This window comes from Leuresthes tenuis, unplaced genomic scaffold (assembly GCF_036924035.1).
Source record: "Leuresthes tenuis unplaced genomic scaffold, fLeuTen1.0.hap1 SCAF_18, whole genome shotgun sequence".
NCBI classification, from domain to species: Eukaryota; Metazoa; Chordata; class Actinopteri; order Atheriniformes; family Atherinopsidae; genus Leuresthes; species Leuresthes tenuis.
The window spans coordinates 16,473,056-16,609,979 of record NW_027325372.1 but is presented as its reverse complement, the minus strand read 5'-3'; the positions used below and the strand labels follow the sequence as shown (position 1 = coordinate 16,609,979).

Sequence of the window (136,924 nt, the reverse complement as noted above, 5' to 3'; positions counted from 1 at the left end):
ATGAGTAACTCTGTATGAGTTCATATTTTATCATGAGTTTAGGACACTGAAAATGACTCATCATTTTGTGTCACCGATCCAGAAACATGTTGCTTGTCTCACAGAGCCACATTTCAGTTGGCTTTACTTCCTTTGGGAAATAACCTTGAGACTGATCCTTCTGCTGTGGGTCATGGTGACTCACCCAAATTGTGGAGCAAAATCCACGACTATGGTTTCGACTGAATTTACACACCTAAACGCACCAATCGATGTTTTTAGATGAGTAAATGTCATAAATCAGTAGCTTGGTTTAATGTGGCTTGCAGCAGAATTGCACTGGCATGATCTATGCTCCGCTTTCACTATTAGTCAATAACCAGTTCTCAGCTTGCATGTCCCATGGTGATGTGAAGGAAAACAAAGTGCGTAATTAAAAAGCCTTCCAAACAAGAGTATCTTTGTGAGTAATGGTATTGTAAATGGTTAATTTATCTTTTACTGAAGCTCAGTCGGCACTAACATCAGCAATCATCATCAAGACGCAGCTATAAATGTTGGTGGTACTCAGGTCTGAATGTCGAACCTAACATGTTGGTCTAACAAGCTAAGAACTTCCTAACAAGGCAGTTCTCACAACCAGGAAACACTAACTTATATTAAGTCATTGGTAATATAAGATTAATAACCACCTATAAAGCGATCAGAGACGCTTTCCTTTGCGGGGACGGAAACGCACAACCTCTTCCCTCAAACATACCCAGATTATTATGTGACAGATTATGACTGAGGCACCCAGTGTATCCGGATGAAGTCTAGAAATTAAACAAGAGAGGTTCATGCTTCACACCACTAACACTGTGGTGAGGGTTGAGTCCGCCACTCTCTGTGGAGGAGGAGCAGACCAGCTCTGTGGCGTTTAAATTTCCTGAATGCAAGAGCACAGCAAGCTGCGGCGGAGCTGGTGAACACCTAGAAAGTGTGTCGGTCCTTGCTGTCGCCTCCCTCTTTAGTGGGTCTGTGTGTGTGCGTGCGTGCGTGCGTGTAGAGAGAGAAAAAGAGAGAGAGAGAGAGAGAAGTTTCCTCTGCTGTTGACGCGCGGTCTCAGATCGCTCACTTCACACGATGGCACGTCCGCGTCCGTGTGCGACGCCGCTGCTTTGGGAGCTCCGCTGATTTTCATGAAAACAGAGCCCCCACCTCCACCTCCCCAAAAAGTACCTCTATGGCTGAATTTAAAGCTAAGAAGAACGACGTCGGCCCACCGGTTGCTGGCTGGAAAGCTGCGTCGGGGGAAGCCGGAATGAGCGCGGAGACGCACCGAGGAGAGCCCGTGTCCAACGGAAACTGCAGCGTGTCAAACACCGACAAAAGGGTCCAAAACGAATCCAGCTGCGAATCCCCGACGTGGGATGACAGGGGGTCAGATTCAGCTCCGAGACCAATCCCTCGACGCAGCAGTCTGATCAAGGTAGGCCGTTATTTCCATCAACAGAAAGCGGCGCGTCTCGCATAGATATCTTCTGAGGAAACGTGCAGAATAGTTGCATTACACCCCCTTTGCAGTTAGTTAAATCCTATAGATTATTCAATCACAATACGAACTCAGGAGAAGGTCGTTCTGGTTTCAAGGGAGGGACAAACGAATCAAAATAAAGTCAGTCTAGCAGTGCTGGCGAGTTGAATCAACCTGCTCCCTGACAATAAAATGTCTCTGTCTCTATCTGTGTCAAATAGAACAGTCAGTCACCTCATCTCGACTCGGAGCTCTTGAGGAAATTTTGAGTAGAGGCATTATGTACCTTAAAGGTGGGTTTTGTGACTTTGGGCTTCGAAAAGTATCACCACAAGGGGACAGAGTTCTTCCGTTTGTTAATTGCTTATGTTGATCTTACTGCTGGTAATTTAACACAGCTACCTTTAGAGATGCAACCCGCTGCTCTTCCTCTTTGTCTATGTTTATGCATTTGGCAGACTTAACACTGCATTAATACACACAGTAGACTGATATTGTGGAATCAGCTTAGAAAAGTTAGAGCTAACACAAACTACATTCACAGCATTAACACTTCCAGCTTTTTACTTACCAGTCCGGGAGAACAGTTGAAAGTTCTGAAAGATTTCAGTCCTCCACTTGGGTAAAGCAACTCAAATATTTACTTTGCTTTTGGTTAATTTTTTACGTCATTTTGTGTGTTTGCAGCTGAATTCAGATTATTTTAGGAAGGGTGTGGTAGCAAAGGCAAGAAGTTTCCTGGAGTTTCAACTTTTTGTTATAATCACTGAGATTTTCACTATGACTCATCTCTATGCCCTGTTGGCTGGCAGCCTGTGTCTTTGCAACTGCCAGTGCTGACTACAGCTTCTTCTTCTTCTTCTTCTTCTGTTGCCTCCAGGGCATACTACACTCTGTGGTGACTTAAAGCCCATTTTAGTGGCACACAACGGAAAGTCTGATCCACCTGTGAAGTTTCCCAGTTGTTTATCTCAGCTGCGTAATACATAGGGGTTTTTGTATAATTTAAAGGTGGTACTTTTTCTAATTTTGTTGATAGCTGTCATCTAATTTTTGAAGGTTTAAACATTTTTTTAAAATGTGCAATAGCGAGCTTCTCAAACATTTTGAAGCCCTGTGTCTCATTTTCCATCGACTTCAAATACAGAATATCAAAACCAAAACTTGATCAAGATTTCCAAAGCTTTTTACTTGTGTGTCATACAGTAAGGTTGTTATGTGCTGGTCAGATTGTATTCGGTGAGACTTCAGCCAATGCCACTTACAAGCGCTCCTGCTGCTCTGGAGAGGAGGAGGAGGAGGAGGAGGAGGAGGAGGAGGAACTAGCAAGCAAAACCACCCCCCTTTTTGATTAGAATGAGAAATTACATCTTTCTGCCCGCTGCAGCTCACTGTTGAATGCCCCTTTGCTACTATCTCACTGCCTGGATTCGAGTGCGAGCAGATGTCAAGCTTATTTGACCAAAGCTCACAACACAGATTTCCTTGAGGTAAAAGCATTTAAAGCAACATTCATACCAACAGCATCTAATCAATAAATCATGCCCTGACTTTGTCCTTTTATGGCTTTGGCCTCTGGGCATGTGGGAGGTCTTATATTGATTCCTAGCTGCTGCGTGTCTCCAGAGCCTCTGCCGGCAAAAACATGATTATTTGAACATGTCATCAGCTATGTGTGATTAGCAACGACTCAGCAAGACAGGAAGCTGGCCCGTTGACCAATTTCCTCACTCAGTTCATGTGGCAATGTTGCTAGTAAGTCATGAGCAATTGGCGGTGACAAATCACTTTCACTGGAACACACACACACACACACAGAAAAACAGACAAATGATTCTCACCTCTTTGCCTACACACAGGCCTGCTCTCCTCCGCTCCTCTGTTGCAGCCAGCTTAACAAGGACAATTTGAAGGAGCTCTGTGTGCTTGAAGCTGTGGTGTCTTATTGGGAGTCAGAAATAGTGAAAATCACTCCTGCTGAGGACGGTGCTTGAAATGCAGTGCCATGTTTGATGTGAGGTGTTTAATGGCTCTAGAACATCACTGTCTTGCTTGGTAGCAGCTTTCACTTTAAAGAGCAGAGGGGGGGGCCTGGGAAAACATGCTATATGCTTCGCACGCTTCCTTTGTATTGAGGTAGAAATGAGAGGTGAGGAAGACATTTATGAACCATGTTAAGAGTTATGATTCCATCTGTAAATACCACAGCGTGTTTTTCTGTTTGCTAGATTACCCCTATGGCTAACCTCAGGATTCCACACAATAGTCCGGGTGGTATGTTGGTGGACAAACAGGAAACATGACATTCCAGACTGGTTTTAGCATGAGTAGGGGGCTCACGTTCAGTGTACGTGTGTTTGTTCCTGTTCCCTTCGGCTGAGTTATGCATGGTTGTCATTAGTATGTATGTTGTGCTGTCTGCTGTCCTCTCATTTGTTCTGTTTCCCTCATGTGCATGGAGGAGATACAGCTGTAGGTGACCACCAATCTATGCCTGTTTCAACTTTATCTAAGAGATAGATAATCATAAGGCGTTCGCTTTCACGTTCTCTTAGTTTCAAATGTACAAATCTAGCCACACTAAGAACAACACACACACACCTGCACAGACTTGCCTTGTTTTAAAATACAGCTTGGCAAAACTAACATCTATTTCCACATCTCTCGTTAGTCATGCCAACACACACCACAGGGTTCTCTGTTGCATGTTTATGTGACTGTTTTCAATAGTCTTCTAAGTCTACACAAGTTAGTGAGGCAGCAATCCTGAAATTTCAAACCATTCCTCCGGCAGTCCTCAGTTTGGAGGTTTGTTTTTACTGGGGATTAGACTGTATATACAGTGGACATATATGACAGAAATATGTCAATGCTTGTTCCTTCATCAAAACACATATTTTATTGGTATATATTTGCATTTTGGACGTCTTTATGTGGGATTTTCAGACTGTGTGGGAAGTATTAGTGCACAGCTTGGGATGATAGTTCTTTGAGTCACAGCAGCTTTGAGCACCTCCAGCAGTTCAAATAAGTATCTTTAGTCCGCCTTAAACCGATTTAAACTGCTTGAGCGCAGCACTGCACAGCCCAGGGAGAGAATGCACCTCCTCACTGATGTGACAGAGCAACTGAAAACACTGCCGCTCGCACCTCCGAGCTGAGCCGGTGATTGATCGCGCCGTTTTTCATGGTTCCTTTTAAATATTTTACACAAAGTAGACAAATAAAACAGAACAATCAACCATATTAGCCACAGAGGCAATCATTTGCCGTAAGCCCCAACAGATATCCCTGAACAAAACAAAAAGGGAAAACAAAATAAGGGTTGCAGCAATAGTGCAGTTGTTAACAGGATGATATTTGTGGTTTGAATGCATATTTTGGCCTTTTCTGTGTGGAGTGTGCAGTCTGGTGCTTCGCTTCAGTTTCTTCCAACAGTCCAAAGACATGGGTTTGAGGACAGCCGGTGATTCTGTGGAGTTGCCGTCCCGACCTCTCGCTCAGTGATTGGATAGGCTTCCACAAACCTGAACAAGATAGTAACTATCAGACTAACAGAACCACAACAGCAAGTCACAACTTGGTTGCCAGCAAATTTTAGAATTAATTTTAGACATGGTCAAGCTCCCCAGTATATCTTTGACCTGTTGAAACCTCCTTCTTCTTTCCGAGCTCTTGGGTCATCATGTCAGAGGTTGCTGCTGGCCCCACGCACTCAGTTCAAAACTTGTGGGGATCAGCCTTTTCAGGCAGTGGCACCAAGGTTGTGGAATTCTCTTCCATTGTCTTTATGCTGTAGACTCTGTTAACTCTTAAAAAGCAGCTGAAGACATGTTTGTACCAACATGCTTTTGATTAACTTGGTGTTTATGTTGGATTCTGTTATGTTTTAACCGGTTACGATATGTTATACTTTTATTTTTTGTTCTTTGTTGTGAAGCACTTTGTTTTTATCTGTGAAAAGTGCTATAAAAATACATTTTTCGTAGTTACTATGGTTTCATTAACATAGATTCTTACATACAATGCAGTTCCTCTGTTTGATTCTTCTAGCATAAATGATTGTGCATGGGTGTCATTCCATGTAGCAATGTTGGATTGTGGAAATATCTGTATATGGTGTCATATTGTGTGATCTTTCTTCTTACATATTGTATTTCTCTCCAAAATATTCAGCCATTTTTTCTGCTGAAGGTCTGTTTTCAAGAATGTTTGATATAACAATTTCATACTGGAAGATTTACCAGATGAACATTTTTTCAGTCTCTGTGGCATTATTAGTATGTGTCACCTGTTGACAACAATCAGCCAAGCTTCTTTTAGGAAAAAAATACTCTCTTACTTTTATCTTTCTTTTTTTCTTTACCCTGGCTGTGAAATTTAGTCAGATTTTCTGACTTCAGAGCTGTTCTACAGGATACGAATCATCACAGCCACTTGTCCAAAGCCATGGCAGCATCAAAGACTTGAGCTTCGTTCTTAAACCTGGAGGAAACGTCATATGGGCTCTGTGGAAGATTTGTAACGGTATAATTAAACATCTCAGAGAATTAGAGGTTACTGAAAATCCTCCAGGATTTTTTACAACTCTGCAGAGGTAAATGAAACCCATAAATCTAGCTTGCTGTTGCAAATGAAGACAGAGTGACTTATTGTTTAATGTAGATATGAGACGGTATGTCTGTTTAATGCCATCTGTCTGATAAATTTACCCTGGTTGTTTTTTTTAAAAGACTGTTAAATTGCATACAAATCACATTTCTTGGTAATCTCTTCAAAAGATATAATCTCCCCACTTTTACATTCATTACACGGCTCTGCCCACGTACATGCAGTGATTCTGTTTGTGTAAGTATGTGGATGGATGTCTGAGTTTGTGAATAGCGACTGCGCTGCTGAACAGAGTCACATTGATGCAAATAAAAACCAAAATTGGAACTTTGAACTATACATTAACTCCTGTCATCACCTATTTTTTTTTCGGTGTATCCGTCTGTGACGTTAGTCAACTAGAATTGTGGTCAGCTCTCTGACAAATTGACCTTTTCAAATAAACCTTTTGCTTGTTTCGTTTTGTGTAGCGTGTGAGTTTGATAGTGTGCATGTTCGCGTGTATTCCTGCATATGAAACTCGAAAGGTTTGAAGCGTTAAAAAGAGCATCTGCTGCTCCACTCCCCACAGAGCAAGCAGTTGAGACACTGTGAACGCTAACCACATTTTCTGCTGAACATAATTCCTGTACGCAGACTGACTTGACCACATAGCGCATCATCTGCTTTCTTTGTCTATAATGTACTGGCATCTGTAGCACACACATGCAAACATCACCTAGATGCGATGTGACCATCACAGTTTTTGAACAGCTTGCAGCAAAGCTTAAAGATTTGTCTTCATAAGTGTGACAACAAACAACTGTTGGTATAATCAGGTCATATAAAAAATATTTACTACATAAGATTCGTGGAAAGATTCACCTGCTGAAGAATTCTTGGAAAATTAGAGCCACAGCTCTGGGATTTCACCCGAACCTCTTTGACATCATATGATAGTTGCAAGAGCTGTTGACGATAGTTTTTAAGAAGTATTTCTTGGTCTCATCTCACAGAATCTAAGGTTATGAACACTCAATCAAGAAAAGAATACAGTCATTTATTGTTGATCATTTTTGTTTATAGCCTTTGAATCAGTTACACAATTGACTTTAACCCCAGTTTAACCCCAGTTTAACCTAAAATGCATGTTTTTGGGTGGTTGGAGAAAGCTGGGGTACTAGGAGAAAACCCACGTGTTCACGGGGAGAACATGCAAACCACACACAGAAAGGACCCAGCTGGGATTCAAACCAGGAACCCTCTTGCTGCAAGACAACAGTGCTAACCAGCAGTTTATGTTAAAATGTACTGGCATTAAGCTCAAATTACCACTCCACAGATTCATATAAATGCAAATATGGCTGTAGATTCAGCCTAAAGATCCCACATTTTGTCAATTTACAGGTTTATATTTTGAATTTGTATATCTACTATAAGATATGTTTTAATGGAATGTATTTGAATTAAAGCGATACTGACAAAAATATGTTATAGGCATCTCTGGATGACTCTGCTTGTTGTGAACTTGCACTTTGTAACTTTGCAGACCTTTTATACACATTAAAGCTATAAAATGCAAAAACACAGCAGAAAAGACAAGAAGCAAAGTACATCTCCCTTTCATATAATGCTGATTTTGAGAAATCGTTTGCAATCAGTCTTGCTTTATTGTCTAAGAGGTTGCTTGACTTATCATCTCAGTGCTAGCCCAGATAAAACTCTAAAGCACAATGGATGATGTGAAGGTGGAGAACATCATTAGGAGATACTGAACACTGTTTTCTCTTGATTACTTTCCATATGAAAAGGAATGATCTTATTTGTAACCTGAGTAACCCTTATCAAGGGTAGAATTAATTGGCTATGCTATGCTATGTCGCCAGTTAATTCTACCCTTGGTGAGGGTTATTCAGCACCTGTACTGTTGCTATAGTTACCTATAGTGTGGAAGCCAATACCTTGTGCATTGATTAAGAGCAGCAGTTCAGTGGTGTCTGGTAAGAAGCATGCTGATGTGCATATTTGCATATGCATATTAAGTGTCTGATGTGGTTGCCCAGCTTCTTATTTTTTTCAATCTTTGTTTTTTATATATATATATATTACTCTAATGTCACTTGATGTAGATGTTAAAGTTCCTTAACCTTCTGTCTTTTTTTTTGTCACATACATTCACTGTCATCTCACAATAAATATCCCCCTTCCCAGAGGTGGAGTTGTGCTCCAGGGTGAGTGGCTGGAGGAATAACCTATTCCATTCAACATCAATCATCTGCTGTCACACATGCACACAAGGCCACAGGCAAGGCTGTGTGCTGTTCAACACTTCCTATCCATTTTCACCCTTCTATTCTTTGTTTTCCCTCACCCAGCAAGCGCCTTTCATTTTCTTTTCGTCTTGATTAACAGATCAAAGACACTGCCCTCTAATGACCTACATCTTCACTCTGCTGACTCTGGGAAGCTGTAATTAGTAATACAAGCTTGTTGCATACAAATGTTCTCATGAATTATACCAGAGATGCATGTAAGTTGCCTAATAAATGTGTCAGGCCATGATGAATTCACCCAGAAGCTCAGTGAATGACTACACTAAAACCGCACAGCAGCCTCCTTAACTGCAGCTCATCTATATTGTTTATCTCTTTCCTCTTCCGAGCTTAAACTTTGTGTTTAGTCTCTCTGTAATTCTGTGCATCCCTCTGTAATAACGGCATCTAATAGGCTGTGCTACTCAGTCTGTCCCATTTCTCTCTGAACTTCCATCCATCCCCACATTGGTCCATCTGTTCAATTAGTGTGTCAACTTCCTGCTGTAACAGGAACAAAAGTAATCTCATAGTGACACAATCATCCAGATCTTTCTGCAATAATCTTTTCAAGGCATTCTTCTTACAACTGAAATTTTGTTTTGCTATTTTGGTTTTATGATTTTACAACTCTCATCTGAGCCATTTTTTTTTTGCTCTGCTAAAAAAAAAGAACAACACAAAACATTTTTGGTATCATTTCCTTTTGTGCACTATATAGTATTGTTGTGGATTTAATAGGTCTATAAGAAGCATAAAGTCCAGGCAAGTACCACAGGGAGTTATTCCCACCAACATGAAAACACTGTGCCCGCCGCACTGCTCGAAAATGCCTTGCTGCTTGCTGCTTGCTGTCTTTATTTTTCACTTTACATGTAGAATAGAATAGAATAGACTAGAAAAATACTTTATTCATTCCCCATGGGGGAAAATTCAAAATGTAGCACATCATACTGTCTGTCTTGCGACTTTGGCACAATTTTCAACAAGTTTGCTAAGAATATCAATTTCATTTTCATTATTTTCATGCATTCCTAAAGTCTGAGGAAGTGTGAACACTCAGTTACCTTTATTGGTAACGCCCACAAAGCAGTATCAATATTTTCACTGATCGCATGTTACAGGGCTAACGTGGCTACCTTTTCCAGTATAGCTTTGACCCTACAGCCATTAACCAGAGAGGTCACATCTGAAGCACAACTAGAAAGAGTGGAAACTAAAAGACTGATTTGAAACAAGACTAATTGAGGCAAAGGAGTGAAAAGGAAGCTGTACTATATAAGGACGTGAGAAAACAAACAAGGTGATTGTAAAGTTTTCATCTGCTGCATGTTTAACACGTGCTGTACAATGACAAGCCTAAAAATAACCGACACCATATCAAGAATTAGTAGTGATGTGGGTTTCACACGACTTTTCTCTTTTTTTTTAACTTCTTTCTCTTTCCTCTGTTGTCACTTGTCTCAACTCTCAGCTGAGTTACAGGAAACTTGCTGTGACACGCTGATGGGCTGCTTCCTGTTTTGAAGCACAGTAGAGGTTTTGGAGACTCATCTTGCTCTGTGTGAGAAAACAAAATAGGGTCTCTGCAATGGAGATATTCAGCACAGAGATTAAGAAAGAATGGAATCGAAATCTTATCGGAGGATGCAGGCTGAGCCTCTTTTCTCAGCGTGAATAGCCTCTACAATCTATTTCAGCATTGTGTGTCTTGGTTATGATCAACATGTTTGCATGATACTCGGGTGTTTAGGTCAACGTGGGCTCTGCAGTTTTGTCTTGTCAGGAATGAATCATTTATTCAAAGTCCACACTGACGTAAGTGTTGGGAGCTCATGCGTTTGAACTCTGTCTCCTTCTTAGTTTGTAATTAAAGCCATGGGCCAACAGAAGTGACCACGCAAGACAGACCCCACATTTGATGATATTTGAAAGCCGACCGCTGAGCCACCCTCAGGAAAAATCATGATGTTTGTCTCCTTCAGAAACAGCCTGTGAGAGTTGCACCCCATATGAGCCATAACTTACTGACAGGAAAGTATCCCATTGTTTCGGCAGGATTTCATCCCATATAGTACATGAGTTTCACTGCAGATTGTCTGTATGGTTTTTCTAGTGGGTGATACAACCACAGAGGAGCCATCCCAGTAATATCTCATACACACAGGTGAGGGGTATAGATTAAGGCTGACATTAATAATCATAATATTAAATCTGAGGTGTTGCTTAGGCATTCCACCATGGGATCATGGTGAGCACACAATCAAATAGCTTATTCTCAAGTCAGTGTTTTAGCATTTCTTGCATGCTTTGTTTTTATGGGATTAAACTGAAAAGATTCTTCTATGTCTTCCTCTCCCTGCAGTTAAATTGGAAATTGGGCTTGTCCACACCCTCAATCTGTCTCCATCGCTTTATCACAGCCTCAGGCACCAGGGATATTTTTATAGCGCTCCCCTCACACCGTCTCAAAAACTGTCCTAATGAGGCGATTGATTCTGTGAGGATTTGTGATGATGAGGTGTCCCCCCCCTTCCATCTCTGGGATGATATCCTCATGTCTGAATAATGCTTCCCCTCCTCCACATGTTCATTCAGATTCTTTAGATGAAACACAGCTGTGCTCTCTTTTCCCCATTCTTTCTCTCTATTATTTCTTGAAGCCTTTCATATATTTCTTGATTATATCATATGAAGGGTTCCCTCCTCCTCTTCCGCATCAACCACACAAGTGCTCTTGAGGTTCATGTAATGTCCTTTTTTTTAATGATATCAGAGTTTTGTGATGAATGCAGACGAATTGTTTACTGATCAGTGCCCACAGGTGTTCAATATGAATATGAAAATGTTAATCTGCTCCCGGGTAATTAACTGGATCTCATAGATACTTTTAAATACATCTCAACTTAGTGTTTCTTAAGCACAAAGCAACAGGCTGTTGGTTTTAATTTTTAATTTTTTAAAAATGTTTATGTTTTGTGTAGATTTATTTACGGACATCTGAATCTTTACAAAAGAAGTTGGTTGTTTTACCTGTTTTTTTTAAAAATATATGTATTTCTAAAAGAGTTTTGGTCTGTTGGTTGCACAAAATAAACAGAGGTAAAAAAGGTATTACATTTGTTAGCTTTTGTATCCTTCTTGCGATATGCATTATTAAGTATGTGGGTGCCTTGTCAATGACTCCTCTTTGGATTGAATCAACTGTAATGAGGTTATCCTGCATATCCTATCTTAAACTACCTTAATTTAGCTCTCTGATTTGATTTTATCAGGACTAATATATCTGTAATTGAATAACTTTGCCCACATACTATATGCTCTTTTCTGTTAGCATAATGCTCTTTGTGGGGGTGACATCTAATTGGTCAATGAATCAGATGGATGAGCTGTGATGGTGAGCTCAGATAAACTGATTGAGTGTGCCAGGGTCGTCGTGGAGGGGCAGAATTAGAATGCTGCAGTCTGCTGTCTCTGTCTACTCAGGTATGATTAATGGTGTAGCGGCGAGGGGCAAGGGCAAGCAAAGGCTTTTAGCCTGGTATCAGGAAAAACAATAACAGATTAGGAAGAGGAGGCCGTACACGGTAGACAAAATAATCTTTATGGTTATATAAGCTCATGGTTTATAATCCTTTGAGTTCAGTCGTGGGCCGGAAACATATTTGTCATGCTAAAAAAAAAAATTTTTCTGAGTGATGTCTGTCTGTATGTCCATTGACTAATTTTTTGCTTTCATCTTACACTCCCCTCGCCCTGCCCTTCCTCTCTTTATTTGTCCTACCCTGTCATCCCTGCATCCATCCTGTTCAGGACGGTTCACGTGCTGGTCGGGAGAGAAAGAAGACGGTGTCCTTTAGCTGCAGTCTGTCAGAGAGGAAGATTAGTAGTGCTGCTGATTGTATCCACTCCATGGTGAGCTGCCTTGTGAGCCTTTATGTACCTGTACATAAAATGTTTAAGGCACCAAACACACAAGGGTTTCTTGTAGATCAAAACGTCTGGGCCTGTTAAGATCCACATGGATGATAACTCATTCCATGCTTTTTTTCCAGGTGGAGGGACGTGAGCTGAAAAAAATCCGACCCAACTCACGTGTTTACCAGCGATATTACCTTCTGGATGCAGGCCTCCAGGCTCTATGCTGGGAACCATCTAAGAAAGAGTCAGACAAAGCTCGGATCTCTCTCTCCTCTATACGTGAGGTCAGTGTGTGTGTGTGTGTGTGTGTGTGTGTGTGTGGAGGTTGCTGCATAAATGAGTCTTTTAGACTAAAGCAATAAAAACATCTCCAGCCCTCATCCATATGAAGGACAACAGTTGATTTGGTTTTATTGTACCTAATGTGGATTTTATTGCATCTCTTGTGGACACAAATTCTAGGTACGGACAGGTCGCAACACTGAAACCTTCCGCACCAGCGGGGTTTATGAGCAGATTTCAGAGGACTGTGCCTTCTCCATCATCTATGGTGAGATTTATGAAAGCTTGGACCTGGTGGCCAACTCTGCTGAAGTAGCTAACATCTGGGTTACTGGCCTGAGGTATGACAAAAAAAAATAACTGAGAGCAGTTTTACACTGTACACTTGCAAAACACAATGTTTCAAAAGCCTGTTGCAAATCTTTTTGGGGAAATAATCTGCTCCTGTAGCACACAACAGCAGCAATGTATTAAAACAGCATGGCAAAATAAGATGATCAAAATCACTATTATTCAGACATTATCCTCTCTGTTATGTGAGTAGTAGAGGTATGAAGGGTGAGTTCAAACATAAAGTGAAATATGATTATTTTTAAATCACCCCCATGGTAAGTACGGAGTTGGTACAATAAATTAAAAGTAAAACACCCTGTTAAGGTTAGCTTAATGTCTGTCCTCTGCAGGACAAGACACTGTAGAAATGGTTCCCAAATGTAACACCAGGTTTAAAAAGGAATTACACTGTACTGCTTCGATGATTTACTCAGGTTATTCTGACGAGGTCAAGGTGAATAAGTAATGACAGAGTTTTCATTTGAAAACTAAAGCTTGGTCATGTAGGGCTAATCTTTGCAGGTGTTTTGTGTCATTCCAACAATACAACTTGTGTCTTTCATCTTGCGTTTTACTCCAGTATTGATTGTGCTGAGAAAAGAGGGAGAATTTGATGGGTAGAGTTTTATCTGTTATGAATGGCTGGCTGTGCCTGTAAACATGACTGGACTTTAAACTTATTGTTCTGCTACACTTGCTGGGCTCTATATATTAGGCACGGTTAAAAAGGAATGAGTGAAAGTGGAAATGTTTATTATGCTGTATTATAACACAACATTGTATCTAACTACACCATTCTTGTCCATATTTCTCTTATCTGCCTCCAGGTATCTCATGCAGTATGGAAAACATGCCCTAGACATGCTTGCCAGCAGTCAGGACAGTCTTCGTCTGCGCTGGCTGGAGCAGCTGTTCTCCTCTGTTGCTGATTTGGACAGACAGGATCACATAGAGGAAGGGATTGCCTTGCAGTCAGCTGTTAAACTGATACAAGGAGTAAATTCTGGGGTGAACGGAGGAAAAGTGGAGCACAGGTTTAAAGAGCTTCAAAGAGTCCGAGAGAAGACATGCAGGCTTACAATAGATAATGAATCTGGATTTAAAGACCATAGCGAAAAATTAACTGAAAGAAATGAAAAAGTCACCAAGCAGGAGTTCATTGAGGTCTTCCATGACTTTTGCACACGCCCAGAGATCTACTTTCTGTTGGTGCAGTTCTCAAGCAATAAGGAGTTCCTGGACACCAAAGACCTTATGAAGTTCATCGAGGCTGAGCAAGGAATGGCTCAGGTGGGTAACATTGGTAAATAGCACACATTCAGGAAACAAGTCAAGGATGCATTATTATCTGTGATTAGACATCTATATTTGAATATTTAGAGATAAAATTAGCTTGCATTTAAACTATAATAGGTGCATGAAACAGGAAGGCTTAGCCCTGATGTCTGTGTTTAAAGTAACTGCTGGATACACTAGAGACCTGGGATTATGGTTGTTTTTTTCTCAGACACAGTCATTCTTACAACTTTTTATTAGACTATAACCCAAACACTGTAATTCTAGTAATTTCTCTGTCATCTCAGTCTTTTCTTGCTTTGTCCTCTAGGTGAGTGAGGAAACCAGCCTGAAACTCATTCAGTCCCACGAGCCATCGGAGGAGGGACGACAGCAGGGATACTTATCACTGGATGGCTTCACCAGCTACCTCACATCAGCAGAGTGCCACCTCTTTGATCGGGAGCATGACATTATTTGCCAGGACATGTCCCAGCCTTTGTCTCACTACTACATCAACTCCTCGCATAACACCTACCTCATTGAGGACCAGTTTAGGGGCCCCTCTGATATCTCCGGCTACATTCGTGCCCTTAAGATGGGTTGCCGATGTGTGGAGCTGGACATCTGGGATGGCCCTGATGAGGAACCGGTGGTGTGTACCGGTCACACCCTCTCCCCGCCACTGGCCCTGCGTTGTGTTCTAGAAGCAATTGGAAGGTTTGCATTCGTGGCATCAGAGTATCCATTAATTCTGTGTATTGAAAACCACTGTTCGCTGCAACAGCAGAAAGTGGTGTTGCAACATCTCACGAGGATTTTAGGGGAGAGGCTGTACACAGATCTCCCAGAAGAAGGAGCCTCTTATCTACCATCGCCGCATGCTCTAAGTCATCGGATCCTGCTCAAAGGTAAAAAGTTGGGGCCAGGTTCTGATGGAGAAGATGGAGAGGTAAGTGAAGAAGACGAAGGAGCAGAATTGTGCCAGAGGATAAAACCAATTAATAGTAGTATGGCAGCATTTGGAGCAACTGAAAAGGATGTGGTGCTGAAGAGTGTTCCCATCCAAGCTATTACTCAATCTAATCCACCTCATCTGCCTCCCAAACGTTTCCAGCTGTTAAGGGAACTCTCTGACATGGTAATTCTATGCCATTCTGTCCGCTTCATAGACTTTGCAACATCATCCAAAAGCCAAAAACCTTGGGAACTGTGTTCGTTCAATGAGACTTTGGCTGTGCATCTCGCTAGTGACAGCCCTGGTGACTTTGTCAACCACAACAAGCATTTCCTGTCACGGGTATACCCCAGTCCTATGCGTATCGACTCAAGCAACATGAACCCACAGGACCTATGGAAGTGCGGTTGCCAAATTGTGTCCATGAATTTTCAGACAGCAGGTCTGATGATGGACCTGAACACAGCCTGGTTCCGACAGAACGGGAACTGTGGTTACGTTTTGCGCCCAGCCATCATGCGGCAGGAAGTGTCTTATTTCAGTGCTGACACCAAAGACACGGTGCCTGGTGTGTCTCCACAGCTGCTGCATGTGAAGGTAGGTCCCTGTAGGTGTGTCCCCTGTAGATAACACAAACTTGAAGTTCTTCCAGAACTTCAGTTCATAATTCATTGTACTGGAACTTTTCATTTTTAAGTTTTGGGCATAATTCTCTCAGGTAATATTTGCATCTCGGATCTTAGATCTATTAAGAATAGCATACTAAAGCGCAAATATGTTTAAATCATATTTGGTTTTAAATGATACTCGATGACTTGTCTTGAACCACTTTGAATGCTCCATTCATACCCTGCTAAAATGAACCATTGTGATGTCATGCAGTTCTTTGTTATAAGCTTTTGATTTGGTGAGAGCAATTTATGACAGATCACTGCGACTGCACAAATGAGTCCAAACTCATATTGAAATGGTATATTCTGCTTTAATTATTATTGTGTTACAAATAACAACAATACATCCTTCCCCCAGGTGATCAGCGGTCAGAATCTGCCCAAGCCAAGAGGCTCCGGGGCCAAAGGGGATGTAGTGGACCCCTATGTGTATGTGGAGATTCATGGCATCCCAGCTGACTGCACAGAGCGCCGCACCAGGACTGTGACCCAGAATGGGGACAACCCCATCTTTGATGAGAGCTTTGAGTTCCAGATCAACTTACCTGAGCTTGCCATGGTTCGTTTTGTGGTGTTGGATGACGACTTCATAGGGGATGAATTCATAGGTCAGTGAGTATAAAGGTGTTTCTGTAAGTTGAATCACACTCGACTCATAGTTACTATTGTGAACCTACATGATCCTTGGCTGTTGAAATGTTTCAAACAGAAAAATCCCTTCTTTAACACTAAAATTAATTTTGATTTCTCTACTACTGCAGGTCAGTATACCATACCACTGGAGTGCCTCCAGCCAGGATATCGACATGTACCCCTTCAGTCCCTCACAGGGGAGGACCTCCCACATGCCAGGCTATTTGTCCATGTGGCCCTCACCAATCGGAGAGGTGGAGGAAAACCTCACAAAAGAGGTCTCTCAGTGCGAAAGGCGCGAAAAGGGAGGGACTACACAGCTCTGAGGGACTTAGGAGTTCGAGCAGTGGACGAGGCTTTCAAGATGGCTGCTCCTTTGTTGAGAGAAGCCACCGACTTGAGGGAAAACATGCAGGTGAGGAAGAGTCAAACTGAAAATTTTGCTTTTTACAAGCTATGACGGCTTGAGGGTCTCAAAATAGTGCCCTGGTGGCACTTTTGCAGGAACTACCATAAAACTTAAGGAGCGTTTTCTGGGGTGAAATGATCTCACCCTTAACTCTGTTATTCCCTTGTTACTGCAGTGGAAATGACAGAGGACAAAGAAAAGGGCCCCCTAAAGCCTTGTTCCTGGAAAAGATTTCTGTGGCTGAAATGCAACTATGATCAACTTTGTGGTAGATCTGGCTGCGGGAGATGACTCCAGGTCACCATTTTGCGACACAAAGTCACAAGAGGAAAAAATAATACCAGCTGCGCCAATGTGGCTGATAAAGATGGTTTCTTTTGAGCTTTCGATATCTTTAATGATTCTTTTTTAACTCAAATTTTATTGTATGTTTATGATACACACATTATTGTTTTCATCACTATTCAGCTCAATTGATATTAATTCCAATGAGACCTATGCATAATCATTATTATTCTGCAATAAGGATGATAATATTCTAATACGTATTAATATTAGTAGTAATATTTATGAGAAAATCAGTGTTTTGGTCTGCGGCTGTGTGTGTCACTTTCTATTTATATGTTCTTTCAATATATTAAGATAATCAACATCTCTCAGTTTCATTTGAACTGCTACAACAATACAATAGCCGGAGAGCAATCAATATCAGCAAGAAAAAACTAATCACTCTAGTGCAGTACTTAGTATTGATTAGCTGTTTGTTTTTGTGTAACTCTTTTCACTGATTAGCACCTGAGATGTTCAGGAGAGTGCTTGGACACTGTGGTCCGGACTCTTTTACGCTGTTTTGATGCTAGAATTATCTGTGGAAATCATTCTGATTCATTTTGATGTCACCAGAAAGGACAAACATACACATGCTCACTCGCACAGCGGCAGCAAATGCTTCGAAATGTTTGCTGATATGTTCATAGATTATCTCACCCTCTGAAGTCCGGAGTCAAAGTTGGGAACATCACATGCCACCACCCTGGAAACATCTTGAAAACATTTCAGGACTCCAGTGCATGTGTGAAATACTTGTGTGTGACAGATAACAAAAAAGGACAGAAGGAAGATTTCACAATGTTTATGGAGTTCTTTAGAAACATTTTATTGTCTCAGAGTTCTCTGTTCATACCAGGAGTAAAGGTGTATTAATATTTAAATCTGTGGATTTAATTAGTTTGTTCTTCTTTTTAACAGAACTCAGTAGCCATGTTCAGGGAGCTGTGTGGGGTGTCGGCTGTGGCTAACCTCATGCAGTGTGTGTTGGCTCTGAGCTCCAGAGTTACAGGACCAGAGGGGACACCTTTGCTGCTGTTTGACCTGCGAGACCATTACCCGACCCTGGAGCCCCAGGGGCCTTTGCCAGATGTCCTTCGTCGAGTCGTCTCTACGTATGAAATGGTAAGTAGCGAATAGATGTGAAAGTTCATGATCATAATATTTGAATTGGATAAATCTATGTGCAAAGCTCATCAATTAATCAAAAGTAAGAAAAGATCAAACGCAAAACAGTCACCTCCCATTTCCTGGCTGCTTGAGTTAACACTGCAAGCCCCTCTCCTCAACAACAACTTCCTTCTTTCCCAAAGATGAACTGAAGCACAAAGTCAGCTCTCATTGTTATGCAGCAGACAACACCCCCATTTGTTCTAGCCCAAGTAAACACGTCAGCAACATCCTCGTAATAGCCTAAAGCCACTGTGTTTCTCCAACCAAATAAACCACAGACTTTCATTGACCATAGAGAAGGTTATTTACCAGATTTAATTTATGTAATGGTGTCTAAGAATAAATCCAGACACCAAGAAAAAAACCTTTTGTGGAAGTAAACACAAAGACAGGAAGAACATCAAAGAATACAAGCAGCCAACTGATCTGTTGGTTGCAGTGGCTCCACAGTCAGACAATGAATCAACTGAGTGGGTGCAAAATTGTACCCTTGCTTCAAGTTTCTCTTATCTGACTTTTGATATAATTCCCTTTGGTGTCTTTGGAGTCTCTGTCTTTCAATGTCCATCCTGTTCCCTCTTTCACTCAATATTCTCTTTCAGTTCCTGTCACTGCTCCCTCCCTCTGGGTCAAGTTGGATTGGGCTGTCTGAAAATAAGTGGGTTTTGTGCAGATCTGGAGAATCACTTAGAAGAATGGTAGCTTGTTGCAGTGGTGAAGAACATTATGGCATTTTCTCTCTTACTGATGTAATATTTTTTTAAATGACATCTGCAAGTCAGCTTGCTTCTGTTTCATAATAGATATTTCCAAGAAATGTCTTGGTCAGGATTATGGACAGTCAGTATTGGCAATTTAGTGACTCTATATAAAGAGCATACAATTTGTGTGCAAGTGCATTGTGAGTGAGGGGGGAGCGTGTTCAGGTTTTCAGATGGAAACAAGCTGTAGCAGAGATGAATGGATTTATTTCCTGTTGCCTTCATTTTTGATTAAGGTTTTGGGGCATAATCTGTGACACTTTAATTTAACCACAGTTGTTTGTCACTGCTATGCATCTAGAATGTGTGGCTGGATTATTTGTGCACTGTAGGTCAAAGTAAGAATGTGCATGTGTGTTTGTTTGGGCCTCTAGCCACTTCCGTTCCAGCCAAGCGGATCAGGGTTGAAAAAGCTCAGCCCAGTGCTGAATACCATTTGCATAGATTTGAATGCAGTTTGACTAAATGGATTCCAAACCTCACCCCTGATATGTGAAAGAGGAGAGAGGACATGGGAATGTGTGTGCGCATGTGTGTGTGTGCCCTTTTGAAGTGGATCATGTTGTACCGGTGTACTGTAGTTAATCCCCTATTTGTTGAACAGCATTTTTCTCACATAGGGGTCAAGTACCAGCAGGGTTTATGAGGGGAAGTGCAGAATTAATCAGGCAGTTGCTGTTTATATTCCAGTGTGTGTGTGTCTTATGCATTCATTACTCAGAAAGAGTTGTCTCATAAGTTTCTGTGGGTGCCATCATGTGCATGCATCACATGTATTTGTTTAAAATGTGAGCTCCAGTTGGCATTTTCCATATTCATAAAATCAAGATATTCAAAATATGATAACTGTGTTTTTATTTGCTTTATTTGCTTAATATACATGTCATTTATGTATATTGATCTTTTTATCACTTTTTGCACTGTATTACTGGGTGTGCAGTTTGTACTTTTACTGCACACAATAAAACATTTGCATAAGTGCTTAACAGTGTTATTCATGCACCACAAACAGAATGCCAAGGTAAGTCATCATTCTAAGAGAGTCCCTGTTTCCCTGTTTGCAGATGGTCAACGCGAGCAGAGCTGTGATTGAGCTCTCTGATGGGATCTACGAAAGGATCCTGCATATACAGACAACAGGTGTGTAGCTGTGCGTGTGGTTGTGTGGTAGTGAAGACTTCCATGCAGCCTTTGCAGCACAACTTTATTCCATTCCATTCTATTCCTTTCCTTTTCGTCCTTTCTGTGTTCTTGTTTTTCCCTTCCTTCCTTTTGTTGCCCATCATATTTTTTCCTGTTCCATCCTCTGAAGACATCAGTCTAATCAGCTCCGTTAAAACGGCCCGATTCGTCTGTATATTTTGGATGGACGAGGTTTAAACTGGCACAGCTCCCACTTTCAATCACCCCTCTGCCTCTCAAGTGAGGACACAGTATTTGACCTGCTGATGTAATTCTGTGTTTTTTGGCAGAGCTTTGTTTACTTCGGCAGGGACACTTTGGGTCATCTGATGTTAGTGAGCCAGACTGATGTCCCAGTAGCAATAAACAACCCCTCAAACTCACCAAGAGGCTACACACATTACCCACATCACAATTATCAACTCGATTCTATCTCTGGCTGTCTCCCAGGAGACGGCATGTTTGGCGGCATTTAAAATAGTTTACCACTGCCTTGGTACAAATAATTGAAAAAATTTAGTGCGCATGTAAGTCTCTAGGTGCTGCATTTTACAAATAGAATCTCCAGATGTTATATTTTTACTTTTCAAAAAGAACACTTGGGACTTACATTTAGGCTTATCAGTTTTTCTTTGTATCATAAGAGTTGAAAAGCTGTGGGTTGAAACAAATGCAACATTGCCAGTTTTGTCCAAAGCCACCTGTGAAAATGTGTGAGTGGAAAGGTTAAACCAAACCAAACGATTTTTCAAGAGGTTCACCTGGGGCCGCTTGAAAGAGCATCATTCGGTGTTCAGACATTTTCATATGTTTTGCTGTTATTACTGCAGCAGAGGTCATGTTACCACCTTGTACTCCATTGTGGATCTTTCATTTCACATCTTGTCACATGTAAATAGAGTTAGATTCTAAATTGTGATAGCTTAGCCCTGGGCAGTCGGCCCTGTGCTTGTATGTTCATCTGATAAAAGAGCCTGATCTTAGGAACAAAGCTCTTCCTGTGTGCACACTGTAAAGATGGTGATCAGGTGATCACTTGGCAGAGATCCCCCCTTCATTCTGGGAAGAGGAGGTAGGTAACAAGAAGGCATTGATGGGTCACTTTGAGGTAAGCATGGGATGATTGGTGGCAGAGATGCATGTTTGGAAGTCACATCAGGGCAAAAAGAGGAAAGGGAGGGGCAGAAAAGAGACGTGGGAAGATAAAGAACAGAGATGGGTGGCTGGAGGCCAACACTGAAAGGAAAGCAGCAACACCAGTGGAGGCAGGAGAATATCAGAATGTGTTGGTGTGTTTTAGAGTTAAACCACTTACTTCCGCACTTATTATTAGTGTTTCTTGAGCAAGAATCCCAAATTCAACAAGATGCACAACATTGTTTATTGAGTGTTATATGTATGATGCTGATGAGAAGTAATGCGAATAGTCGTAGTGTGGGGAAGGTTTGTTGAGGAACAGGATGCAGTTCACAGGCTTGTAGACCTTCAGCGATAAGAAAGAAGAGAGAAGCAGAGGAAGTGGAGGTTTGGGGTATGAAAACTAGGTCAACAAGTGTGCAGGGCAGGTGGTCATGAATAAACGTATGAGAAGAAGACGTTTGATGGACGTTTGTCCTGCTCCTGAATTTTAACTGAAAGTATTGTCACCACCTACCACGCACATATTTTCAGTCATATAAGGTCAGGCTTTTAGCCCTATGTCTTTATTTCCTTTTTTTTATAAAGAGGAATAGCAATAACAGCAACCTCAAAAAATTAGTACTGAGAATCTCCAGAGAGTAAAGAATTGCTCTTTCAATTCTAATTTCTGAGAAACAATCCCCTCTACACTCCCAGAAAAAAATGTCAGCAAGTAACAATACAATAACAGTATAACCAGCACAAGCTAGGAATAAAATGAAGATATATTTTTAGTAAGTCTTCTTCTTTCTATGTAAACATTCAGGGAGTATCAATGCAGATGCTTCCACATGTACAGAGTCAGCCTATAGAGTACGAGAGAATTTTTTTGTTTAGTGAGAGAATTTTGTGAATAAAGTGGGAATATTCTCAAGCATGCGGAGGTTCACACACTTGAACAATCCTTTATAACTAGGGTTATTGTGCTACACCTTCGGAAATTTTGTTTGTGAATGAACTTACCCTTTAATCAACCTCAGACGATCAGCTGCTTTCCCCACAGGGCCTTGAGTTATGAAGTGCTGAGATTCTCATCAGGAAGTGTACAGTAGATTATACAGTTGTGATTGTCCGGGTCATTTCTTGATGGCATCAGATTACAAGTCAAACCCTTCCCATCTCAGCTGGTCACAGTACAAAAGGACGGCAGGAATGGAAGGTGATTTAAATGCACACTATATCCTGAAGATTATTTTGGCCTCTGGGTCAGGACACCGTTTGTGTGTGTATGTTTCTCTGTGTCCCAGTATTGGCTTGGAGATAGCGTTCCCTCCTCTGGCTTTGCTTCACAAGAAAATAGACACTTGCACAAACACTACAGTGGCACGTAGGCTTTGAGTTGCCTAGCAACCGTGCATTAAAGGTTATTATTCAGGCAACTTATGTAGGTGTGAGTGACTGTGGAGAAGGAATGTGTGTGCAGGTGTGCGTCCATATTTGCAGACATTTTCTCACAGAGAGGAATCATGTGTGAGGAATTATACTAGCATCCAATCTGTTTACCCCTTTGTGTATGTGAGTGGTCCACAACTTGGTGTGTAAGGTTTTCATTGATAGCTCACAGGGATGTTTGCCCCGTGTTAACCCACTTCCTTGGTTTCCATGGTAACAGTGGGACAGTGACCTGGGGCAGTCAGAGGAAGCCACACAATCAACTCACTGCACACACTCAAACTAGCCGCTGGCTTGATTTATATGACGCTGACTAGCTTTCCTTATAAAGATTTCCTCATTAGTCTCTCAGATTTTCGGTGCACTCCTTATTGAACTCATTTGCATTTTTGCTACCCTTTTATCTCCTTGTGAAATCTGCCATATGTCTTTTGGCTAAAATTGAAGTTTAAATATTATATTGCTTTTAACTCCATCCACATTTACCTTAAAGTGTGAAGTTTGAAAAGACTTGTTCTTGACTCCAGTCTCAGTCTCTTCAGTAGAAATGCACTCGGACGGCCCATCTTCAGCCAAAGCCAATGTCCCATCCATCCATCCATTTTCTATACCCACTTAATCCATTTTAGGGTTGCGAGGGGACTGGATCCAATCCAAGCTGTCTCGGGTGAGAGGCAGGGTACAGCCAATATCCCATTTATATTTTTAGATATAGGTCTTTCCTTGCCCATGCTTTACCTCTTCTTTTTAGCAAACGCACTGACAAACCAGTCGACCACTGTCCAAGGCACAGCTCCATGCTAAATGCTAATGTCACTTTGCTAAGATGTTGACCATGAATTAATGCATGGAGATGTTTAGCAGATCCTTATCATTGTCCCTCTTCTGTCTTTGCCTAGCAGCTATGGTACTGGGCAGCAGATTTCACTTGACATTAGAGAAGTCGATCAGCTGGCCAGTTTTGCTCCTCTAAATTATGCTCTTTCAATTATAAATGGCAACTTTTCAAGTATCTGTCTGTTGTGGTTTTGTGTTTCTGCTCAAGCCATGGAGTTTCATGAAAAGCTGCAAAGCCTTGCGACAAAGGAGGGGCTGAAAGGTTCCAAGGTTAGACGAGCACTGGAGAGTTTCAGCTGGAACATCACCATCCTCAAGGTCAGCGACACACTCATGCGCTTTCAAAGAAGCCAAACAGCCTTGTCGTAGATCATTACATGTTATGGCCTCTTTCAATCTCCCTTATGCAACTCTCTCCTTATTTCTCCTCATTCCTGCCACCGCAGGGCCAGGCTGACCTGCTGAAGCACGCCAAGGCTGACGTCCAGGAGAACATGAAGCAGGTGCACGATGCTGCTCTGACTGGAAACCTCACCAAAGAGAGGGTAGGATTAACTAGAGTCCGCTCGCAAACACGCCGAGGTCAGGATGACAACACGAGTGGTAAAGGTACCTCGGCGTAGCTCGCAGATGACTATGGCTGCTGTCATAACTGCTTTGATAAGCTCTTCTTATATCATAATGTTGTTCTCAGAGAGGTGGAAGGGATGATGAATGTGAAAGTCTTGAAAAAGCAGCCACTGAACGAGCTGTGATGCACTGTTGATAAGAGATGCAAGAAATAATACGCTGGAGAGATGAATGTAGTTAGATGGGAAGCCAAGGTTCAGTGGTTTGTACTGTTTTAAACTGTAAATACACCAAATTTACTTTCTACGTGCAATTTTTAAGGTTTGAAGTGTCATGACCAGGGAGAAGAAATTGCATTTTTACAAGCTATTTGCTTGTAAAAATTGCTTGAGTCGTCCCAGCTCTGGTTTGCTGAAAACTCTGTTAAAATCCTTCGGAAAACTTATCACCTCCACACATTGCTAAATAGTTTGCAATATCAAGTCAAGGATCAGATGGACTGGCGACCTGTCCAGGGTGTACCCTGCCTCTCACCCAATGACATCTGGGATAGGCTCCATCCCTAAATTGCATTAAGCGAATATAGATAATAGATGGATGGAAATCAAGGATTAGAATCAGATCAAGTTGCAGGACATTTTACCTGTAAGTTAGAAGACACCCTCTCAATGTCAATGAGTCTGTGAATGTTTGAAGTCTTACCGTTATTTTGTGGACCAGTGAGGCCTCTATATGTCTCTCCAGCTTATCATTTTGTATTAAAGAATATGTTGGTCCCAGATTGCTGCTCTTCATCCAGTTGCCATGAGATTGTCATCTTTGCCCTCTTAATATTGTCTCACAAACAGTGTTCTATATTTTTTATTTTCCTGAAACTCATGTGATAATTAAACCGCTGTCACCCGCCATACTGATCAACTCCTGAGGTGTTGTTGTCTGCCTCTTCAGAACTAATACTGTTACTGCTGAAAGTGCTTACTTTGTGTGCAAAACTCTGTACAGTATTTTAATATGTAATTCTATCCTTTTGCTGTAAAGAATATTTTGCATAAGTTATTGTAATAATGAAAACATTCCAGATACATATTGTTGCAGTAGATGAGGCTCAGCCAGCAACAGTCAGGATAGAAATAAAGACATTTTTAAACGACTGATGCTCTTGTGTTTTTCTGTAGGGCCTTTTTTTTTATTGTGCATTCATTCATAGAGACACATGACACAAGTTCTATGTAGGGCTGAGATGACAGATGGGGACGCTCATCTGCTGCATAAGGGAAGCAGACATATGGCTCTGTGCATATGTGCAGTGGATAAAAGACTAACAGCTTCCATTTGTAGCTTCATCAGGAATGAGTCTCAATTTCAAAGAGCTGAAATTTTCATTTTGTGTGTTTTACTGCAAATCTCATCCAAGATAAAGTCAATTTTGTGACTGATGATTCAGTTTAAATATTCTAAATCACACAACAGAATAACTGAGTAACAGAGGATTGTCATAGTGAGTCCATTAGATGGTCAAGTTTAAATTTTTAGCCATTCAGGTAGCAGAATGTACAGACATTTTTTTAATGTTTTGTGAAATAAGGAGGGAATGCAATTATCTGCATTGCACAAACTGATTACACTTAACTGGCTTTCAGTGCTTTTTCAAATAATTGACAGACAAGCGTAAAAGTTAAGAATTAACTTTTCATCAAAAGAAATAATTGTGAATAAACGTGGAATGTAAAATGCTGTCAGATGTTCTGATGTAGACCAAATACATGCAAATCTAATCAGCAAATCTTCTATGGCCAACATCATGGGGAATTTCTACAAGTCTTAATCAAAGATTCAGAGGAATCTCTGTAGGCAGGGGGTGGGAGCGGAAATCAGTAATGGCTGTTTGTGATTTCAGAAGCGTGGTTAGAAATACATACATACAAGGTTCTATTGTGGAAATGACTACATTTCGTCATTGCATCATCAAATCAAAGTATAACTATATCGTGAAAATAACAAAAGATAGGAAACAGTAGCTCAAATAAAATGGTGAGAGGGAAGAATTAAACTTTCCATTCACCAGGTTAAAGACATGGAAGACCATCCATGACATGGGTAGGCTGCATATTTGTGAAGCCAGCATTAACTAAAGATTCAGAGCAATAGATGCTGCCATTAGGAAAGCGTATCTTACAGGGAAGACCTGGCATTTCCTATCAAGACAATGCAAAACCACATACTGCATGTATTACAACGACATGTCCGGGTGCTGAAGTGCCAGAGTGTCGAACAGGAAACGCTACAATTTCATCTTCAGAATGATGCCAGAGAAAGAAAAGCCGATTCAACACAGTGATAAACTTTGCATTGTGTAAAGAAGGCTGCTGATTTAAAATGAAAGAGGAGTATATTTCGTTAAGAAAAAAAACAAAACCTCAACACTTGTAATGAGTCTCTGTACTATTTTAATTAAATGCAAGGTGATGGTTGTTTGCAAATCATTGCATTGCATCGTTATTCACATTTTACACAGCATTCCAGCTTGTTTCGAAACAGGGATATACTAAATGGACCTTGAAGACTGATGTTTCAAATGCAGCTCACAAGGACAAGAGAAACATCTAATCGCTTGAGCGGCGTCTCTACAAATAAATTATTTTTATGTACAGCAGTGTTGTGTGCAGGCCGTGCAAAACAGATACAAAAACAAACTAGAAATTTAGACGCTCTTAAAAGCAAGGAAAGCACTCCCAAAGCAGACACTAACATCGGTGTATAGCAAGAGCAATGTAGTTTTATTGATCTAGGGTTAATTATGCTGAATGGGCAGCTAGAGAGACATTCTTTGCATGACACCTCACATAATTTCCACAGAACATGAGAACAGCTCACTCCTAATGTGAGAACTTATCACATTAAAAATGTCCACACTGGAATACATTCTAAAAAGAAAGGAGAAAAAAAAACAAAACAGACTTGTTTCTTAATTTTAATGATTTTTATCTGGGGAATTAAGAATCTAGACGGTTAAAATATTTTCTTTAAAATAAAAAAAGCTCACAAAAACAAAAAAAAAAGACAGAATAAGATCACAGAGTTAGGTTTCGTTTGGCTGAGAGAAGAGTAACGGTCAGAGGCACTGGTTTTCAGGGAGGTGAAAGCTGCCCTCGACGAGTGACAGGCGGACATCATCCTCCTCTCCTTTCAGCTTCAGAGAAGGACGATTCCTTTTCAAAGACAGACAGACAGACTCGCAGACATAACGCAGGTAGGGGTATGGCAAGATCTCCACATTCAGAAGAGACAGACTATCACACTCCCAGTCAGTACAGTAAAAGAAGAGTCTTCCCCTGAAGGGACACTGCAGTTTGAGGTCTAACAGAGTGACCATGTTGTGACAGCATAAGCAGTTCAATGGCACCCTCTCTCTGCAGAGAAGGGAACTACAATAAACAGTATGAGTTAAGGGTGAGGTTAGATGCTACCCATAACAGGCCCAGCATAATAAAGAGACAGGCATTAGGTAGATGAGACAGCATTCAGCATCAGCTCAGACACGACCGAAGTGGCACAGATGACAGTTAAAGAGACACAGTCACAGTCCACGTGTGCAATTTTTAAGTTGACAGCACTTCCAGTGGTGCTCTACTGAAAGCTGCTGGTTCCCCTCTCTGATCCCAAGTCAGTTTTCTTCCAACAGACCCCCCCCCCCAAACGGGAGATGAAACGGAGCAGGTGTAAGAGACGGAGAACGGGGGCAGTTCACACATTCACAGGTCATTTGGGTTAACAATGGTGAAGTCGGAGTCCTTGCTGTGGGTGGAGCCCTCGTCTGGGCTGGAGGAGCCCGAGGTGGTGCCAGCCATCAGGGGGTCATGCAAAGTCTCAGATGCGCCCTCAGGTTCCAGTCGCACCGTGCCACGCCCTCGCCTAACTGGAGGAGTGTGCGCTGATGCAGCCCGTCCTCCACCCTCGGCGTGCAGGTCTCCGTCCTGACAGACAAGGATGTAGTCGTCCCAGTTCTTACCCTCTGAGCCGACAGACGACACCGCCTGCACACGGGAGATTTAGATACGGTAAAGTTGAGATACACACCAAGTACTTCTGTGAATGAATTCCCAAAATGATTCTGGCCCCGTCAACAATCGAGCTAAAACTTTGGCCCGGCAAATTCAAAAGCAAATTTTGCAATTATGCAGCATCATTCTGGTTTTCATTACTTAGTTTTTTCTTCAAAATTAGAATCAAAGTTCATGTACAAGCACTGGATCATTTTAAACGCACAGTGCGGCCGACATGAAAAAAAACAAAAACATATCTTGGATCAAAAGATCAAAACAATTACATGATACAACCTAAAAACCGCCTGAAATTAATATCAATTTGTAGTTAATACCTGCACAGCAGCTTGCTCAAAACAATAATTCCAGCAGCAAAAAGAGGAATAATAGAATACTCACTTGTTGCTCAGCTGGGGTCACCGCCGACTCCTCTTCGTCTTTCCCGACCGTGCTCACGTTCCCTTCCAGATCAGAGTCTCGGCTCCTCTTATCGTCTCCCCCTTGTTGCTGTTCGCTGTGATGACTGATGGTGTTCAAAGCAGTTTCAGCTGCTGCTGTGGAGGTGTAGTGATCATCAGCGATGGTGATCTCTTCATTCTCCTCAGCCTCCAGCTGGCTCTGGTTGAAGCGCAGCGCCCCCTTTAGGATGTCTTTGACCTGAAGTTATCGAAACAGACGGCCAGTAAAGTGACTACAATGTAAGAGTTTTCACACACGAACATGACAAAAAAAGGACTGCACAGTGAGAGATTTTCTATTAAGGATGTGCTCTCACAGCCAGAAATATCAAGGGAGGGGTGCAGGGGAGTGTCCGTTTAAAGGGCCCAGCAGGCAGCATGTGATTCAACATGGAAGCGTCCCATGCAGGTCAGCATTTAAGGATGCTAACATGCACACCTGCTCATCAGCAGAAACCACTTGGCAACATCTCTAGAACATTTCAGAAGTGCAGCGCTTGAGTGAAAACAGTTTAAACCAGCCACATCACAAACATCAATCCACACTCGCCTGTTTGAGTCCAGCCAGCGACACAAGGACTTCATCCTCTTTCTCTAGGTGTTCTTGGAGAATCACTTCCTGGATTTTACCTACAGAGAGAGTTTTAAACTCAGTCACTTTGCTTTCAACTCAGCCACAAAATAACCCCATTCAAACTTCCTAAGTGTTAGAGCATCGTACATTTAGATCGTACATTGACGTTTGGCCAAATCTCCAGTAAAGATGTTGACTTGAATGGTGATTTTTGTCAAATCAAGTCCAAATGGATTGTGTGTGAAAAGGGTTTAAGGGTAAAACTAAATCTAAAGCTAACAAAAATAGATCTATGATAAGGTGTGGAACTACTCAACCAAACTCTTTTAGATCATAAATGAAGGACAAATGAAGATAATATATATATCTAAAACTGACTAATAAACTCCATCCAACAGCTGTTAGGTTAAGGTGCTGGATTAAAATGACACAACTGGAATTATACAGCGTTTCTTGAAAGAAAGAAGCTTTTTTTTTTTTTAAACTCATCTTTTGCCAGTCAGCCTTGTGTTTCTGGATTCACAAACTGAACATGGTATTTTTGACCATCAGAAGCAGGACTCACAGATGTGTGCATTCATCATCTTGGCACAGTACTTGCTCATGGCCTCCAGGTCGTTAATCTGGCCTTGAAGAAAAGATACCTGGGCTTCCAGGTCCTCCTCCTGTTGACATCACATACAAGACAAAAAGGAGAAGGGATTAAGGCATAGACAGAAAGACATAAAGACTGACAACATTTTTAAAAAACAAGCATATTGGAAAACACAACAGGTCAAACGGCTCACCATCTCTTTCTTGCCCATGGTTTTGCTGTGGGAGCGAGAGCGAGTGATGTTGAAGAAAGACTCTTTTTTAGTGGCAGAGAGGGGTGGAGATGAGGTGCTGACATCACTCCCTCTGGAGAGGGGCAGAGGTGGGGAGGAGGTGGACTGCCCCCGCCCACCAGAGAGGCTCTCTATGCTGGCGGAGGAGCTGACTGTCCAGGAGCTTTGGCCTAAAAAAAAAAAAAGGTTCAAGAGAAAGGGAAAAGAATGGACCAAAGGTTAATGATAGCATTACGAATTGTGAACCACATTGGAGTGACCGTACTTAATTTGCATTTACACAACTGAAATCAAAGTTAGTGTAATTTTAGTTAGTGTCAACCTAAAAGCTTAAGAGTAAACAAGTAGTCATTGGAAACCAGTCAATTGAATAATTATAGACTTTTTCAGAATTTGAATATAGCAGAGTACATATTAAATACATTTGCATTTAAATGATGCATTAATCTACCCCCGACAAAGAAACAGGGATAAACTTGCCAATTAATAATTGTACTTCTCTTTTTCTCAACACTAATAAGTCTGCTTTTCACGCTCCCTTTCCCTCTCTCCCTTTCCCCTGCTGACATGTGATCTGGTTAAACGAATGCAAAGATGAGCAGCAGCAGGATCTCCGACTGGACATATGCAGAGTCAGAGATCCTACTTCTACTCAAAGAATTAGGTTGATTATTGTTAATATGCATCATTTAAATGCAAACTTGAGTGGAAAATATATGGCCAAACCATTGTCTTTGCAGTTTTTTTTATGTCAGAGCAAAGGAAACAAGCAGATGCTCAAAACTCCCATATTATCAGCGACTTAAATGCACAAACACATGGCAACTTCTGGACAGCAAAACACTGACAGCTCAGGCATCAATGCACTCATAATTTATCTCCATCTGCTGGTCACAGATCAGTATCACATGCAGTACATGCGATTCCTCTAATGTGTACCTGTCTGGTAGCAGATGAGCATTCAAGCAAAGGGTGAATTAAACACTTTGTGCTTAAACATGCATTAGAAGTGACAAAAGCATGGGGGAGCGCATCACACAAGCGGTTGCCATGGCAGCTGTTACCTTGTGTGTCAGTGTGAGTCTGTGCTGGGAGAGAGCTCTGAGACACTCCACCTGAAATTCCATCTAACAGACAAGAGAGTCAAAGCCGATGTTGCCACAACCAAGCAAACCAACGGCTGAGCACACTCAGATAATCAGTGTTAAACACGACATGCAGCTAATTGATAACCAGCAATACAAACAAACAGTGATGGGTGGCAGATTATCAGGATTATCAGTCTGTCCTGACACAGATCTGGAGCAGCTCTGCTCCGCGTCATGCTGCTCACCTTTGCTGAGGTGGACCGGCATGCTTTCAGACTTGAGCAGACGGTAGTTCTGAGTGTGGGCCTGGCCCTGTGTCTGCACTGGGGCTGGGGGCTCAGCCAGCGGGTGCGGCAGGATGGGTGCTTGTGCAGAGGTAGGCGACGTGGACAAGGAGGAAGTTGGGGAGGAGTGTACCTCGCTGTTGATGGGGGAAATGCCACTGGAGGCTCCGGACATGGCCGGAGCAATGAGCTTCCTGCCGAAGTTCAGCAGGCTGCTGGAGACCTTGTTGATGTTGAGGGGAGCAGCTTTCACACTGGAACTAGACCTAGAACGGCAGGTAAGAAAGACAAACTTAGGGAAGTTGTGGAGAAGAAGAAAAGATAAGAATTATTAGCAGGATCATACTTTTGATTTTGGTCTCATGCGCACAAATCCTGACACACACACACTGAACTAATAACTCAGATATTCAAGAACATTTCGTCCATCCACAAGTTTTGGTATTGTGCCAAGATACAAGATAACATGACTCAGGGAGGAAAGAAAAGGAGCTACTAAACATGAATTCAAAATGAAGCCAGAGGAGGCAAAGATCTGAGTCCTGACAGATTGTGAGCACTTGTCCTCAGAGCAAATGCTGACCTCAGTGAGCTCCTGAAAACAAACCACATGCTTGAATTGCTACAGCTTGCAAACACGACTTCAATGCGTCACTGTTGAACTGAAACCCAGCTGCAATGCATTCAGACTTAGTGGCTGTGCCACTGAGGAAACATGGTGTTCTACATGGCGTCCCACATATTGAGATGATGACGTTACATGTGCAAAATTTGGTATTTTTTTGTCAACTGGTATAGGTTCAGAGGTTGATGTCCGCGTGAACTCATTGTTTCGCATATCCGGACACCTTTCGGGTGTAATTTTCCCTTAACTATCTGCAGAAATGCTCACTTAGAATCAGTCACTGAGAAATTTCACGGATCGATTGAGTCAGGACAGCTAACAAACATTTATTCAAATCCATGCTGCTTAAATACATATCTATACATATATAAATACTTTTATTAAACAATCCCAAACATGTGGCTTGAATTTCAGGACAACAATCAATGTGATTGTTGAAAATGGCCTAAATGTATTGACCAAAACCAAATAAAGTGACATTCAAATTCAACAACTTAAAGTCAACTAACTCTGTAGATGTTCAGTCATTTTTACAACCAGCAGCCCTGTAGTTCCTGACATTTCAAAAGCATAAAAATCTACGGCGATGAAAAGATCCAAGATAAATTGAGAATGTCATGCAATGCAAAAAAACCCAAGTGCACTCTGAGAAGTGGGGGCACCACCTCTGTGTCTTCTGATTTAACGAAGAAAAAGATGGGAAAAATAAAGGAGGAATGCAGGAGAAAAGGAACATTTGTTTCACATGGTCCCGAGTGCAGTAGCTGCCTCACCGAGTCTTGTTCATCAGGTCAGCTCCCCTTGTTTTGTAGTAATCAAGGTTCTGCTGGAACTGGTAGTTGACAGGGCGTGGGTTGTTCTGAAAAACGTGGGACAACATGAGCAACTTACTGTGCGTCGCTGCTCTGCTGTGGTAAACAAAATCATGCCAAGACTCAGCTAACATGTCAGGGTAAAAAGGAACTGCGAGAGCCTTCTGCATGTGAGGAAAAGCAGCAAAATGAGTGCGACTGAGGCGTCAAACACCAAGTTCTGTTTCCACTTTCCCCGTCTTAGCAGTAAAATAGTCAAACATTATACGAGACCGTTGCAAGAGGAAGCAGCACCAACAATAAGGCAGCGTTATGGTGAGAACTACAACTCATGCTCAGGGCAGGGACTTTCCTCTTTTAACTCTGGCCAATTTCAAAGTAGTCCACTGCATTTATGATATTAAACATGGTATGCTTACGAAACTTATGAAAAGAATTATGGCCAAAAAAAAACAAACAAAAAAAACAGACACATAGCAGAACCTAAAAACAGTTTGGGCTCAATGTGAAAACTGAAAAGGAATACACACAACTGCACGAGCACTTTTGTAGCAAGTGATGATGCTCCTAGCTGGTGTAAATGGCTTCACTTCCTAACTGCCTTTGCAGATATCTATCGACAGAATTCCATTTCAACATCAGAGCGAATACATTTTACGACCAACTGAACAACCATTTCTAGTTTTAATGAGGAAAATAGCCAAAGTGTATTCATATTTATGTCAGTCGGTGTTTTTCTGATATTACGATGCAGGTTTAAGATTAAAATACACGTGTACATATACTATATCTAAGGAACTTGCTCTAATTAGCTGCAATGCCCGCTTCACTGATTGCACCTGGTTTCATATATTTAACGTCAGTACCTTGAAGACACTATTATGCACCCACTCAAGTGTGAGGATCTGAAACCGTCGCTGCCAATTTTGACTTTACCCCCACCCCCCCTACTTTATCACCATTTCAAGGTGTCATACTACTAGATGGCTTTTCTCTTTTTGGGTCTACGATATGTGACTGTTGCTCAAGGATTTCAACCCACTGCTTTGCATGTGGGAGTTACGCTTCAGCAAATCTACTTCCTCTGTGAGCACAATCAAGCAAAATGATTCCGTTAGCTTACTTTGGGATCTCGGAGGAACAAGGCCTTTTGCAGCAAAGCGTTGATGTCTCCTATTGGAGGATAGTGCATTAGTAGGCCCAGGCAGGTCTGGAAGTTACTAGCGATTACTGAAAAAGACAGAGATAATGATCATCTGTAAAGTTTGCAGTTGTTACAAGTCTTTGAGCTGTTTTAAGAGGACAAAATGTGCTGTCTGGATCTAACTGAGGTCTTTCTACAAGAGAGCAGTCCAGCTGCGCAACAGATATCAATATTGTCTCATGTTCAGGGTTACTTGAAACTTGAAAAACTGCCCTAAAAAATTCAGACTGATGGCTTCCAGAGAATGTTACATTATCTAGAGAAGAGGGGGAGATGGACTTGGTGCCATTCAAGTCTGAACCACAACCCTGCTTGTACAAAAGGCAGAGAGGATCTACTGTATTCTACTTAAAGCCTCACTGGATTAAATGAGGCAGAGCAATTTACATTCTTCCAGTGACGTGTGACCTACGCTTGGAATTATTTGATTATTCATTAAACAGAGCGTACAAGCATCTCGGATGTAGAGCAGCATAGCCACAAAGATGTAGTCCACCAGGTCGAGAGTGATGCTGTCTGCAAACAGAGCATCCCACACCACGAGGAGGTCCTGAAGAGGAAACTCACGGCCAAACAGCAGACGAACCCAACGGCTAAAGAAACAGACACACAGGGTAACTGCATCCGAGCACAGCTGAGGGTTGAGAAAAGAATCAGACGGGCTGAAGGAGTAAATACTGACATGCCGTAGATTTGAGGGGCAATCTCCAGCCTATTGAGGTGCATGTGCAGTTCAATGTCGTGTTTCTTCACCAGCTGGTCCTGGATACGGTTGACTTTGGTCACTATGGCAACAGACGGCCCAGCGTCCTGGGGCCGAGCGAACGGGATGCTGGTCAGCATTTCTTCCTTACCCTGAGGGAGCAGATTATTATATAACTGGCACATCATTACGTAAACATCATTTAGCAGCATCTGTGTCCATCTGACTGATGAACATTCACCATGTGTTGAAAAGAGCTATTGTTACTTTCTGGAGGAATCTATAATATTCTCAGTTTGAGAAAAAGGTTGCAGATGTCTGCTGTTTGGATATTGAGTTTTAAGATACCACGTTCCGAGCTTGGTATTATTAATGGTCAAAGTCCTTCTGCAATATGTTGTCAATGTATTCACACTATTACTTTTCTATGAAGTGATTTTCATTATTAGTGGCAGAGTTTTTTGTTCTCAAAGTCATACCAAAGCATTAGGGATTCAGAGGAAACTGCAGCAAGTAACTGCATTTTATTTCAATGACTCAGTGCTTACTGTCCCATTCCAGCTGCCATAGCACAACTGAATTAAGTTAGTTCATGAAACTCCATCCTTTCCAACATCTGCAAGCTCAGAGTGCACGGGTCTATCAATCCATGTCCATAAATGATCAACTACTGCAGGGAGCTGACAGCTGAGGAGTTTAAAGTGTCAACCAGCACACCTCCAAAATGTATGCAATGGGAAACAAGGTGCAGCAAAATGAAAAAGCAAATGAATCCGTGTGAGAGCATGAAAAAATGTAAATAAATTAAAATGTAAAAGAAAAACAACCAAAAAAACAACAGATACATATTTCGCTTGTCCCCTGAAGCATCGGTTGCATATACCCCCGCAAACACAAGTTCAGCAGATGCTTCGTGTTTGCGAGGGTATTAAACGGCAATAGCTGATACCATGGCAACCAGCCGTATGTCTCATCAAATCAAGCAGGACTGAAACTCCCAGTGAAATTACTTTATGTCGCCATAGAGTCATGCTTCCCAATCAGCCGATATTGTGGTACAATGCTTAATGAACTCCAGTGTCAAAAGATTTTCTTCACTTTACGAAAAAAAACCCCATCAAACTGACCTTCCTCACTTCCCGCTCAAAGCTGGAGAACCATGGCTCTGCTGTCTCCATCAGCTGCGAGAACATGGCACTGAATAGTGAGGTAAAGGAGAGAATGTGTGGGTTCGCAGAGAGGAGACATGAATGAAAATGCATCGAATTCAGCACCGTGAGATAAACACAGTCCTCCACAATTCCAGTTATGGTGACTAAAATATGAAAACTGTCACAAGAAAACAGGGGTGGGCGATATGGCAAAAATATCGTATCACGATTCTTAAAAAATAAAATCACGACTTCGATTTTATCACAATCTTAAATTGAAAAGTGAAAAACAGACAGACAGTGTTGCAGAAGTATTTTCGGCTGGGCAGCTTGTACCGCGGCTCAGCTACTTGAAGCAGACGTTCGAACTCTTCCTTTTCTACCGTCTGGAACGGTACCTTATCTATTGCAAGATAAAAGGCAACTGCTTCTGTTACCTCTTTATAACGCTTGCTTGACTTTTCATACGGAGTGCCTTTGTCAAATGGTTAATGTTGTCTGTTTTGGTCTTAGCTAGCTGCTGCCTCCGCCTGCGGTGCCCGGTGCCGCCGGGCCCCTCGCTGTTTGGCTCTCAGCATACTGTTTGGAATGCTTCCTCTTCAAGTGATTGAACAGTTTCGTCGTGTTGACACCCGACGTGCGAACCGTTTCTGTGCAAACTTTGCAAATTACATTTGCTTGCACTTGATCAGTTGCGGAAAATCCAAACCTATTCCATATAAGGGAGGTGGAATTTTTTTTAGCGACAAACTTCTCCATGCGGCTACTGCTACACACAAACAAGGAGGTGGGTAAGAAAGTGCGTCACTGGCCGTAATTCGCTGTGATTGGTCGGTCAGGTTGATGTAATACGTCTGGTGCATCATCATAGAACTGCGATTTATAGAATGTGCCCTAGATGATCCCACGATCAGTTTGACAGATCGTTACAGATTCTTGCAATCCTTCACGATTTAATATCGTCATATCGCCCACCCATAATTGCAAACTTCCATCATTCGTCTGATACGGATATACTCACTAGGCATCATGCTCAAGGTACACCGGGTTCAATAGACATTTCATCTCCTCACTGTGGAAGAGCGGAGACACCATCAATTACTGACAATATGTTGGCTGCAGAGCAGCAGGTCTAAAGGTGTTAGGACAACTAAAGGGCAACAGACTCAGTTTCACAGCGAGTACAAACTGACCTGGGGCTGGCTGTCTCACTGGCATGCTGGAAGGCCTGGTGGTCACAGTGCAGCACAAACACTATGGGAGCCAGCAGCTCATGCATTCCCTGCAGAGACAGGGAAAAAGAGGGGGTGTAAGACCTATAAAGGTAGATAGAAAATACAGTTCATTTGTGGTCAGTCTGCCTTTAATAATAATGTACGAGGTTACTAATGCCTAATGACGGCTTTAATTTAGATACTGTTAGGTCCAGCAGACGGTGTGTCACTTCCAGTTTGCAAATGAGATGCTGCACCGGCCATCCATTCCTTCACTGGCATCTGTTACAAATACTGATAACGACCAGGTTATCTAACCCTCCCCTCCTAGACTATCAAGACCACGGCTTCTTAAAAATGCCAAAAAGTCCAAGAAAGACCTGTAAAATGAGAAAAAGGCAAAAAAATAATCATTTAAACTTACCTGTTTATACAGTAACTGTTCGTTTTCTCTGGCATAGCAGAAGAGAATGTCCGTCAGCTTGGTCCTCACGTCGTCATCCTGGAAGTAACGGATCTCAGGGAATCTTGAGGGGGGGGGGGAAGAGAACATGGGCTTACTTTGCGTTGATCGCATAGAAACAAACATGCGAAACGGAGTGAAAGAGATCCTCGTACGTTCTAAACACGTCCTGCTTTATCATCCCCTTCAGCTCTTTATCCTGGAAAAACTTGTTCCACAGGCTCTGGACGAGATGGGAAAAAAAAAACAGGACAGGGTCAGAAACCTGAGGGATTTGGGGATCACACAATGAACCTGCTACCACATGGATGAGGAACAATGATAATTTGACAAGTAAATGAATGGATTTCTTTTTTTCTTTAAAAAAAAAAAAAAAGGGCCAGAATCAACAGTCTCTTCAATAACACGAACAAAAAGATATTTCCAAAACAGACAGTTGAGAAGGAATTATGGAGAATTCAGCTCCTTCCTGGGCAGCGATTCATCTCACAGATGATTTGGTTCTGATAAATGGAACGTTGTGGGGCAGTGGTTGGGACACGTGAGCTGAATCTTTAAACAGCAGCTGAATACCAGTTCCAGTTGTCTTGAATAGAATTGCTCCTTATACACCACGATTTAGAGATTCTGTGAACCAGCTGTGCACCGAGTAAAGAGACTAAGAAGCGGCACCATCAATTAATGCAAACTGATTAACTGGGAGTGTACCAGGTCTTAACGGATTTCCATGCTCGCCAGAAAGGGCTCTGGTTGCCTCTCTATGATTATTAGAGGGGCTTTCTAATAGCCATCACTCAGTAAGAGACCAAGTGTTCGGCCAATAACTGTGAGGGAATAAAATGACTAGAAAAAAAAAAAAGAAACAACAACTGAGCAGCGAGTCGATCATTACCTAAATAAATGACTTTATAATTACTGTATGAAGACTGATGAGACACAGTCTTATAATTCTAATGACACAATCTGAAGGGAACGTATCGGGGTCACCAATCATAAGCAAACACGAAAGAAAAAGAAAAGACAGAGATGGAGAAAACACTGCACACAGTCTCACCCCCTCATCCTGGGACAGCGGGTTGTTGACCACCAGGTCCTGCTGGCCGGCAGCCTTGCGGGGGTTCGTGATGTGCTGCGACGGAAAACAACGCACACAGGTAAGCAGGCAACACTCACCGTTGCATCGTTACCCTACTCTCTGTAAGCATGACAGCAGATAAGCAGCTATGCGTTAAAATTGTGGCGGCTGCTGACAGTTTTGCAGGGATGTAAGGACATGTATTTGTTTCCATTCTTAGTTATCCGGCCTGACCACTATATCTGGAAAAGATAAGTTATATGCAGTCCTGTGCAAAAGTCTTGAGACGCCCCGCTTTTCTTGATGTGAGGCCAAGAAATAGGTGCAGCGATTTCTTCAAACATGGGTAAACAGAAGTATAAATGTAGTATATAAAGCTCTGTTCTCTGTCAAGATGATCCCACACTGCTTCAATGACATGGGGAGGATTCATCCCTCCAGGATCCGATTCTCAGTCCAGTTCTAGTGTTATTTGCATCCCGCAGTCTTTTTTTCCCCTATTTGCCTTTTTAAAGAATGGCTTTTTGACAGCCACCCTTCCCGGAAGACCATTTCTGATGAGGTTTCAGTGAACAGTAGACAGATGGACTGAAGGATCAGATACACCTCTCAGGTTCTGTGTCGGGTCTTTTTGCACGTCTTCCTCTGTCCTCCACAGTTTCTGAGATATGCCATGCTTTTTTTGGGCTAAAAGCTCTTTGAGAATCTGGTGCAAAAGTGCTATTTTATGCTGTCATACTTCTCAGATTAAAAAAACCTAAATAGGAGCACAGTATGTCTTTGTGACAGTGCCTTAAGATCAAATCTAAAATGAGTTCTTTGCTAAGTTGTTTGCTATATGTAGATAATGCTGGTTTATCTCCATAGTTTGGTGCTTTTTTTTATGCTCGAATGAGTCATAGGTCAGTGTTAAAATAAAGAGGAAATTTTAAAACGCCTACAAGGACGGAACTGAAAATGAGAAATAGATCAAAGGGTCAAGGTCACTTAAGAGATAATAATAAACTCTGGGCTCAAGATTTTTTCTCACTACTGTAGCTCTATGAGCTCATTTCCTCATGAAACAAAACGAAATGGCCACAGAGGGGCGCTCTCACCATCTCTTTGATTTTCTCATACTGGCCCCGGAGCTCCTTGGTCTTGTTGATCCACTGCCCTTTATCTTCTGGAAGAGCCTCCAGGTACAACTGCAGACACACAGTGTATGGATCAGTCTTTGCTACACTCAATAAAAATAAAAAAACCCTCACAAATATGTCACAGGCATGCAGAACACTGGGCCCCTCACAAATAAACTCTGGGCTTTGTTTCCACTGAGTTGAACATCTGCACTCTTCTGTGGCAGGGAATTTACCAAAAGCCCAGTAATCTAACTCGATAGGACAGCTTGATCCACTTGGCGGTTACCTTCCAGCATACGCTCCGAAAGCGGCTGCTCCTCAGCCGACCATTGATGCCTTGCTGTCGGATCCTGGCCAGGTAATTACTGTTGAGGAACAACTCGTCCCATTCTTTCCTGCACAGGGGAGGGGAGGCGGAGAATTACCAGATTTATGAGCTTCTCAATCCAAATTGGGCACAGTCTTCCATCTAATGTGTCATCCAGCAGTAAACTGAGAGGTTGGAATAGTGCGATGAGCCAAGAGTTCGTGGCACAACCACAGAAGAAAACACTGGAAGCCCTTACCTGTATGAGAGGAAGGTTGACTGAGACTGTGAGTAAGTGTTGCTGTCAATAGATCCTCCTGTAAATAAAAGGGACACAGAGGAGATGTAAGTGCTTATGGGCATTAACCTTTGATAAAAAAGGAACTGGCCTCCTCACTGCTTCTAAAGGACCAATCACTTATTTTTGAGCCTTCTTTTACAGGCAACACAGTGGAGCAGAAAGGGCCAGAAGCGGAGAAAGTGATGACAGAAAGGAAAGCGCGATACTGCTCATCCTCTTTATTAGCAGTATTAAATCTAGCTGCAGGTGAACATGCATTCAAGTCAGAGACCTGTCTGTCAACATTAGCTACAAGAGGAGATCATTCCACAGGGACGCTCAGTATGAATATTCATCAGTTCCACAACATGCCAGCGCACAACATTTGCTTTCTCTCACACCGAAACATAAAAACACCCTTAGCCTGGAGGCTTTGCTTACCATGACTCTGACTCACAATTCAGTCAGCTCCAAATCTGACTTTTATCATCTCCATCATAAACCTCCATTTATAAAGACTCTGCTCCTCTATACCTTGTCCATCTGTCTCAGACTCTGTTAAAAGACCAGTCATGAAGAAGAAGCCCGAGATGTCTAGTTTTAATCTTAAAAAGGTGGCTACTGATGGGGTACAAAATCGAAAAAAGAACCAAGGAGCCAACAGTCGCAGAGACAGAGAGCGTATTGGGATATAAATACATTTCCCCGGACTAATGCGCTGTTTATAATACAGGTTTGAGAGTTTGCCACGGAGAGTTGACATACTGCTGCGATTCTTGTTGAAATTGTGGAGCGGATCGAAGCCCGTCTCCTGCTGCTCGTCAGTCTGGAGAGGGTGACGGGTCTCGAAATTGGGGTGCTGCATGACCGCAACCCGCCTGGACCTGGAGAATGAGGTCATAGAGAAGACAGAGCAAGCACATCAGGCGCAACAAGTACATTTAAAAAAAAAAAAAAAAAAAGAGTAATAAAACATGACAGACTGTAAATTTAAAAAAAAAGATTAGTCAAGCGACTACCAGAACCTTAAGCTACTCTTTGGTTATTTCATGCAATGGTACACGTGCCTTTGGGCCCAGGTGATAAAACACAAAGGACTCCCTCTGCAGTGACTAACATCTATTGATAAGGACACAAATCATCGATCAGAGCCTGTGCTAACTGGCTTTGCTTACTTTACTTCATACTTCTGACCTCATCACATAAGTCAGAAAAGCTTCTCTGATACTAACACGCAAAAAACAAGCACCCTCGAGGCCTTTGATCTCAGTACTTACTGTCACAGCCTTGTGATTCTCCTCAGTCAAGACTCAGAAGAAAAAGATGTTTCTGCAAGAAGAAGAGGTCGGAAACAAAGACACCAATCACCTTTTAGCACACGGAGGTTGTTAAAGGGACTAATTTGATTTGGCGCAATAACAGTCAGCAAAGCAGCAGCAGACGGCATCGAAAAAAGGAAACCTGGAGTAGCTGATCAAAGAAATGCTGCCTCTAATATCCAGCGGACAAAAGCGACTTCACACGCCGCAGCAGTGGAAGCAGGCGGGCAGTAGCAACGTTGCTAAATATTTATGACACCAAAGACACTTTGATTAGCACTTCAGGAAGCAAGCTGGGTTATGTTTCTGTGCAACAAAATGATCAAACCGTGCATTTCGGTTGTGCGTTGCTCACAACTCTGTAACATAAAACACAGACAGACAGCGATTACAGTATGTGAGGAATGGCTGAGATTAACAAGAAGCTCTTGAGCTGCCTGATGCTCAGCCGTGCTCAATGTGATATATCGAACATAACCAGCAAAGCTAATGAAGTCATTAGGGAGGCAAATTAATGCATCAATTAAACATTCTGAAGCCAACAGACTTTTCTTCGCACGGCACATAAACTGTGGCGTTTCTGACGTGATTAAGACAAAGTCTAATTCTTCACGACTGCATTTCTTTTTCACAATGTAGTCGTATCTTCTGGCTACGATGCGAACTACACTGGCATTGAGTGATAAGTAGCAGCAGTGCACTGGATGGTGGGGACAGGCGGAACATAAATGCACAATACTCCATCAGACAGAATGAGTAAGCAATGATTAACATGAGGGTAAAGATCCTTACAAAGCTGGTTAATGGCAGCGTTTAGAATCCAACCAGATGTCCAACCCTCTAATGAGGCTACAGTCTTGTTTCATCCTAAATAATCCAGGAAAATGTTTCGCGACTTGATCAGCTGATCAGTAACTAACTAACGATTTAAGTAATTAACTATTTATGATGATCAGGTTTTTTTTTTTATTCCCCTCCCACGTTGAATTCATTTAAACTGCTATTTTTGCTCCAATGTCTCTAGTAACTTGGTGCACTTTTATTTAATGGAGTTTTTCTCAAGATCAACCTGCTATATTTCTCTCTTTTAAAAAAAAAAAAAAGACAAAAATACCACAGATACGCAAAAAGAGAGATGACAAATTAGTCAGTCTTTATTCTCAGATGTACATCCGACTCTTTTCTGTGATACATGATGCATCTACACATCTTAAAGTGTGTCTGCAGAACCGAATGGGACAAACTAAAGCCTGAAACTCCTTCTTCACCTTTTACCCTCAAGCCCAGAAAGTCTTTCAGGTGCTGTGAGAAGGAATGGCAACATCACAAAACGGTGAAAGCTTTACTGTCCCAACTTTAGATGGAATGTGCTGTCGTCCCGAAATGCACAGACGGATGTTAACTGAGAAAATGAAAATTAACTGACGACATTTAAAATATCTTGGGTAACACTGACGGCTACAGCCATCTTGGGAAAGTGCGTGAATCACTTCTTTCCAACTCTGCAGAGCATCTCAACACTTTCTGATCTGGGGTTGCGAGCAGTGAGTTAATGGAAGGAGTCACCCAGTCAAAACTAATTGGCTTTAGAAAAATCCCTGCTGTAGCCTCGAGTAATAGTAACATATGTTATACACACTGTGCTGTGAGTGCGAGAGATACTGTGACCATCTTTAATGATTTCGGGTCACACTGTTTGACTTTAGCAGTACACAGAGGGATTCAGCAGCAAAGACAAAAACACTCTCAGAGGCGTCCGTTTAAGACGCCGACTGGGCAAACCAACTATTCTCTCCCAAGTTCTAAGAGCTCCACTTTCTCTGTAAGCCATCACGCTCTAGGTTAACCAGCTCTACCGCCACCATTTATCCAACTCGGAATTATTCCACGTTTATGAACATAGTTAGCCCGAAAAGGCCAACGGAATAGTAAGCACCCACAGAGCATTATGGGCTCCTTCATTTTATTAAATGTGGAAATAACACAACAAAGGCATGTCTTAAACCCATTAACCATGTGAATGAAACACTGCTTGATGAATTAGCTACACGCGCCGCGAAAATAGAAATGATTTTACATGAATAATGCATGTGGCTGTTTTCTTAGGAAACATCTGCTCTCCTCAAAGACTAATACTCCCCTTAAGTCAGTGGGGTTTCTCTCATGAAAACGGCATTATCCCAGCAAACAATCAGAACTAATCCATAAGTACAGGCAAATAGAGGAGTGTTGTGAATAGGTGTCTCCATTAATAGGCCGTCTTCCCACTTTAATGGAAGAGTCAAAGTCTCCGGAGCATCTACAAATATAAACACCAGTCTTCTGGCGCAGAATACTAATTCACATTAGAACTATCTGAAAAAGATATTTTGATATTTTGTCTCTTCTTTCCAAAAATAAAGTCACTCTAAGCTTTGTAAAGAGGGCCTTTGCTGATCACTCGCCGCTGCTTGTACCTCAAGGAGATGTCTTTTGTGTGACTCTGTGGAAGCCTTTGTGGGTGACTGAGAGTGTTTGAAAGACTTAAGGGCCTTGCCGTGTTCGCACAATGCCGCCAGAGGCGAGTCTTCTCTTAGTCACTTCTTCCCGGAGTCGAAGGTAAAAATCACTTCCTGACTCTACTACATTAAAATCAAGGCAAATTAGTTTCTGCATTATTTAACCCACAGCACCTGGAGACAACTCAATAATTCAAAACGCGAATCGTTCATGAAATAATTAAATCAATACATAATGAAATGCATAAATAAATCAGCAGACAAATAACAGCAAGTCCATCTGTGCCGAGGTGGATCTGTTCCTGGGGTTGATTAACAAAAGCCTGAGATGCCAAAGCCAAACCGGATTCATGAGGACATTTTATTTCAATTTAAAGACCACTTGACTTCCTTCAGCGTTATCTCACCAAGCATGATCTGACAAGGAAATAATAACGCTTGCGATCATGTGCGAATAACAGAAGTCACCCAGTTTCACTCCAAGATGCTTCCCCTAATAAACGGCAGTAATTTTCCTGAAAGTGACCTTAAATATCACAGCTTATAAAGTCCCGCCACTTTACAACATGAGAGTATATTCCATGAAAAAAAAAAAAACTCTTTAAAGGTTGAATATTTAAAGAGGATTCTGTGAACAGCACTGAGAGGCTCTGTCACTGGAAACCAAAGCAGAAGCGGGAGACTGTAGTTTAGTCAAAGTGGAACACCCTCAGCTAAATAAACTCACATGCCTTTACTTCAGCACACAGCTAGAGCTCAAGAGCCTTTACGGTCACATGCTCTGCGAGAAGCTGAGAACATGCTTGAAACCACAACCTTTGCAAAATATCGTGAACCTTCTGGGTCCTGCCTGATTCGATTACCATGCATCCATCTGTACTGTAAAGAATAACTGGAGCAGTTGTTGGCAAGCTGGGGATTTGGACACCCTCAAGGAGTCATATGAGAAATCTAAAAGGGATATTTTCCCCCTGCTAATCTGAGCTTCTTTGCTGCAATTCATTGGACAATGTTACATCAAAATGTAGGGGGGGGGGGGGGTAATAATCATTCTTTTGTTGAACTGCTCACAATGCACTGAAATGCAGCCGTAGCTGAGGGGGCGGAAAGCAGCTTTTCTAATAAAACACACAAGCAAAAACCAGGAAAACTATCGTGCAGGTAGAGTTGTCACAATCATGACATCATATCAAAGTATAGAGATATGTATACATGTTTGTGTGTGTGTGATACTATCAACACCATTAGTGCCATTACTAGTTTTAGACTTGCGGTATTAATGCTTTTGATCGCTAGTCCTTTTCTTCAAAAATGACAAATCCCCTCCTTACAGTTAAAGGCTTTCCTTTTTTTATTAGAATTAACAACATATCATCTGAATGATGTGGTGGTGTTAAGCTCTGCAAGAAAAATCTAACGACAATACCGTCACCCGATGCTGATCCAATGGAGCCGTTAAACCTTAACAAAAAAGGGGACACAGAGTGACCTTTGCAAAATGAAATGGGCATCTCTGTGGAGTCCATCCACCTGTTTTATACCAGTGAATGCAAAGAAACGCAAAAAAACCCCTCTTTGTTAGTTCAGATGATTACTGTCAGGCAATTGTGTACAACTTGTGAGAGGCCAGATATAAAAAAAAAAAAAAAAAAGTCCACATGCACAAAAGGCCTGGAAACCACTGCACTATAAGCAAAGCTATTGTGCAAGAAGGAGAAACCTTTTAACATCCAGGAACAGTCAGACACAGACCGTGCAGACGATGCCCACTTATTTCCTCTTACTGTACACTTTGCCATTTTTTTATATACACGAAAGGATGGGAAAAAAACCGTCCCTGGAGTCCTCGGGATTGTGAAACCGATCTGCCAGCCTATTATTCAACCTCTGCATTTCCCTGAGCACCTCAGTGAAAATGACTTGCAGGGTGGCCCAGTCCAGCGAAGCAGGTTAAGCCACGCAACGCTCACTCATTGGTGTCATGAGGACAGAACGTCTTTCTGCGATATTAATTTAACTTTCTGCAGGAACTGGCAATGCGTGTGTATTTTAATTCAAAGACTTGAAAAAAAAAAAAGTCCGTCTTTGCTGTATGACGGATGGGTGGCTGCTGCCAGCGGGATTGTGGCCCAGACAAAAGACAAACACCAAGCAACTCCTTCGCTAGTCTGAATGCTGTGTCGGCTAACGATTCTGAACGAGGGCTATGCTAGTTAAACAGACTTATGGTGGATGGCTGTAGCCGTCAGGGTTAACAGAACATGACTGGAGATGATAGGAAGCTAATGTGAAGCTAGCCTGACTGTTAGCATGCAACCGAGCCGAGGAACGGGCCTGTCGTTACTTCCTGCACCACTGCCGCTGCAAGGCACGAGACAAAGCTGTGACGCCCCCTCACACTTACACGGTTTGGCACGAGCGCAAGCATCTATCAGTAGCTACTGGCTTTCAGTGTTGTTTGAATACCTGTCCAGATCATGTAGGAGTCCTCATTCTGCTGTGTCGGACAGTCCGCTGATTTGTAAACAGTAGCAGATCAGGCGGATGTGCTGAAGATCAGCTGACTGGTCATGTGATCAGGGAACGCGACACGGCGCATGATACGGCCGTTTGAAGGTAGCTACCACTTCTTTTTGCATTTTTTGTGCATTATTGTTGCATTTAGATTCCTGTTTAATAAGTTGCATTTATTGAATGCATTTACTGATTTTTTTTTTTTTTATTGAAATCGAAGGCCAATGCTTAATGGAATAGTTGTTAATAAGAAGGTTGCCAGGTCACAAAGTCTTAGTACCTGGCATAGATCCATTTAGAGAACATGAAGACAGTGTCTATATTGAAGCAATCGAAATGCAGATATTAATGCATATGTATAAGATATGTTGATTAATTGTTCAATTAAATGTATTAAGGAGGTCAGAGGTCCGACATGCCACTGTAGAGATGAGATGGGACTAAGGACATTGGCGTTTTGGAGATGACAGGGACCACCCTGTTTTGTTTTATTAAATAAATTAAAGATAAAGTTGTGCTATACTATTATACACTTTTGATAAAGCCTTTTTAATAAATGCTTAGGTTAATATAATTTCAGGGAAAGGTCTGTTCATTTATCAGGTTTTACATTTTTAATCTTTTCCTATTTATTCATAGGTATTCCTCTTTAAACTGTTGAGGACACATGTCCCCTTTCAGACTATTAGTAGCCTATAGAGTTTCATGGCAAGCAGTCTACACTGAAAGTAAGTCTTGTCCACCGTCTTTTTTTTCATCAAATCACAACACTATTGTACTCTCATAAATTATGAGATCAGGGCTCTCAAGTCTCAGACAGTCATGCTTTTCAGTCTTTTGTCACGCACTCCCGCCACACATTGTATTTCTCAAGCTCAAAAAAAATTAGAATATAAATATTCTCTGGCGCTATGGAAACGGCAGGAAACAAGCACGTCTTGCACGAGTCTGAGCAGAGCAGTTATTAATAACAACAACAATTATGATAAAATTATTCATGAAAGACCCCCATTCCTGCGACCCGTCCAACCGGCTTGCCCAACGGGGGGAGAGGGAGGTGTCACTCTTGCCTGCATTCAAAACTTGAGAACCCTGGATGAGATGAAAAAAAAATCAGTTGACAAACATTTAGAAAGTTCAAGTGTAGCAGAGAAGGGTGTGATAGAAATGTTCAAAGGTCACCAGGACTGAGTGTACACACAGAGGGAATACACACTCGCCTGACAACATGAAGAGAAATCCACAGCCAGCAGTTCAACATCTGGGGTGAAGAGATGCTCCTTCTCAGTGATCTTTCCAGGTTCGCCCCATCTGTTGTACATAAGCACTGTAATCCCTCCTTCTTTAGTGTTACCGCCCTGGCTGCGATCTCTGTCTGCCCGTAAAGCGATCTCTGTCTGGCAGCCATGCCATGAAACAAAGTCTATTGCCTTCTTGACTTTTTTCTTGTATCCTTGTCAAGGGCTCAGGTTCGTCCATTTTATCTGCTGATCTCACACTTCACTCGATGATCAAGGGAAGAAGTGGTTTAATTTTCTTCCTCCTTTTCCTCTATTTTGTTCCTGCTCTGTATCTTTGACATCTCCTCATCAACTCATCTGTATTTGGGGTATTATTCCAGGCCTTACTTGGGCTTTGGAAAGCTCAGTTTGCAAAGATGCAAAAAAACGTTCCCACTGCCATGATTTTGCATTATAACAGATGGAAAAGAATTACCGGAATTAGCAACAGAAGTTATTCCAGCAGCACAGCATCCAAACTAGCATAGACAATGTGTTAAAAAACAACAACAGTGTTTTCACCGAAAAATGTTAATTAGAAAATCTCTAGAGAATGCAAAGAAATACACAATATGTCCAGAGCTTCTTCAACAGCAACTACACTAGCTACATCCACACAAACAATTATTTATGATTTTTTTCATCAGAAAAGAAAGAAGAAAGATGGGAATGACAGTGCACAGCCATTTTATCTACAGAGATGCTTCACTGGGTTCAGGTCCAGGCTCGTTTTCACAAAGTTTTCCATTACCCTTTTCAGGTCATTGTACCCTAAGATCCTCAGCTCGTAGATAAGGTTTTCATATTGGATTGCAATATATTTGTAAAGCATTCATGGCTCCCTCTATCCTGTCTAGTCTCTCAGCCCCTTCCACAAAAAAAAAATAGCACCACGCCATCATCAAATAATTATTATATTTATTTTAGTGTTATTATTTTTTGGACATTTTTACCTTTAATGGACAGGACAATAGATATAGACAGGAAAGAGGGGAGAATTACATGCAGGAAAGATCGACATGGTCAAGCAGCGACCACTGCAATTGGCATTGCCAGCGTGGTATGTACCCTAACCACTGGACCACCGTGCACCCACCGTCACCATGTTTGACAGTGGCCTTTGTCTCTCCACCATTCCTAAATTTTGCTTGATTGGCGGAGAGCTACACTGATGGTTCTATAAGATTGTCTCATCTCCACAAAAAAAACTTTGGACTTCATTTATAGTGGCGATTGGCTTATTGATTATCTGTCTGACTGAGACCCATCATCCCGATTTTATCAGGTTGGCTGCGATGCAAGATTTAGAAAGTCATTATTATTTTAATTTTTTATATATTATTTTGAACTTATTCCATTTTAGACTGATGACGATTATTGTGCTGTTGCGTATTTCAAATGCTTTACTGTATCCTCCCCCAGAGATACGTTTGAGAACTGGAAAGGTCTGAAATCTTCTGAGTTTTGGGTTGGGTGTATGCCAGCCCAAAAATATCATTGACATTACTATGTCCATCTACTTTAAAGAGCTATGATTAAACTGCATACGAAACAGCTAATTAAATTATACATTTATCAGTACACAGATTGTTGTATGTGAGTGGAAAGAGCAGATTTTTGCATGGGATTAAATAAATGGGTGGTCCAATCACCAATAAAGTAGTTGAGAAGATCCTGAAGATAGCAAAACGGAGAGAACTGATGATGATGATAATTTGCTTTGGTAAAGGCGAAGGTCATGGTGTCGCAATACCGGGGAGAAAAAGTAAGAAATAAAAAATCTTAATGAATAACTAAGAACACTAAAGGGACTCTGCACCATCAAAAGTGATTCAAACAGTTTTATGTCAATTTAATTACAGCAATTTCTAAGGTCATACAAGTCAAGTTGGTGTGTGCATGTCTTCTAACAAACAGTTCTGTCACAAAACTTCACCAGCAGACAAACACACAGACACAAAAACACCGGAGATAAGGGGAAAAAGCAGAAGCGCTTCTGATAATATGTTTAGATAGAGACATTAGATAACATTAATGACTTAAATGTTTGCATTGGTAGTCGTGTGCGGGTGTTTGTCTGGTGGTTGGGGGTTAGCATAAGGCATGAATAATGACCATCATTGCTGTTACCATCATTATCACAAGCATGGCATTTCAAGAGTGCCATTATCATCATTATTATAGCTAATATTACTGATGATGAGGCTTTCATGGCCTCGCGTTGGCCCTGACTAAAGTATTGTCATGGAAACAGATGGTAGAAAAGAGCATAGCTTTATTGAACTACTCTGTGAAGCTATTCTGGTCAAATGGGGCTTGAATGTCGCACTATCTCTGTCTGTACAGGAGCTGTAATGTTAGAAGTCTTGAGCAGAAACATATGAGAGTCAGGGGCAGAAATAGAAAGACAGAGGGAGAGATGAAAATAGCAGTTTAAACAAAGAAATTAAAGAATTAAGAGATAGAAGATAGGAAACAGTGGTGGCACGGATTTGCATGTGACTGGTGAAGCAGAGATGCTCAACACAAAGAAGTATTGTTTGATAGCTGAAAACAATGACCACGATTCACCCAGTCACAGCCACGCTAGGAAAATGTGCTGGTATTAAGACACAGACAGAGGGCCTTTGACACATTGATTAAACCTTTTTAGATATTTCTTAGCACGGGTAAAATAGTACTCTAATGAATGAGCTCTATCTCGTTTATTTTTACTTTCTGCTGCGCTTCCTTGTGCAATAAATTGCAGAGACTGTCCTAAAATCCAGTTCTACGTCATTTACACATCCAAATTAAATCTATTCAAAAGTGCAACCATCTTTTTGTCTGTTCGAAAGCAGAAACAGCTTGGTGGCCTCCAAGCTATGTTAGCCTCACCCAGACTTTATCACATTCCTTGAACACCTAAATTTATAGAGGGAAATATCAATTTCTATCTCTGAAAGGGTATGGAAAGTTTCCACTTTATATTATATTGCTAATGTATCAAATGAAAGGGATCTCCCAAATAAAATATTCAAAATGAGGTTACCTTAAGTAAAAGATAATGGTCCAGATTTACACAAATCTTTATTATTCTTACTTCGATTGTTTGGGGAATAATGATTTCTACTGGAATATCAGATATCCTTAGAAAGATTAATGCAACAACCTATCTTTCATAAAGAAACATTTTAACATTGTGCATTCAACACTGAGAAGGCTCTTTGTCAACCATAAAACTAGAACAACTGAAAGCAAACTTTAAAAGGAGAATTTACGACACCAACAGTATACCTTGAGAGTTTTACAAATTCATGCGCAGATATAAATACGGTATGTAAACAGAAGACGACATTGTATTCAACCATCAGTGTTTCATGAGGATTACACATTACCAGCTTATCAGAGGTAACATTTACGAGACAGAAAAACATAAATCGTAATGTTTATGAGGAAATCAGCTTCAAATGAGCTTCAAATGAGACAAAATCTGAATCAAACCACTGATAAACATAGTAGGAATAAAAATTAGGGCGATAGTAATCATAAAAAAAGACTGGCAGTTCCACTTTCTACAAGGCATTTCTGGTATGAACATTTCTGAAAAACCAACTACAATTAATCTTTTTAAACAAAGATATGTAATCTGAGTCTTATTGTATTGTTTCCAATTGGTCAAGACATGTATCTACACATATGTGATGAACCATTCATCAGTATTATCTCTACTCCTAATCACAGTTAATTCTGTGTCAAGTGCATTGAGGATCCTCAAATCCCAGAACAGCCTTCTTAAATAAATCCATAATGTTAAAGCTATTGTCAGACATGGACTGCAGCTCTAAAATTGATCTGGAGGGGCTGCATATGAGAATGCACAAATTTCACCGTTCACTCAGGACTTACTATTGAGATTACTCAGCCTTCTATCTGAAACAACAGAAAATGTTAAAGATTGTGAGTGAATACAGCAGATGATCCTCGAGAGCATTCTCGTGCCGTAAATTATACTGATTTGCAGTGAATTTTGCACTGATTTTGCTTCAGGTCTTCTCTAATGTGCACTCTACCCTGGCGCCACATTGGAGTATTTAATGTTGTGAGAATGTATTTCACTTTGAGAATCTCCCGCCGTGTGTGTGAAAGGGCAACTGCAGAAAATCTCAGGACCTAATTATCTGCACATTATCAAGACATTCTCAGGCGCTCATACATGAAAATGGCATATGTTTCTGGTTTTAAAAGTCATGGATAGTAATAGTCTTTCCATAATCTGCACGGAAACATGATTTTCACCAGATCAATGCCAAAACAGTGTGAATCTTTATTGGAAGGATATATAGGGGGGTGGGGTTGCATTTAGAACCAAGGTTGAAGCATATCAGAGAAGAGGATCGGGGGGAACATGTAACTTGTCCAAGCTAAACCCTGGATGTATGAGGGTTAGATGTAAATCTCCTGCTCCTCCTTCATAGGGGGAATAGTTTGCGTGCTGACATGTGATTCTTTCAAAACAGTGATCTCACTTGTTTTGTCTCTACCAATTTGCATCTCCATCAGCTTTTGTTCTTTTTCTGTTTTATCGTCGAATTCCTCCTCCAGTTCTTGTGTAGCTAAGTCTGCCTCTGAGAGGTTTAAGTCTGTACAACCTTGCTGGTTGTTGTGACCGTGTACAGGGCTCTGGTTGTAGTCTTGGCTTCGCCCTTGGTCCTGGCTATTGAAGAAGCTGCGGATGGTGTGTTTGGGCAAGCCTAGCTGAGCAGAGAGGGTGTGGACTGCCTCTTCATCTGGGTTGAGGCCAACGTCCTGGATGAAGCTCTGCAGAATTCCCAGGGCATCACTGGACACGTTTAACCCGTCACCTGGGACCTCATCTCCACCTCCAGCCTTATTATCTGCCTTAGAACAAATCCTGATACTACTATTGTCCTCATTCTTTACATTAGACCACTTAAGATACAATTTCTCCCCAGCATCACAATTTTTGCTGCCTCCAGTGGTCTCATCTGTACCTTCCTTGTTAGTGTTTCCATCCCTCTCCTGCTCATTGTTTTCTCTATTATTATCCCTCTCTCTTTCAATTCCACCCCAGACCCCACCCAGACAATCCCTGTCTCCTCTTCCCCCCTCAACCCAGTCGTTACTCTCCTTTTTTTCACCATTGCAACTGCCTCTACCATGCAAACGTAATCTCAAGTGCCCCCAGGTGGCCCCAGCTTCAGATTCGGCTGGTGATGCAGCACATGGTTGCCGTGGAGACAAGTGAGGTCCTGCCTCTGGCTGCAGGGGTTGATGGGGTTGGAGATGGTGTTGCTGTGGCATCGGGGAGTTGCGCTGGTACTGTTGAGAGTAAAAGGAAGTAATCTGAGTTAAAAGTGTTTCTTGGTCTTTTGAATTTTCTTATTTTTAGTGCCATGAATGATCAAGTGTATTTTATTTGTGATAATTGGAATTACATAAATGTAAAGTGATTTTGGATTTTTTTTTTTTATGATTTAAAGCCTCAAAAATAAGGAACTATTCTGTCTTATTTATTTATTTATTTATATAGTATCATCATTAATCATTTCCTGGCTCTGAATGTATTGGTTGGACTTGAGTTAAACTTAATTTACAGAGTATACACAGAGTGTCTCCTAGTAGCGTCACACTTTTTTTAGTAGGTTAACCTGTTGACTGGTTTGTAAAATCTGTGTCTTGATACGGTCTTGTTCCCTCGATAAGTAAAGGAAGTATACTTTCTAATTTGGTCTAGTAAGAAAAGAAAATTAATTTTTAAATCTATTGAGTTCCTCTGGTAGTTATAAAGAGGTATGCTCTGCAACAAAATATACTCACAGAAACACAACATTTCTATTACATTTTAACTGTGAGTCTATGCTATAACCAAGCCCTAAGTCAACCCAGAGGCATTTAAAGTGAGAAATAGCTGATCGGATTTATGGATCATTGTTTAAGATGGTTATTGTCTTTTTTTCTGACATCTTTGGTATCGAGCTGTTGCTTTTCCATTACATAACATTTTTGGGATGTATTTTCTTTTAAATTTCCACTAAAAACATTTTCATTTTCTTTACAACACTTTTCTGAAATTTATGTTTTTAATCTCAGCAAACATATACACCTTCTCAAGCCTTATCTATCACAGTATATAAATGATCTTCTAATTGTAGCCTTACTAGTGTGTTGTCATTGCTGAGCAGTGTGATCCTCTCAGTGCAGTGCTGTGCAGTCATGTTGCTGCTTTCCTGTTCGTAGATGGCATCTCGTTCAGTCTGGGACAGACTGAGGAATCGGCGGATCATACTCAGGTTCTCCCACAAGGTGCGGTTCTCTGGGCAAGGATCCTCCTTCCAGCGCAGAAGCTCACACAGCCAGCCCTACAGCAGGAACAGTACTTACATACATTGCAAAGTATCGACAAGCTACCCCATTGTCTATGTAAGACCAAGCAAACAAAGGTTCTGGCTGAACTCTTTTATTTGTCCCAAGGTTAAACCACTGTGTAAGAGCACATTTGTACACTTGCTGTGTTTTAACAGGACCAAGAGACCCAGGGAGCTCCAGGAGGGACACTTGAATACTTTGGAAGACATTTATAGCCTATCTGTCTGTCTGCTGCCGGTACAATGGTGGCGCAGCCATGTAAATTACAGTTATAAAACTTCACAAATGCCTAGATAAAATCAAAATGAAAGTCAACTTTAAATGCAATCCATGTTTACTAAGTCAGGATTAAAATTTTTAACTGGGGCCAAGAGATGCTTTTTTACGACCTTTTTAAACTTTTTTGCTCCTTGGACATGTACTTTTTAAATGATCGGTTTGAAATTCCCAGTGTGTAGGTATATGTGGTGGATAAACACTTTCCAAAGTGCTTTTGGGCAAAGTATGGTGTGATTGAAAACACGCTACCATATAGGAGATTATCATTTCTGTTGTTCTCAGTCAAATCCAGTAGAATTTCTGGTTTCGAAAGACCAAGATTGCAACAGCCATGCTTCTGCACATGAGGCTTCAAAACTTTAGTACAGAAATCAGTGCAATCAGTTTAGAATCATTTGATTTGAGACATCTGCTAAATAAGCTAAGCTAAACAAACAATGCAACATACCATACCTTTAAACTGCAGAGTTTCAAGTAAATATTAGTGAATCTATGAAGAGTTCAATTTACATTTTCTTCACAAATTTGCTCAAAACTGGTTCCTGTTTACCCTATAAACGTGCAAAAATAAGGTCAATTTGAAAATACCATACCGACTAATCTCATTAGATTTTCTTATCATCTTAAACTGTTTCGGCATCACTGAAGAAGAAACTTGTGAGTGGCAGATTGAGGAACTTAAAGCCAAGCTATATTCATAAACCGCAACATGATTGCAAGCAGGCTGATACACACACACATACACCTGGCTGAAGCCCAAGTTTAGCACACAATGCCATCCAGATGCACAGTGCAGATAGAACAGAGAGATCCAGCGTGGTTCTGCCTGCCAAATAACTGGGTAATAGAGCAAGGGAGAAATAGAGAGAGGGATGTAGAAAGAGAAGGGTAAAGAGAATATAGAGGAAGTGAGGGAAAATCGAGGCCAGTGAAGAGACAGAAAGAGAACCTCAGGGGTTTTGGACCACCTGTTTTTACTGGCGTGACCACTGAATGACCTCTGAATGTCTAAATGATGGGTTGAGAAAGAAAGGAAGAAAAAAGAAAGAAAGGAAGAAAGACAGAAAGATGGTAAAATTTGAAGATATGCGGGAAATGCAGAGAAAATGAGACAGCTAAAATCTCCCCATTCCATGAAGGGAAATTATCCTCAAAACAAAAGGCAATAACAAGCTTATGGGGACGCTATAAAAATGAGAACAATAAACACTCAAATCATGCCCGTGTGTGTGAGTTTGTGTGTCTGGATTTGTGCATCTCTGTGTGTGTAATTCTGTGTACTTGCACTCATACAGTAAGTCTGTTTGCATAAGTAAGCAGTGTGCATGTGTGCATGGTGACTATTAAAGCAATAATTTAGCACACAATAGCAGTCTGATGCACTGATGATAGTCTTCTGCAGTGTGCAGCTGCTGGTTGATTATCTGGGTTTTTCTCCTCACACAGCTATCTCTGTCATCAAAATTGATAAATTTAAACATTTAGACAAGCAAAAGAAGCGACTGGGTGCAATATGTTCAAATTAGGGATTGGACGTCTTCATTTGATTCACTGTAGAAAGCCAGTACCTGACTCTTGGAGGCAGCAACCTTTGCAAACAGAGCCTGAGACACCTTGGCTCTCTTCATCTCATGCTGAATCTCCTCATAGATAGAGGCACTGACATTGAGAACACAACTGTCTGTCCTCAAACCTCTGTCAGTCGCAACTGGGGACAGTCTTGCCTTAAAAGAGACAGACAAGAAAAATGAGAAAAGATTGTGTTTAGATGCAAGCTACACTAAGTAAAGGGCACTGGAATGAATCCAAAACAGAGCACAAACTACATTTTTAGAAATGTGGAGCCATTGAGGAGTCATATCTTTTATGCAACCCTTGGGGAGGGGGGTCCGCCTGCTTTGAAATCAGCAAAGGCATAGAAAATACATTACAAAGGAGGCAACACTAGTAACAGAGCTATATGAAGATAATAAGACATCTGCTTGAAAGAAAATTCATATGATCTTTTCTACAGTTTTGGACAATTCAATAATGCAGATGAAAACATTATTTCATACTTCCATGTAGGATTCAGAACACTTCTGTTTGAGGGAATATAATATTTCAGATGTTTTTTCACTCGTTCCAAACCATTACATTTGACATCAGTAAGTGTGAATTTTTATTTTTTTGTCTCATTCAGTGTTTTGAAAATGGCTTTTATACGTCAAACTGAGGTGAAAAACTGGTGTCGACAAGAGGTCCCCTCCTGAGTCTCCTCATGTTGCTAGTGTCTAGGCAAACAAAATAGCACCTGAACACATCACAAAGAATACACTGCTTGTCAGTGCAGAAGGAGGTGGTAGTATGTATGTTATACAATAAGGGCAAGTGGAAGATCATGTAGATTAAAAATAAAGGAAATGTAAACGTAGCATGTGCTTTGTGTTTTTTTTGATTATGTTATACAGAGCAGGACTCTCTCTCGTCATGATTATTATTGTTTTAGAAAAATGAAGACGGCAAATGAGTAGAAACTGTTTTACATGTTAAGTTAGCTTCAGGCAGCTTAAGTCGGCTGTCTTACTGTCATCACTGCCGCCTACTGTCTCGTACCTCGTTGCTATGATTAAAAGCATATCAGAGTTAGCTCTCTTAGACAGATATGATGCCAATTCTACAAGGTTGAAAATGACGTGAAAGTCTTTTTTATGCTGAAAGAACTTGCTGATGCAGCTCAACAAAGTTGATGGGGTGCACACACCAAAGATGCTCCAGATAAATTCAATTCAAATCAAATGAAAAGAAATGTTTTTCTTTCTTTTTTCTTCCTTTTTTTTTGACATTGGAGCATACAAACCTGTTCTATAAGACGGCTAAAATGAAGCCATGAACCTGTAAATCAACATAGTAGGGGACCATGAATATATTTTAGTGCTCTTTAATGAGGAGGAACACATAGGTTAAAAAATCTTACAGCAGGCTTGTGAGTCCTGACTTTTGATTTCATGTCTTGCTGTCTCTCTGCTGGCTGACCTGTGTTGATCTTGGTGGTGTGTTGTTGCAGCTGGGTACGAATCCAGTCAGACTCCTCTCCTTCTCCTCCTGGTAGATGCGCTCCCTCTCAGCCTCGGGGAGCTGCAGGAAGCTGTGCATGGCCCGCAGATTGACCAGCAGAGACTGGGAGGCATGTTTCAGATCCTCTTCCTTTCGCAAGATCTCAGAGAGCAGACCCTGGTAAAAGCACTAAAGTTAAAACTCTTCGGTTAGTGCAACACACAACGACACACGCAGACCCATTCAGACACACTGGTTGTTTTCAGAGGATCATTCCGAGAAAATCATTGCGCATGTAACAGACTGTTATTCAAATAAATATGTGCGTCTTATGTAAAAACATCCCTTGCTGCTTTTCGTTTGTGTGTTTTGGAGGTAATACTGGCCGGATTTTCCTTTGACAAAGCTTTACTAGTTGTTAAAGCTTTGTTTCCAGTTGTAGTGCTAAATGAAGCACTCAGCTTCATATTTAGTTTGGTGATATGAGAGGGCTGTTTATCCTATCATGTATCTCCATAATGCAACATTCCCTCAAAGCAGAGAAAAACATCCAGTTCAGTCAAGTTTCAAGTCACGTTTTCATTTCTTTGGTTTGTTAGATTTTACATTTAGAATGATTAGGGCTGTTTATTTTAGACATTCTCATTTAAGACATTCTCTCAGGCATCACACAGGGGATACATCTTGTACTAAACATCACGACTTTTTCATTATGTTCAAGATGTCAACTTCTTAAGGGCTTGAAAGAATTTCATAAGCGTTCTGCATATCCAACTCTGGATCACAGTCAAAGAGGCATCTTTACAAAATCTTGCATGTTTAGGGTTTCACAGCCAGTTCAAAGTCAGTGCTAAGCGTGCTGCTTGTCTGTGCAGCTGGCATTATGCTGGGTGTATCTATCTGTTCAGTTAAGCCTTCAAACCCCATATGCAAAATGCACGGCTTCCTTCCTAACAAGAAATCAGATTTCATGCTAGTAGAGAAATAGCATGAGAGGAATCAGCCTTCTTATTCAAATCATGGATCCCCACTGGATCTCTTCAGCAACCCAGCTTGTATGGCTGGCACCAGAGCACCTTGGACTTGACAACAGGGATAGATGGGGGTGGATAATAACCAACTCTGCTTATTGTGATGAAAATGATAATGATACTAATAATAATATAATTATAACAAAGAGCTTAGCCTGTCCTTTGAGCCCCATTTCTGTCAGTGCAGTGCTGAAAACAAGATGACGGAGACAGAGATAATGTAGCACTTTAGTGTTAGACACAATAGCTGGGGGAGATATGGATACAAAAGGAGGAAGACTAATGGACAAAGAAAAGGAAAGATGAAAAAAGATGGATTGACCATGTGAGTTAGAGATTAAATGAATAGAGAGGTTGCCAGAGGTGGCAAGAAGGAAGGACAGTCAGGTAGAGCAAGAGGTAGAGCGAGACAGCATTTCTCCAAGGGGTTGTGATTAGTTGGCCGAGCAGCTGCTTCAGTGCTGGCACCAGCTTTGTGCTGCAGAGAGCTGGCACAAACACACACACACACTCAAACACACTAACAAACATGCACAAGGGGAGGGGGCACTGCGGAACAGGCCATGCCAGCGTGCCAACCAAGGGACGTACCTACAACCAGAAAACACAAATGCAAATAGCCATCAAACTGTTCTGAATTTTAACAGGCCCTTTATTTTGTGCTCTGCTCCCACCATACCTGGGTCCTGTTAAAGGCCACACGGGCAAAGATGGCTTGGGAGATGCCTGCTCGCTTCAGCTCCTCTCTGACACACTGGTAAATGTCACTTGGCACGTCTGTGGGTCCCACAGAAGACCCAGCCGCTGTCTGATTCTGCAGCCCGGTTGCAGGACCTACCCCAGGGCCACACTGTGCCTGCTGTAAGGGCTGGGAATCAGGGGGTTTAGAGAAGACCTTGGCAGGAGCTCTTCCTACTGCGGGTGGGTTGAGATACTGCTGTGGTGATGAGGAGAGACCCTGGCCAGCTAGCATGCGGCTAACAGCGTACTGCTGGTTGAGAAACTGGGCCATCACCAGTTGCTGGTTAACTATTTGGGGGCCGAGAGGCTGAGTTACCAGCCCAGGAGGGTGCAGACCAAGGGCTGAGTGACCACAAATGTTGGATACAGCAGGATGAGGGAAAAGAAGAGTTGTGGTCTGATCAGGTGGGCTACTTGTAACTGGCTGTTGATTGAGGGTAATGTGAGTGGACTGCTCAAAAAAGCGGTCAGTATCTGGTGAGAGAGAAGGAAAGAAAAGACATGTAGACACTTTTCTCCAACAGCACAATAACAAAGAAAAGACAGTAGCTGTACACACCTGGAGAAATTGAAATAAATTATATGTGGTGGGTAAACATCAGAAACACCTTTGAAAAATGTATAAATTAAAAAAACAAAAACATTTCTCTTTCTCTTGATGTACTGCAAAAGTAGCAGATGCTCTTCAAAATCACAACGTGAGTAACATTAACTGTGCAGTGGGGAAAAAAAGCATGAAAACCCTTTAGAATTACCAGATTTTCTGTTGCAATTGCTCATGAAATCTTGTTAATTCTTCATCTAAGTCACAAGTACAGACAAACACAAAGTTCTCGCTGTGCTAGTGTCTAGTTAAGGTCTGCACTCAGTTTGAAGCTATTCTGAAATAGAATGAGACACCTTGACATTATCCTGTATAATATACCCATAAGCTTGAGAAATTATTGTCATCTTGATGGTCTCCAGGCCCAAAGGGAGCTCTCAAAATCATGATGCTTAAATATTAGTATACAGTGCCATTTTAATGCTATAGACAGTGCTATATCGTTTACAAAAAAAGAAGGGAAAAGGGTCTGAAGCAAAAAGTGTATGCTGAGTATTATCTCTTTTGGGCAGTATCACAGTTTGTAAATAATTTTTGTTGCAGCTCTGACTTTTTTTTTACTTCGTTTTTTTAAATTTTTTTTTACCATTTTTCACACCACAGGCTTTGATCATCTTGCATGTACGACTCTTTGTGGTCTAACGCAAGATCTTCAGTTATGTTTACACCGGGGGCTTTTCGAGGACCATGTGAAGCTTCTTTGGATAACCAGTTGTGTATGTTTAGATCATTATTTAGGAGGGTTAAGGTCATTATTCAGAATGTGCTGACATACAATGGAATCCATTCTACCAGTGAAATGTTCATTGTGCCAGTAGTTGCAACTCAAGCCCACAGCATAATTAGACCACCACCATGCTGAACACAGAGAGAGATGTTCTTGTCCTAAAGTTCAACACTGTTCATTTGGGGTGAAGCTACTATTTTAGTGCCATGATACAACAGGACTTGTTTAAAAACTCCATAAGGCCTGTTTCTTGCAAACTTCTCATCCTGAACTTTGTGATGAGGCACCAGGAAAGGTTTTCCTGTGACTATTCCATGAAGGTTTTGTCTGTGTTGGTGTCACTGTATCTGTCCCCCTGAGTCCCCTCAATCTTCTTGCAGTCTTGTGAGGGGAAATCCTAAAGTACAAGAAGTTCCCTTGTTAAGTTTTCTTGGTCTTCCAGTCCATAGTCTGACCCCAGCTGTTGCTGTTAACTATCATCTCTTTATTACAGTCTGAACAAAGGTAAATGCTACCTAAAAATGCTTGTCTATCCTGCCATAGCCCTCTTCTGCTTCGTAAGCATCAGTTATTTTCATTTTGAGAATGCTAAGCAACTGCATAGAGGAGCCCATTACTGCTGACGAGGAACAAGGAAGGATTGAAATAGAAGTACTGGGAGGTTTGGGGAGTCAGTCAAATATTTAGCTTTGCTATTTATCTTTGAAATTTGTTTAATGATAATGTTGAGCAAATCTAAATCCCTTTTTTTATGATTTGAGACCTTGTTTAAAGTTATCTTTCTTTTTTTGCTTTAAAAATGTAGAAAACAAATATTTGTTTGTTTACTCCATCCAGTTGATGTGTTTTATTTGTAAGGTATGGTTCACATTAGCAAACACTTGTTGTGAGTACCAAACTCAAAATGTGTGACTGTTCTTTACTTGTTGAAGTAGTTTTAACACACGCCTCCAATCTCGTTTTACTGACTGAACTGCAGGGTTGCTGCCTCCTTAGTTTTATTATGTCACTAACATGGAATTTTACAAAGTTTTTCTAACCTGTGGGTGCTTGAATTGTATATTTGATGGACAAGGTCAGTAAAGTGATCTTCGTAATTAATTAGAATAGATTACATTTGTTCATAATTCTATCTTGAATCAGGATTTGACCAAATTCATACAAAAATACAGATATATTCAGAGGGTTAACTTACTTTCTCTTACCACTGTATTATGCCATGTTCTGATCTATGAAATGGCAAGCGTTTATCTTCTTTTCAAATTTCAAGTATGATACATAAGCTTAAACTGAATTAATACCAAGAATGGATTTGGGATGCACATTACATAATGATATAAGCGAATTAAATCCCTCACCCTTGAAGCACTTGGACCTCTTGAAGTGCTTGTACCATCGACCAAACTCATGACACTTGGCGGCTGAGACATTTGCATAGTAAGTGCTATTTACAATAGATGATATCATGCTCTGAAACAGAGGGGGAAAGACAATAGAAATTCATTACATTTTCTGTGTGCCTGCTATGGGCGGCCTGGGTGTCTCAGCTGTTCACACATCTGATATTAATGAACTCAGATCTGTGTTATTAAAAAGACCCCCAGGTAAATAGGATAATAAAGACAGATGGGTGTGTCAGTGTGTGAGTGCATGCATGCATGTGTGTGTGCAAGTGTGTGTGTGTGTAATCAAACACCAGAGGTCATCAGAGACTATGCCTGTCTCTCACTCACTGACACACACACACACACTCAGACAATATTTTTTCCCTGAAGACCATCCTGTGCAATCTTTACATCTGATTACACCTTTCATCTTCTCATATTTATTTTAATCTGCTTCCCACAAACAAGAGGGGGGGGGGGGGGGGGGGGGGTTTAAGGGACTGATAGGAGAAATGAGGGAGGAGGGACTGGCTTGTGTCAGATATTAACACTACAGAGAATGGAAGAATTTGAAACAGCGAGATGTCATGAGCAGTTTCTGTTTTTCAAGCTGTAGATGTCCTCAGTTCCTTCAGACAAAACAGCATATGGACTAAGTTGATCATTCTGAATATTCATGTTGATGCTTTTCCCAATCCCTGCATGATGCATTGAATTATTTCTGCCTTTGTGTCTGTGTTTGATTGATTAAATGCATGCAATGCTAAAACCAGCAGAAAAAGCTAAATAGCAAAAATGAAAATGAGGTAGTCTGAACAAGAGAGAAATGGATGGTAAAGCTAAAAGACAGACAGACAGGCTTTCTGTCGACAGGCTCAGTAAGCAGCAGGCATGGCAGTGGGGCTTTTTAAGAGATAACAATCTCTTTTTATCTTTTTCTCCTCCCAGCATTCTGCCCTCGTAGCATATCTACCTCACCATCAAGACTTCCTGTATTACTACTGGGCCACATACATGCTCACAAACACTCCCACACACGCACACACACACCGGACATGAAAGAGCAAAGGCAATACATAAACATAAATTCCCTCCACTTTATGGTCTTTTCTCTTTTTTTATGCCTGTTTTGTGTGCGTACGTGTGTGTGTGTTTTACCTGGGATAGTGGGCATTCCTTGGCCAGAGAGCTCTGATTCATCTCCTTGAGGAGCTCCTTTAGAGCGTTTCTCACTGTGGAGTGACTCCACTGCTCTGCTGGCAAGTCTTCCAATTTGGGACTGCTGGGTAAATTGAAAAGCAAAAAGCCCTGAACTGTAGTATTTTTACAGTTTAAAGACATTCAAGTAAATTAGTGTTTCATCTTCATATGGTTTTAGGACTTCCACTACTGTTACTCTATGGAATTTTTTTATAAGACCCTGATAAAATCATGAAGGTAGACTTTAGAAAACGCCTATCAGAGCTATTTAAAAGACAAGCAATTGTTTTTACTTGATCAATAGTCTCAATATAATGTGGTAAATTGGCAGGAAACCCATATTCATGATATCCTTAAAACTTTTCCCCACTGTATTGACTTGTGGATTGCATTTGTAAGATTCTCAGTAAATATCCAGGCTAACAAAAAGCTTAGCATGGCTTTGCTGGCTGAAACTAGACCTCATGCAAACATTGTCTCACCCAAAAATGAAAGCACACACACAGTTTGACCGAAGGTCTCGGTTGTGACTTTGGGTAAACTCGTGAAACTTGAGAAAACAATTGCTATCCCATTTCGACCTTTTTTTTAAAAAAAACAATAGGTAGTTCTTAAAGAAAAAAAAATGCAAAGTAATCATATTATTCCCAGGTGTGATTCACATTTTCAAAATTAAATTATTTATCTAAACTCTGTGTTCAGTCTCCTTTTTATGTTGTTGCCCACGTGACAGGTTTGAAAATAAATGGAGACTTGTCCGGGATTAGCAAATAAATCTAGTGGCTGGTATGCAAACATGAGCTGCTGCAGCAGCAAAGATTGCTGATCTCCCCCCCTGCAAGCCTCACCAGCAGCCACACCTTCACGGGTGCAAGCAATGGAGACAATTAAGACAACGAAGCCCATGCATCACTCAGTGACTCTAGCTCAGCCACTGCAAGGCAAGTGGGGATGTGGGATGGTGTAACAAATGGCTTTGGTTTTGTGCACACTGGCTCACTGTCACTACATAGCCATTGTTATTATAATTATTGTTATTATCATTAGCAACACCTTTTTCTACTGTAAGTCTAAATGTTTTCTGAGGAAAACAGGTAAGCTAACTGCACTTTTCTGCTGTAAAGAAGTAAACAAATCTTAAGGTCAAGAGAGTGCACATCTACAATTCTAGGTTCTTGGAACAGAATCTGAATATAACTGTAGACTATAGTACGTAATATCTGCTCTATACCTGTGCAGCTGTATTTTAAGGGTGATAACATGGTGAACATCCTGCAGCATGTCAGCAACTGTTGCATCTGGAGCGTCTGTTACACAGGACAGAGGCACTGGATTCCACCTGCCTACCTGGATCAGACCTGAACACACACAACCAAAACTGAAAACTGAGAGAGCCTAAAGATGTACAGATGCACCTGTAGCTTCAATGCATTGTGCGTGTTGTGTACCTTTAGCCTGTGCTGCAGAGCTGTGTGAATATCCCAGTGTCAGCAGGGCCATTTCTATCAGCTGATTAAATAGCAGATCCCTCTTGACCAACACAAACTCAGAATGCTCTTCTCTTCTTTCCAGCTCCAAAGGACTTTCCCTGTGCTCTACCACACAGAACACCGGTAGCAGGCTTCCTGGAGTGACAGACAAACATAAAATCAATTAATGCTATGATAGGTACTTCATCAACCTCCAGACTAATTACATATTTCATTATCATGTCAGATGTTATTTTAGGCAAAATAACTTAATGCAGGTGATTTTTGAATTTTCAAACTTGCCTAATCAGACTAGAATTTACTGTACAGTTGTGTACATCTGTTAGTTAATTAGACAGCAGATGAAGGAGCTCTAATCACAGTACAACTGATCAAGTCTGTAATGTTTGAAAAATTAGCAACAAACTAAAATATTTTTAGCAAATAGTAAGATCCTTCGTGCATGTTCTGCAAACATTTCCACACATAAGCCCATGTACCTTTGGTGTGCCAGCTATTGCCTTGTAGCCTCGTTGTGGTGGATTTCTGGGTCAAGCAGGGATTTTTGGCTACAGGACTCCCCTGTCTGCTCCTCTCTGGGCTCAAGGGTCCCATCTCGTGTTGTTCCAGTCGAGCCAACTTAGTAGGAGGGGGTCGAGGGTCTGTAGCTAGATCACTGCCCTCAGCTTTCTTGATTCCATTACACTGGGGATCCATCTGTGGTCTCACACTAATATAGATTCAGAGATATTTAATAATCAAAGTCAGTGTAGTTACCAAATATAAATGACTTATCTTATATTTTAAAGTAACTTTTGGAATGACAAACATAGTGCCCTTACTATTATACTGCAAATTATTATTGCATACCACATACACACTACAGTATACCCTGTAGCCTACCAGGTGTCAAGAATACATAAAAGAAAGTCCTTCCAGTTGAACAAAAAGTCTGAATTAGAAAGTGCAAATTTAACGCAAAAACACTTAGATCTGAAGGATGTCCGCAAGGTCTGACCTTCATCCAGATGCCACGATTAGGATAACCCTAAATCCAGATAACGTCCAGTGAAAGCTACAGTCAGTTTTCCTTAACAAATCAGCTGTCATCAGCAAGCGGCAGTTCGGTTCATTTTTACACCTTGACGAACACTAATAGTCCCACGTTTGGTTATGGTTAAGTTTTATCGAGGTGAAATCAACCTGTTTGTGCACGCCCCGACGTGCTATCACACATCAACAAGCCCATTCCTACACACAGCGGACGTATCCATGTGTTTTGCTTGCTTCCATTGATCTCCAGCTAAGGAACAGATACGCCTCTCCCGGTTGTGTACGTGTCCGGCGGTACACTCCTGTGCGTCCGTCTCCTTTACTGTAATCGGTGGCTTAACATCAAAACAATCCCGTGCTTACTGAGAGAGTACTTCTATTTAAATCCTTCCTTGGTCCTTGATAGCGCTTCGCTTTCCGCTGGAAAGATTAACTGACCTCAGCACAAGTTCACAGCAATCTCCCACCATCTATCCAGAGCACCGGGACATGCTGCATCTATGGATCAAGCTGCAGAGAGAACAATGCGCGGAGTGGATCTCCTGCCAAAAGGCTACACCGTTGACTCCGGGACAGCAGTTGTTGGTTACACTTCAAAGCGCTGTGCGCACGCGGAGAAAGAAAGAGAGGGAGAGAGACCCCCACCCCTTCTTCTCAGTCCATCACACACACGCGCACACTCAGTCTCAGATATACACAGACCCAGATGCATTACCATATGGCGTAATAATGAATTCACCAGCGCGCTCAGTAAATGTATTAAATGTGACAATTGCGCATAAATCTATTTATTATGTTCTGCCGCATGCTGTGCACGCACTTATTACTGTCTTTAGGGTATTAGAGTTCTCCATGGTAACAAAGTAGAGCAGGACAAGGTGGTTCTGGTTGAGTCATATTAACTTTTGAACGCTTTTATGATGTCTGTGGCTCTTCTTTATAACGTGGAAAATAATCATTTTCACTCCAAGCAGCCAGGTCTGTCTAACTATAAACAAAATTGTGTTGTACACAACTAATGGTACAGTGCATTATAGTAGTCTATAGCACAGCAATTACTCCTTTAACGTGGTATTGTAATGTTATGTACGTATTTTTTTAATATAATGCATATTATACAATGTGATTACACTAAAATGAGTTTTGAATTGCATAGCACAACATAACTCAACATATATGTTGATTGCAACAAGATAAATAAATGTATCACTCACTTATAGAAAAATTATTAGATTAAATAATAATTTGATAACTTATTGAACTCTGACCTTCTCAGTCACACTTAAGTCACACAAAATATAAGTCGGCATCTAAAAAAAGACGGAGGGATAACATTCCTTTACTGTACCTGATGGTGATGAATATTGTAGTGCAGGAATCAGTTTGTCCTCTTTCCTGTTTGCAGAAACCCTTCAGTTGCAGCCAAGTATCAGTAAGCCTTCCCCACTCTGCGGCCCATGGCAGACGAGATCCACTTCACCTCTGAAGCCGTGGTCCTTAAATGGTGCCGGAGATATCTGTGAAAGTGTCAAAGCCAAGTATAGTTTGTGTGTGTGTATGAGAGAGAGAGAGAGAAGAAAGTGGAAGAGTCCGATCCTTCCTTCTGGCAGATAAGATTCAAAGACTTGCCCTCTTGAAATGCTACACCGGTGTGATTACAGGTCTGTCTTTGCTACTTGCATGTATATGGGAGGATGCAAAGCAACGAGAGTGTATGATTGAGGAGAGGGAACAGCCTATGCTCTAATACTTTTGACTAATTAAACAAAGTGAATTAGCCATCTCCCCAGCCAGTACGAGTCACGGCTGGTTACACATCACTCATCGTGACTAATTCAGAGAGAGAGATGTCACTCATCTCGCTGATATTTGTGTGTGCGTTTGCATCATCTCACTTGCACCTCTAGGTTTGTTTCTGTGTAACTTCAGCGTGTGTTTTCAAGTCATCTGCAACTGTTCTGCCTGTGCTTGTGTCTTTCAGCTCTTATACGATCACACTGCTATCCCCCTGTCACCTTCTGCTCTACTATTTTATCATTGGCTCAATACGTCGTCAATGAGGCTGGCATGCTAAATGATAATTAAGACCATTACACGCTCACAGAGCATGCTACCAGCGCTGCATGCAGCTCCCTAAGTCGGAGCCCATCTCAGGGGACACCTTACTACTTACACAGTCGTGTATCTCTCCAAATTAGGTTAGATTTTCATTCCACCTCATTCGCCATGGATGTGATGTGGTTATTATAAACTCATGATATGGTTAGTGAGCCTGCAGCCGTTAGATGGGTGGAGGCATCACGCTGGCGCGTTTGAGGGGAGAAGGATTGACAAAACACAGAGTTGCACATTTTTGTTTCTCTTGTTCTCATGCAGTCTCTGCAAATCTGTCAAAGAAATATGATCAGCTAAAACTGTTAAAACTAAATACATCTTTACCTGGTACTTGTCCACTGATTAATCCACCTGATGATATAGTTTATAATTACAAAAACAGGTCACATGGCCATGATTTAAAGCTAGGTTAAGTTAACTTGATACTTCTACCATCATAGACCTACAAAGTATTTAATCTGAAACATCTTAACCTAGAAAAGTCTCTCTGCAAACATATTAGATATCAATACAAGGTTACTTATCGCTGACATTGTGCCAGAACTCGGCTTGAAGAAGAAGTTGTCTCTCCTCAGGTTTCTCCTAATCTTGGGTGTGTGCAAGTCCCTCGGTCTGTTAATGGATCAGCAAGTGTATTCAATACTGTCTGAAAAAAACATAGCCTCAGGTAAAGGAGGGTTTGATGTATGTATACATATCAGAAAGTCTTTAACAAAAGAGGTTTGAATTTGGAGACCTTCAGGTTTCAGCTGAGATGGTAAGCTCAGGATCAGATGCATCACGGTGCCCTCCTTACCTACTTGATTGAAAAATTGATGGGTTGTATTTTGTACGAAGAATGAAAAGAATATTTTGAGCCTTTGTTTGAGGCTAGGACAACAAGACCAAATAAAATACAATAGACAGAAGTGATTAGAACAAGTGATTAGAAGGGATCACTCTGCTCTGATGTCAGATGATATTTTCATAATTGCTTGGGTTTTTGTTGAGTTTATGGTAAGTGGTGATACAGTATGACTGTGTGTGAATGTAGAGTTTGGGTTATTGGAAAAATACAGTTTCCCAAAATACCCAGCCCAGCCTAATTGAAAAGTCATGTTTAAGAAAACTAGTTTTTGTGCTGAGAAAGACTAAATCTGTATTCCAAAGTAATTAAATAGATTAAATTGATGCGACTGCGTCATTTCTTTTCTGCTTAGACTGCACTGAAATATTGAGCTGTTGTGTAAACATAATTGACATGATTCTGTTGGGAAAATTGTCACGTTTAGAAACCTCTCTGGAAGCCATTGTCAGCTAACACAGTTCATAGTTTTATCCACAACTGTTAAAGAAACAAACAAACAAAAGAAAGAAAGAAGAGCCATATCAAGATCCAGACAAATCCCTTTTTCTGGGCCTGAGCTCATTTCCAGTGGATAGAGGCACTGTGGAGTACTATCCTGCGGAATGATGAGTCAAACTTTCCCGCTGCATTTGAAGGTTTTGAAAACAGCATTGTACAAAAAAGTTGAAAAGCTGGCAAATGTTGCCTTGAAACCCAACAAGAGAGTCTTAAAAAATGAGATTACAATTTTTAAAATGAAACTAGAAAAACAAAGAAAGAAAGAAGAATGCCATCTACTCATCAAAAACTCATTAAAACCCAAATGAATTCAGGGAGAAACTGTCATGGTTATTCATATGGCAAAGTCCTTTGATGGAACTGGTGCTCATGCATTTATAGAGCACGTCTTGTACATGCAGCTTTCATATTTCAGCACATACATGCACAGAAAAAGGGGGTTTCATTGCATTGTTGCAAAGCTCAGAAATGTGCTTCCTTTTGGGGCCATTTTCATCTCAACATGTCAGTGTGCATATTTGTTATGTTAAAACCTCCATTCGCAAGATTTAAAAGAAATTTAAATCTGGTGACCTCTAGTGGCGTTATCAAAAGCAACACAACGCACCAGGGAGCCCGAGATGAACAGAAGTAAAACACATTGCATAATAATGGGGCCACGACCACAATCAATTGTTTGATTGTTTGATAACTGTAAGACACTGAAACCTTGACTGCAGTAGCCAGACTCTGAGTTGTGGAGCTTTAATAAAGTTTCTGGTAAACCGATGCTGTGATCAACAGTAACTGACTTGCACACATACACATGTTTGAAGCAGTGATTTGGATTAAATGAAGCGTTAAGTATTTAATCACTCAGGTGAAGCATCCCTGTGTGTTGGCTGTCTGTTTTAATTTTATTAGCTGACACGTCTATGGAAGTGTTTCTGTGTGCCTAACCGCCTCACACTGCCTCACCTCAGGGACATGAGTCACATTTTTCTTACTGTGTATCCTGCGTGCGTTTGTTTGAGTGCTTGTACAGTTTGTGAGCTTATTTGAAGTTACTAAGGTGATCTATGATTCACAGCAGTGAGCCTCGGAGCACTTGATGACTACACTTTATCTACAACACCGTAAGAGTAGCTTTGCTTGTGTGGGGGATCTGAGTAGGAGGCACAGTGCTTGGCTTCTTGTGTTTGGTAATGTGATTGACCTAAAAAGGAGGTTTGGCATGTCTGTCAGGTTGAGCATGTACATGTGCATGCTTTCTGTGCATGAAATTACCGCAAGTTTGCCGGAGGTGTCTTGTACCAGCTTCGTAGGGCTGGTAACTGACAAACGGTCTTGTTTTGCAGATAAAGATACGGGTTTGACTTTAGGCAGGGATTAAAGAAGAGCACCTGCTTAATATCTTGGTGAGACTTTCTTTTAAAATGACTGATATATCTCACCATCATTCAAGTTATCAAAAAACTCTGGTTCGTAAAAACAACAGAAGCTTTCAATCTGACACTTTCAGAGATGCAGTAAAACACATTTCACAGTGGAGATTCTCTTGGTGAGATAAAAGTCTGTATATACAGTTTAATTCAGGAAAGTATCACTGTGAAAAGCCCCATATGAATGATACATTTTTCAGCATTCTTGCACAAGCAAACACACAATCGCACTTATAACAGTACGTTCATATTCATGTATATTTGTACACTGATGGTAAACAGTCAGTTACGTAAACTAGATAAAAAAAACAGACCGTTTAGAGTGAAAAAGTAATCTGTCACACCTAAAGTCAAAACCTACACTGAAAAAAATATTTTGTTGAACAACCGTAATTTTATTTCGTCAAGTTTTTGCACAGAATAATATTATCTGAAGCTAGATATTTTATGTTGACTCAACTAATCATTTTTAAGTAAATTCAAATGAAATATATTAATAATTTTACCTCAATTACTTTGAGTACATTTCCCTTAAATTTTCTTAGTAACTCAAATTAAACCCGTTTTGAATGTACTTAAATACATTATATATGCTTTTTCAATTTTTTCCATACTCTTTCAAACCAATTCAATTGTTTAAAACTAAACCCTTTCATTCAGTTGATTCTAATCAAATGTTTTAGCTATAATTAGTTAAACTTTTAATATATATATAATACTGAGCATCATACACCACACAGAACCACAAAATGTGTTTAGACAACAAACTTTAATATGATAAAAATTCTTAACATCTTTTATCAGAGCAGTGTAATGACCCAATAATCACCAATCAGACATTGTAAGTGGAGTCTCCTGCTCAGAGACAAGACAGGAGCCAAGACAAGAACCCATAAAATGGAAAGTGCACAAACCACAAAACGTGTTTTAACTTTAACATTTATCTTTTAAATGCCTCTACCAAAAGAGATAAAACATGAGAAAGAAGAAACCTGCTGTTCAGATTCTGTCAACCATAATTATAACCATAAACATTATGATGGAATAAGATGGTTTAAGAAGATGAATTCAAGTGAATACCCTGTCACTCTGTTGAATATTGGCCTGGAGCAGACAAGAGAGGTGAAGTCATTGAGACTTTCTCGTGTGAAATATTTTTTGGACAATAAATGATTCAGACACTGTGCCAACTCAACTGGTACTATGCCTTCAAATAAGTCATGTGCAAACACGCTGTACAGAGCCTTTTACAAAATCTCCAAGCTGTGCAATAAAAATACCTTGACTTTTACAAGATGTCTCAAGGACTCCGGGACCTTTTCATAACCATGACTTAACATAACACACCATACCAGTGGCCAACATCTGGGAAACAAACACAGGCTGCCTAACTCAGAGGTCACATTATGGAAACTGCAAAGGTTCATAGGAACAGATATAGTAAAACAAGTGGCTTTGTTGTGTATGAAGATTAATTCAAGTGAATATCCTGTCATCCTTCATTACAGCCAGAACACACAGAAGAAGCAGTAAGTTAGTGTGTTGGGTTTAATGTCCTCACCACTGGCTGTGTGAATACTTCTATACTGTACACAAACATTTTTTCATCTTCGTGGAACACTTACTGCAGTTGCATTTGAGATCACACTAGACATCCCTTCACAATTAACAGAATAAACAAGCAACCACATCAAGTCATGATGATGTAAGTCAAGTACGGCTTCAGAATTCCAACAGTCCAACACTGATTTTGTTCTTTAGGCCAAGGACCCTGGGGGAGAGCTTTTCCCCATCCATCTGCATGAGTACTTTTTGAATGACTTTGTATTAGTGTCTCAGTTCTTTGGGGTAGGCCAGGTTCAGTGCGTAGATCACTCCAAGCATCACTGCACAGGCCTGGGCTCAGATCCAGTGTTGTCCAGGATGATCACTCCTTCAACAAAAATTCCAATGTCATCATGATGTCCAGGATCTCCATTCTCCTTGCTGATGACAGAAATACCCATGGTGCACCTCTGCATGCCTGTCTGGAAGTAATTCCGTTCGATGTCCTGCATATTTTAAGTAAATAGGAGAAAAGGGAAACATTTGAATAATTTGTCCACACAAGCTACATTTTTGCTTGTTTTATGGGTATTACGTGATGTGCTTTGACTCCATGCTGGGATCTATCATATACTGTAAGCGACGCAAATAAAACATTTCACCATATTGACTTGACCACATAAAGCAGCACTAGAAGCATCACTACATGTCAAGTAATCTATTATAGTAATTTACTGTAACAGTAAATTATTCTTTTACACACATTAGACACGTCTGTCAGATAGACCCAGTGGCAAGCCACAGCTACGGCAATAACTTTAGAAGGTTTAGAATACAAGTTACATTCAGAAATGACAAAAAAGCAAATATACTAACTTACCACATACTCATGGATAAGATGCCCATCATCCTCACCAAGGTAGGAGCAAAGTGTTCTGAGGACTGCTTCCCTTTTTGATTGAACATCACTTGTAGCAATTGTGAAGAGATTCCACTGTTTAAAAACATTTCCAGAAACTTGAATAATTACAAAAATATTTGGAATTTTCAACCTTTAGAGTATATCCTTGGTTATACTGTAAATAACCATATTCCTTTGACTACAAAATAATAGTGATGTGTGGTTATATAATACGGGACATGTATGGTAGTTTATATTCACTCCCCCACCTGAGAAAACAGGGCTGATTTTGCTACTATAACATTTCATCATCATTTCTTTGGAAATGTGTCTTACAGTTATACTCCAGACTGTTACTGAAACCAAAACGGGTTTCATAAACACTTAGAGAGTATATCAATAATTTTAAACAACATTAAATGAACATAGTTAGCTCCTGTAAGATCTGCAGATGTTTGGCTAGTTTCTGGCCTGCGACACCTCCCTTCTTCTGGAAAACTGATGTGAGCCGAGGCTGAAGACTGTCCAACTGTGCCATGAAGGTTGTCTCAAGTGGATGTGTTGTAATTCGCTGAAATTCAGCATTTATCTGTTACACAATCATACAGCACATGTAGTTCAAGCTACTCCATGTGTATAGGCAATCATGACTACACCTTATGACAACCTGATGATGATCTAATTAAGACTTTGAAATTCACAACATTCTTAGCTTGTCCCATTCTTTTCTGATGACCACAGAGCGACCTTAAGCAAGATACCACACACTTACACACCCATACTTCATAATCTATCCTAGGCACAACTGGCAGATCTATTATTAAATTAATGTTAAACTGACTGATTGTTGTATCACTTCCACGTTTAACATGGCTGTGAGGGATGTGTTTGGTAAATGTACTTACCCAATTAATATAAAGCTCTCAAGCTTGGGTTGAAAAATCTGATGAGTTAAACCTGCCAAGTAAGAACACAACTATACAAAATCATGAGTAAAACGTCTACATCTCAACTGTGTCTCAGTACTACAGGAATATGCAACAGATAACAGATTAGAGTTAAGGAAGGAAAGACATGCTGTTTTTTAAAAATATTTATTCACTACTAGATTACTTTCTGTGCTATACTACTGCTAAATGATTATAGTTCACTTCACAGCACTCATTTATCACATCAATTATTTATTTTTATTTTTAAATGAACATTTTTAACTTATTTATTAACATTTTTAATCATGAATCCAAAGAAATGCATTGATAGCAAATACTGACATTTTCATATCATTCCCATGTTCAAAAAAATGACACGGGTAGTTGTTGGAATTGCAGTTGTTTCATCTTCCCGAACAAAGATGCTTTTTTTAATGGTTGTAATAAATGTCATACTTTGGGCCCTCTGTCACTCTGCTCTGTGAGCTCCTGCAACCTGCTATTCACAGATATGTAAAACTTTACACTATTTGGGCGGATCCGTCCCCAGAGGGTTAACCGACGATCATAACATACACACAGTGAATAAGTGAGCCTCACCATCTCTGACAGTCCGCCCAGAACCAGGCTTCAAGCTTAATTAGTTTATTCGTGTTTAACCCACCACAGTAGGTGGTATTAGGAGCAAACAAACATAGCTAAGTAAAACACAGACATGTGGCTAGCTGCACCTTCCAAACGTAAAAACACCAAGGTTAAAGTAAAACTAAGACATATATGAATATGAAAGACTTACCCAAAGTAGGACTTCAGTTTTGGAACGAGCACTAATGCGCGCCTCACCTGGCAGGTGTCCACAGTGAGTAGGGTAACCGTCCTGTGCGCCCCAACATCCTGAAATGGCGGTATGTGTGTGCGCAAATTAGGACGAACTTAATTTTTTTGAGTTAGATTTAATTCAGTACATTACGATTGCCATAATGTTGACATTTTACGTTGGAATTGTTTGTATTTTATAAGTGGAGTCAAATAACCCAAATATTCCTATTAAAATATGCTTTATTTTTACATGTAACATTTACTAGGGGTCAGAATCACTTTTTTCAGTGTATCACACCTTACTAGAATGCTAGATATACTAGATACTAGAATTAGGGATCCCAGGTTTGGTGCCATATTTCTAATCTCTTTAGAGGATGGCAGGAGGACACTCAGAGGCTGTCAGAAAGTTTTTTTTTTTTTAAAGCCTGCTGTTGCGTCTCAGTCTGGCAACAGTTTTAAAAAGAATCTCCAAATTATTTCAAATAAATTATTCCATTCTGCTTTTTCTACTTTTTCATTAATTAAAAATAGTATACTGATAGCCATAGAGCAGACTCTCCATCCAGGGTACATCCTGAACGGATCACCAGTCCATCACAGGGCCACACAGAGACAAACGAGACAAACAACAATCCATACTCACTCTTGAGGTCAATGTAGACTAACCAAGTAACCTAACACACTTGTTTTTGGATGGTGGTAGGAAGCTGGAGTACCTGGAGAGTACCATGCTTAACCCACTTTGGGATTGGAACCAGGAACCCTCTTGCAGTGATGATGCTAACCACCATGCAGCCCTATAGAGCATCTTTGGGATCTTTGTACAGATGATGACATTTGTTGGTAACAAATAAAATCCTAATTTTGTGAAATCTGATGACTAAAATGTCATAAATTTGGGATTATTCCTCTGAATGAGGGACTTAGGGGCACTCAGTTGTTGATTCAAATGTGGATTCAGCAGCAAATCAAAGATTGCATCAAGATGATGTGAGACTTGAAATCTGTATTCTAATCAATAGAAGACTTTTTTCTTTCTAATGCTAGCGATCCTAATGTCATTAACACATACTCCAAGGAATGGCTCAGAAAGAAGGGATTATGGCATGTTGTTATTTTTTTTTAAATGTGAGCGCTTTTGAAACATGCTTAACACCCATGAAATGGTCAAACGCCTTGCGGTTGAAGAAAATTTCTATGGGTGAAGTGTCAAAATTTTTTACGAAGCAATGTTTTAATGGTCAAGTATGCAACCCCCCTGCATTACATGTTTAATTTTTTTGTTATTTGGATAACTGAAAATGAGAATTTCCTTGTGATTATGTCCAACCAGTTTAAGTTATCTTTACTCTCTGTTTGTACATTAAAATAATGTAACAGTCTAAATAACCCGTGTTAATTGTTAGTTCTCTTGAGTTTATATGCTGATTCTTTCAGAAATGCAGGAGTATATTGAGCAGCAATTTGCTGTTCACACGAGGGCGCAATAATGCAACTGATGTCGTCTGTTTAGAACTCACTTATGCAGCGTGCATGTCATACCATGACCTAAACACCAGAGGGGGTTAATACTCGTCATAGCTCTCTTTTCCTGTGGACAGTTGTGCGACTGCTGTCAGTTGCTCTGGCCGCTGGGAGAAAGTAACGTGTACACAAAAGCATTTCATTGTATCTATCCTTGTTAAAAAGAGCAAAGGCTGCGCAAATGCTATGCTTTGTGTTACAACTTCCTACTCTTTTCATGCCAGAAAAGTCTACATTTCTCTAACATTCTTTTTTTTTTATGCATTTAGCAGACGCTTTTATCCAAATCGACTTACAGGTAGGCCTCAGGACTCCTATTGGAGATAGTACCTTTGATGCAGGAGATTTGAACCCTGGTTATCCACACGAAAGGTGGCAAACATACCACTACACTATCCATGATAATGATCTCAGATCATCAGTAATTACTCAGCCATACTCAGTAATTGCACAATGAAAGCACGACCCGGTGTAATAATGCAATTACAATACAACGAGAGTTGGTTTCTGGAAGAAAATGAATTAAAGCAAAATTTAAATGCAAATTCAATTTCTCTCTCAATTCTCCGTATTTGCGCTTTTCATTTCAGTTGTTTTTGGGAGTGATTGATGCTTTTCCCACCGCTGCGCGCTGAAGAGAGATGGCCACACAAGAACGGCATCGCTGACAGGGTGTTTCACTGTGTCACGGTCGTGCCTGCCTGTTACCTGAACTGTACCTGTGGGCTTCACCCCACCCCTTTACACACGCAACAGACGCACGGGTGCGCGCATCGTTTGCACACTTTACCAGCTCGGGTTCGTATAGTGCTGAGTTGACTGGATATCTGTAGGTTTCATAGAGCTTCGGCGCCTTGAATGGAAGCACCTCACGAATTTGGACGACTTGTGCCTTCTCTTCAGTAACTTTGATGGGGACTTCGACACCGAACAGAGAAAATGCCTGTGATGAAGGGATTATTAGCGCCGCAGAACACGTTTCTGGACACTATAGCCACGCGCTTTGATGGAACTCGTAAGTTTGTTTTCAAAATAAATATTTTTTAATCCCTCCAGTGATTTTATCAGCCGGAATTGTTTTTCTTGACTCGCTTGCATTGTCTAGTTTGTAGGGGCTGGTTGGTTGAGCCACACAGACAATCTAACAGAGAATATGGACAATGCCTTTCAGTGTGTTCACTTCGAATTTTCTTTATTGTTCTCAATGCAATGTCTCCATTTCGTCCATTTCGAGTATCTCGGGGCCAACGGTTTGTCATTAACATATCTCAGTAAACTCAGCAACACCATGCGTTTGTTATTGATAAATCAGTACAGGAAAACGGGAGGGCGATCCCACCGCTGAGGCTGAAGCGGTCTGTGGTGCTGAGCTTTCAGGACCACGGACAGCGACAAAGGGTTAACTGGGCGCTCCCAGCTTCTCACGAGACATTTTTCAGAACTTGTTCGCAAGTTTCCGCCTATATTATGAACTCATTTAATGTATTTGTGAAACCTGTTCAATATAGTAGTCAGTTTTGTATTGAGGTTTATTATATACTTTATGCCAGAGAAATCCCGTTGAAGGAGCCATCTTTCCCACCGCGACCGGTCAATAAGTTAATTGGTCGATGGCGACCTGACATTACAAAGAGACCCTCCTCAAGTTCAACTAAACACAGACATTTCGTAACTTTTGTCTTCTGTCTGAACTCTAGCCCGTCATTATAGTGGATTTCTTTTTTTTCCACCGTGTTTCATAAATATTAAACACGATATTTCATACACGTCTTCGGTTTCTCTTGCAGGTTTAATCAGCCTTGTTTCAGCCCACCCTTAGGCTTTTTAGAGTTATATATGAGAAGCTTCTAGAGCTTGCTTTGCCTATAAACATGCATTTGCAAAGGCTTGGTTGATTTAAACTATGGGCTTGTCCTCTTTTCTTTTAAATTCAGATGCATTCTATTAGTTTGTTTAACATGATTCTTAAAGCCTTAAGAAACATGTATCATATGCTGCATATTTTGTCTACATACTCAGTGTCCTCTGTGCCCTTATTTGTGATTCAAAATATGCCAGAATTTGAAACAGAAACCTCTTTAAACCCACTTCTGTCTGCGTCCTCTGTGCCAGTGCCTGCTACTTATGATTAGATTTCTACACCTATACTTCCTGCATTTATTTGTTGATTCCACCTCTCATTCACCACCCGACCCTACATCCAACTATTCTGGACATTTTCATAACATTCAGAGAGACATGATGATAACCAGGAACATCCATCGAGATTTCATCCTGCATATCTGCACCTCTGTACAAGTAAAAGCAGGCTATACGTTGAGTGGCAAAAAAATACACAGCTGCCTGGGCATGAGCTCTCATCTTACACAAAGGAATTAGAGTGGGTCTGTACAGCACGAGTAGTTTGTCAAGCTATAAAGAATGAACTCCTGTCCTTGAGCTGGCGAGGCAGATGAAATTAACGTTGGATTTGGAGTGCGAGATGGAGCGGACTGGAGGCAGCAGAGCCTGACGGGGCAAATTAGACCTGTTGGTCTGGTCAAGAGCAAATATAAGAGATAGGGTTCACCACTCTGTGATCCCCTTTGACGTCATCCATAGCCCAAATTGGACTTGGAGACAGTGATAAATGGGTGAAAGTAATAGTAGTCAGAGAAAAGGTTTGTTTATTTACTAGTGGCTCTTTCAATGCATTTCACTTGCTTTAACACAAACAAAAATGTTCTGTTCTTGTTCATGTTCACAGCGAGGCTTTTGTGCTCAAAATGGGCAGTCTCTCTTATAACCCAAGTCTAGGCAAGGCAAGTTTATTTGTAGAGCACAATTTGTACACAGGGCAATACAAAGTGCTTTACAGCTCCATAAAATCACAAGAAGGCAAATAAAATCATTAAAACATAAAAATAATCATTAATTAATTACATTAAAAGCAATAGTGCAGATAAAATACTTTCACTTGTCAAATGTACAGCCAGAAAGAACTGTTTTCAGCCTGGATTTAAACATTGTCAGAGTTCAGGCCTGTATCATATATTCTGGGAGACTGTTCCAGATTTTAGGAGCTTAAAACTGAAATGCAGCTTCAACTTGTTTAGTCCAGACTCTGGGCACCAGCAGGAGACCCCCTCCCTGTCTACAATAACATATTTGAAGACACTAAATGTCTACCCTGTTCATTTATATATCTAAACACAGGTGTATTTTACCTGTGCTTTTTTTGACTTCGTGGTTGACAAACACGTCAGATCACAGTTGTTGGGATCGCTGTACTTGTTATTCCCATGTTATATAATAAATGATAGACTCTGGCTGGAGTTGTCCTTTGCGATGACTGTGTAAGAGTGCTAGGACACCTTCTGTCAGCCTAACAACCATCTAAATGACAAATCTCACCACCTGTCCATCACTGGTACTGTATGTTGGGGTGTAATGCTTGTCACAATCATATGTCATCACCAGGCAATGATATGGTAATTTGAAGAGTGATGAAGGCCTGCTAATAAACACTGTTGTAATTTTTAGTAAAAGATTCAAGCAAAAGAAAAAAGAAAAGAAAATTCTTGATCAACTGGACTTTTCTCATCTACATGTCTCAAACCTGGGCCTGTTGTAACACCAATCAATGGAGCACCTGAACAAACCTTCCAAGAACAGCATAACTGATGAAAATAAAATACTTGCTGACTGGACTTTTCCATCAACCAACAATGATCCTTGGAGAGAAGGAGACCATATTGGGCCTTCCTCCTGCCAAATTAAGCAGACGGATTGGTAATACGGTTGTGACAGAGGTCTGTGTAAAGTCTCCCACTGTGCTGCCTTCTCACCATCCCACCCCATTCATTCCAGATTGCCATTTTCTAGCTCTCAGCACACTAGTTCCCCCCTTCAATGAGTAGGTAATTACTGTCACAATCACTGATGGCAAGACTTGGAGCAACTGCAAGTTGAGTCACAACAGGACAGCAGTCGTAGTGTTGTATGTGACTAAATGAGAGACAGGGTGTAAAAAAAAGATGAAGGAAAAGAGTAGGACAAGATTAAAGAGGAGAGTGTCATGCATTTCCCATCATTGACCTTTATGTGTACTCCACTGTCTGTTAGTGTGAGTGCAGCAAACAGGAGTTTCCTATCCGCTGATTAACTTTTGCTAAATGCCGATTTTGTGGTTGTGGTCTTTGGATGACGATTTGCTGTCACGTGAGTGTTTAAAAAGTCTTTCAATGTCTCTCATGATACAGGAAGTGAGAGCCTGGGGACTCAGAGATAAAAAGGGTATGGTGTCTCTGTGGCTTTGCCTAATCAGCAACCCTTTGACCTGCAGAAACACAGATGGAGCTAATTACTGAGCATAAGAGACCACAGCCCATGTGCTGATACACATATGTGCAGGAAGATTTATTAAAGGGACGATTGCCTGGATTAAACAGAACTCTTTAATATCCCTAAGTAGATGCTTAGAAATGTGTTATCTTCCAATATAATTATGCTAACTTGTGAAAAAGTAGGTGTTGTGTTGTTCGAGAAAAAGAGAATGTCTCTGAAAGAAATAATGAATGCATTTATAAGAATGTGACGGAGTAATCAATCATCATTGACTGGAGCGCTGCAGGGTGCAAGACAGTCTTTCACTTACTGGCAATGGATTGGCTACACTGTTCCAATTTTCTTCAAAGCACACATAATATTGAGGCTGTTGCATTTTAGGATTAAGAATAAACAGAAGTAATGCTGCTGGCCTTTTTACCAGTGGCTAGTTGTTACTTTATGTTGTATTAAGGCAGCACTGTACAGCATGTACATATCATGAATGAGAGGTCAGCTACATATGGTGCCTGAAAAAAACATAAAATTCAGCTACTTGTCATGTAGTGAGCTAATCAGTAACATGCTGTCTGTCCTGCTTGCCATAGTTTTGTGCCTCATCAAGGTATTTGGCATTCCCACAGCAAAATAAAATGTCCAGGTCAGAAAATTGAGTCACTACTAAAATTTAAAGATTTTTTTAAAAAAGAAAAAAAGATCAAATTAAAACATACATTGCACTGAAAAGGTTTTCTGTTTAGTTTCACTAGAACCTGGAATTAAAATGGATTTTTGCAACATTTGATCAACAAAATAAATCCCTATCACTATGAAAGTGAAAAAACATTCTATTAATGTCAAACAAACCAAAAATAAGAACAAGAAACAGAAAACTTAAGCGTGCATAAATGCGCACCTCCGCAAAGTCAACACTTTGTAAAGCATCCTTTTGCACAACTAACAACTTTAAGTCTTGTGGGGTTTGTTTCTGGCACATTTTACCTCTGGAATATTTGCCACTTCCTCCAGACAAAACACCTCCAACTCCTTCAAGTTGGATCAGTTTTTACTGTCGTACAGCAATCTTTAAATCATACCACTGATTCATGTTCAGATTGAGGTCATTTTAAATGCCTCCCCTTTAACGAATGAAGTGTCACTTTAGAAGTATGATTAGGGTAAACATTCATGCCGAACAATGAACATCAGCTGCAGTCCTTACCATTTACCCAGGTTTTCACAAACTTTCTCACAAGCTTTATCATAGCATGATGATGCTACAATCATGCATCACTTTTTTTTTTCTTGGGAGGGTTCTCAGCGTAACTGGTTTCTGCCACATGCAGCATTTTTCTTGATGAAGACAAAGTTCAGTTTTAGTCTCATCTTACAGAGGAATTTTTCTCCACGTGTTTGGGTCCAGTTCCTTTAGGTGAAATCTGCACGTTTGTTTGTTTGTATCCTTTAATCAAAGGGCACTTTTCAAGGAAAACCATTTTGTGGAGAATATACCTTCAAGCTGAAAGAAACTCAGGTTTTTTCTGTGGAATGTTGCAGGTCTGCCAGGGTTATTTTTGACCTTTTAGTTATCGTTTTGATTAATGCATTTCTAGCTTGTTCTTTGAATTTTGGTGGTCTACCCCTTCATGACATATTTTTTGTGCTTCTGTATTTGATCTATATGGAGAGCCCCTTGGTCTTCATTGTTCTGTTTATTTTATTGGTGCTGCACACTCTGGGGGCTTTCACAACAAGGACATATATACTGAGATCATGTGATGTTTATATGGTACACAAGTTGACTCAGTTTAACAAATTTTTAGACTTGTGCAGATAATTGGTCACACCAGATCTTATTTTAGGGGCTCAAAGTGAATGGAGCGAGTCCATATGCACACACTCTTCTTTTCTTTTTTTCATCTTTTTTCTTTAGAACTTATTTTAAACATATTTTCGTATTATTTGATTTAACCAATTATCCTTTTTATTTTCATAAAACCCCAAACTAAATCCATGAAAATTACAGACTGTAACTAAAAAAAATAAAAAAGGAAAAAATCGTATTATTAAAAGATAGAAAACAAAACGTATTCAATTGTTCAAGTGATCATTTTTCACCCTCCGATGCTTCAGAATGGTTTTTCTACAGCCTACCATCCTCAAATCCCACACAAAGCTCTCAGTAAGAGTGTCTCTCTGAAATTGTGTCAGTGGGGCCTGAGCTAGAAGGCCATTTTGCAAAGGTTACCTGGAAAAGAAAGATGCATTAAACATTTACCTGAATAAAACATGTTTACATTTGTCACCAAACTGTATAATTTGCTGTATTCTGTTGGTTCCTTTATCTTTTGATAGCACAAGTTAAATCAAATGTTACAAGATGGGTCAACATTTAATTTGTCATTAGGGCCAGAGTTTAGTTTTATCCACAGCCTTATAAGAATTTACTTTTTACACTCCCATCAGCCTCGAATCTTTACTTATTGTCGAACATAATGATGCTGACTAGTTAAATGACATAAACTTCTTGTAAAACATGGACATTCACACATTCAATCAAAACAGACCTATTTCAACTTTACCAAGCTTTATTGTTTATTTCACTCTATATTACTGATTGAACATTATGTTATAGTCACAAAGATAAACCAGTCATTGATACAGTACACTTAGTTTACTGTGAGTTATGAGTCAAGTGAGATGTCAGTAAGTTTTCTCTTCCATTTCCACTCTTCCTTCTCCTCTCTTCACTTTCAAAGTATATAAATATCATATACAATAAGACTTTTTTTGCCAACAACATTAGTTAACCCATACTGGCCATTAGATTTTATGCAGGTTTGAGGCAAGTCTGTATGAGCTTAATTTTTTTTCGAAAGGGAAACCATGCCCATCATCTGTATTACATCTATGATACCAAACTAAGACAAACAGACTTTCTAAACATTAGCATGTCAACATGATCATTTTGAGCATGTATTAGTGTTTCAAGAATGATGGAGTTAGCGTTTAGCTCAAGGCACACCTGTGCTACAATACAGCGTCAAGCTAGTATTGCTCCAGATTGATCGATCATTTAAAATTTTACATAAGCACTAAACCCACATTATTATTATTCCTTAACGCTTAGGGTTTGTGCAACAAGCATGTTCTATCACCGTTGAAATATGACTTTTACATTTTACGTTGCATTATATATGTCCAATGTGCTAACAATTGTCTTTTCTCCAGGCTAACGTTAATTTTCATTTAATGCTATTTTGCCTGCCCCTGACAAAAGTAGTGTTCAGTACGGTATCTTCTCTTCACCTACGGATGTAAACATCAAATTCAATGCCAGCTAAATGCTTCACCTGCTGATTTTCAGTCACATATTTCCATGCAGGCAGAGTACACTTCACCCGCTCCTCTAAATTGAATAACAATTTTGACTCTTGAGAGTGGGTTTAACTTGTAATAATCTAAATTAGAGTCTGTCCTATGGCATGATCAGCTGTGAGTCATGCTAAAAGTACCAAGACACTTTCTGTATCTACTCACTCACTCGCTATAAACCAACATGGGCATCTGTGTCAGCTGTGGTTCATGTTAATTACAGCGTTCAATTAATAGCAACTCCCAACTATACTCTGGCTTCAACAAGCTTTTGACAAAGTATTCACTTAGAAGGACACTGGCACCACCATCAGTACAGACTCAGCAGGCAAATTCTGTCCTGACTCAAAGGTCACTGAGCATGATTATTATTGCAAATTTATAGGGGGGGGGTTAGGATCTTGTCTGTTCCATCAAACTTCTAAATGGGGGACTCTGCATCACTAATTATGTTCTGCCTTGTTAAACCACCTAATTAGCGAGAATCCTCTCCTGATCATCAAGTCTAATGGACTGTCCAAAACGATTGACAAAAGGGGTTTCACCAGAGGAAGTCTGGGCCAAGTCTTCCAATTTTAGACTCAATTAGTTATGTGCGGTTTTACAGTGTGAAACGAAGGAAATGACAGAAGCTTTATGAGTGAGGAGAGGTAAGCTATTGACAGGGAAAAACAGAGAAAGAAATGCAGGGGTCTGCAAAGCCTGCAAATTACAGGTTGGTATGAAGTTTAATTTTGTGAGAGCCTGGGGTACTGTATGATGAAGAGCTACAGCAGTGATTAAAGCTTTGGATTTTTCAAGTGATTTTCTCTTTTCAGTTACATGGTGTGAATAGATTATCACTGTTTAGAAGTGCCGTGTATGAGCATGAACACGAGTGTGCTTTGACCTCAACAAAAAATTTTAAACACTCTCAAATTACTCTCAAAATTGCATAAGTTGACACTACTCTGTATCCAAAAGAAAACTGTACAGCTGTAGCCTTGGTTGCCATGGTGTGTGTCAGTGGTTACTGTGGGAACTGTAGAGTGACTTTTTTTGTCGTTATGTAACTGCTTTGTTGCGGTTTCTTAGAGGCCTGCCTGAATCCATGCAATAAAGATGAGGAGGTCTTTCCATCCATCTCCACACTACCTCACCGATTTTTACCACACTCCATCTCCATTTTTCATCATTCCACCTCTCACAGCTCCATCTCACTTGCCATCAGCTTTTCACATCACCTCCTCACCCTCTGCCCCTAACACCCCGTCTGCCTCGGTATATTTCTCAGCATCCCCTTCTGTTCCCCTTACCTGTCCACATTCCCCTCATCTTTCACTCTTTCATCTGCTTTGTCATCTATTTCCTTCTGGTCCTGCTGGTTTCTGTTCCTCTACCTCTCTTTCACTCGTTTTATGTGTGTGTTGCTTCCCCATGCTTGATCACTCATCATAAGAATTGTTGCTGTGCCTTAAATATCCCTGGGGGCACTTCAAGAAGAGAGTGAGGCTGTCGAGGAGCTGGTGAATGTTTGAACCGGGTATTTGTCAAAGGGGAGCTCTTTGCACATCCCTTTCATGAGGTGTATGTAGAAGTGGGATGAGTGGATCTGAAGTCAGAAAAAGCAACAAGTACTCCAATTGATATGCTCTTGTAGATTGTTTGTTTATACCCCTAAATATGACCCATAACAGCGTCTTGAAAAGTAATCACTTACTACAGCAGACAAGCAGATATAATTGTTTAGTAAATTGTTGAAGAAGCCACAGAGTTCTAAGAGTAGGAATGAATGAAGGCGGATGGCGTGGTTACGCACAGCACTTTGGCCCATGGCTGGTGAGCCATCCATCTCCCCACAACTTATCAGGCTCAACTGATGGAGCGGACGTCTTCAAACTAGATGGTGATTGGTTGGTTGATCTCCAGTGCTAACCATGAGTCAAAGTGTTCTTGGGTAAGACACTGAACTTCACATTGACATCAATATGTTCATCAGTGTGTGACTGAAGTTCAACCATTTAAACATTATTTAAAGTTCAAATATTAATGCAAAGCGCTGAATGGGTGAACGAGAAAACCGTGTAAAGCATGTGGTTAGAAATATGCTAAGTATGGACAACTAGCCATATAAACAGAACATAAGACGATGAAATTGTCATTTTCTATTTGGGTTTAGCCAACAACTTTGTTTGGTTAGGTTGAGAAATGAAAGCTACTTGATTACAATCCTGGTCAGGGCTACAATACACTCTTTTTATAATGTGACCGTACTACATTAGTATCTAAGAAGAGGCTATAAAACTATAGATGTATATAAAATGTTGAACAAACTTTGTTGATCAATGTGCAAATGAAATTATCAAATGTATTAGAATTTAATGTTGATTTGAATATGGAATATTTCATAATAATAGTAATAATAGTAATTTTCACAAATTTGCAGTGTGTAACACATAAACAGTACACATGTTTAAAGTTAATCACATGGTTCCTATTTTCTTTTAGCATGCAATTAATTTAATTTAAGAAACAGTTTCAGTTACAAATATTGATTATAGCAAAATACTGATATAATACAGTTTCTTGTCAGCAATATATATAGTGGATATCACAAGCTTATAAAAAATAGACGTATGCACTGTTTGTCTGTTTGAAACCGGCATATCTGGGTCTAAGCAGTGTCTCCACAACAACATATAACAAACAAACATATAATATCAAACAATACCATCTGTTTAGAAGAGTGTAGAAAGGAAATATAATGCAACACTGTTTCCGCTGACCCAAGATGTTCATTTAGAACTGACTGGCTGAGAAAATATTCAAACAACTCTCCAAACTGAAACAATACACTCTGTGGTTTGTCGTTACCCACACAAGCATGCTCGTACAGTACCTGCTGTCTAAATGGTAAGGAGACCACAGCCATCAAAATGGTGAATGTTGCCAAAATGTTTAATATTTTCTTATCTGACACCTCTATGGTGCAGAGGTTTGCATGGCAGTGGGAGAAGAACACTATTTGTTTTATGCTTGGGAGTGGATTAATAAGCCTACATCAATCCATACTGTGTGCAATGAATACACTTGCTCACATATTTATTGAGGTATCAATATGGATCTAAGTTTGATAAATCCTCTGACCAATGAAATTTAGCATCCATGCTGCTTCCTTGCTGTGAACACAATTGTGGTTTTATTTGCTTAATAAAAAGCAACAATAAAATGTAAAAAATTGTTTTATAAATATGTATTTTAACTGTTTAACTAAACATATCATTCTAAATTCCTGATCAGTTGCTAATTTCATAATTAGACTTGAAAATGTGTTCATTATATTGATGTCTTTCACATATTTTCCAAATCATTTGTCCAAAACATGCGTATTACAATTAAGTTTTGCATAAGAAAGCTCTCTAACCCCCCCTTCTTTTCTCCCATCTTGTGCTCTTTTTCTTTCACTCCTCTCCTCTTCTACCCTCCTGCTCCCTTTCTTTGTCCCAGCCTTTCCTCCTCCCTCTCCTCTCCGTATACCTGTGGGGTTTCTCCAGCAGCTGTCATACAGTAGTGTGAGCACAAGTTCAGATGATCTATGAGCTTCTACATCAGAGCAATTAGCCAAGAGAAAATCAGAATGGAGGAGAAACAAGGAAATAAAGAAAGGGACAAGGGGGTAGTGGGAAAAGGATGTCATCTAAAATGGAAACAGAATTTTCTTGTTGCAGAGGTTCAGGGTTGTGAGCAAAGTTAAAAGTAAACAAAGTCATGTGCTGCTTTTGCAGAGATGGTGGGTGGGGAAGAAGGTGAATGCGGGCAAAGAGTGAAGGAAATAAATGGATCTGGGAAAAGGGGGGAAATCTGGTTTAAGTCCAAGGGTAGAAAGAGATGAAGAGTAATTGGGTGGAGAGATCCAAAATGGTTGGAGGGACATGAAGAACAGCTGGGGGGAAAGGAAGGAGAGAGTGAAGGTTGATAGGTGGAGCATTGAGCCTACACACTGAGTGATTGAGAAAGGTAGCTATTGAGAGGGAAAGAAGAGAGTAAAAGTAGAAAAATATAGAGATGTGGGGAGGTTAATGCTGGTGCAGTAGCAAAAGAGAGAGGGAAGGGAAAACGGAAAGTAGGACAGATAGGTAGAGGGGTGGGAGGAAAGACAGATGAGGAAATTTCATAGCAAGGACAAAATAAAAAATACTGGCTCAATTATTATTATTAAGCATCATTAAAATGCTTCTCTGTCACTTAGAAGTATTACAGTAGTAGATGGTGTTATGGCATTTCATAAAGTAATATGTGAGAAAACAAACATCAATTTTATTAGGGCGATTTTTGTAACAAGTCCTCTGAGATTTTTTTCATGTGAAATTCAACTAAGGCATAATTTTTGTATCTAAATATGCACAAATTTGTAAACACTGAAGAATAAAAGTACAAAAGACAGCACTATGAGTGCAGGTGAGGAAGAAGAGATAAAGTGGTCAAGCAAGACACAAGACAAGAATAAACATCAGGTTGGAACTTCTGGAGTGAGCACAGAGAACAGAATGATAGAGGGGTGCAGAGTTAGCTTCATTGTTGCTATCAGTAAGTAATAACTGTTTAGGGATTAAAAATGATGAAAAGAACACAATCTTTATCATCTCTCCGTCTACTCTGTGCAGCTTGTAAATCAGAGGAGACTGAAGCTGTAGTTTATTCCTATAATGAAACATGTTTATATACTTTATATATACATTACAACAACAGTGTGTTCATCCGTGCTATGTTCCTAATCAGAAATTGAAACAAAAGTTACAGCAGTTTCTTTTTTTTATCTCTTTCTTACAGATGATGCCTCAGTTAACCACCTTAGTTCCATTTCAGACTGACATGGAAATACGTTCTTTCCACGTTAAATGTCTGGTCAGTTTTTCTAAATTTTACACTAAAATCTTCGAAGTTTGCAGCCTTTCAAAATGTTCTCTGTTAACTTGTGATATATGGCATTGTAATTTACCTATGTAAAATGTGGATTATGTTGCACATAATTGTATTGGCTTCATGCATATGTCACATTCAGACCCTATAAAAACTATATATCCTATATAAACTACAGTATTTTATATATATATATACAAATATGCTGTTTCAATCTTGTTAATTGCTTTAAATGACCCTACCTTATTGCCTATCCCTCTAAAGCATAGCAAAAAAATTCACATTTATGGCTGTGCTTGTACAGGGTTCAGATGGGGGTTGTTTTTCTGACAGTTCCTGGGCTTGCAGACTTTCTGTAAGAAAGAAGAGAGAGAGAGAGGAGAAGAAAAAGAAAAAGTGTAATTTGAAAATGAACATGTAAGAAAGCATTTCTAAATGTATTACAGAAAGCTGAGTGTTTGATGTGTAGTCCTGCTTCTGAGCTCCAGCTAAAGAATATGATCTCTCTTTAACTGTATCGATAATATGATATATGATTTAATGTGATGATTTAACAGCCTGTGCAGTATCCAGTAGACAGTTTCCTTTTTTGAAAATTTCCTCTTTCCTCTTCACTATCCTGAAGTAGCAGAATAGCCTTTAATCTTCATAACCTTGGGGGAAAAAAGTTTGCTTTTATTATCTTGCCTCTTCCAACTGATCATGTTCAGCCTTAAAACCAATGGTAAAAGCATGGACAGACAAATACCAAGAATGAGTAATTACCATTTGCTCATGGGAGGGACATGCACGCCCATAGACAGGAGGCAGTCAGATAAAGGAAATAACAAACTTTATCATACAGAAGCAAAAACACTGCTGTGAAAAGCAAAATACAGCTGTAAACAAGGTTAGACAGAACAAGAACTGGATTTCTTTTTAAAAACAGCTATACACAACTACAAACAATAGCAAAGATTTGGCTCTGATCAAATGAAACCTGATAGTGAATGTGCTATTACTAATATAATGTGAGTCAGTGACAATCAGTGACTCTAACATAAGAAGAAACAAGGGCAGAAACCAAAACTTAGCAAAATACACAAGGACACAAGCTTTGCAAAATAAAACAGTAAGTAAAGTTTAACAAAAGAACAGTAAAACCTATAAGGGAAGTAAGGTCGACCAGACAAGGACAAGGAAAAAAAACGATATGTTGTTTATAGTCACACTTTATTATTTTGGTAAACACAATGTTGTGCAAAACCCTTGACCCACTCCTCATTTCTTCATATTTCACTTTCACCGGGTCAGATACCTCTCCAGTCTTCCAAAGTTTTCTTTGGACCTCATACACGTCCTCATACATGAACGTTTTCAGAGAATCATTTCTTCTTCTTTTTTCTTAAGCCACTTAACCCTGGGCAAGGATTTTAGACTCTTAAAAAGAAAGCTCATACATGTTATTTTTCCCATTTCTTAAATTGCATCTACAAACAATTGCTAAAGTAAAAATATATATATATATTACAAATACATATCTGCCAGTTTTGAAATAGTACCATGTATTGTAGTGTAATGGTATTGTTGCACCAGCAAAGTGAATAATTTCAAAAACAGCTATTCGACAAAAATTTGGCAAATCTCAGCATGGTGTACAGTGTGTACTTAATATATCTGAGGAAGCTGGACAAGCGGACAAAAGAAGTGTCATGGCTATAAAACTTTCTACAGCAGATGAACCGTTTCTGAAAGTAATTTAAGAAAATAAAGAAATAATAAGAAAAAGAATCCAGCAAAAACTGTCAAAGGACCTGAAAGTTGCATCTGGCCCTTCACTTGATCCATCTGTTCTTCATATAATTAGAAATGGTGTCCATAGAAGGGTGGCTGTCAAAAAGCCATTCTTAAGGAAGGGAAACAGGGAGAAAAGGCTGAGGTATGCTAAATTTCACAAGGGGTTGACTGTAATTTAGTGGGAACAGGTCTAAGGGTGGGATAAATCCTCCCCAGAGGCCAGACTTAAACATTATTGAAACAGTGTGGGATCATCTTGACAGACAATGGAACAAAAGGCAGCTGACATCCAAAGTAGAGCTTTGAGATGTCTTTCAAGAAGCCTGGAAAACTATTCCTTAAGACTACTTAAAGAAACACTATGTAGGTGAAGGGACCTACAGTATCACACTGTGATAAAGTTGACATTAAATCCAATGGTTTGCCTTAAACATATTTTTTTGTTTAACATATCAGTTCTTATTTTTTTTTTCAGTTATACCTAAATATACTGGATTGTGCTCATATGCCAAACATTAAAAGAATTATAATAGCGATCAATCAATTCTACCACTAATTCCCAATATAGACATAGACATGTGCAGTCCTATCTGCACCAGGAAACAAATGATATGTTACCTATCATTACCTTGTCTCCACCACCTTACAAGATGCACACTCAGACTGAATACAGACTATCTGTCCATTCCCTGTAATCTGAGGTCAAACCCAATAAAGTGTGTGTTTCACTGTAAGCATGAGTTTTCCGGCAACACCATCCTCTGTGCTCCAGGACCTATTACCAGACAACATGTAGGTCTTTGCTTGACTTTCTGAGACTTCAGTAATGCTGAGAATCTTTCTCTTGTCTCCCCTGAGCCTAAGGGACCTCCCTCACACCTGACAGACATGACTGGATAGCACTGTCATAGAATCACTGCCGTCTGTGCTGACCAGGAATCTAAGCACTTTGCCGAATACATTTGATTATATTTTCTTACTCTTCTTGACATAACTAAAATAAGATCAGATTAGTTAAGGATAACAAACCTACAACTAAGTCAAACTTATCTCGTATCTACCTATAGGAGAAATTAGAGGTAGTAGATACAGCTTTCTAGTGCAGTTACCTTCATTTTTAACTTCACTAAAAATAGGTGGAATTACCTGGCCAACGTAAACAACATGTGAATAGATTAGAACAGAAGTTCAACAGAGAAAGCCAAAGCCAAAGCCAGAAATCAACTTTCAAGATGAGCGGTTGACATTTTACGACCAGACGCAGTAATTATTTGTACATGGCAAATATATAGACATAAAGCAAATTGCAGTTCTGACCATTTCTGCATCCTGCAGCCGTCAAATACCACAAAATCATGCGTTCCCTCAAAATGTCAACATTGACAATATGACATTATGACATTGACATTTTAGCCCCTTTTTATGAAACATTTATACAGATTTATGAAAGTCCTATGAGGTCAAATACACAATGTGAAGGGGAATTGATGAGGACTTGGGAGAAGACAACTGCGTGAATCCAACCTCGGTTAGCTCCACAGTGGATGAAGTGTGATGAAGCTACACTGTTCCAAAGATGAACTACAAAATTGCATCATAATTCATGATAATGAATAGTCATTGTTTCAATCCACTGTTAAGTAATAAATGTTCATCACAATCTAATATTCATCAACATGAATTGCAATCAGTTTAAATGTATGAAAGTAACCATCAATGTAAGATTGGTATGATATGAACTGTTATAAAGGTGCATCACTTTGAGGATTTCCCCTGCCAGGAAATATAGAGCGACACATCTACTTTCCCTTCATTAAGGTTCATAAATAAATGGTCCAGTGTATCTTAGCATCTGTATCTTACAATAAAACAAACACAAGCGGAAGCACTGAAGTTGCATCAGCGTCTTTTATGGCCGCCAAGAAGATGATCCCAGGTCATTTCTCTCAGTTAAGTTTCTTTTTTAGGAAAAAACTGTTCAACCACAACTAAAAAAGGTTTTTCAAAAAAGAAAGCGTTGCTTTCATATTGCTTCCTAGATTTAATTGAGTGTGACAAATGAACAAAAAAAATAAACATGAGAGTGTTGTCCCTGAAGAATAAATAAATTGTGATTTAATTTTTTAATTTTTTTCATCTAATGCGGTGTGATAGCCACTATGGTGCAATCTCTTTTATGTTGGTTCAATTGGAGAATATCGACAGTAACTCACTTGTTGTGCTTGGTTTTAAAGTATGACGACACCTATAACTCCTATTAGTGATGTGACAGTGCTTGTGATGCAGAAACTAAAATAAAATAGGCAGTTTGTTCCATACTCCACCTCTTGCTTGTTTTTATGAAAAATGGCTGCATAGAGCTTTGAGTTAGATGCCAACAAAAATGTAACCTTACTATGTTGAAGGTGCACCAAATCTGCTACTAAAAAGCCTCAACAGAGCAAAACTGAGAAAAAGAAACGACATAGATCGGCAGGTTTATTAAACATAGAGACGTGGACATGCGAGAGCACTAAAGATAGAATAATGTTGTGTTGCTTTTGGTCGTTGAAATCAAACCTAATGATTTTGGCCAGCATTCAGCTCCAGTAAACCTAACTAACGTGCTCGAATGCAGAGATCTACTAAAATTATGTTCACAAGTGTTTGTTGTTGCTGGGGTTACAAATCTTAGCAGTTATTTAGCTGAGTATGCAGTAAAAATTATTCTAATAATCTTACAACTTTAACAGAAAACCAGGTCCCTCCTTCATTTACAGTCGTTTCAGGGAATAGGGAATCGTGACATGAATCAAAACTTCTAGTGCTGAGAGTATGCACAAGCAAATGTTTATTGCTGAATGAGGTTATAAAAACATTGACTAAAACATGCTACTCAGTTCTCTTGAGAAACAACTACAAGATTTTTGCTCTCTGCTGTAGTATTGTCAGTTCTAATCTAAGGTGGTTCCTTTCAACAAAGCTTGACATGTAACATAAAGCAATTAAACATCCAGGTTGCTGGGAAAAGGAGTTATTGGCGTAGAAAATTGATTTTTGTACCGTAACTGAAACAAGTCACTTTGCAGGATGTCTAAAGCAGTGATTAAAAACAAGCTTATGTCACTTTGTGTGAGTGAATGTTCAGCAATGTATATGCAACTCATTTATTTACTGTAATTGTACAGAATATCTCAAAATGTAGGTTTGTTTCGTGCAATTTCTCAGTGTCAGATATTCTTGTGTGCTTACATGACTCATTGGCTTTGGATGGCTGTTTGACCGCTTATCGAATAACAGCAGGGCAAACTCAAGTGCACACACACATAAAAACACCTTACTGAATCTGTCAAACCACCATTGTCCACCTTTGAGTATAATGGGTATTGTACTGGAAACATTAGCAGTCTATCAGCACAGCTCAACAGGATTTTGCACAACACTGGCACTGTGAGAGTTTGTTTGTGTAGATGGGTGTGTAAGTTTGAGTGCCATAATAGATGGATTCAGACATAAACAGCTGGTCTGCTTCGACTGAGTATTTAGAGCTTGATGCAAATAGGCTAATTAATTGTGATAGATGCCAGCACTTCAGTTCCTCCCCCATTTATCAATGCTTTTCTTTACCAGAATTTCTCCAAAATGCACAGTCTCACACTCACGCAACTCTCTCAAACAGCATTCTGAATTCAGTGTTGGTTTCTTGATGTTTGGGAATGAGTTTCAAGAGTAGGAGTCTTTTGCTCTTCAGTGTGCAGATAAATCAGTCGCTTATCGAGATAAGTGACCTTCATTCAGTCTTCCTACACAGGCCTTCATCTGCCTGAGCTGAAGATCCGATCAGCCTTTGTATCGCTGAGGTTAAAGTCACATCATCGTCCCAGTGGCTACGGAGAGCAGTTCATTGAAACAACTAGAGAGGCACTACTTGACTTGTTGAATAGGCTTCTATTTTCATTTTGAGAAGTTTCAAAAGCTGCCGTTGGTGTTAGCTGAGAGGTTAAAGCAGTGGTCCCATAGCCATGAGTGTTGGAGCACAATTTCAAAAGATGAGCTGGCTAAATTGCTCAGCTTCCACGATGCTGGTAAATATTACTATATCAGCTGACAATGTGACATGTGGAGGTGTTTAATGGTGTTTAAATGTATCACGATCTTCATATCGACGCTTAGTTTAATGGAGCATGGCTTCTTCTTTTAGATGTGTTTGGTTGTCCAGCTTTAAACTTAAGTCTTTTAGCTCATCAGCCTTGATTTTAGTCATAAAAGGGTCATTATTTACAATCTTATAAAAACCCACAAAAAACTGCCGAAGCTGAGACATAAAGACACCAAAGAAATGCTAAAACCTGCAGTTCCTCAAATGGACGTTTAGACCTGGCTCCAAAAGTGAGTCAGTTAGGTCGCCATGTTGAAATGCCAGCCTTATCAATAAAAAGAAAACAACATTTTTTACAGCCCTACCAAAAAACTGTTTTTGGTCTTTTGTGCTGATGTGTTCCTTCATGATAACTTAAAGGGGAAGAATTTTTATCCAAGTCTCCCATTAAGATTATATGGAGACTTGAAGTTGAGCATTATTATTTTCTATGCATTGCAAGATCCATCCTCTGCAAGTCATTGCTTTCTGCAAAAGGCCCAAGATGGCCCTGGCTAAATGAAATGGCAATCCACAAACCAACCAGTAATGTCATGGCAGCTGCCTCCATCTTTTATAATCAGTCTTTGGTGAACATCATAGTGGGTGGAGTCTGCTCTAGTTAAATGAGATACTGTACAGAGTGAAAACTGTCCATATAGACTCAGGCTTTACACTGATGCCAAGCTCTCCTCTTTAGTCTGTAGGACTTGGGCTTTCCAAAAGTTTCCAGTTTTGCACGTTGCTTCAGTCCAGAGAAGACAGCAGCTCTTCTGGATCATTTTCATGTATTGGTTCTTCTTTGGATGATAGAGCTTTAACCTGCCTTTATGGGTGGCACAGTGAACTGGGTTCACAGACAGTGATTTATCAAAGTGTTCCTGAGTCCTTGCAGTGATCTTTTCCAGCCTGTTGTTGCCCTCATCTTAACTTTTTGTTGCTTCCATCAGATTCAAGAAGAAATAATATCTTTTATTAACTCAGCGTGATGTTTGTCTTGTGGTCTTCAGGATGTATTAGGGCATTTTAATTATCACTTCTTATTTCATATAAATTATTCCTATGTTTTTGTCAGATGTCCATTTAGTGTGTTGACATGTTGACAGATTAATGTTGACTATTTGGCCAGGACACTCTCACAAAAGAGATCTTTAATCTCAGTGAGACTTATTCTTGCTTAATTAAAGATAATGACAATAATAATAACATTATTAACAATGACATGTTTTTTATATGATTATATAGTTTGATAATTAAGATAATTATATAGTTACAGCTTGTGTAGGTCGATACAGTGCAATCAAAAAAGATTCCCGGTGCACAGTTATACTGTTGTCATACTGTTTTATGTCAGCGTTATGCAGAGAGATGTCATTTACAACATGCTCTCAGTCATGGGCCATGTGCTGTCATTTACTTCAGATTTGGCGTGTATGCATCCTGCCTTGATTTGTCTATGCAGCACATAAATGCAAAGTACCACTGCATTCAGAAAGTGTCCAAAATACATCAGCAGCTGTCTAGACGTACCCATTATCGAGTCCTATATATAGTGAGAATGTGAACAATTCTAACACATTTGTTTGTACCTTAGCCTCTTGAGGCAGAAATGGATATTACGATAACAAACACTTCTTTCCCTCCACATTTATTTTTTCCTGCATGCAGTTGGAAGACTTTCAAAACAGACATACTCGAAATGAAGCTAAGCTGAGCTAAATTCTATCGTTTTTCAATAATGAAATGAAACAGATCCCAACCATGAGCATGATGTCATCCCCTCATCTCTCTTTTGTCTTGCTTCTTTCTCCTCTTTTTCCCTGCAGACAGCAACTTCATCCTGGCCAATGCACAGGTGTCGAAGGGATTTCCCATTGTGTACTGCTCTGATGGCTTCTGTGAGCTCACAGGCTTCTCTCGGGCGGAGGTCATGCAGAAGAGCTGTGCCTGTAAGTTCCTATATGGGCCAGAGACCAGTGAAAGCATCATCCTCAGCATTGATGAGGCCTTGGAGGAGCGCAAAGAGTTTAAAGATGAGATCATGTTCTACACAAAGACAGGTAAAAAAGGCAAAAGCTTATTTTACTAGTTGTGTGCAATAGTTTCTTATTGTTTCATTTCTTTACATTTTAGCTTCATTTAAGAAAAAAATTTCATCTATAGTTGCTTGACTGTGCAACACAGTCTTCCTCTACACTCAAGTTGGAAATGGTACTAAGGCCAGAGGACATATCAGAAATATATTAGAGAATGTGCAGAGAGCCTAGATATCATGTGGGACTTAATCTTCTGTATTGTCATTAATGTGTTCTCTGTGGCTATTTCTGTGAAACCTCCATTTAGATTGCCATATGGACTAATGGATAGATAAAATAATGATGAGAAGTAAAGACATAAAACTACTTTTATTGATCCATGCTCATTAAACAGTGATTAAACAAAGCCATTAATGAAAAATGTCCTCCACTTATTATTTAACTCCCAGACACATTAAACTTTAATAGCTATCCACTAGTGGCTGCTTATCCATGTCTCTATCAGTTACATTAAATCCAATATCTAGCTGTGGTGTGGTATGGTTTTGGTGTGTGCTTTACTGATTAGACAGCTGGGTACTGAACAAAATTAAAAGATAATGAACACATCAAGGCATCAGTGGATTCCTTTTCTGCTCTGATATAATTTGGTGCTATATGATGTTTAGTTCAAAGTTTTCTTTTAGTTTCGTAGCAGTAGGTCCTGATGTGTGTATCAGCAAGTTTTCAGTGTGAGAAGTTGTCTCTCTTTTAATCTAGCTAGATCATCACGGTAATTTAGGCTGAACGCATATCTTGCTCCATAACAGCTTGTGTTCAGCTTCAGATTCGTCTGAAACAAAGTCTGAACAAAGCTACAGACTTGAACTGATTCTTGTTCCGATTATATACCAGATAGAAAACTCGGACTGAAGCAACATTTTACGGTTGGCAGCCAGAATATTGAAAGTGTACTTCTGACATAAACTGACAGAAAATATATTATTCAGATGTAATTTCAAAGTCTGTCAGTTTACCACATTTAGATTAAATAGTGGCATTTTAATTGCAATACAGTTTTCAATTCAATTCAGTGACATATTTTCAGACATATTTTCAATATTGAATCTATAAAATATGCAACACACCATGAATTTTAATCTCAACAAAAAATTACGCCTTTTGACCATAAGTCAGAGTTGAATTAAAAACACATGATGTAGATTTGCAGCTGGGGGGAAATATGCAAACCTGCTGTCTCACCAAAGATACTGCAATTATAGTAAAACAACATAGGCTGCGTTACCATGGGAACCATGCATTAGTTGGTGAATCAGAATGGATTATACGTTTTTATGTTTGGTCCCTATTAGTGAACAAATGCTTTTTAAGTTTACAGCTGACATTTGATCCAACACGCACCAATGACTTATGTATTGTACGTTGTTATTATGAGGCAGAAGTTAAAAATTTAGGAGCTGTCCTGTATGTGTAGCTGTCATAACAAAAAGGTAATAGGTCCTCCACTGTCGTCATTGCAGCAACTGTTTCTTTTTTCTGTCATGATTTCTGTATTTTTGTCACCTCTCCATTCATACAACCTGTTCCTCTTATGAAAGAAAGGATTGATTGGCATATTGTGTGGAGAGGAAGTGTAAAATGACGATTTCATGTGAGCACACAAAGAACCTGAAGATGGAAGCCCAGTTTAGCATCATAATGACTGTCGTAATAGCCGTTATCCCCGTGTGGGGTTTCGGCTTTGGCGAAGACAATGACAGTCTGGCTCTGTTGAACTTGCCTTGTAGTGTACCCCTTTCACTGTAAGCTTCTGTGACAAAATTTTAAAGTATGGAAATCTCTACATGTGCAACTGAGAAAATCTGTCTAATAAGCAATACAAATTGCCCCCTTTTTCCCCCCCTAAATTCATTCTTTCAGCTTGATATTATAGTCCTGTCAGCCCGTTTCTTTTTCAACACTGGGCTTTTTTGTTTTGTGTTGTTGAAGTCCGTTGGTGGTGAGTAATCTGTCTCGATAACATAATTTCCAACTGGTTCTGAAAAGTGGCAGTGGTTGCTGGGAGTTGTTAAAGGTTTTTTGCATTGATTAAACGAATATGCCACTTCAAGAGATGCTTCTGAATGTTGATTGCCCTTCAAAGCATTTTGGTGAACTCGATCACGTGGTCTGATGAAGAGCTCCAGAGCAGCTGTTAAACGCACCTTCTGGTAATGTTGTTTTGACAGCTGCTGTAAATATTGTTTATGACACCGTAGTCTCTCAGAAAAAGACAGTTACAGGTAGGATGATGCTGAATATGTATTTTTGCTTTGCTGCTTTTCTTTGAATTTTCTGTGACTGACTGATATAAATTCAGTTTGTATACACACAGCTCAGTTAATACTATCACAGATCTGACTCCCATACTTAATAACATGCCCCAGCATCAATTTCTCTTCTGTTCTCTTTCGCCTCCCTTTTCTTTCCTTACATTTCCCTCTGTTACTCCGATGCCGGCACTATTTTATTTTACTTCCAAATGTCTGAGTATCTTCCCATAGCTCTGTTGCTGCCAGGTTGTCTATATGTTTCTTACTACACTTGCCTCCATCCCTGCGTCAGCCCTTTTATTTCATCATCCTTCTCTTTCCGTCTGTCACAGCAGAGTCCTGAAAGTAAACGAAGCTGATTGACTCAGTTTGTCCTCCGTCTGTCTGCCTGAAAAAAAGAACGCTGCATGCTCGCAATCAGGAATGTTCCTTCTCGCACAGTGTGCTTGATAGAGCCGCCTTGTCTCGCAGGCGTGCAAATACTCGCTCACACACATGCACACACACAAAGGCAGAGACAAAAACCCTGTGATTGAGTTATCACCAGGCAAGGAAGATTTAGTGAGGAGGAGTGATGGGAGGAAACTCCATGGGAAATCCCTTAATTCACTTCTGCAAACTGAATTGAAGAGGATGAAAAGCAGAGCCACATCTCCACTGTGAAGGTTTTCATCATGAGAGTGTTAATAGAATAAGACATTTTTAACACAAGTTTACCTTTTTGAGGAAAAATATTGGACGACAATATTAGTTGAACAATGAAATAAGAATATGGAGTTAATTATTCGAAGAGAAAATTATTCACATCATTGTTAATGGGTCTCAACAAAAATCGAATTAATCTGAAATACTCTACAATGTTCCATAAAGTTGAGAAAAACTGCAATGAGGGAAGACTTTGAGACTAGAATCCATGATGGTGATGGTCACCAAATGTATTTTATTCATAACTTTGATTGTTTTCTAACTCTAACCAAATTGAGTTATTGGACAAATCCAACTGGAAAGTGACAAAGTTTTCTTGTAATATGTTGTGTTTACATGTAACCAGGGCAATCAGCAAAACGGCAACCTTGAAGGTGACAGTCCTGTTATAAAAAATGTGCATTTTATTCTTAACAGCAATTGTTTCCCTACATTAACCAACTAATGTTATTGCCTAAACCCAACAAGGAAGCGACAGGTTGTTCCTGGGTGAACTTAATTCAGAAGTGAAAAGGCCATTGTCTTGTGTTCTATTTCACAGGAGATGGGACCTGAGATATGAGTTCATCTCTTGCCATTGTGCCCTGGGGAACAATGGCTCAGTCTATTTTAAGGCTCTGTTTCTCTCTAGTGACTTTATACTGTAGATATTCTCACTAATAAGTGAAGGAATCTATAGAGCTGTTGTTAGTGACACACACACACACACGCACACTATAGATCAATTCAGACACATACCAAAGATGGTGTTTGACAATGTTCTTGACAATGTTAATTTCTTCCTTTTCAGCTGTGTTGTTCTGGTGCCTGCTGGACATTGTTCCAATTAAGAACGAGAAGGGGGATGTGGTGCTCTTTCTGGCTTCATTTAAGGATATCACTGACACTAAAGCCAAATCCATTCATGAGGATAAGAAGGAAGGTAAGCATTTGTGTGTGTGTCAGTACTTTTGAATGAAAAACCAACACACATATATTAGAAGACAATAACCCCCAAAATAACAAATTTTTATCAAATATGTGGATTTTGGTGATTTGGGAAAGAAGAGTGTTTTATATATTTGTCTATATATCTGTCTGTTAAAATGCTCTGGCGACAAAACAATCACTTAACCTAGAATGTAGCACAATATTTGCTTGGGTGATTATATTCTTTAGTAGAGATTCAAAGAGCAATTAAAGGAAGGAAAGTTACAAACTTCAAGTCCCTTGGAGTCAAAATCCCTCAAGCATTACCTAAAGGGCAACACAGTGAAAGCCAAGGAGAGCCTGTAGAAAGTCAGTGGCTGTGCATGTAGGTGTCAGCAAAATGTGCCTAATTACTTTAATTACTGCGAATCAGGAGAAACAAGAGGACAGTTATTTTACCCATATCGTGATATGTGTTCTATAGAAAAAGAAAAGAGCTGATGCTGAATGTCCCTATAACTATGAAAGGTTTGACTCTGACAAGCTTGTTTGAAATAGGAATATGCCTGGTATGTGTCAGAAACATACACTTTTAATTATCAGTGCAGGCACAGAAGGCATTACTAAACAATGATTGTAAGCGCAAACAAAACTATTAGTCCTAAAATCTAAGATTTGAGCAACCAGGAAATACGGTGACAGATTGACATTACAGGTCAATTCAGACTGAGGAGATCACTAAGCAACAACATATCTTCAAGGGCTCCTTCTCAGCTTGCATTTACCCCACAGACAGAAACACTAATGTGATGTAACAACCAACTGGTAGCTGACAGATGAGTTAAAATTACAGTGCAATTCCTCTGTCACATATTGGCTATATAGGCTAGGTAAACCATGGGCTTCGTTGTTGGTCAACTAATCTGTGTTTTGTTTAGGTTTTTAGAAGCTAAAAATTAGCAGTTTTTAGTTGAGGCGGGCTTTGGTGCTGCATTCATTTGTTTAGCCAATCAGATACACTTTTGCTGTCTTGACCAATCACTATAATGTTACATAACAGAAGGCTCCACAAAGCGTCCAACTGAAACACTTATATAGGTCGTATGTTTATACTTTAATACAGCTCATAATGCTCAGAAAATATACTTTTTCATTTCCTGGTTGGGTTAATGCAATTAAACATTGCGTGGTTAGGGTTAGAAATCAGAAATCTTTCATGGCTTTGAGAGATGGATGCATATTCTTTTAAATGACAGTGTTGAAGGTTCCCTTGTGTTGTTAAAACTCCTTCTCTGAAGTAGGTCCTAAATAAGACACAATAAAAGGATAAATATAATCAGCTGCAGTTCATGCTGTGCAGACAAAAAAAAGGGAGGGGGGGGGGGGGGGTTGGGGGTTCCTCATCTTAGCTGGAGAAGCCATTCATGCACAGACACCTCAGCACATATTGTGGACATGGTGTGATTAAAAGGAAGACCCAGCCTCTAAAGTCAACAATCACTTTTCACCTGCTGATCTCCTTCTTTTCTTTGCTTTTTCCTTTTCTTTTCATAAAGTTCCACCTTTAGTAAAACTTGGTTGGTTCCCTGCTTACTGGTCTTCTATCTTTGGTTCACTGCTCCTCCATCACCTCTATTCTCATCTGTCCCAGATGTTTCTACAGTATCTGTCCATTTTCACCTCCTCAGTCTACCTTACATGCCTTTGCCCCCCACACACAACACTCCCCTCTCCCCACTGTTACTCCCCCTCAACTCTCACAAGAATTCCTTTAAAAGCGTTGGGAAATTCATTAGATCTAAAAATAAGCACGTCCCTGTCTTTGTGCTCCTGCTGTGTTGCGTCCCCAAAGGCTGCACCATGTTATTGATGGGCCATGTCTGTTCTCCTCGTCTGGGGTCTGTACACACACAGAACACACACGCTTTCCAAAGGACACTCAGAAGCAGTTATCACTTCTACTTTCAGCTTTGTTATTGTCTGTATACCCACCCACCCCCCTCCCAAACCAATCTGGCCTCAGTCCTTTCCTGTTGGCTCACAGCAGTGACAATGGAGTCCAGAACCCAGCCGCAATAAAGTACCTTCTATTTACCCAACTCCTGTCTAAACTCATCACTCCTGCACTACTTTATCTGCAGCCACAATACACTTAAAAACACACACACAGGGGCAGGCTTGCAACCATGCACACACCAATTCCCACCTGCAGAAAATTGGCCACAGGAAGTATACCGTGGTATACTGACTGTCTCTTGAAATTACACTTTCCGTTGGAGATAGTGCTAACACAAGAAGTCATTATCAGCAGTTACGTAAGGCTGGATTATCAAAGCAGGTAACAAATGCTCTTTCACAATACAAAGGTAAATTCATCGTGAATATCCTGCTGTTTTTTCCCATTCCTTGCTCTATTTGCATGTTTGAGCAAACTGCACAGTCTGCACAGAAATTATATATTCTAGCTGTTGCATATTCATGTTTTCCAATTCAGGACATAATGTTGTGTATCTCATCAAGCATAATGACTGATTCAGTCCTCGAGAGTTAACCCTGGGGGGTAAAGTATTGTAGATTGGTGTGTACTGACTTTTGCATGTGTGTATGTTTACAGAGCGACGGCGCGGAAGGGTGAAAACAGGCTCTCCGTTCAGCAAGGCTCGTATGCGGAGCAGCACTGTGCTCTACCACATCTCTGGTCACCTCCACAGCAGGGAGAAGAGCAAGATTAAACTCAACAAGGTATCATCACACTCAAACTGTGGGGCAAGATGCGACATGATAAATCAAGCGTGGGTGAGGGTGACTGAATAATACGGAAAGAGAGAAGATTACTGCTGTTGCTGAAGCCTGATAGGCAAAATCAAGGGCAGGCAGGGGAGACGGATGAGAGGAGGACCCTTCAGTACATAAGATTCTCCCACAAATGAAGAAAGAACAAACATATAGTTGAACACACAGTTAGTTAACATAGTTAACTGCAGGACTGATCAAAATGCTATCAAGCTTAACTTTTAACTGCTGTTAAATACAATTCAGTTACCGCTGAGTTCCAACTCTGCTGCAGTAACTATACTTTTGAAAATAATTTCTATGTACAGAAAGGACCGACCTTCAACATGAAGAAAATTACAGAACTTTTTTTTACCAACATGGTAACAGTAACATTCATTCATCCATTGTCTATACCTGCTTAATCCATCAGTCAGGTCACGGGAGCCCATCCCAGCTGTCATTGGGCGAGAGGCGGGGTTGACCCTGGACAGGTTGCCAGTCCATCACAGGGCCACACAGAGACAAACAACCACACACATGCTCACACTCACTCCTACGGACAATTTTAGAGACACCAACTAACCTAACATGCATGTTTTTGGACGGTGGGAGGAAGCCGGAGTACCTGGAGAGAACCCATGCATACATGGGAGAACATGGAAACTCCACACAGAAAGGCCCCAGCTGGGAGTTGAATGTGGAACCCTCTTGCTGTGAGGCGATGGTGCTAACCATCACACCACCATGCAGCCCCAACAGTAGCATTAATCATCCGAATCAAACAAAACAAAACAAACAAACAAAGAATTAGACAGCCAAAGCGAACAATATAAACCTTCTCCAATGGATACACTGATTACTCGGCTGTTGAGCAGAATTGGCCAATTTACAGCTTCACTGGCTGCAACGTCACAGGCAGCTCAGGCGTATTCAGAAATACGATTTATAAACCGATCACGTGAAGGCAACAGCCACAAACAGCTGTACTAACACGACCTCACTTGAGAAATGTTGTTCGCTAACCATGAGGAAATTCCCCTTATGATGGTGAGAGTAACCAAAATTCAACAGTATTTTGAGGGAAAGTCTTTTGCGATGATTAACGTTTTTTTCTCTAAACAGCTTTAGCTCAAAATGGTCCTCTTGGTTCTGTTTTCTCACGCTGACAGATTATTTTTAACAGTTGGCACGATGAAAGAAATGAACAGCCTCAGGAATCTCTCTGGACAGTTAACAGAAAACTCACCTCTTCCATAAAACTATGGGAACAACACACCTGTCTGAGTCTCTGTGCATTGTGATGCATCTTAAAAACCGAGAACTTTCTACAGCTCTGTGATCAAGGAAATTGTGTGATTAGTGTAGACATAATGGCTTTAGAATGGAAACGACAGCCAAATCTGTCCTCTTAGTTCATATTCTTATAGAAATATGCATATATAAGATGCAATGAATGATTAAAAAACTACCAGGTCTCGCATTTGAACAGATTTTTTCCACCTATTTTCATTCTTTCTTTAAAAAAAAATATATATATATATAAATATATATATTTAAAAAAAAGAAGTGGAATTTGTATCTACAAAACAGGGTCAGTTACTGAACGGATTGGGAGAAAGAAACTTCCGTTGTCTCTTATCTTGCTCAGAATGTTTTTGGGGACCTTCCTGCTCTACCGGAGTACAAGGTTGCAGATGCCAAGAAGTCCAAATTCATCCTCCTTCACTACAGTACATTCAAAGCAGGTTGGGACTGGCTGATCCTGCTCGCCACATTCTACGTTGCTGTGACAGTGCCCTATAACGTGTGCTTCATCGGTGACCATGACGACCTGACCCGCAGCACGACTGTAAGCGACATTGGAGTAGAGATACTCTTCATCATAGGTAGGTTTTGTTTCTAAACTAGTAAACTTATTGATATCAATATTTGAGCATGAATGATTCCCAGCATTTAAAATAACAAAACCTTCCCATTTGTCTGTTGTTGCTAGATATCATTTTCAATTTCCGCACCACTTATGTCAGCAAGTCAGGCCAGGTAATCTTTGACGCTCGGCAGATATGCATTCATTACCTGACTACATGGTTCATCATCGACCTGGTGGCTGCATTACCTTTTGACCTGCTATATGCTGTCAAAGTCAGCGTGGTAAGTAGCCAGTTGCTTGTCACTTTTGCCCTCGGATCCTGCACAGTCACAGTCTTAGTTGCCAGTCACTTTCAAGAAACATTTGGTTAATATTACAGAAGAAACACAGAGAGAAGAAAGAAAGTAAGGCTTAAGTAAGAAATACAAGCTAATGAAAGCACTTTTTTTATCATTTTCCCAGTCATGTCTAATGTGTTGTTTAAGTAACAGCAGTGTCTGTGTTTTCCCTGAAAAGATCAACACCGATTAATAAGAGCACTCAGCTGGGCTGTGTCCAGAGGTGCCCCAGCGTCTCTTTTAGTTGGCATATTGATTCCACATTCTGCACAAGCCCTGACAATACAATCACGGCCACATCATTAAAACCTTTTCTTCTTCCCTGCTTGAATCAAATGCATGCCCCCCATAGGAGTAGTTGATTGGAGGAAGGAACACAGATCTAGAGCAATTAGAAAGATTGTCTTGTTCTGGTTGAATGATCTCACCCAACAGAAACACTGGATTATAGGGAGCTTTTGATTATCCCAAAAGATGCTTTGACTGCGGTGCAGGCTACTGTTATTAACTGCAGCATGAAATAAAAAAGCATGCAAGCACACAATCTTTTTTTTTTTTTTTTGGGGGGGGGTCATGAACAACTTGCCCTGCAGGCTAAAAAGAAAAGAGGACATCTGTCTTGCGAATAAGTGCACAGTTTAAAAATCCAGTTTCTGTTATTATATTGGAGCAGCAATATTGCACATGGCACGGGCAACTTTCACATCTGTTAAAGCACCATTAATGCCGCACAATATACACAGCTTTTATAGCAACGTATGCTGCCATTCACGTGTTTTATTTTGTTGTTCTGAGGGAAGACCTTGCTTATTTCAGCAAAATTATATTAAACCACACTCTTTATGTATTACAGCACCATTGTTTTGTAGTAAAAGACCAATGCTGAAAGAACAGATAGAAAATAAATGGTGAGAAAAGGAGCTATAGGGGCTGTCTGAAAAGCATGCTGTGTTGTTACTAAAAAAAGGAAGGAAAAGGGTGGGAGCAGTGACAGGCTGCTCCAGGCGAAGATACCAGTTTGGTTCTAGACTCTATTAATGGAAATACCAAACACTCCCAGTGGATTTGGTTCTGGGTGTGGGGCTACTGGGCCATAAGATCCCCTACTGCTGCTGGCGAGAGCAGGAATGGAAGGTATAATTGCTGATCGTTCTGTGTGATGTCCCCTCTAAGGACAGAGCATTCAGAATGTCCCCTTTGAGGACAGAAGCCATCTTTTACCTAAATGAGCCCTGGGATCTCAGTAGTGTCCCTCCCCTGTGTTCTGCTGTCTTTTGTTTTTGTCATATGTCTCTGTCATGTCAACTTTGCTGGCATATTTCGCTGTATGTCTTTATTTTTTTCCTTTGTTCTTTCTTTTCCTGCTAAAACTACAATTAGTTTGCACAACTTATCTTATATTATCTTGTCAGTGTAATATACATACTGTATTTTCTGTGATCATCCCTCTACACAATGCATTTTTGAAAAGGTATTTAAAAGGTGCATAGATGTGTAGGTTAAAACTGGGTTAAAAGGGATCCAAAAAGGAGAGTTTAGGCCTATTTTAATATGTTCAATCAATGTTCACATTTATCTCAGATCTTACAAGGATTTGCAAAAGAAAAGAAAAGCATTCGCACTCTTGGAAATTGAACTTGACTTTCCCCTCACTGGCACTTACTGAGCTCTCGTCTTTGTGTAAACCACATTTGTCCACCAGTTTTAAAAATGTTAGCCAGTGTCATGTTTCTTTCCAAGACCCTGAATTGAATTAAGTAGGAATAGAAAATGGATGAATGGACTTTTCTTTCCACTAAAAATCAGACAGATTGATTGTTTGTTTTCGACACGTTGTTGTGTCCGCCGCGTTTTCAGTGACTGAAAAGTGGGTGAAAACAGTTTTTAAATGTGCAAACTGCCAGAGATCCAGAGATTTGTATGGGATTTTCTTATATATTTACAGCTGCTAGAGTTGTGGGCTGCTATGGTTCAAAAGATCCCACAAAAATGAACATTGGAACAAACCTCGGATACAAAAAAGAGATGCATTTGAATGCTGAAATGATTTTTCTGGGAAACAAGAAAAAAAATCCTTCTTTTATATTTTGAAACGTTTGGTCAGCTGATGCAGTATGAACTACATTAGTTGTGCTAAGACATTACAGCTCTAATTAAACTTTCTTTGATTAGGTCTCCTTGGCATGCATGCCTTGTTCTCATATTGGAGAACAGTTTTATTTGTGTTTATTAGCACAATACTGCTGCAGCAGTGAAAGGGGGGTGGACTTGACCCATCATGTTGTTGTGATGCACTTGTAGGGCTAAAGGCATGGCTGCAGGGGGAGAAATAATGAGCATTTCTGAAAAGTCATAGTCTCATGAACACAAATGCTGCCTTAAAAAGTAGAAGGATAAGAAGTAATCAGGTAGCTAAATGTAAATTTCACACCTGATTACCTGAGGAAGTAAAAATGTGAATAGCCGGGGTGAGATGGAATTGACAGAGGGAGAACTTAAAGGAGGAAAAGGCAGGAGGTGCGTGTGCTTTTTTGGGTACATTATATTGCTTACTGTTTGGGTTGCTGGGGGAGAGCGGGATGTGGCACAGCCTGCTCTCTCCATAGGTGGCATGCGGGCCGGTGATAGATGGTGGAGAGGAGATGGAGCTTCTCCCCAGGGCTCAGTAGGAGGCTTCATTACCCCTTGTGCTGTACAAGTTCTTTATTTCTCGCAGCAAGAGTGTGCAGGAAGCACCATGAAGCATATTGGAGACATGTGCGGAAGCAGCTCTGATACTGGCTATCCACTTCTGCTCCCCTTAGCTTTGTTCAAACACTCTGATTATCTTTTTTATCTTCTTTTCTCTCACACAAACATATTTTCTTACCTTACTTTATAAAAATCTTTCCTATCAATTTTTTACCCCACTTCCCTGTTAACAGCAACACACAACACACATGAAATATATGTGTGCATGTATATTCATATATATGTTGCCCCAAATGATAAACCTATTGTAGACTACCTGGTATTCTCACAAGTGAGAGAAAAGGGGAAAAGGAACTTAACTATTTAACTGGAGCACTAAGAAATATGCTGATGGTTAGAAACTCAACAAAAGAAACCCTCCTGCAAACAAGCGTCTGATTGCTGTAATTGGCATTTTTATTTTCAAGGGTCCTTCATCAGTCAATGTTCATATAGATCATACTGTAGGAATGTTAACAAGCAATTTCCAGCTTCTAATTATAGAGTTGTAGAGCATTTTAAAAGTTTAATGTGGGAGAAGGCATGAAGCATGCTTAAAGGGTTTTTTTGTCACTTCTCAGTGCTTGGGACTCACTTGTCTGTAACCATGTGAGTTTATCAACCTGCTTCATTGTTCTTCTCATATGCTTTACCATCTAGAAAAGGGAGGCTATTGTACTCTGCTTGTATCTAAGACATCAAAAGGATGTTAACAATGCTTAACAATGATTCAAACATTTTGCTTTCAAGGGTCAAGCCATTCTCATCACAAGGGATCATTGATAAACATAATACCCTATCTATCTTTAAGAAACCCTTGAAGACCCAGAGAGCATCTCCTACCCTTGCACTTACCATACCCCCCCCCACCCCACCCCCCCCCCAACTGCACTGATTTTCCTTCTATGTAGCTTATTGTTATCTTTGATGTTAGCTGTAATGTTATATCCTCATTTGTTAGTCTCTTTGGATAAAAGCGTCTTCCATATACATAAACATAAACACATCATGTTAATGCAATTTTGTCAAAAAGCAGCATGTCATATATTGCAAATACTGATTGGTTGCTTTCATAAAAAGGTTGTGTTGTAGTAAGTTACGGTGACATCATCCTGGGTTATTTCCCTTTTAAAAAACACCTGGAAAACATCCCAGTGTGGAGTTTGTTCAGGCAGGGAGACAGAGCTAATAATTATGTTAAAATGTTAGAATGTGCTCTCTCTAGAGGTCATGGTAACAACTGTATCTTCAGGCTAAAAATGGCATCCAAGACTGAATGGTAAAGTTTTTCACCCTTACTATAATTTTTTTTTGGAACCCTTCCCGAGTAGCTTTGGTTTCAAATTATGTTATTAAAGTTTATTGTCATATGTTTTGTTTATATGTAACCAAGGCAACTAGCAAATGGCATCCACTGGTGGTTGCATTGTAAAAAGAATGTATTTTAGACCTAAGCATTCCCGTTGTAATTAATTTTATTGACTAGATCCAACCAGGCGATGACAAAGGGGCTTTAGGAGGGTGTTTTTGTGTTATTGACAGAACGTATGTTTGTCTGCATACAACGTCACGCAAAGAGCGATGCTTTGCTGCTGTTTCCATCCCTACTCTTCGTCCTTGTGAGGACATTTTGGTTTCTTAAATGAAAAATTTCAGCCTAACATCTGCACTGATGTTAAAACGCTTATATGAGTTATATTTCCCCTCTGCCACTTGTAGGGGCGGTACTTTTCCGGATGCTGTTATGAGTCGTATTGAGGGGTATGTACAACAACTGATATGACTGCTTCAGTTGGATGGGAGGTGGAATGTTAGGTGGAGGATGAAGTTGCATGGCTTTGAATCATGAGAGTTGTGGAAACTGAATTTATTTGTCACTTGCTGTCACTTTGCCATTTGCTTTTTACTGATTGATTCAGATAAAGTGTATTAGTCCCTTGAAGTCATTTATAAAATATTTTACCACTGTTCTAAGCTAAATGTATTTATCTGCTAGATGTTTAAGGTTTTTCTTTCATGTAAAGACTAAGTTGATTGATGAGGACTCAAATATGGATATGAGAAGTGTGAGAGCAGGGCAGGCAGGCTGGAGTGAAACCCGACCAGTAAAATGCAGCTCCAAAAGGCTGGCACGAGACACAGAAATACAGGAAACATTGAGTTACAATGACTTCAAACAACTGAGAGAATTATGAAAGTTTTCTCTGTTTTTTTGTTTTTTTTTTGCCGTAGTGTAGAGCCAAGTACTGTTGAAGAACTGACGCTGTGGCATGAACTTAGCCGGGTAAACATTGTATATATGAATATAAGCACGTCTGTTTTCTTTTAAGGCTTTCTAAATATTAAGGGTGTAACAAGATGATATCATTAAAAAGACATGAGCTGTCTGTCATTCAGCTCTTTCAAAGGGTGAAAAACAATTCTGAATTGAACATTTTGAATTGAACAGCTGTATTTAAATAGGTCATCAATCAAGAAAATTATGATGATTATCCAACACGATTATGATTATCACCAAATGAATGTGATCGTTAATTATGACCGTTCTAGACACATTCACTTTGACACCAACACCTGCAACGAGGAACCTGCAAATCGTTTGATGATATTTTGGGATTCTTTTTAGAATTCTTTATGCATCAAATGGCCTGTTCCTGGGTGAAGATTTCTGGGGCACCCAGCCGTGGATGAATTCCCTGTAGATAATTTTAATTACAGTGGAGACATTTATGCAATTTTTATTTTTTTGTTTGTTCTATATTTTTTTAAATCGCAGAGCTTAAAGGCATCCACAACCTCTTTTTCTGAGGTGTTTAGAGAGTTCTCTAAGTCTTTCCGTGATCATACAAAAGGGTTCCACCAGATGTTCCACCTGTTGCTCTTTAAAAATGTTTAAATCAGAGCTTGGACACATTTTTTTACATTTATTTTAGATACAGAACATCTAATATCTGAAATATACATAATTTTTGTGGAATTTCTTTGAATTCATCACATTTATCACCAGACTGTGTATTAAAGATGGACACATTTTTTGTTTAAAAATGTAAAAATAAAACCTGGCAACAGTGACTTTTTCTGTGCACTACTATGGAAATCTTTGCAGTGAGTTGTAAAAATAAAAATTACCTCATGTGCATCTAAAAGATTCTCCTTGGATCGCTGCTTTTCTCCTCCAGGTGTCCGTGGTGCACCTGTTGAAAACTGTGCGTCTGCTTCGTTTGCTGAGGCTCCTCCAAAAGATGGACCGCTACTCACAGCACAGCACAGTGGTCCTAACCCTGCTCATGTCCATGTTTGCTCTTCTTGCCCACTGGATGGCCTGCATCTGGTATATTATTGGCAAGATGGAGATTGAGGCCAATGCCCTCAACTGGGACATCGGTGAGTTCTGAGAAAATCATGCCAGTCGTGACTTCAAATCCAAAAAAAGTTCCCTTTGTGATGAAGTGATAAGTTTTTTTTAAGCAGAGGTTTTTATGAGCTTCATCCTCATTCCTTTCAGCCCAGCAGGAGTGCTATTGGGAAACTGCACTAAAACCAGCAGGAAACTGTTCGTGTGTTAATATGATTGGTAACTTCGTAATTTCAAACACAACTTTAAGATTTTGTTATCACGAATCTGCTGATTCACAAAAAACCTGACACATTATAACATTTAAATAAGGTAAAAGATTATTTGTTGTTGTCTTATCTCTCAAGAAAACTTGACTCATAATCGAGCTGTGGATAAGAATTGTGAAAGAAAAAATGACATACTTAGGTCTATTAACACACTGTTAACTGTTCTTCATCTGAACTGGTATATAGCAGGTTTATCTTGATCAATTAAATTGCAGTCTTGTTAAGCATGTATGATCTGATATTCACCCATAGATATTTTTGTCACCATGGTGTGGTGCTTTAACCAGATTGTAAATCTTTAAAGAAGGTGGTTACGAAGCACTTCAGAATCCAAGGTTTTGAAGCACCTAACACTAGAATTGATTTGTTGTTTGGTAATAATGCACTACAGCAATATTATTAGTCAAAGTTAACACATGTGTGTTCAGATCACCATTTTAATACATTATGCAATATGTGTTTGTAATTTAAAAGACAGTGCTGAATCGTCTATTTAATGTTTTAATTAACTGTGTATTTGAGCAGCTAAATTAAGTTGCAATGTCCCTGTTGACTTGGTTGATCTCTAAGTATCTACTGAAGGCAAAAAAAAATAAGACAACTACAGACTCAACTGAGAGTGTTTGAATTTCTTGACTCTTCTCATAATTAATGATGGAACCCCATGGTTTAGCCTCGGCCTCTGGGTCAGTCATATAATGAGGCCCTTTGTGCAGATCTTTGGTCAGTATTGATGAGCTGCGATGCTTGTGATTTCTCATGTCTACCTCTTCATAACCGCTTGTAGACCAGCATTGCCTGGGTCATGAGAGCGATGCAGATTTCTCTTTACAATTACTGCCTCCGAGTGTCAGAAAATAGCGGGTCAGTAGACGAAGCCGGATTTATGTGTTGTATCCTAATTACTCGTCTCTGATACTGAAGTGAGTGTTGAAGTCAAGCAGCCATGAGGTACTTCCATCCAATTACCATTCATCAGTGTCAACGTGAGACTCTCATGGGAGGAGCTGCATGTCTCCACACTGCACTTACCTGGGACAAGCTCTCTCTCCCAAGCATCTGCGCTGCTTCTAGAGATGAATTTGTTGTTATGGTTGTAGTATGGAGGTGCCTAGATAGAGTTTCCAAACTTAGGAAACCTATTCACATTTAGCTTTACAGTGTAGAGCCTCTAAATGATCAGTCAAAATGTGGAAACTCTGTAATAAAGCATGTTTTACTCTTTTTGGTGATAAAAGTGAATTCGTTACTCTGCTATAGTGACTGTGCTTCTTCTTGTAAGTCTAAACACCCCTTTGTCCTTCCCTTTTCATTTTCACATCATCCTCAAAAAAAGGATGGCTCCATGAGTTGGGAAAGCGTCTGGAGATGCCGTACAATGCCATGGGAGTTGTTAATGGGACTGGCAGCGGCCCCACCATCCGCAGCGTCTACATCGCTTCACTCTACTTTACTCTCAGCAGTCTCACTAGCGTGGGCTTCGGCAACGTGTCTGCCAACACTGATGCTGAGAAGATCTTCTCAGTTTGCGTCATGCTCATAGGAGGTACTCCCAAATTCGTAATAGAGTGTATAAGTAAGGACACATACATGTTTTGGAAATGACTCTCTCATTGTGTATTACACTAATGCTCATTTAAAACTGAGACTACGGCATTGCAAGTTATGAAATGTAAAACTGTAAAACTAATACACACTACTAATTCATCTTGTCTTACTTTAAAGGGTTAATAGAGCAGAATTGGTTATTTTTTCTTCTCTTGTTTGATTATCATGTAAGATAACTAGCAGATCTTGGCAGGATATTGTGATCTGGTTTAAACTGTGTAGTAAGTAAGTTTAATTTATGGGGATGAAAAGAGGTCACTGTGGAAGGGTTTTCCCTCTGGTTTAGCTAAATGCTAAATGTCCTTGGCTGCCCGAGGGTAGAAGCAGTAGCAGTCACAGACAGACCACATGAACACATGCTGGCCCACGCACACTCACAGACACACATCTCTGTTGGGCTGACATGTAATAAAGAACTAGCACAAAGCACCTGCTCACATTTACTTCAGAGCATAAGACAAAACAAATGAGTTTAAAGAGGAAATTGAATTCTTTCCACATTAAAAGGAATTGATAACGTAATCTACATTCATTCCTTTGCACAGTTCAAAATAAGAATAACTCTGTGGCTAAAGTGTAACGTCTAATTTGATTATAATTCACTTTGATTGTAATTTTAATTTGATTCCTGAATGAACCATTACCGCTTGATTATATGAATAAAGCATGAAAAGTGCTCAATACCATGGCTAAAAACTACATTTTCTTTCACCAGTATTGTACCATTGATCACCACAGTCACTCTGTAATGTTAAGTGTTGCGCAACACAACTGCCACACTGCTGAAAACTAAATGAGATTAGGTGAATACATTATCTGTGGCTGTAGGCAGGGTAGGTTTCTGCCATAACAATCGAATAAGATTCCGTCAGTCCTGACACTGATGGTCCTGCCCGGAAGGAGCAGAGTCTCAAGACACGACTGTAAACATAATATTTAGCTCCTCTGTCTGTTGAATTTATCATAGACATTGTGTGGAGACCATGAAACATAAACATTTAGAAGCCCCTGTATGCCTGTTGTGTTATACCTAAGTGATTGTTTTTTTAATTATGGGACTTGAAAATATGAGAAAATGATTGCACCATAGTTTTTTCTGTCACTTTACTGAGTTGACAGGCAAATGCCAATTCCGTCATCCTACGTATGTTGAACTACACAGCCAAGTGTTATCGAAACACTTGTTTGTTCCACCTCCTCTAGTTTGGATCAGTCAATATTACAGTGAGAGTCACAAAAATATTTTTCTTACACCCCAACCCCAGGCTAGAACAGCATCAGGAAGGATTTCCTGTTTGGATCCTTGTTTTGAGAATATATTGTCACTTATATAACTGTTTGCCTACATATCTTTCCCTTCCCTAAATTTCCTGTCTAACTCTCCATCATCCCTTTCTCTTATCTCCTCTCCCTCTTCTTACCTGCAGCACTGATGCATGCCTTGGTTTTTGGCAACGTGACAGCCATCATCCAGAGGATGTACTCCCGCTGGTCCCAGTACCACACTAGGACCAAAGACCTCAAGGACTTCATACGTGTCCATCACCTGCCACAGAGCCTCAAGCAACGAATGCTGGAGTACTTTCAGACAACTTGGTCGGTCAACAACGGCATTGACTGCAATGAGGTACTAAACTGGAACAGTCTGATTCTGTGTGAATCATTGCATTGTGTGTTAAAGCCAACGAAAAATAGACCATCACACACAGTGCACACATTACTTGGTAAAAACAATTAATCTTTTTTCTTATATTATACAGACAGGTTCGGAAGAAGGATGTAAGAATTAGAAGTTTGTAATATTCAAAACTTTCTTTATCCATGGACAAAAAGTAGTTGGAGAACTTTGAATCAGCAGCAAGTGATAAATTGGAATAATGTGCAATGGCTGAGTTCCCTCATCTGAACCAGATCGCATTGCATTTTACTTGTTGAAGACAAAGCTGAAGTCAGAATGGCCCAGAGCAGACAAAGCATCACAAAGATGTAAACTTGTTCTTTGGAGACCTCAGTAGTTTCAGGCACAGACTGAATGCAATAGTTTCTTGACAAAGTATGAAAAGTTGCCATTGTATTTATGGCTAAGTTTATGTGTGCAATAAAATTTGAACCTGTTCATAAAATGCTTTACATTGCAGATCATCTCATGTGATATTTCTGTTCAAAACCGTGAATTAAAACCCCAAATCTTCACATGAAATGCATTTTAAAAGTTTGATTTTGTTGGGGCCGCATAAAGAGCCAACATATAAAGACTTTGTTTGATTGTCCGAATATTTCTTGACCAAAGTTAAGATACCGAGATCCCCAGCATAGAGGAATCAATATTTCATTTGAAATTTCACATCCCTCTCACTCCTCACATATCAGCCTTATTTGAGCTCATCGTAAGTGTGATAATGTGATCAATACTACATAATCCCTGTCAATTTGAGAGCATGTTGTTACCCTCAGCACAGCCTGACAGAGAGAAAGATAACACTTTTCTCGCATACATGGAGATTCAGGTGTAATGGTCTTCTTGGCACATTTTGAGCCGTGATATCACTTGAAAAGATAGGCTCAAAGAAGATTTCTATTATGGTTTAAGTCCGGTAGGCCAAGTAAAATCCCAGCCTTGGTTTTTGGAACCAGATAGCGTTTCTGTTTAGAATTGTTCATTGAAGATAATGAAGGCTGGAATGAGAGCGTTAAAAAGTAACTCATAAAAACAAGAGACAAGTGCAAACAAAACTTATTTTGTAAAGGTGGCAGTTGGACAGTTTAGGAAAAAAACCAACAGAAAAGCAGGATGAACAGCACCTTTCCTTGACAAGCTCAGGAAATCCTGCCAGTTGTCTAGTAGTAACCCGTCCATCAAGGCTTCGCATGCCTGTGAGACAGCTGTCAGAACCCAGACCAGGGCTGAGATGGAGTTATGATGATGAATCCCAGACAGATGAATTATAGATGGGCCTGTTGATTAAAGTCAGCCTGGCTCTGATGATTCATTGATCAACTCTACATGACGGTGAGCTAGAGATTTTTGTCCTGAGAAGGAGATCAACAGAAAGATGATGTACATTGTTTTTTTTGTTTAACTGTGACAATGTAACTTCACGTTGTGTATGCACTTAAGAAGTGTACACACGGTGTGCATAGATCAGGAATCAAAAGAGATGAAGTGAAGGTTGAAATGTAATTGCTGAGCTACAGAATGGTGTTTTCTCAGCTGCTATGCTTCCCACACTCCTCCACACCGCATTTCTCTTTTTTTTTTTATTTCATTCTTCTTTTCTCTCCCCACCATTATCTCCACAGCTGCTGAAGGACTTTCCAGATGAGCTACGGTCCGACATCACCATGCATCTTAACAAGGAGATCCTGGAGCTGTCGCTGTTTGCCTCTGCTAGTCGCGGCTGCCTGCGCTCCCTGTCACTGCATATCAAGACCTCCTTCTGCGCCCCTGGAGAGTACCTCCTTCGACAGGGCGATGCTCTCCAGGCCATCTTCTTTGTCTGCTCAGGATCCATGGAAGTGCTGAAAGATGGCATGGTGTTAGCCATCCTGGGTACGTAAAAGGGATGAAGAGGGAAGTTGGACACAGAGCAAGAATCCCTTTGTGGCGTTGTTGCAAAGAATCCCCTCAGAAAGTTTTTGTAAGACAAATCGTTTGTGTTAAAGCTGGTTACTGCGAATGAGCTCATTGCTTAGAGATTAGAGAAGAGGGTCATTACAGAGGAGAGCTCACAGTCTTTTGGGATTAAGCTCCCATAAAATCAAATCTAGTTAGATGTATTTACTAAAAGTATTTTTCTACAACGAACAATTAAAAAAGGGCTTATACAGCTTTGCATGCAAATGAGGAAGCTCTTTTCATCATTTTTGCCAAGCTTCACTACATTTGTTGTATGCTTTATTGTAATCTTGAAAAGTTGTAAAGGTCTGCAGAGTCCTTTAGTGTATATTCACCAGTTATTCAAGCACTCCATGTCACCATTCGAGGTCAGTAGTCTTTTTTTTTTTTACTCTTTTTGGTCTCAGCCAGTGAGGGGCAATCCAGTGCATTTCCTTGTGACGTGTCGAGGTCAGTCTTTGTACGGCAACCGGAAACAAATATGTTTTACTGTTACTTGGAGTTTTAGGTTTTTGTTTAATTTGGCAAAGAAACGTTTTGTCGCTTTCAATAGTTGGATAGCCCAGAATCAGCAGGACCAAAAATAAAAGGATGCAAAAACAGAAAGTTGCTTCCTATTGACGAAGGAATGAGATCTATGAGATTTCAAAAGCTGCGTTTGATCTCAAGCTTAAAAAAGATATTCAGCTCACAAGAACTTAAACTAAATATTAAATATTTTGATTTCTAGTTATGAAATATTTGAATAGTAGATATTTTCGGTCAACAAGCTAAAATGAATGCAACAAAAGTCCAAGAAAACAAATCAAGCACCTTGTAAAAATATCTTATTAGCAGACAACAGTATCTGTATGTATCCTTCCAGTTCATACTATCTACATTCCATCTTTGTAAAAGAAAATAATAATAATAATGATAATTAATTTGGTGCCTTTTCGATGGATAGAAATCACAAGTGTGAACCTGTATATGTATGCAAGAAGATTTCCTGATACACACAAAGTGAGAAAGAATTTCAGGATTTAGAGAAAGCACCACATATTGTGTCTCTTTGTGCAGAATAAATCTGAAATAAAGTACAGACTGACTCAAGTTAGATTCCCAACCACACTGCAGTGTAACACAACATCTCGTCCTGAGTGACATTTCTGGCCTTTGCTCTCTGACCCTCATGACACAGACTTCTAGAGCAATCTGGCACCAGAATGCGTGCCAGAACTTAATCTGAAAGTCCATCCGTCACTTTATTTCTTTTGACCTGTTACTTCCTGTCTTTGGTATCTGGTGTTTGTGTGTGTGTCTCAGCAGCTGCATGCATGCACTTCTGTTGGAAAACAAAAAAAAGTCTGCATGTGTTTGGGCGTTTGTGTGAATCAAGTAGGTGGAATTGTTTATCGCTGCACAGAATGGCGTATGTTTGTGTGTGTGGGTGCATACGGGTGTGTGTTTGCATGTGTGTGGGCTTGACAGGCTCAGAGTATTGTCTTTCTGCTTGCTTGCTGACTGTGCAGCGGGTCGGACTGACATTAAGTGTTTCACTGAAGGAAAAAAAAGCTTTTCAGTCTCTCTGTCTGGTTTCCTTTATGTCTCTGTGTATGCGTCTGTTTTTCTCTTCATCCCCCTCTTTCTTTGTCTAAACACAAGTCTGTAGCTGCAGATGAGTACCCCATCAAAGAGGGAGAGTGAATACAAGAGAGGCCATGATGGTAGGCATAAACCAGGGAGAATGAGGGGAAAGTAGGTTTTATGAAGGAAGACTGAATGTGTGTGGTGGCATATCTGAAAAAAACTGAAACAAAAGGTGGGGGGACTGAGGGAGGTTAAGAAGTAGGCAGGAAAGTGTGAATAGGGAGGATCTGAATCAGAGGTAGAAAAAGAGTGAATACTGTAACGGTGCGGAAGAGGATGAACAGTTCTGGGTGGATGAGAGGACGGGATGAGGCAAGAAAGAAACTGGAGAGGAAGAAAAGTAAGGAGAGTGACCAGAGTGACACTAAATACAGTTGATCTGCTGTGCAATATTTGTGAGGAAGGGAAGGAAGGGGAAAAAAAGAGAGAGAAAGAAACTAGGCACACGTGGAAGAAGGAAGAAAGGAAAAACAAATGGGGAACACTTGCAAGAAAGGATAAGGAATAGAAATATTATTATGACAAAGAAATATTTGATTGAAGAAGAAAACAAGGAAGGAAGTAACACGAACAAATAAACATGACGGACAACTGAAACCAAGAATTAAAAGGATTGACAAGAGAGGAAAAAGTGATGGGAAGAAAAATAAAATGTGAAGGAACAAACAAAAAGAAATTGAAGGAAAAACTGAAAGAGGAAGGATTTGAAGATTTAAAACATGGACAAAGTATCTGAAGATGGCAGAAATGGAAACAAAAGATGGAAAGGGTCAAAAGAGTGATGGAGGCAGAAATTAAACGGAAAGAGAAATAAGTGGATGTTCAAGAAAGATTGCAGGAATTGAGGTAGAGATATTTTATGAAGAGAAAACATAGTATGAAAAAGGAAGAGAATGACTTATAAGGAAAACGAAACAGAAATGATTGAAAGAGAGGAAAAAGAGGATAATAACTGAAGGAAAAAGAAGAATGAGCTGACAGACAGGAGGACTGAGACAGTGACAAAGTAGGGAAGCATAAAAACAGTCACGACTCCCACTCTATCATCTGCAGTGTAATTTAGCCACGATCACAGTTCACAATGACCTTAATAAATAATGCATTACTGCTTATGGGACATTAATACTAACGGGGTACTTAGCTTCACACTGCATTTACAGGAATAGCTGTCACGGCCACGTCCATCAAACACTTCAGATTTAGCAAAAGCAGGGAGAGCGATCTGATTTGTCAATTATAACTGCCGACAACACCAAAACAGTGATATTCTGCTATTAATGATTAAATAGTTTTATAAATAGTAGATCGCTTCACAGTTAACCAGTTATGCTCTATGCACTCTATGATTTCTACATCATCTGACAACCATCTGTTAACTAGAAGAGATAATGTAATGTAATGGCTTGTTGTCAGGTCTGTTTATTCTTTTTGATCTGTTTGTTTATGGTGAGTAGAGCTGTGAGAGGTGGATTAAACAGAGAATATAGTTATCTGAAGCCTAATTTACAATTGTTTCAAATTGAGTTTTAATGCCATTTTTCACTCTCTTATCTCACTCGTCCTGAACCCACTACTGACGGTCAAACTTCCCTTTCATTCAGTATTTAGTTGATGAACAAACATACGTTGGTCCCATCATCAGCGCTAACGGATCTCTCATAAATGTTTTTGAATGTTATTTCCATGACACTTTATTCCATTTTTTAATTTTGTGTCCTAATTCATTGTGTCATTTTAGCTGTTTAAGTCTTTCTGTGGTACTTTTGGGGTTGCTTTCTTATGGTATGATATTTCCTTGGTAAGACAAAGAGTTTTTCTCTCTGAGCAGGTAAAGGTGACCTGATCGGAGCAAACCTGTCCTTAGATGACCGGGTGATAAAAACCAACGCAGATGTGAAAGCCCTGACCTACTGTGACCTGCAGTGTGTCAACCTGAAAGGGCTCTATGATGTATTGGACCTCTACCCTGAGTACTCTCACCACTTTGTCCAGGACATCCAGCAGGACCTCACCTACAACCTAAGGGAGGGACATGAGACACATGTGAGTCTATCGAAGTGGTTTTAGAGCCTCTCCAAAGAATTAATCCAAAACTGAGCAACGGTTTTTGTTACCAGGTCAACATTTATTTTTTTTTTTCATTGTGTGTATGTGTGGCCTGTGTGGGCATGAAATGGTCTGAAAAATTGGTCCCATATGGGACTGTCATGGGATTCCATTATTGGGCCAATGTTAATTGCTCTTTTGGGTTTTATGCAGATTTACACAGGGTGCTCGGTGTGTTCAACCCAAATAGGCCCCATTTTTGTTGCCCAATGCAAGCCCATGCATGCATGAGTGATCCAACTCGACCAACACAGTGAACCCAGGTTATTTACCCAAGTGTGCAGATGGGTACCCAGATAAGATACCCATTTAGGGACAATTACCATTTGGTGCCCATGGACCACAATAAAACCAGGGTGGGCAATCAACATTGGCCAATTTTTCATCCAGTTTATTACCCATATACACGTACACTTCGGCCAAGTGGTTTACACTCAGGTTAAGCCTAGCTTTAACCTCAGTTTTAGATTCCCATGCCTTCAGGAAATATTATGAATAGAGTTAAATGGGGAGGAAACATCCATTTGGGTCTGATTGTGCAAAGAAATAACAGTTCAACTAGAAATGTTTGGGCTTTAAATGTCAATGTTCACAGTAAAACTTTAGTAGTATTAACTTCTACATCTGCTTTCAAAATCTCCATAATCCTTCTAAGTTCCTATATGTTTTTGCTCTTATTACCGAAATTGAAATTAATGAAGTTTGTGTTTGTATAACCCACAGCAGTACAGTGCAAACGTACCAATTAAAATGTACTTGCTAATTTCTCTCAATAAGGAGTCGTTGTACTATAGTACAAAAGTGTGAGAATGACCGATGTGTTAAGAAAAAAGAGAAAAAAATGTGTTTTTGGGGACAAGAAATTGACTTTTGGTGCGGAAGAAGGAAGAAAAAGCTTTGAAATATAGAAAGTGGATTTGTGAGTGTGTGTACTCCTTTTTTATTTTACTTTATTGGGACCCGACCGACGGATTAAGCAGGTATAGAAAATGGATGGATGGGACCTTATCTGGTAAAAAAACGACCAACCTTGCCCAGTTCTCATAATGCAAATGTCATCTATGTTCTTGTTAAGGTTAGAACGTGAATCGAGTTTAGGCCACGATAGCGTTGGGCATCAGTTTGTTATAGTAAATGTTATAGTCCTGGTTTGGGGTAGGCGGTCCACAATGAAAGCAGGCCAGTGCAACGTCCAAAAAAAGATAGCTGTACAAGTGTGTGTCTGCATGTGTTTGAGCAAGACAGAGGACAAAAATAACCGGAGCACTTGGAGAGGCTTTGCTGCTGTAATTAGTTAGGTGTTTCTGCCTCACTTACACAAACACCACAGGTTCTCGCACCCATACACACACACACACATGCCGCAGGGCTTTTTGATGAGGGTGATGTGCAGAGGGGCAGCCAAAATCTCAGGACTGATTGGAGTTTAAATGAAGACTGGTGAAGGCAGCTGAGGATGGAAAGGTGTTTGGGCTGAGATATTAAGTTAGCTCATCCGCTATCAATGTGCTCTATAAAAACACACCCTGATAGTACCGGTATATCAGGGTGAATAATTTCCCATTATTGCCTCATCGTAAGCACTGCAGTTATTCATTATCACCGTGCTAACTTTCCAAAAAAAAATAGAGCCTTGTGAAATTCCTCCTTTGTAAAATGAAGCTGAGAAAAGAAAGACAGCATGTGGATTGCTCCTTCCTACAGTTGATTTACAGTGTATTTCTTCTCTCACTTACTTTCAGATTAAGGCCAGACTGCCGACAGCAACTCTAGAGACTCAGGTACCAAATTGCAGCCACTATCTCTGACTGATTGTTTACAGTCTAAAAGTGCCACAATCTTTAGAAAGGTCCCATTTGTTGATACCCATCCATTACATGTTAGTCAGCTCACTTAAAAAAAAAATCTAATTATAAAACTCAAAGTAACTTTAACATACAAATACGTGTTTCTATTCTATGAAACGCCTGCATGGTGGCTCTGCAGAGGACTTCTATCACCGATAACAGACACTGTCACTCTTTTAGACTCAATTTTGGTTGGGAAGTTGGGAGACGAAAAAGTTGTCAATTCTTCACTAAATTAGTTGCGGTCCTTAAATTATGGCAGCAGGCGAATGGAGGACAATGACAGGCTTTACATGCTCTCAAGCTGCTCCGATATTTTACAACAGAATCAATTCATCTTTAAGTACCATTAACCTCACAGTGGTGGTATTTGTGTCTGTGACAGATGGGTCACAGGCCAGCAGCCACTGATCAATAGGTGCATGTGGATGTTATTGCTGTTATTACAAGAACACGTCATCATCTTACAGTTGATCGATACCCTCCAGTTAAACAAGACACCACTGAAGTGCTTTGACAACTACACAGGGGTCCCTGTGTTTATTAAGACGTGTCACAGTTGAATTGTGTTTCTTTTACTGTTCAATTCATGTGAGGTAAAGTGAACTCCTAAATCCAGCTGAGTTGGCTGCCTCTTGCACTTACAAGTCATTAGTTTATTTTGGTGTACAGGTGTTGGTGCAAAATACAGCCACTGCATTTTTAGAGGGAGCAATGGAAAAAGTAATGGGGACATTTAGTGTGACACAGAAAATTATAATTTACAAGTTCACAAGCGGAGTCGTGCCTAAGATGACTCACATTTTTGATAAAAGGATGTTAAATTTACCTCCCCTCTATGGCAAGCCTCTCTTTTTGTCATTCTTATGTTATCTCCAAAGGCTTTCTTTGTATTCATACTCAAAGATTGTATTTCAAATTGCCCAGAAATCACAGGTGGTTGATATTTGATGGCATTTTTTTCCCCAGTCAGGAGTGAGAACGAATGGGCGGGTGGTTCAGGGTCAGCTGCCCCTCATTGAGGCACAGGAGGAACAGGGGCATTCAGAAGACGAGGAACATGATGAGGCCGTGTCTGTATCTCTGGTGGCAGAGCAGAACCGAGCAGCGAACCTCAGGGACGCTGGTGGGAAATCTCCACTGTGCCAACCCGGCCACAAAACCGTGACTCAGAGCTCCAGCAGGTCTCAGAGGAAGATTCAGGAAATTAGCCTCACCACTTTAGACCCTTTCAACCTCAGCCCCAGGTGAGTTTATAACAATTGATTTGTCTTTGTGACTGTACAAGCCAGTGTCTCTGTGAATTCATGGTGTGTCTATTTTTGTCATTCTTTGGAACAAAGTAGTGTTAAATAGTGTGGAAACTGACAAACATTTCAACACAGTGTATGACATTTTATTGTCCAGTCAAATATGCTTATGCTTTATGCTCAGCAAAGCAATTGTGTAGTGGCCCTGGCCTCGAATTTACATTTCCACTCTGATATAACTCTTATACAAAATATCAATGCAAATATTGGACCTTCAGTGATTTCTAAATCACTGAAGATAAACAAAACAGCCCCAGAGGATAATGTTGCTGCCACCATGAAAAAGTTGGTGCAGTATTCTTGGATGCTTCACTATTACTCCTGGATTGCCTATAACTGCCTATAACGCGTCTTGCAGGGACACCTGTTTTTCTTCCCAGCATTCACTGTGTAAACTGATTAGACAGATGTCGTATTTTCGAATGCGTTTTAAACTTAAAATGTTGAGCGTCTTAAGATTTTCTATTGGCATCGCACATAGTACAGGACAATTCAAAGAAACCACTCAAACCCTGATACAGCATTCCCAAAGTGTCCAGGTTCTCTTTAAAAAAAACTTCCATCAGCAGAAATGCTGTATGATGAGCATGACTGCGTTATCAATCAATATAGAATTTTTAATGGTATTATACATTATTTACACACAGACATTTGTGTCTCTGCAGGATAGTAGATGGTACTGAAGACAGCGAGGGAACAGAGAGTTCCCTGACCTTTTCTTTCTCTACCAGCCGAGGGTGTCCTGTCAGTGAACCAACCAGTGCCTCAGCAGCCACCACAGGTCCTCTCATCATGAAGCACAGTTTTCCTCACACTCTTCGCAATGCCTGCGAAAAATGTTCACATCCTAAACCCTGCGGTGCTTTAGAATAATGAGGCTAATTAACACACCTGAATGCCTACAGTATTTCAAATCAGTCTTCATGCAGTAACTTTGGGGGATGAACTTTGTACTTCGTCTGTGGTGCTTGAAGTGACTTGAAACCTGTTGATTTTTCACAGGTATGCTGCACATCAGCACAGCAGAATTAGCTGCTAAGGCAGAAGAGACCAGGGGACAACTGCGACACCTCGACCAGCAGGTGGGATTTTGTCTGCATTGTCATAGTATATGTGTGTGTGTCACGTGTCATTTCCCCATATTGTAAATCATAAAACTGGCAAAAGCCAAAAAAAGATTTTTGGACCTGGTTTAAGGTCAGGTGAGGTCAGGTGAGTGAAGAAGTAAGTATCTTGGAAATGAAAATGAGCCGTTATAATATTCTCTGAAGTGATGGAAACGTGGCTGTGTGTGTTGGTGGTGAAACAGAGAGACAAACAGGTTGGCTCAAGTAAGCACAAGCCATATGGCTGCATCAGCATGATGGGCACAAGACAGATAAAAGTAATGAGAGAAGTAATTAGCTAAAAATGACAATAAAACAATAGGAAAGCTCTTGAATTCTTCATCTAAAGACAGTGTTCCTTTATTCAAATTTTTAATTTCATTGGTATGTCATAGATGTTATATGCATCATTTGATGTAGTCTATAAAAAGCAAATGTTTTAAGTTTCATTGGTTTATGGTGCAGCTTAAAATATTCTGTTTACACATGTACCCACATACTCTTGCATTGCACCCTATGGTTTGATTGGCGGGTGGCTAAATTGACATTAGACTTTTGGCAGGTGAGGAGGAGTGTCTGCCTCCTCCTGCTAAGCCTCAGTGTTTGTCACAGAATGAGATGACTATTCCACAGAGGAAAAGAGACACAAGGAGAAAAGAAAATATGAAGCAAAAGAAAAAGATATGTAGAGAAAAAGCCTTCTGCCTTTTTGCCGCTTGACCAATGGAAGCAAGAAAAGAAAAGAAATGAAAGACAGGAAGGTAAAAGACAAAGGAACATCACATTCACACCTAAATACATTCTCTCTTTGTTGTGCTCTCTCTGTCTCTGTGGGTTACCGATGTTTGACAGGAAGTCCCTCAGCATGGTGTTTTGGTTATTAATCCACACTTGGAGCCAACCACCCTGATCACTGCAGGAGATGAAAAGGGGTGTTTGATTTGAGCCCTGTCTGCACCCTGCGCCAACACACAATCACACACACACCCAAAAACAGCATGATGAATGAGGACAATGCATGTTCTGTGGTGCATACAGTGTGCTGCGACATGCAGACTGCCAAACTAAACACCCCTGGTTATAAACAAGAGGAAAGACGCCACAGATGTTTTCTGGAGTAGTTTCTTCTTTTGTTTTTGTGGTTCACATGCAGCAGTACCTCTGAAAAGGAAAAACACCAATTTAAATTTTCAACATCTTATGTAGCACATCTGAAACAGATCTGACCGGTACATGAAAGCTCAAACACTTTATTGAACCACCACATAAATCATGCCTTTCACTTGAAGCTGAGTGTGCATGTGAAAGGTAATTCCAGTGGGAGAGATGAGTAGGGTATTAATAGGACTGAAGAGAAGCTTGACCTCTGTATGTCGAGGAAATCATAACATACAGCCACACGAGGCAGCTGGGACAGTCGGAGGAGTGTCTCAGCAGTCGTTGTACTTACAATTACAGGAAGAGGGAACACATGAGACGCAGACATGCCCAGCAGTAGTGAACCACTTTTGTTTTTGCTTTTGTTTATTTTTTAAAATTCTTTTGACCTGGAAAGCTGTGGGACAGTGAAGCTCGGTTACAACAAAGTACTTGTGGAAGACCCAAATTTGAATGACATAATGTAAATATTCTCCTAAATTGCGTGTTACACCAAGTCAAAGGCTACACACAAAAAAAAGACATTGTTCTTCTGTTTACTGTATTAACACTCAAATTGCTTAGAAAACCATCAAGATCTCAGTGCAGTGAGAGGAAAAAGAAGTCCAGTTGCCCCTCTTCCAGCTCTTATGATTACCGTGAACAATGAGAGGAATCATCCCTTCATTTTCCATGCTAACCACCAAATTACCTTTGATGCTAGCAATGCATATTGCTGAAGATGAGACATAGGCCTCAAAAGACTGAAAACGTTAGGAGCACAAAGTCAAAAGCCAGCATCCAAAATGGTGTAGTGTACATTCATACAGCCACATGTCAAGAATTATCATAAATGATGCCCCAAACAGCTGAGTACCTGCATCATATTTACTCCCAATACAGTTATATAGGTGGGGGTTTTTTTCTTTGTTTTTTTTCAACATGTACCTGTAGCTGCAGTCTGAGTTAGTTCCAGTCATCCATTACTGCTGCTTTTTCTGAGCATGATGGTTGTCTCAAATGCGAGAGTCCAAAAATCATGTTGACAGCGTGTCAGATTGGACTGTCCTGCCACTCTCAGCATTTCTATTTTTATCAGAGCCAGTTTAGACCAAGGCTTTTGTAGGAGGGAGAAACAGGAGAACAGTGAAAGAAGTGGACTGAACATTCTTCCTCTATTAAAAGTATAATGAGATACTAAAGATGTTGTTTGAAAAAAAATCTGAATGACATGTTTTCAAATGTGCATATGCACCAGTGATTAGTAAGTGTAGCTCGAAATGTGTGTTCATGAAAATGAGACAGGAAACGGAAGCTCCCAGCCTGACTTGGTCAGTCGTGATGACAATATACTTAATATACAGACTGATCACCTCTTGACATATCCACACAACGACTGGGTCACCTCCCACCTGGAGTTGTGTGCCCTTCTGAGGGTGATGTGCATCCAATTGCACTGATGAGCGTCACCGGACAGATTAATGGTCACGAGTGCTCTGACGGGCAGAACCAGATGGCACATCGGTAGGGCTGCATGGCCGTGCCCTCAGTGGACATGTCACATGCAGAGAGCAACTAATCACCAGCCGCCTCTTCGGTGTAATGGTCAATTATAGTAGTTTGATGTTGCTTGCAAAACAGCAGTGTGGAGACATACTTGTACCCAAAATTACTGATCTGACAAAAAACAAAACAATTTCTTATCATTGCTCTGTAAATCCTGTGGCCCTTTACATCTCCATAACAGTTACTGTATTACAGATACAGTAAAATACATAAGAATAAAGGTCATAGGTCAAATTCAGTATGTTGTCCCACAGGTATGAATAATAAACTTGGATTCTTTGCAGATGTTTTTGGAGATTGCACATTTAAAGTGTGCTGAACTGCTCTAAAGGACTAAAAAAAAACTTTAAAAAAAAAAATCATCATTCCTGTTTAGGTTTATTTAAAGAAAAATAGTTTTCCCAAAATTAAATCATATGTTTCTAATTTTTTTTTTGATTGGGTTGAATATTGTACTACAATAAACACAACATGAACACAACTGCATTGACTTAGACAACTTACTGGTTTAAAGTTATATTGCGATTAATTTTGTTCATTCAAATTTTTAAACCCAAAGAAACTAGTCTTGATGAACTTGGCAACATCTGTGTCATCGCAGTAGCAATGGTTGTGGTTTACCTCCACAGCCAATACGTTTTTGGCAGCTGCAGTTTCAGAGATTACATTTGTTGACGGTGCAGCCAAACAAAGGTGAATTGTTATTTAAAAAAAAAAACTAAAATAAATACAACTACATTATGATTCCATGCTGTAAATGACAACTAATGATCAAAAATTACTCTAGTGTCAAACACCCCATTTCTTCACCCCGTATTTCATCATTTGAAGGTTTTTAATGAGAAACAGCAGCTGTGAGAAATTTCCATTTATAGCTAAAGTTATGATGTAAAGAAAAGAAATAGTGAGGAGCAAAATGAAACTGCATATCATAATTATCAATATAATATATATTTTTTTACTATAGAGGAATGAACTATATAGTCTCTAATGAAAAAAACTGCTGTATAGAGACATAAAATGTATTCAAAGGCTGTGGCCGAAAAAGTTGAACAGAATTATTGTCAGTAATGTTAACAAAAAAAACACAAGAGGAACTTTTCTTTTTTATATCCACTCGAGCACTTAGCATAGTTTATGCCACACATGCTTTTGGATGGTGGCAGGTTTTCCCTTTTAAAGTTAACGATGACAAATTGTGCTTTTTCATTTTCAGGTGAGCACCCTCCGGAGGGAAGTGGCCGACCTTGGGCAGATCATGAAGAGAATGGCCCAATTCATGGAGAGCCTCCTGCCATCAGTTCCACAAACTGCAGTGGTTTGTCCTGTGCATTACTCCCCAGCACACCACACACACCTGCACCCTCCCACCTCCCCTCAGTCTTATCATATACCATCCCCCTCTAAGGCTGCCTCCACCTGGACAGACCCACCCATGCAATTGCCCTCCTCGTCCCTCACAATCTCCCAGCAGCATACTGCGATGTGCCACACGGGCTCCCTAACACACAGACCACAGAACCTTCAGTCAGGGTATCCTCCCATCACTAGCTCAACTCCACCTTCAACTACTGACACATCAGCCATTCAACTACAACCGTCCTCCATCATTTCAGAGCCTCTTCTGCCTTCGTCATTCCCCAGCTCACCAGATTTTTTGCGCAACACAGATGGGGCTTCGAGCTCCATCAGCTCAAGGGTACCCAGCTCTCCTCCGCCGGACGGAGGAGAGGAGGGCCCTCATCAGCGCTCTGGGTGCTCTCCTCAAACTGGACATGGGAAGTTCAACCACAACGAAACCCAGGGTTTGTAGCAGACCTCCGTCAGAACTTCCCTGCAGTATACAGAATTTTTTTCCTGCACAGTTTTTGGAAATACTCCTGAACTAAATATCAGACTCAGTCTTACTGGAAGACGTTTATGGGAAAACAACTGACATTTCTGCTTGTTTTAAAGGCACGCTTTTAAAAATCCACTTGCATGAAAACAAGTACAGATGGTTTAGGTGTATTAGCTTTAAGGCTTATAGAAACCTAGTGGTATTAGATGGTATTTAGAGGTGGTAAAATGGGTGGTAGCTCTATGGGTAGAGCGTACCTCCAATCCCTTCCCCCTCCACCTTGAGGATCCTTTATAGAACAAGACTCCACTGTAATGGAGGTTTGGACAGAAACGCTGCAGGAGAGAGGAGTTTCTGTGCTCTCCTTCCCTCCACTCCTCTTCTTCTGCCATTTAACCCTTCTTTTCTTGTTCACTCAACCCATGTCACATGCTCTGCATAGTGTGGAAAAGTGCGTGACTGGTTGAAGTGGGAGCACGGGATGGTGTGAGGAGAGAGATGGGACGTATTGTGCTCTTTACTGTCGATTCCGCGGGGAGAAAGGGTGAACGATGGAGGAAGCTGGCAATGGAGGTGGTGGTGGGGCATGTTGTGCCTCGGGCAACACAACCCCTGCTGTCGTCTGTCACACTGAGCACAGGGACTCTTTCTCCCCCTCCATCTCTCTTTTCCAGTGTTTCTCTTCATACACCTCTTCCCTCCTTCTCCTTTTTCTCTCTGCATGCCATTCTGAGCCTTTTGAGTAGTGCCTGTAGACACACATTAACATGCTGCATGTCACCCTGTGGAGATCCAGCTTGCCATTTACCTATCTATTTAAGAAGAAAAAAAAGAATGTCGTTCAATATTTTAAAGGCTGAACCTGGCATTTACTGATGCATATTTATTGGATATCATTTCAGTTTAAAGAAACATGGTTATTTTAGATACCAGATTGTCACCCCTGTTAAAAAGTGGCCTGGAGCAAATATTACCAATACTAAATTGGTTTGTGACTTGCATTATAAGCTATATTCCCGTGGATATCACCCAGGGTTACCAGCTCTGAGATCCACTCTCTCAGCTGTTCAGAGTAAAGGCAATATTTCCATATAAAAGCACAATGGGGAAATAAAATGCTTTTATATTTCTATGAATGTATCAATACTTAAAATGTATCTTTTTTTACCTTAAAAAGGATGCTGTGCTGTAATGTAGGCTGTAAACAATGCAGCGGTAAAGGAAGTTTGCTGGTGTCAGCCAATGCAATCTTAAACCAGAGAAAAGCTTATAAACTCTCACCCAACAGACCTACTCTTCTCTTTTGAATTCCTGTAGGTTTTACTCTGCTTTTACTGCAAATGGAATGTACTGTAATCAAACTTCTCTTTTCCTTTTTGATATTTATTAGATACGAAAAATTATATGCCAATAAACAACAAACATGACTGTTATGTGGCGTGTTTTTGTGCTGACAGATACTGAGCTTATTTGGGGCCAACATATCCATGGAATCCAACTTTTGCTTTTCTCCTTGTTTTCTAAAACAAACATCATCGAGCATAACATAAGCAGGATTTTGCCTTTAGCGTAGAAGATGCCCTTTTTGCTGGGTTAGGATTTGTGAAGCATTTTGTTCTACTCTACATGCACACCGATGTGCTGTTTTATATAACCATGTGTCTGTGGCTGCTCCATTCTTTTGCCACTGATTTGCAGAGCTGCTCCTGAACTCAACAGCCAGATCTCTCACATTCAAAGCAGCTGTTGCTTGTTCTGTTTGTAATAGTGCTCTGTATTTGCTTTGCGTGCTTGTGTGTGTGTTTGCCTTTTGTAGCTGCGGCTATGGTTCATTTGAGTTAAAAGTGCAGCCACCGCGATGTTCCAGTAGTGACGAAAGCAGGGGGATGAAAACTGAGTCAGTATGCGTGCTGAGGATAACACTGACACACCTGTCAGAGGTCCAGCTGCTCTCACCTGGTGAGCTGTAGCCCTAGTGCATTTGTGTTTTTGTCTCTGTTAGGAAATGTCTGAGGGGAATATCTGATATATCTCAGTATGCTCGATACTTTAGATACCAGGGAAACCATGTGCGTGTGTGTGTAAATACATTTGTCAGGATATCTACAGTAGTGTGCAAAAGGTTTTTGCAGAAAACAAAGGTCAAAATGTTCCTCTCAGAAAATGTCTTGCAGGTGAGATGTGGATGTGTTTTCACTGAGAACGATTAGTTGTGTATTTAGCGAAACATCTGTGGGAATGCTATCATTTAGCCTCGGGTCTTGAGACCCATCCATATTTAATGGTGTACAGATAATCCCATCCCGGCTGCTTATGCATCGTTTTACCCACCTGCTACCAAACTCATCTTTTATTCACTGCATTCCCACTTTATCCATCTTTAGCAAATTGAAGCCCATCTGGCTTCCTGCTTTGCACCCTTCCCCGTCACGTGAGATTCTTAAGAAAACTTGGGATCTGATTATCAAGGATGGAAAGAAAATGAAAAATCTGTATTGGAGGGTTTTGTTTTTAAAGAGGAGCTATGCCTATACACTGATTTCTGTTGTTTAGGTCCCATGCAATGCTGTGGGACTGAGTATGATTTTCAGCGCACTTGATTTGCATTATTTGGAGACGGCCGTGACCCAAATACAGCAACAATTCATCCCTGTCCACTTTTGTCATCTGAGCACATGCAGAAATGCTGGGTTCGTGCACACATACGCTTTCAGTCTTCCATTCAAATGAGCACTTTATCCCAGAGAAAGGAGCCACTTCACTTGTTCCTCTTTCTAGATATCAACAATAAAAAAGTGACAAAGGTGAGAACCTCTCTCTCAGGTACTGAAAAGCGGACATGATGGAGATATGTGGAAAGCTGCTAACTGTGATGTGATCTTTTTAATAAAAATTATGCAAAAAAAAGAGGATACAGGCACACATTATGTTTTTGTTTCAGTGTGTTGGCTCTAACTTGTGTGCTTGTGCATGATACTGCTTACCATATGTACCAAATACTGGGTCTTGTGAAGCTCTCCACACAACGGCTTTACATGTATCTGTTCCACTCTGGGTAAGACAGCAGCTGCTATTTTCATTGGTCTAAAGCAGGAAGGGCAGAGGGAGCTTGTAGGACACCTTGTATGTAGTGATAAATGAGTCCGAGCTGCTCCTATGGATGCTTTGGTGGTGGTGGTGGGGACTATGCACATGACTGAAGCAGAGATTAATGGTGGCTTCTGCCCTGTGAGGTTGCACGTCTGGCTGTGCTCATCAACCATCCCATGCTGGGATTACCTCTTTCATTGTTTGCTTGTCACAGAGTGGTCTGACATATTCACGCAGACAGTTGGAGGACCATTAGCATGAGGGGCTCTTATTGTATAGTTTGTTCTTCTTTTTTTTTTTCAATTGTGCAAGATAGCATTAATGGAAGTGTCCCTGTTGAAACGTTGCCACAGAAATGCTCAGGCTTGTGTTCAAGCTATAAGAAGGCTTGTCTCTGTCAGTCAACACCTGTCAGCATTATTTCCTTATATTGATGCCAGTTCAGTGGCCAAAATAAAAATCGATCAGAAGAGATCTTTTTTTTCTCGTGTGTGTTTTGATCATTTGAGCCCTTTTTACAACCTGATATTAAACTGATTGAGTTGGTATTGGGGCTTTGTTGCAGCATTCTTGTCTGGGATATCACCTTTCAGTGCCTTTTTTAATCACTGTGTGTATTTTCATTAGCTTGTTAATGCACACTGCATGTGTCCAGGTTGCTGCCAGATGTAACATGAGATAGATAATAAAGATACTGTCAACTGCTTCCTCCCTTCCAAGGAAAATAGATTTATTCTCTCTTTCTTAGAAACCCTTTTTTTTTTTTAATCATGCAGCGTGTATTTAAATTCATTACTCAACTGTCATTGCTTATTAATTTGGAAGAAAACCAGAGTGGAAATAATAGCTTTGATTTTTTGCAAACACTGTATCAGAGATTAAGAGTTGCTTAACCTTCTTCTGACCAGTATTGTTTACATGCAGCTATAGTCCTTTATCTAAAACAATTTAGATTGATATTATCTAAAGGTGATGTTCTTAAGAAATAGGAAAAAATCCTGACAGGACATGAGAGATGCAACTAGACCCTCAGTTGATCCATCTGCCGTTCACTGAAGCCTCATCAGAAATGGTCTCTATGGAAGGGTGGCTGTCAAGAAGCCCTTTTTAAGGGAGAGAGACAGGAAGTAAAGGCTGAGGTATGCCACATCACACAAGAACTGGACTGAAAACCAGTGCCTTAAGAAGGGATGAATTCTCCCCAGAGCCCAGACCACAACATTGTTGAAGCAGTGTGGGATCATCTTGTCAGAGAACAGAACAAAAGGCAGCCGACAACCAAAGAAAAACTTTGGGATGTCCTTGAAGAAGCCTGGAGAACTCTTCATGTTTTCACATTCTAATAAAATGTTACACTTATTTCCTATTCAGCTGTAAGAGGTTGCACAAGACTGTTGCACAGTTTGCCATTGCAGTTTAAGAATTTAGGATTTGTTGTATGTGTTGTTTTTTTTTTCCATCCTTCTCTTTTTTGATTTGTTTATATCGGGTGCCAAAAATCAGCCGATTATGGCTGTTTTTTTGTTTGTCAAAAAAGCAGAACATTCTAATTATGTTGCTTTTAAAGAATCACATTAAACATTACTCTGCACGCCTCTGAAATCCACACAGCAGATGTTTATTTCCTCTAATGGAGCAGTGCCTGGTGTGTTTTAGAAGCCAGAAAAGCTGTCATTATGTATTTGATATGGTATAAATACATGGACCACTGAAACTGTCTTAAACCTTAATTGCTGCCACGGGCCAAGTTTTTTTCACATTTTACTGCAGTTTATCTTAACTATGTGTCAGCCCTGCTCCAGACGCCCATCCACTAAGACCTCATTTTACATTACGAATCACTGGAAACACCAGAGGCTGTGAAAAAAGACCCAAGGCTTGCAATGTGTACACAGCTACCTCCCTCCTGGAGGAAATGGACCCATGGATCTTCGTAAAGAGGCCAGAACTCTCTCTCCACCACAGCAGCTCAAATCCATCTGAGTCACCCAGGTTCTCTGGAAGATGTGCACAGAATATGGTGAGAGTGTGACGTGCCCAGCAGCCATCAGCATTGGATGTGGGTGTTCACTGTATTTATCATACTTGCCTCAGCATGGAGAAGAGATGCAAGATGCTGTTGAGGGAAGACCGAGGGGAGGCGAGCACAGACAAAAGGTCACGCATGGTATCAGAGGAGGAGGACAGTTTCAGGACTGCAGGGCAGCACAGCAGATGGAGAATTTAAACAAATGGGAGACATTTGCTTTAAAATGGGAAAAATCAAACCACACAAATCTGACAGCTCTAAAATGTTTTTTTGTGAACATGAAACATCTTGCGTTTCTTCCCGAATCAGCGTGCTGTAAAAGGTGTTTGCTGGTCTGAGAGACTTCAGAGACCAATAAAGACTTTATATAAGTTGTAATACCATTTCCTGGTGAATTCTGTTTTTTTTTAAAACACATCTGTGTGTTCTGCATTAGGAACTGTCTTTGGAAATCTCAGTGATTTGCTGGTAAAAAAAAAAAAAAAAGTCCAACTAACATGTAGTACCAGAATGTTTTTTGACAAGACTATTAGTGAGACTCCACTCAAGTCATTCATTAAGTCTGCTTCATATCATGGTGTCGCTCCAGTTCCACACTAACACAACAACTAATCTACAAATGACTGACCATCTGTAACAGAATACATCTTACAAAGGTATGCAATGGATTTTAGTGCAGTTATTGATGGTCTCACCTTGGTAAAGCACAAGTGTATTTGTAGCTGTTGGTTAATACACCATGTGTGCTTGGATAGTACTGTTGGATTAGAATCTGGACACTCAAAATGTCCTGTCCATAACCCTCCATTTCTTCTGACTGAGCTACCCCCTGATGGATTTTCTGGTATGCTGACAATCTTTATCATGTTGATACAACCACTTCTGGTTCAGCTTCACCATTCAGACAGATAGTCTCCCATAATGGTCTTCAGCATGATACAGAATTCACAGTTGAGTAAATGGAAAATATACCGCTCAGTCCCTGAGGCAGCCAAGCAACCCCAGACCATAACATTACCACTACCAAGCTTTACAGATGGTTTAAAGTTTTTCTTCTAAAAGTCTGTATTTAATCGTCAGCGTATAGGTCTGGTCCCTGGTTATTGCCTACATGTTCATTAGCAAACCAGAGTTTTGCTCTAACGTATGTTTGGGACAGCAAAGACTTTTTCCTGACACATTCCATACGCATGTCGAACTTTGTGGAATCTCTTTTTGACTGTAGACACAATGTTAATACCCAAATCTGCAAAAATCCCAAGCAGGGTTTGTGAGGACACTCTTTCATCAAACCAGTAAGGCTTAAATTGAATTTGTTGTTTGTAGTTCAGGACAATGAAGGGCCATTTGAAGTGGGGGGATTTATCACAAGTTACCTGGAAATCTTCCTAAATCTTCCATACCATAGATTTATATGCATTTCTTAAAAGCTTTTAATCCTTGGCTATCACTACAGCATATCAGCTTTCATTCGTCTGAGTACATTTCATTTATCGATTAGTCTTCATGAGTTCATGTTGTTGTGGTACCATGACTCAAACTGCCAGGTTTCCAGAGCTCTACTCCAAAAAGATTTCTTAGTACAACTGATGTAGCATTCAGTGCGACTTTGAAGGCAACTGTAAAGACATGC

The 136,924-nt window shown here is 40.2% G+C and overlaps 4 protein-coding genes across 5 annotated transcripts; 2 read left to right on the top strand and 2 right to left on the bottom strand.

The window, feature by feature from the left end:
• Positions 1-1,012: 1,012 nt before the first annotated feature.
• On the top strand, positions 1,013-25,450 carry LOC140275321 (inactive phospholipase C-like protein 2). Its single transcript, XM_072370763.1, has 12 exons — positions 1,013-1,450; positions 12,211-12,312; positions 12,453-12,602; positions 12,781-12,941; positions 13,761-14,223; positions 14,540-15,763; positions 16,196-16,445; positions 16,599-16,885; positions 18,128-18,331; positions 20,205-20,280; positions 23,939-24,048; positions 24,177-25,450. The coding sequence occupies exons 1-12, from the start codon at positions 1,205-1,207 to the stop codon at positions 24,351-24,353; spliced, it is 3,450 nt and encodes a 1,149-aa protein (XP_072226864.1). The 5' UTR covers positions 1,013-1,204; the 3' UTR covers positions 24,354-25,450.
• Positions 25,451-26,730: 1,280 nt separating this feature from the next.
• Positions 26,731-46,892, bottom strand: tbc1d5 (TBC1 domain family, member 5). Of its 2 annotated transcripts, XM_072370764.1 has the most exons (23): positions 46,813-46,892; positions 41,807-41,858; positions 41,295-41,412; positions 40,509-40,566; positions 40,229-40,337; positions 39,919-40,008; positions 38,801-38,875; positions 37,902-37,969; positions 37,708-37,810; positions 37,263-37,351; positions 37,091-37,141; positions 36,046-36,115; positions 34,898-35,070; positions 34,666-34,808; positions 34,135-34,241; positions 32,973-33,058; positions 31,536-31,840; positions 31,267-31,329; positions 30,164-30,372; positions 29,941-30,040; positions 29,352-29,431; positions 28,743-29,000; positions 26,731-28,334 (listed from the first exon to the last, which is right to left on the bottom strand). In XM_072370764.1, exons 3-23 carry the CDS (start codon positions 41,392-41,394, stop codon positions 28,053-28,055), a joined length of 2,619 nt encoding a protein of 872 aa, XP_072226865.1. In that variant the 5' UTR covers positions 41,395-41,412; positions 41,807-41,858; positions 46,813-46,892; the 3' UTR covers positions 26,731-28,052. The 2 variants fall into 2 exon arrangements, with proteins under 2 accessions (XP_072226865.1, XP_072226866.1); XM_072370765.1 differs by lacking the exon at positions 31,267-31,329.
• Positions 46,893-49,994: 3,102 nt separating this feature from the next.
• LOC140275462 (DNA-binding protein SATB1-like) lies at positions 49,995-66,620 on the bottom strand. Its single transcript, XM_072370935.1, has 11 exons — positions 66,000-66,620; positions 65,482-65,711; positions 64,961-65,137; positions 64,744-64,870; positions 63,471-63,594; positions 62,286-62,397; positions 59,535-60,070; positions 57,804-58,001; positions 56,357-56,512; positions 54,302-54,502; positions 49,995-53,462 (listed from the first exon to the last, which is right to left on the bottom strand). The coding sequence occupies exons 2-11, from the start codon at positions 65,696-65,698 to the stop codon at positions 52,566-52,568; spliced, it is 2,745 nt and encodes a 914-aa protein (XP_072227036.1). The 5' UTR covers positions 65,699-65,711; positions 66,000-66,620; the 3' UTR covers positions 49,995-52,565.
• A 10,877-nt stretch (positions 66,621-77,497) lies between these two features.
• Positions 77,498-130,460, top strand: kcnh8 (potassium voltage-gated channel, subfamily H (eag-related), member 8). Its single transcript, XM_072370260.1, has 16 exons — positions 77,498-77,651; positions 96,935-97,168; positions 100,952-101,083; positions 103,685-103,812; positions 105,494-105,731; positions 105,839-105,996; positions 111,963-112,167; positions 113,744-113,953; positions 115,443-115,642; positions 117,316-117,565; positions 121,089-121,303; positions 123,109-123,147; positions 124,183-124,460; positions 125,189-125,304; positions 125,526-125,605; positions 129,549-130,460. The coding sequence occupies exons 1-16, from the start codon at positions 77,576-77,578 to the stop codon at positions 130,143-130,145; spliced, it is 3,156 nt and encodes a 1,051-aa protein (XP_072226361.1). The 5' UTR covers positions 77,498-77,575; the 3' UTR covers positions 130,146-130,460.
• The last annotated feature ends 6,464 nt before the right edge of the window (positions 130,461-136,924 follow it).

Bases quoted from the DNA above. Each gene is read 5' to 3' on its own strand.
- tbc1d5 (XM_072370764.1), bottom strand. From the start codon at position 41,394: ATGCAGCACCCCAATTTCGAGACCCGTCACCCTCTCCAGACTGACGAG. The intron at 40,009-40,228 runs GTAACCGCCAAG...GTGTGTCTGCAG, and splicing joins TTCGGAGCGTATGCTGGAAG to TTGTACCTGGAGGCTCTTCC. The intron at 34,809-34,897 runs GTCAGTATTTAC...CTGTTTCTTTAG, and splicing joins GCCCCTCAAATCTACGGCAT to CCGTTGGGTTCGTCTGCTGT.
- LOC140275321 (XM_072370763.1), top strand. From the start codon at position 1,205: ATGGCTGAATTTAAAGCTAAGAAGAACGACGTCGGCCCACCGGTTGCT. The intron at 18,332-20,204 runs GTAAGTAGCGAA...CCCTGTTTGCAG, and splicing joins TCGTCTCTACGTATGAAATG to ATGGTCAACGCGAGCAGAGC. The intron at 20,281-23,938 runs GTGTGTAGCTGT...TTTCTGCTCAAG, and splicing joins CCTGCATATACAGACAACAG to CCATGGAGTTTCATGAAAAG.
- LOC140275462 (XM_072370935.1), bottom strand. From the start codon at position 65,698: ATGGATCCCCAGTGTAATGGAATCAAGAAAGCTGAGGGCAGTGATCTA. The intron at 60,071-62,285 runs GTGAGGGATTTA...CTCTCTCACCAG, and splicing joins GAGGTCCAAGTGCTTCAAGG to ATACTGACCGCTTTTTTGAG. The intron at 53,463-54,301 runs GTAAGGCTACAA...TACTCTCAACAG, and splicing joins TCAGCAATGACAACACACTA to TACCAGCGCAACTCCCCGAT.
- kcnh8 (XM_072370260.1), top strand. From the start codon at position 77,576: ATGCCTGTGATGAAGGGATTATTAGCGCCGCAGAACACGTTTCTGGAC. The intron at 117,566-121,088 runs GTACGTAAAAGG...CTCTCTGAGCAG, and splicing joins CATGGTGTTAGCCATCCTGG to GTAAAGGTGACCTGATCGGA. The intron at 121,304-123,108 runs GTGAGTCTATCG...ACTTACTTTCAG, and splicing joins GGGAGGGACATGAGACACAT to ATTAAGGCCAGACTGCCGAC.